Source organism: Vitis riparia, chromosome 18, assembly GCF_004353265.1.
Source record: "Vitis riparia cultivar Riparia Gloire de Montpellier isolate 1030 chromosome 18, EGFV_Vit.rip_1.0, whole genome shotgun sequence".
NCBI classification, from domain to species: Eukaryota; Viridiplantae; Streptophyta; class Magnoliopsida; order Vitales; family Vitaceae; genus Vitis; species Vitis riparia.
In genome coordinates this window covers 23,754,193-23,874,725 of record NC_048448.1, presented here as the reverse complement: position 1 = coordinate 23,874,725, position 120,533 = coordinate 23,754,193, and the positions used below count along the sequence as shown (strand labels likewise).

The window sequence follows — 120,533 nt, the reverse complement described above, 5'->3', positions numbered from 1 at the left end:
TTATTATTATTAAAAAGAAAAATTAAAATTAAGTAAATTTCAATGATTTTCTATTAATTCCATTTATTATTTTAAGGAAATTAAAAATGAAAAATAAATTGTATTTTTCAATGCAAAGACTAATTTCTATTTTTACGAATAATATTTTTCAAAGACCCAATTTGACTTTTCTCAAATTCTATTCACAAAAACAATTTGACCTTATTCAAATTTTTTATTTTTTTATTTTTTATTTTTGAAATAGGTATACCACTATTTCAACAAAAATAGGTATGCACCTATAAGTAATAATGGCTAAGAAAAATAATAGATCATTCAAACTAACTTATTAATAAAAAAAAATATTAGGTCATCCCCAAAAGAAAATGGATTATTAGAAACAATAAGAAAAAAAAAACTAAAAGCAATCTCAAATTCATTTGTTAAGAAAAATGTGATTAATAATGTAATTTATCAAATTTTAAATAAAAGTTAGAAAAAGAAAAAGAAGACACAGAAAATGTGGATCCAAATAAGAAAGGGATGTGTTATTTCTAAACTTTATTTTATGGGAATTTTTTTTTTAATATTTCATTTTATATTGTTTAAGTTGAGCATATTTATCTAACCCAATATGAAGTGACTCCAATGTTTAGAAAGGGTTGAGTAAATATTTTCAATGTACGAGTTGATTTATATTAAATTTTTAAAACTCAAACTCAATTTGGATTAGATTCAAATAATATGAACTTAACATAAACTTTATTACATGTTTTATAATAAGCCTTAATCCACGTGTGGATAAAGATATGACCGGCATTGTTGAAGCAAAATTGGTAACTTGTTGGGTTATGGAGGGCCCACACCCTCCTCCATTGTTGAAAATGATCACCACATGATAAGCCCTTAATGGTGCTTCGTAGTCAAATTAATCATTTGACCACCTTTTTCTAAACCCTTACTCATCATAAAGATCAGGTATGGTTTGTTGCACAAGGCTCACCATGAGAATTTAAGAATCCTTTTTTGGGGTTTAAGGGGCCTAGCTGCTGGAGATATTCTCTTATTTCATTTGTTGTGTGTCGGTTATTATGATATTGTGGATCCCGCATTTCGGCTCATGCGCTTCCACTCGATGACGAGCTCGATTTTTATTTTAAAATGATTTTATTTATTAGAAAATGACTTGGAGTCGTCACTTATTTTTGTTTTAGTTTTAAAGGGTAAACAAAATAAAAAAGAAAACCCTAAGTGTGACTCTTTATTCTGAAAAAGGTGGTATGCGAAAAACCGGATCGGGTTCGGAAGTCAGATTACTTATCGGGAAGGTACGGTAAAGACCGTAGCACCCCTCTAAGTCCCTAAAGTCAGGTCTCTACTAATAAAATGAAACAATCATGGCAATTGATGAGTAAATCAATGAATACCCAGAACGATCATGCATGTATGAGAGTCAAAACATGCACAGAGAATGACCAGGATGTGAGTAGATACATACATGGGCAACGATCCTCAATGCGCTATCAAGAAGTGAGGTTAGTGCACAATTAATAAACATAAAATATAGCACGCATGTGTCACTAAATAGTGTCATAAGTCACCAATGACAAATCTTGCACTTCACTCAGGTTTATTTTTATTCCTCTGATGTGGGGCCCCCACCAAAACCCATTTTATTTTGCATGAATCAATTCCAATAACTCCATCACTTGGAATTACGAAATTGGATTCTTGCTTATTTTAAAACATTTTTTTTAAAAAAAAAACATGGAAGATGTGAAAATGAGGCTTGCCAGGAAGAGAATGGCTGCAAATTTTATTGAAAAATGGATTTTCGAAACCTAAGAAAAATGTTAAAGATGAAAAATGGGAGATTTGAAATTATTTATAAAAAAAAAAAAAAAAAAAAAACTAAAATCTAAAGAATTGTTTGAAAAATGGGATTCGGAAAAAAAAAATATTTTTAAAATCAAAGAGGAAGAAAATGAAGATGACACGTAGCCTAATGAGGCCAATGCAAACCCTACACAAGTGGGTCCCCGGGGGTGCACACGGCATTGTACTGTGAGGTTGATGATGGCAAGTGTTGTTCTCTCTCATAACATATTCACATTGACTTTTTATTAAGACAAACAACCACTAACATTACCAATCCCATTTTACATTGAATTTTTTATTCACATAAATAAGAACTAATATTTCACATACTCATGACCGATTGCATTGATTTCAAAATTCCATATTAACATCAAAAACTACATTCCATTTAACTTCTATGACCGGCCACTTTGAATTTTTAATTCAACAACAAACATGTCACCAGATCAATCCTCCATGGCTGCCACTCGATCTCCAATCTCATTGATTTTATAATTAAATAAACACAACCCATTAACACCATGGATGAACACCAAGAATATAGAAAACAACAAATAAAGAGTAAAGGGTAGGAACAAAATAAAGAACCCGTACAAGCCATGCTTCATATTTGAATCAACAGGCTTAGACGAGAGTGGGTGGTATCAAATGACTATATAAAAAAAAACAGAATAAGGTTACAGATATCTCATGGGGAAAATGAGACAAAGACAAACGGATTTGCAGCAAAAACCATTAAGAGGAGAGATGTGAACATGCTACTCCCAACCAACAAACATCATCCTAGAATCAGCAGAAAAAGGATAAGAAAAACATACCAGTTGAAGTGGATGGGAAATACGCAATAAATGTACCTGAAAAATGCTTCTCCCCAGCAAATTTGTGATGGGTTTCTCACTGTTTTGGCTCCAAAAATTCTCTAGAAAATCCGTGAACTACCCCCACTGATACCTTCTTCTTCCTCCTAGCTCTCTTTTTCCTCAAGCTACCCCCATATTTTTCTGTAAACCCCGTACCTCTCGTTTTCCTTTTCAAACAACAGAAAAAAAAATCCAGAAAATATCTCCTCTCGTTTTCCTTCCTTTCCCTCTGGCTTCCTCCATAAAAAATATCTTCCCCCCAACCGAAACATATCCAAACGCACCTCTTTCTCTAGCTGCCAGAATCCCCCCTCCCCCCTCTGGGGTCCATTGCAACAACCTGCATCTTTTCTTTGGAATCCTCTTGCCACATGTCAACCTTTCATTGCCTCTCAATTCCACTATCTGATTCGTCAACAACCATCCACCCCTCCAAGATTGCTCCACCCGGCAAAAAAAAAAAATGAGCTGCAAAAAAGATGAGCCCCAAATGGGAGTCTACAGATATGTTTTAGCATGATTTTGTTATGGTCTTTGTTTTAGAACTTAAGAGCCTAATTAGGAATTACTTTTAAAATTGTTTTCTATTCTTAAAAAAAAATATTATTTTTTATTTTCTATAACGAAAAATAGGAAAATATGTTTGAGAAAAAAAAACGATTTTCAATTCTTAAAAATGGAAAATATAGTGTTTTCAGATAACATTATTCAAATAAATAACACTTTGTTTAGTAATAATTTTTTGAATTAATTTTCTGTTCTTTATAACAAGAACACATAAAAACACGGTTGACACTAAAAAAAATATAAACAAGTTTATATTCTTAAAAACTAAAAAAAAAAATTGATGATTGTTTTAAAAATAATTATAAAATGAAGAATGATTAAAAATAAAACACTATAGATAAAAATAATTTTTACAACATATTTAAAAAGAATCAAAACATGTTTAAAACGTTTTTATTTATCAAATAGACTCTTATTCTACAAAACATCGTAAAACATTTTTTAAAACTTGTATTTTAGGATTATTTTTTAAAGCACTTCCCACAAAGCCTAAATTATTTTCAAAAACTATTTTTTGAGAATTTTTTTTTTTTAAATATCAACAAACACATCCTAAATTTTCATATTGCATCAAATATAGTTTGTTGGGCTATAATTCTTTAAGAACATCATTTGCTACCTAAGTGAAGCAAATATCCAAAGAAAGTAAATAGTAGTACAAACACATGTTTGTTATTTAATTATGCCTATTTCTAAGGCTCAAAAGTCATCACCCACCTTCATTGGAATTTGATTTACACAAACCTAGGAACACATATTATAATAATATTCCTTAACATGCCCCCCTCAATTTTCCCCCCTAAAAAATCTCATACATATAATTAAGTTTTCAAATGATAAAAAAATAAAATAAAACTCTAAAAAAGATGAATTTAATTTTGAATTTTTAAATTTTAATTTAACTTTTATCATGCATTCAACATCTTATTTATTTTTCATTTTTTTTTATCATATGTAAATTTTAATTTTATTATAACTTTTTTAATAATATTAATTTTTTTAGTTTTATATTTGACATTTTATTAAATAATTTTTTCTCTTTAATTTTTAGTTTTATTTTTTAAAAAATTTTAAGACTTATTTAAATAATTTTTAATTTAGAAATAAATTAAATAATTATCTTAGAGTGTGTACTATTTAAGTATTCATATTATGAGAATTTATATTTAGCTTTCAAATTTTATTGGGAAAGTTAGGCTTTGGGCTACTGATGTGGAAAATATATGGATTTGAAAACCTAAATATACAAAATATGAGATCCACTATCAATAGGTAAAATAATATCCAAAGCGTGCACTATGTCTTGTTTGTTTTTCCTCTTCGCCCCAAAATTTCTCCATGTCATCAGCAAATCCTCCCCATGTCAACAGAACAATTTGAAACTTGAACTAATTCTCAAAACTGAAACACAGAGAAACCCGACCCGAGAACCAAAAGTAGAGAATCTCTCTCACTTCTGATCATTTTGCCTTAACCCCATCTCAAGAAATTCCCAATTTCGAACCTAGTTTTAAAAAACACAACTTTCCTTGATAATAATATCCTCCCTCCTCCATCATCGCCTATCAGTCTCTTTCTCCGCATTTGGTTCACAAGAAAACCCAAGAAAATAAATCCAAATGAGCTCTCATTTCCTCCCCTCCACTTTCCCACGGTTTCTTCCCAACCAAACACACTATTTCTGAGCTTCAACACTTCTTTTTTCTCAATGCTTCAATTGGGTTTCGATATGAGAAGAGCGAAAGTTGGCGCTTATTGTCCTTACCATGCTCCCACATTGGTGGTTCTCGTTGTACTATTAGTGGGTTCGGTGCAGTTCGTACAGTGCCATAACGTGGATGACTACAACGAGTTTGATAATTCCAAGCTTCTTCCATTGTTCACACAACTTGGTTATGGTAAGATTTCCAATATGACTACAATGTTGAGTGTGGAGTTTCAGAAGCGCTTCAATTTCTGCGTTAAGGATCTGTGAGTTCTCTGTTTGGTTTCTGAAAAAGAGAAAAAAATTGTTGATTCTGGGTTTTGAATAATTGAAGAGTGAACTGAGCTGGGGCAATTGGTTTAATTAAACTCATTTTAAGTATTTGATTCTTGTCAAATTTGGTTTGACTTTGAACTTGTATTGCCCATCAGGGACGCTGATTAGAACCAGGCTTTTAATCTTTCATTTAATTTGGACTTCTTGGCTTCTTGCATCCAGAAAACTAAAGGTATGAGTAGTTTTTACAAGTTACATTTGAGCTTGTTTGGATACCTAGAAAATTCGAGTAAAATAGGAAAAAAATGGCTTTCATAGGGAAAAAAAAACATCTGGAATCAATTAATTCTAATTAAACTAGTTGGTTACTTGAGTTGAGTTTCTCATTCTTTTTTAATTCTTTGGAAGTAAGACAATGGAATTTGAAACTCAAATCTTAATGGCTTTTCTTCACCAACTAAAATAGAGGGTCACTAGAAATACCTGTTGTGTTTCTTGGTCAGAAACTTCATATTTGAGTGCACTGTTATAATATTGGGAAGAATTATAGGAGCATTATTAATGTGATTCGGCTATTGAAGCTTCATAGGAAGGTGGTTTGGACCGAGTAGGTGTGTATTCCAGTTTTTTTTCTCACTTGTCCTGGTGAATTCTTAGCAATGAGACTAGGATTTAAGCTCAAAAGGTTATACTTATCCATTGTTTCTAACTCTTTTAACTTGTTATGATTGATGAGGAAGATGATAGTTTCTTTCCGACCCATTATTGGAAAGTTTCTCTTTGAGGCACCATCATGCTCTTTCCTTGGCATATCTTTTTGTAAGGATCTATTTTGGCCCAAAGGGCAGTAAGCAATAAAGAAGGATCTTGTAAAATATCAGATAGAGAAAATCGAGTGCTAGCATTTTCTGTTGCTTTTCTTTCAGTAGTATTTTCTACAACTAGTGGGTCATTTTGAATCATAAGTTGCATTCTCATGTAGTACAATGGTTTGAATTTCCACAACAAGAGATATTACCCAATAATTGTGCATATCTGCAAAAACAAAGTTCTGTTTCAGTAATTTCTTTGTGAAATAAGAGAGAATCAATTATTTGAGACCTAACAAGAATTGTAACTTGACTACATGGGTTTCTGGCTGTGAGCCTAGATGGGCTTGTAGTGTTGGTCAAAATCAGTAGGTTAACCTTAAAAATTCACAAACATTCCTACCAAAACTCATGATTTTCAAGCTTGTTGTGAGGGTTTCTTCTACCTTCGTGGTATATTGTACCAAAAATGATTTAATATAACCATATATAGCCAATTAACAAGAAAAAAAGAAAAAAAAAATATGCACTTAGTCTCTGTCTGCCCGTCTTACCCTATACTACTTCTATTAATGATGGTAATGGAATTAAAATTTCCAAATCTGTTCTTGGGAAAGGTGGTAGTACATTGTTGTTGTAGTAATAAAGTTACCTTGCACCATGTTGAAATTTGTGCAGAAGTCCATGACTAATAGAAAAGAGGCTTATAATACACAAAAAAGTTGTCCGGGTCATGTGGAAGTTCTTCACTTTGTTTGTTTGTCGTTGTATTTTTTTTTTTTTTGCTGCATTCATGCTATTGAGTCAAGCGAATTCACTCTTTTATTTTTCTCCTGTTCTATTTTTTTTTTCTTCTGTTGTTTTACATTCATGCTATTGAGTGGATGAGATTCAGGACAGGTTTTGAGATATTTTGTGAAACGTGTTTCTTTTAATATTTGACTTCTTGATAAAGAAATCTACCTTCTTTACCATTTCTGTATTCTTTACCAGGCCTTAGTCAATAGGATCAAGGGGATACGCAAGGATAAATTGCACCAACTTATACACAACAGTTAAATGTCTCTTAAATGAACTTTTTTCTTTGTTTCTTTAATGACAAATCTTGTTAATTTGGTGAAATTCCTTTTGAAAATTTTGTTGTCTTTTGCGTTTTAAATTGCAGTAATACAAGTTGGAAGTTGACTGTTTGTATGCTCAGTTTAGCATCACAATAAATTTTGTCAAAATAGCCTATAATTTTAGTTTTTTTTTTCCTCTTTCTGGTTGTAATGGTCCCTCCGGGTTTGTATCGTTGCTGCTGAAGCTCTTACAACCCTGGAAATTAGGTCTGATGAGCCTTTTAGGCTACAACTCTTTGAATTCTTACAAGCTTTAGCACAAGGTGGTGTTAAGATTTGAATTGCATTCTTGCTTTCTTAGGGGTTTTCGGTGGTTTGTAACAAATTGGATTCCATCTCACCATTGCCTCACTTTTGTTAGCGATGGGAATTTCTCTCCATAACATTAGACATCACAAATGAGACCATTAATATCTCAAGCCTCTTATACAAAATGGTACTAATTTTTTTCTTCACGACTAACTTGACTTTGTGTCTTTCACATGGTATGACATTAAACAAAAATTGGTTTTTTTCTTTATTTTAGGCGTCCCATTGTTCATTTGCTTGATTGATAGAAAATGGTACTAATAACACCTAGCATATCCATTTTAAAAATGGAAGATAATGATCTTGTATACTAAATGAAGGCTTTGATTAATAAATATTTGAGGGTAACTAAGGCAGAAGTTGTATTTTTATTTATGCATATTTAGGGATTGTTTCAAAAAAAACTGCAAAAACATGGGCATTCAAAATGACTTTATGACAAAATCCCCTTCACCAATTGGAATAATGGAGCGACGTGTCCCAATCGTGGCCTAACTTTGGATGGAAAAGAAGGTTGGAGATGACTACGTCTCATTATTACTCTTCTTCTTTCCATATCCAATACTATATAAATCAAACTAACTTCCCAAGCTCAACAAACCTGCTTATTTTTACAAGAAGTTATCCTCAAATTCCTCTAGTCTTGGTGCCCATTAGGTAGTTGTACCAATAAAGTTTACAAAAGTGAGACAAAGACCAATTCATTCAAAGAAGCTGTTTGGGAATTTCAAAGTGAGCTTGGATATGACATAATCATTGACAGGAATTGTAGGCATATTCTGTGTGTACTCAAAATTGGTGCATTTTGGTAAAGAAAATAGTTAGCCTTTGGAGGGAAGAAAAGGAAAAAAGAAAATTAAAAACATAAGCTGGCCTTGAATTGACACACACTATCCTCGGCCTCTATGAGGCAAGCAGTAAAGGAATATTTGGATCATCATGTATGTCAATAATATATAATAAAAGGCTGAGAATGATATATATATATATATATATACACAGATAAAATCTTTTAGCTGATTTCTTTCTCGATGTCCCTACCATTTCCAGCACGGCTGGTAAGTGCACCATAGAATTTGGTAGGAGAAATTTTTTTGCAGTATGCAGCAAATGTGGACCATCTACCATTATTGTGATGATCCAAATTCTCTACAATGCAAAACACATATGCAAAACACATTTTACAAAGAAGCCAACAAAGAAAGTGATTACATATGGATATGAAATAATTTGGAAGGAATGTTGATCATCAACTGGAAGTTCAAACTTTGGTTTGCCAGTTGTTAAACTTTCATTACTTCTCTTCTATCTTCGTGCATAGAACACCCAAGCTCAGATAGCTTCCTTTGTAGAAGTATATGATTTGTAAACACTCCCCTTATAAATTAGGACGTTCTTTTGACATTCAACCCATGAATCGTACACTCCATGTCTACGATCAACAAACACTACATAGTATGTTTGATTGTTCGTCATTTGATGACATAATTGTTGTTCGTTAATATTTGATAATGAAACAAGGAATTAAGAATGAAAATCATACGTATGTAATTCACATATGTGTACCACATTCGAGGATAATAACAGTCATAATAGAAAACAATTTTTTTTTTTTTAAAAAAAAAAACCAAGTTATGTTTGGGAAGGAAGAATGAAGACTTAGGAGATGTAGAGTTCAAGTTTAGTTAAGGTAGTACCTAGGGTCCCTTAAGGTAGTACCTAAGGGCCATTAAGGTAGTACCTAAGGTACAGTCCTAAAAAACCATTGGTGGACCACTTTAGCACACAAGAGAACCACATAATGGCATGGTCTAAGGGACACAAAGGAAAACCCAAGGCTTGGGAGAGGTATAGTTTAAGTTTAGCTAAGGTAGTACCTAGGGTCCCTTAAGGTAATACTTAAAGGCCAATAAGGTAGTACCTAAGGGATCTTAAGGTAGTACCTAAGGTACAATCCCAAAAAACCATTGGTGGACCACTTTAGCACACAAGAGAACCACATAATGACATGGTCTAAGGGTCACAAAAGAAGACTCGAGGCTTGGGAAAGGTAGAGTTCAAGTTTAGCTAAGGTAGTACCTAGGGTCCCTTAAGGTACTACCTAAAGCCCATTAAGGTAGTACCTAAGGTACAGTCCCAAAAAACCATTGGTGGACCACTTTAGCACACAAGAGAACCACATAATGGCATGGTCTAAGGGTCACAAAGGAAGACCCAAGGCTTGGGAGAGGTAGAGGTCAAGTTTAGCTATGGTAGTACCTAGAGTCCCTTAAGGTAGTACCTAAAGGCCATTAAGGTAGTACCTATGGTACAGTCCCAAAAAACCATTAGTGGACCACTTGAGCACTCAAAAGAACCATATAATGGCATGGTCTAAGGGTCACAAAGGAAGGCCCGAGGCTTGGGAGAGGTAGAGTTCAGGTTTAGCTAAGGTAGTACCTAAGGTCCCTTAAGGTAGTACATAAAGGCCATTAAGGTAGTACCTAAGGGCTCTTAAGATAGTACCTAAGGTACAGTCCCAAAAAACCATTGGTGGACCACTTGAGCACACAAGAGAACCACATAATGACATGGTCTAAGGGTGACAAAGGAAGGCCCGAGGCTTGGGAGAGGTAGAGTTCAAGTTTAGCTTACCAAAACAGTATTACGTGCACAAAAAGAATAATAGTTGTGTCATTAATGGACAAAGCCCATATTCCAGTTTCTTTGTTCCAAAAAAATTGGCATCCTAACATCTATACCAACTTTTCTTCTTTTCTTCCTTTCTTCCTATCTTTTTCAAAGAGATGAAACATCCAAGTACTCAATGAAATTTTCTAAGTAAAATCTATTTGTTTGAGAACTAAAGAGTAAGGCATTCCTTTGCTTATGGAAAGACAATTACACCCTAATTGATCATTTCAGAGAAATGGATAGTATGATAGGCCTAATATAATATTTATACAATAAGATATTATAAACTAGATTCACAAACCTTTTGTTTCACTATAATTATACCAAAAATCTTTCAAACAAAGAAACTAGCACATCTCAACTCATCCACTTTCATTATTTTCTTACATTCAAGTGGCTCCTAATGAAAACGATAATCACAACTTATAATATTTTACTCTACCACTGGTCCATAAATCTATAAACCATTTTTGACAACAATATCTTGGAAGTACCAGCACCGTATATCATTCCAACACTATCAACAGATCCAACACCAATGTTTTAATACTACATTCTACACGTAGGCAAGAAAAATATTTTTTCTCCCAGTGGAAGCAATCTTATTAACATATTTGCTAGCTTCTTGGACCAGTTTCTGTCATGGGAACTGACTTACATCATTGCATATCAATCATCCTTTAAATAAATGAACCCCTAAAATTCAGAAGTTCTCTTTCAAAGAGATGAAACAACTAAGTACCAAAAAACATTTTCTAGATTGAATACACTTTTTAGCAACTAAGGAATAAACAATTCCTTTGTTTATGTAGAAAAATAGTGACTTGTAATCGTGTCAAGTATGGAAAGCAAAATAAGCTTAACATATTATTTTGGTCACTAAGATATTATATACAACATGAAAAACTTCTTGTTTCAACAATATGTGTATGTTTCAAAATTAGCCTGTACCCATATGGGTAGCAAGGGATAAATATTTGTACTTCATCCAATTGCTGACAATTTCACTTTAATTTTACCAAAAATCATTCTTAGAAAAGAACGAACACATATCACCCCATCCACTTCCTTTATTTTTTTTAAAACCTAAAATAACACCAAAATATCAATATGAAAACAAAGAGATTTATGCATATTTTTCACCAATAACATTCATGGGATCATAAGAAAACATCTCAAAGCATTCCACAATTGAATAGAAATGTGGAATACCTTTGACAATTATACCTCAATATGTCCCATATAAAATAACTGGTACCATAGAACTATGACTAGAATTTGAAATGGGTTTCTAGCCCTAGTGCTCATCAGGATTTTCCAAATTAATGAAAGAAGCACAACAACAACAACAACAAGAAAACCATATCCCATCAAATTAAACAAACACAAAAGCAAAACAAAAACACTTCTCTTTAGTATGAAATGGTTGCAGTCCATGGTACCGGAGTCTGGTCAGGAGTGAGGTTGAAAACATAGTAGATGAGTCCAACCCACAACACGAAAAGCAGAGCTGATGTTGTCCAGTCTCCTCAATCCCCACCATCTCCGTTCTCACTCTCCAATTTAGCTCAATTTTCAGCAGCTGGGTTTTCTGGATTCTGAGTGTTGAAGGAGCTCTAACAGATTTGAAGGCCACTCATTTTCTCAAATGTAGAAATTGGGTGTTTGGGTTTACTGAGAATTGGAGGGTTTGGGTTTGGGGTTCTGATAAATGAGATTCTAGAGTTGGGGTTGTGGGTTTTAAGAGAAACGAATGGGAGAGTAGAGAAGTTGCAAGAGATGAGGGTGGTGCTGGCGAACATGCTAGGCCAAAGGTGCGGTGAAATTCACACAATATTGGTAGGGAAAGTTGTTCGAGTCGGGTTTCTTTGTGCTTTGAGAATGAGTTCAAGTTTTAAATTGTTTTGTTGACATGGGAGGATTTGCTGATGGCATGGAGAGATTTAGGGGCAATCTGGGAAGAGGAAAAATAAACAGTAGATAGTGCACCTTTTGGATATTACTTTACATATCAATAGTTGGATCTCATACTTTGTATATTTGGGTTATCAAAATCATATATTTTTCACATCAATAGCCCAAAACCTAACTTTCCCAATTTTATTTTGCTAATAGTGTCATTCTAATGCTATCATATCATAGAAAATTTTAAGGAAAGAATTTCCATTACTTTTAGTTGACTTTATATTTATATTTTGTTTAGTAACAATTTTTAAAAATAGTTTTTTGTTCTTAAAAAAAAAAACAAAAAACAAAAACATATTTCACGACAAGAAAATAGGATGTTTCAAAAAACATCTTTTAGTTGTTTTCACTTGTTTCTTGTGTTTGTAAGTGTTATTTAAAAAAAATAATTATATAAGTATGTAAAATGATTAAAAATAAAACATGGTATATAAAAGTTATTTTTAAAACATATTTAGAAACATAGAAAATAGGTTAAGAATATTTTAAAATGCTAAATAAATTTTTGCTCTACAAAATTTGAGAGAACAATTTTCAAAAACTTCTTTTGAAAACACTTTCTAAATAGAGTATTGTTTATTTGAAAAAAAAATATTAGAAAAATTATTAAATTCCTTGAAAAATTTTAAGTTTATTTGTTATAAGAATTATTAAAATAATTGAAAATTTTATAGTCATAATTCTTACCATTTTCTAGTCTTTTTTAAAAATTCTTTTGAATTAAAATCTAAGTGTTTATATATATTATGATTGTGCATATATAAACCTTGCCCATCCTAACCAAAATCTCGAGTTTCGCCTCGATACATAATATTAGCATTTTACATCTAACAAGTATTAAGATAATGTAAATAAATGAGATAAATTTAAAATAGAACTTATATTTTAATAGTATGACAAGTATGAATACTAATATTAGTATTCAAAGAAAAATCAAAGATACATGACTATAAAATTATTGTAAATACATGACTATACATTTATTACAAATATATGAATATGATATATGAATATGAATTTAATATAAAAATATGTAATATAAATTTATTTATTACGGACTCATCCCATTAGATTATATTATGTTTATTCTTTTATTTAAATGCAATATTTCAAAATAATTTTTTACATGGAAATCCATCTTTTGAAAAAAATGATTTATTTTATAGCCTAGTTGTTTAAAGCTACAATTCTATAGTTCAAAATGGGGTGCTACTATCAAAGTTGATTTGCCAACTCTTTGGATAATTGTCACACCCCAAGAGTCAAGACCGACCATAAGGGTGTGACAATCTTTTCACATCTCAAGATCAAAGACTCAAAGTATGAATTGACCCAAACAATCCTCTTATAATTGAAAATTTATCAATTACCAAATACCAAAAACCAAATTCTTATTCTATATAATAAAACAAAATTCAATAATCCTCGAATCTCAACTTAATACTTATACATTAACCAATAATTCAAACAATTATTAAATTCTAACTTCTAAATAATGTTCAAAAAATAAAGTTAATTTAAACCAAAAGTCCTAATAATGTCAAACTTCTATCCTAATCGCCTCTTCTTGCCCAAACTAAGAGTATCTGAAAAATTGTCAATAAAGAGGAATGAACACAAAGTCATTGAGGAACGTTAATACAGTTTCATGAATCAAACATTTTCAATTATGCTTGCAAATAGGAGATATGATGTATAATCATTTTCATAAAAACTTTTAAATTCAACATGCTAAAGCATCCAAAACTTTTTAACAAAACATATTTATATTTATGTTAAAATACTTTCATATCAAATCCAAATCAAATGCATTCAAAATATTTTTATTCTGGTTATTGAATAACAAATAGTGTCCAGTTATGTGAGATTTTACAAATGAGTGATAAGTCTCAAATTTATTCCTTTTAAGGTAGACAAAACTAGAGGTCAGTAATTAGAACTCATCGACTAGGACCATAAAATCAACTATTACAACCCATTGACTAGGACCGAAAATATCAACAATTATAACCCTTTGACTAGAACTGAAAATGTCGACAATTATAATCTGTTGACTAAAGTAAAAAATAAACTTGAGTCAAACACTTTGTTTCATTAATTCAAACTTACAAAATAAAAATATCATATGTCCACAATTTTCAATTTTTTTTTATAAACAAAGGAAATGCCTCTAATATATCTTTCATGCAAAATATATATTTGATCTATGTATAGAATAAAAATAGAATTTTTCATAATTCAAAATAACATATATATATATATATATATATATATTAATTTTCCTTACCTCAAAAAACATTTAGAATCCTTAAAGAATTTTCCCCAAAGAATCTACCATTCACTTAACATAACATAAGAAAGACAACTATTATTATTAATATTTATCTAAAATTATAAGTTTGAGAATCCTAATAATTTCTTACATTAATTTTATTATAACCTATATTAATTTCAATTTCCTAATCAATAATATTTTAATTAAAGAATTTTCAAATTTTCATCAAACTTATGTCCTTTTCAAAAATCTATTCCCTAAAATCTATTTCTTTTTCCTTATTTATCTAAATTAAATGTATTAAGATTATTTATTTGCATTAAAACTTTTTTTTAATCATTTTAATCATGAATAGTTTGTTGGGATTTTGTTTATCTTGGATCTTCAGTAACAAACTGAAGACGTGATTTAGAATGTAGTCCACATTCATTCCATCAATTTAGGAACGAGGATTAATGTTTGGAACCACGTTCGCATCACTACCCCATGTTCTATGCACGATACATGTGTATCTACTTGCTTTATAACAAGAATGAAGCATCGGGTGCCTTTAAAATTTTTAAGGCTAAAGTAGAGAAACAATGTGGAAAGAAAATAAAGATTGTGAGAATGAATATAGGTGAAGAATATTATGGTAGATATACTAAGGATGGACAAGCACCTAGTCTCTTTGCGAAGTTTCTTCAAGAGCATGGGATAGTTGCTCAAGAACCATTAGTGCGTATTTCATTAGATATGCCGAAAGATATAAAGGTATAGATTCTATTGTCCATCTCACAGCACTAGGGTTGTGGAGTCAAAAAATGCTAAGTTTCTTGAGAATGACTTGATTAGTGGGAGCGATTGATTTCAGGACATTGCTTCTAAAAAAGATAATATTGATGCTCAACCATCCACTTCAAGTGATAGATTGATTGTCATTCACAACGCCCCTCAAGTTCAAACAGGTGATAGACAACCAATCATTGAAGTTCCACAAACTGTTGATGACAATCCAAAAGATCAAGTTGTTCAAGATTCGCTAGAAATTATTGAACAACCAGTTGAGCAACATGATCCTCAGGAAAATGTTGATACAACATTAAGGACATCTACCAAAGCAAGAAAAACAACAATACCTAGTGATTATGTTGTGTATATGCAAGAATCGGACTACAACATTGAAGCCGAAAATGATCTTGAAACGTTTTCACAAGCCATAAGGTGCAAAAAGTCAAATTTATGGTATGATGCTATGAAAGATGAGATGAATTCTATAGCATCTAATGGAGTCTGGAATTTTATTGAATTGCCTAATGGTGCAAAAGCCATTGGATCTAAATAGGTCTTCAAGACAAAGAAGGATTCATTAGGCAACATTGAAATATATAAAGCAAGACTCGTTTGTTAAAAGATTTACTCAAAATGAAGGAATTGACTACAAGAAGACTTTTTCTCCTATATCTAAGAAAGATTCTCTTCATATCATTATGACATTAGTTGCACATTTTGACTTAGAGTTGCAACAAATGGATGTGAAAACGGTCTATCTCAAAATGGAAATCTAAAGGAAGAGGTTTACACGAAACAACTAGAATGATTTTCCTCTAGTAGTAGTGAGCATCTGGTATGCAAACTTAAAAAATCCATATATGGATTGAAACAAGCATCACATCAGTGGTATTTGAAGTTTCATGATGTTATCTCTTCATTTAGTTTCATGGAAAACATTATGGATCAATGTATACATCAAAAAGTCAGTGAGAGTAAGATTTGTTTCCTTGTTCTGTATGTGGATGACATTTTACTTGCAACCAATGATAAGGGTTTGCCACATGAGGTGAAACAATTTCTCTTTGAAAACTTTGACACGAAGGATATGGGTGATGCGACTTATGTCATTGGCATTAAGATACATAGAGACAAATTTCTAGGCCTTTTTGGGTTTGTCTCAAGAGATCTATATAAACAAGGTTTTAGAGAGATTTCAGATGAAGAATTGTTCACCAAGTATAGCTCCTATTGTGAAGAGAAATAGGTTTAATTTGGACTAATGCCCGAAGAATGATCTTAAGAGAGAACAAATGAAGAACATTCCTTATGTTTCTGCTATTGGAAGCTTGATGTATGCTTAGGTCTGCACAAGACCTAACATTGCATTTGTTGTTGGGATGTTAGGAAGATATCAGAGTAATCCAGGTATAGACCATTGGAAAACTGCAAAGAATGTGATGGGGTATCTTCAGGGTGACCAAAGACTACATGTTATGTATAGACATACCGATATTTTGGAAGTGATTAGCTACTCTGATTCGAACTACATTGGTTGCATTGATTTGTGAAAATCAACTTTAGGATGCGCAAAATAGACTTTGATTGCAATTTCCACTATGGAGGCTAAGTTCGTGTCTTGTTTTGAGGCTACCTCGCATGCTGTATAGTTAAAAAGTTTTTTTTTCTGGGCTTAGAGTTGTGGATTCAATTTCTAGGCCATTAAGAATATATTGTGACAATTCAACTGCAGTTTTTATGGCTAAGAACAACAAAAACATTAGTCGAAACAAACACATCAACATCAAGTATTTAGCCATAAGAGAACGTGTTAAAGAGAAAACAATGGTTATTGAACACGTTAGCATTGAATTGATGATTGTTGATCCTTTGACTAAAGACATGTCATCGTTGAAATTTAAGGATCATGTAGATAGATTGAGACTTGGTTCCTTTCTGTGATTTTTGTTGTAAGAACGAATGTTATTTTCAATGAAACTATATTTATGATGTTTTCTCATATTTGATTTTTTTTTTTTTTTTGTACACTTTTATTCATTTATTGAGAAATATCATTAATGTTTGGACTTAAAATAAACATAGGGTTTATTCATTAAGTTATAAGGGCTAGTGTTTAAGAGACATAATGCATTGTGATACATGAAAGATAATACTCCATTTTAGAGGACTTATCGCCATGATTCATGTGTTTTGTTTCTTGCTATGGAGAATGATGAAATATATGGACCAAGTGGGAGAATGTTGGGATTTTGTTTCCCTTGGATCTTCGGTAACAAACCGAAGACGTGATTCGGAATGTGGTCCACATTCATTCCATCAATTTAAGAATTAGGATTAACGTTCGAACCACGTTTGCATCACTACCCCATGTTTTGTGCACGCTCGAAGCAGACTTGATGATGGAGAAAGTCTTTAAAAAAGGGCGTAGAGCACTAATGGTCGGGAAGACGTTATTCGGAATGTGGTCCACATTCATTCCATCAATTTAGGAATGAGGATTAATGTTCAGAACCACGTTTGCATCACTACTACATGTTCTGTGCACACTCGAAGCAGACTCAGTGATGGAGAGTCTTTAAAAAGGGGTAGAGCACTAATGGGTCGGGTCCGCTAAGCCTTCAATCTTTTTCAATCTTAAAAAAACCATCTAAGAAGAGGTTGAGAAAGGTTTAGAAGCACCTGAAACCTAAAAAAATTGAAGACACTGTTTTTAACCTGTAAGAAAGGCAATGGCGGAAGGTACGTTTTCAAACTGTTATCAATTCCGTTTATAATCTAATTGTTATTTAAGGATTGTTACGAGTATGTTTAGATAATTTATGTCTAACATAGTTTTTTTTTTTTTTAGCTCATTCTGTTTCTTCAACATCCTATTGCCTTCCATCTATTATTAGTATTATTATTAATTTTTTCTTTTATTTTATTTCTCTCGTTTTTTTCTTTTTTAACTTCCAAACTCCACACAACACACATCACAACCACTCTTTTAATTTCCCTTCTTCCACCCATAGTCACTCAAAACCATCGCACCCACAACCATGGGATTTTCTATCTTTTTATTTTTTTATTTTTTATTATTATTTTTTTAAAAAAAATTTCCACACCAAAATGTAAGATTTATTTTTTACCTATTTGTTTTTATTTTTATTTTCTGGTTTAGATCTACTAAAAAAAAAATTCAGAATTTCTTACTTTTATAATAAATCTACCCATATTCATAATTTTTTAAATTTTTTGAATTAAAAAAATTAAATAAACAAACTCCAATCTAGATTAAGATCTTTAAAAGTATTTAAAACTATTTAACGAATATAAAATATTAATTAAAGGTTAAAATCTTACTTGAAAACTCATTTTCAAATCCTAAACCCTTAAAACTTCTATCCTGTGTTGCCTTACATTCTCTAATATCACTAATCTCTATGTAAAATGATTTTTTTTTTTTTTTTGTAAATTATACCAAAAACTTTTAAATGAAAAATGACCTTTCTAACATTTTTAAATTTATTTAACTTTTTTTTTTATCTTTAAATTATGATTTTACCCCTAAATTGAGTTTTGGGCCGTTATAATAATCGTTAGAAACATCTTGACAAAAAAAAAAAAAACAATGGTTTATTTTCTCAACTTATAAAAACTAATTAATTTTTATCATCATGTCACTTATGATAACTTTGATTTGAAGATTTATCAAGAATCATGAGTAATAATCTATTGTATCATTCTCTAATACAACTCACAAGGATAAGTGATGGTTAATTTTGGTTTTAATTTATTCAATAAAACCTTATATCTAGCTTTATAGATTTGACCCTTAGATTTGTTAACAATAGGATCAAATTACAATAACTAGTGATCAAGGTTTTCTCATCATTCACTAGTATTTTGATAAGAATCCTTTATAAATATCCAGAGTGATCTTACATAGAGGATTTATTCCTATCAATTAAATCTTGAAAACATAAAGAAGATCATAACTTTATCATGCTCTTGCTAATTTTCTTTGGATTCTTCAACTTCATGTTGGCATCTTCGGATCAATCAAGTTAGCCAAGCATGGTTGAGGATTTCTCCTTACAACCCATGTTTGGTTGCCAAGAAAGAAAATAGAAAGATTGAAAAAGAAAGATAAAAGAAAACAAACAAAAACCTAAAACTTTATTAAAAATTTCAAGAGAAGAGATCGGTTTCCTTCTCTATGTTCTTTTCCAAATCAAGAACTCCCTAGAAAACCTAAAAATTGTGTCTTTTTAGTTTCCACAAAAACCCAACACATGACAGATTCCTATTATAATTGCCTAAAAATGACTAAAAAATAATAAAATAATGGTTTCTAATTGTGTAGGGCCCACTTAAAGCTAATGGAGTGCCCAAGATGGAAGAGGTGAAACATTACTATTGTAATGTGTCTTCGAAATTGAGGTCATTTTGAAATAGATTTCGAAATCATAAGCTAAATTTTGAAACCATTTTGAGATGATCCTTTAGCTTTGCACAATTATCTTCAAATGACCATCACTTCTTTGCTTCGGTTTTGATTTGTACATTGTTTGAAGCGTTGGATTCTTGACTTCTTAAGCTTCAAAACTGTATGTGGCTTGTTCCAAAAATATCATAGAAAGTATTTTAAAAATCATGTCAAATTCATAAGTTGAATTTCAAAATTATTTGGAAATAATCTTTTAGCTTTACACAATTGTCTTCGAATGGTCATAACTTCTTTGCTTCAACTTCGATTTGCACACGATTTAAAGGGTTAGATTATTAACTTCTTTTGTTTCAAAACCATTTATGGCTTACCCCAAAAAAATCATGACAAGTACTTTAAAAAACATGCTAAATTCAGGATATGTGTTACTAAAAAGTTTGAGTTTCGAATTCTATTTTAATCTTGATTGCTTTTGCTTCCAATCTCCTTCGTCATGGTTGCTTGCCATTTATCTCACTCCACAATATTCATTACTAGTATTTCATGCCCATGACTCACTTATTTTAACATTCATTTTTTATTTTATTATTTTAGAAAATTATTTTATTGTTTTACAAAAATTAAAGAACAATTTTCAAAAACTACTCTGAAAAACTATTTTTTAGAATTGTTTTAAAAAACAATTACCAAATAGGCCCTTAGATCTGGTTTCTTTAAATTATTGAACTCAATTTTTTTTAAAAACAAATGTGAAACCATTGTTATTTTGAAAATTTTATTAAGAAAATTGAAATATTTTTTTAAATAATAAAATAAAAAAATTAATAAAATTATATAAAAGTCCCAAACTTAATTAAATGCTTTCAATCAACTCCAAAGCCACTTCCCTAGTACTTGCGAAGCTTATGTGGTTTTATATTCTATTCTACTTTCATTTTCAAAGAAAACATAAATCATATTCAAAAACATGTTTATATGTAATCTTTCCATTTTTATTTTTATAGAAATCAAAAAATGAGAAAAATGAAAACAACAATTTGGACCCTATTTGGTAATTGCTTTAAAAAACAATTCTAAAAAATAGTTTTTGATAACAATTTTTGAAAATTGTTCTCTAATTTTTGTAAAACAAAAATCTATTTGGAAATCTAAAATTTTTTAAACCAATTTTTAATATGTTTTAAAAATAATTTTTATATCTAATGTTTTACTTTTAATTATTATTGATTGAATTCAAAATATGTGCTCTAATGACACATATTCAATATGATTTGTGCACCAAAGAACACTCAAATCACCTAACTTGACATAAATCGATGCTAATGCCCTAGCCATGAGTTTAACTTTTATTTTGGAGATATATTTCAGGCTCAAGGGAAGAAAAGGGCACAAGTTGAAACCATGTTAGAGTTTGGAAGATCAAAAAAAGGTTAAATGAAAAATTAAGCGAGTCAAGACTCATGGAGTTTGAGGAAATGCATGACGAGGATGTCACAAGTTTGGGAGATGAGAATTGATCATTATGAAGTAAGAAAGAAGACACATAAACATGGATAATGAGGCATGAATCAAGATTCATTAAGTTTGCATGGAAATTTGATACTCAAAATCTGGTGGTAACATGTACTTTGATTTTGAGGCAACATTTAGAGTACTTTTCGAAGTCCATTTTAGCAAGCTATATATCGTTTCGAAAATCTAGAAGTCAAGAATCTAATACTTTAAACGGTGTGCAAATCATATCTGAAATAAGGAAGTTATGTACAGTTGAAGCAAACTGGTCAGAGAGGAAAGTTGAGTTCGAAATTGACAACTTAAGTTCAAAATGGTTTTTGGCCATTTAAAACTCAGAGGAATGCAAGGAAACTTTTGGCAAAGGCTAAGTTCGAATCCTATTACTTATCTCAAGCAAGAGGCATGCAATTCAAACCCGAAAACATTGAGTTTTTGGGTGGGTAATGGGTGAGTTCAAAATTGCCTGTGAATTTCGAACTCATTATTCTAATTTTGAACTAAGTTTTTCCTTTCCACTTATGAGTTCGAAATTGATTTGGAACTCACCCAAATTTCCAACTTAGCCATTGGAGATCGAGTTTGAGCTTGAAGACACATCGACACAAGTTCCAAATGCCTCCATCCAATTCAAAACACTTTGCACTCATGTAGAACTCATAATTTTTTAAGCTTTTTAGGTTGTTTATGAATTTTCCTTGTAATAAGTGGCCAATGAGAGTGTGACACATGTTAGGTCATTGATGATACTATATAAACCCTCTTAGTTCTAGGTTTTAGGGATCTAGGATCATCTTTCTAGGAGTTTGACAATTTTGTGCAGAAGAAGACGAGAACTTTGGTTTGTTTTATTTTCTTCTTTATTGAATATATTGTTTTTAGTTTATTTTGATTCAAATTATGGATTTTTACCTTATTATGGATTGTGATTGTGACATCACTCTCATGAGAGGCTAAAAAGCTAACTTAGGGCTTGAAGCATGAAGACCTAAGGGGTTAGGAAACCTATAGGGACAATGGGTAAATCATTATAACAATGAGATTAATTATTGGTTGAATTACAATTTATCAATTTTTTTTATCCTATCCTTATGAGTTGGTTTAGGGAATAATACAGTAGGTTATTACTTGATACTAGTGATTCTTGGTAACTCTTGATCATCAGTTATCCCAGTCTTTCCTATTATTATTTGTCCCAAAACAAAGCTATAAGGAGTATGAAAGGTTAAAAAGTCAAATTTTAAACTAGTAATCAATTTAATTCATTTGATGATTTTAGGAATATGTTTTAAAAAGGAAAAATTAGGTTTCAGATGCAGTTTTGAGTTATAGAATTCAAGTTGATCCTGAATGACCAAGAACCCTAAAACCCTAAGATCACTTTTCTTAAGAAACCTTTGTTCTCTCTATTTCCGTACCTTAAGTTATATTGTGGAGAACCCCAGACTTAAATCAAATTAAAAATCAATATTTATATTATTATTAATTTAGTTTCTTTTACTTAGTTTTACTTCATAAAAATACTTCATACATTTTTTTTCACTTTAGGATTCAAACAAAAGTAATTCATTTATTCTAGTACCGACAATTTCCATAAGCCAGTCTCTGAGGACGATACCTAGAGTACTACACAAGCCTTAATGACTATTTCTCTTATTTTTCTTAATCAGAATTGTTATGTAAAATGCTTAATATTTTGGACAACAGAGAAGATCGGCCAATTATACATGTTTGTATAATTGTTTTTTTAAAACAACCCTCCCAAATACAAGTGAAAACAATAAAAAATAACTAAAAGATGTTTTTTGAAAACACTCTATTTTCTATTATTAAAAATAGAAAACAAAAAAAACAGTTTTTTTTGTTGTCAAATATGTTTTCTGTGTTTTTATTTTGAAAAACAAAAAAACTATTCTAAAAAATAGTTCCAAACAAAGCCCGTCTTCTTGAGTAGTAAATAAGTTATTTAAGAGTAAATTGAAGGTCTTAAACTATGTAAAACTTTTACTCTATTTTGAGATTTTTTTATTCCAATTTATTGTAAGTTTGAATATCATTTAGTGAGCTATGTTAGGAGAGTATTGAACTTTAAGAGTTGAGCACTTTATCTTATTAATAACTATGTCGAAGTTTTGATTTGGAGATTGTTAATAACATGGTTTAGATATTTTGAAATATTTGGGAGATAATAGTTCTAAAAAACAGAGAAAAGGAAAATAAGGGTTAAATTATAATCATCAACTGAACTCACACTTATTTCTTCCTCTCGATGCAAATCTATAATCGAGATTCACCTGACTTAAAAAGAAATTTGTATGTACCAATACTTAACTCTAGTTTATGTGTAAAATGTAAAGTGAATATATTGGTGATGAAAAATAAGCCTTTTGGTTACCTTTTGAAGTGCCCAAGAATCCCAATTGGTTATTTTATTAATTAATTTTTTTTTGTCTCAAGTCATAAATAAAATTATGAATAGGAGAACCATTATTTTATTATAGTACAAGAGCCTTGAGTTTTGTTTTCACAAAGAAAAATAAGCAAAACTTCGAGAAATGATTTTTTTAAAAAAAGAATGTATGTTTCTTTTGTATTCAAGAAGGGAAGAGAAAAAAATGTATATTCTTTATCTCTATTGTTTTTTTTTAAGGGAGAAATAGTTCTCTAAAAGAAAGAAAAAAACTTTTATTTTATTTTATTTAATAGTGGTAGTTTGTGGGTGTTTTAATGGGTAATTTTAAAACACTCAAATTAAAATGAATTAAAAGAGTTCATTTGATAATGATTTTAGAAAGTGTTTTTAATATTTGTAATACTTGTAAATTTTTATCATTCAAGTGTTAAAAATACTATAAATGCTTTATAAAATCACTTCCAAATGCACTCTAAAACACCCACAAACTACATCCCTTATTTATTCCATTTATTAGGTTGGGTTGGGACATGTTAGCCCACTTAGAGAACCAAACCCAACTCCAACTATTGGTAAAGTGATATATGCGTTATAATTATAATTTATTTATTTTTAATTTGATACAAGTTTAATTATATAATTTGTACATTTTAATATAATCCATTTAAATTTACTGAAGAAAAAAATATTTTTTTCACATACTATTGGGGTTCCACTACTCCAATGATGGATCCCATGTTGTCCGTAAAACCACCTCTTTAAAACGACGTCGTTTTGTATTTGCGATTCTGCTCTTCTGTTGCTACCCCAATTTTTCCAACCGTCCGAACTGTAAAAACCATAAGCAGCTCTCTCCCTCGTTTTCTCAAAACCTTACACTGCCAAAACCCTAGAAATTTCCAGAGCTTGATTTGGCCTTCTTGTATATATATCTTCTGTTTATAGGGATTTCAATTTTTTCTCTCCTCGTAATCACTGTAACTCAGCATTCATATTTGGTTCTCTGTGATTCGATGAAAGATGATTCATATTCGTTTTTCTGAATGCTAGGGCATTATTCAACCCGTTTTCAATTCTTCAGAACGCTCCAAAACCACTCAGTAAGCCTAGGACTGCATCTTTAGGGTTTTGGTGTATTATATTCAAATACTCGCATCCCAATCTACCGTATACACACATGTTCGTATGCATGTATGTATGCATAATTTTGCATCCACCCACTCGCGCACAAATATTCACATCCATACATGCCGTTATGTATAGGTTATATATACATATGTGGATATATGAATTTGTGTCTTTATGTTTTTATGTATGTATTATGTTGTCTATATATGTATATATTGTGTACCCATGTATTTATGTGTTTATGCACTTATGTATTTATGTATGTAATGTAATTATGTATATGTAGCAGAAGAAGATGAGACTGGGTTCATTGAAGAACCTGCTGTGATTGACAGTCACATGATTACTTTAGGGATATGGATATGTTGTCTGTATGTTTGGGTTAGTTGGCAAATTTCATTTGGAGCATAATTACATTGCCTATTCTTCAGTAGTTTAAATGGTAACTGTATCTGTTGGTCCCCAATGTGGCAGATTGACGGGAACAGAGGACGATTTGTGAAGGATGTCTTGCATGAAGATATTTAGCAAGATATTTATGATGCCGGGAGCAACTTGTTGTTCTGCATTTTTTATGATCCACCTTACTATGTATTTATCAGGAGAAATTGGTTAGTCTGAATGCTCTGCTTTTTCGCTATACAATGGACTTTTATTCAGTTTGGTAGCTAGTAAGGTCAGGCACACTCTTTGAAACATTTTTAAATAACTGAGGCAGGGAACTATGAAGAGTACGTTTCATTTGTATTTTGGATAAGCATGAATTCAGTAGTCACAAGCCACAATGATAAAGCATACCGATTAGTGCCTTTAAATTTATCTAACCTGTTTTTGAATTGCAAATGTTTAGTTAATAGACACACATTCTTCAATATCAAATTATCAGTATATACTTATCAAAAAAAAAAAAAAAAAATCAAATTGTTAGTAGCTTTTTAGCAAATTCAACTTAATAAATGGACATTTTAATGCATGTCCATTATAAAATCTACAAGATCTCTCTCTCCCTCTCTCTCTCTCAATTTTTATTTTTATTTTATTTTTTTATTTTTATTTTTATAATTTTCAACTATATCTTCAGTTCCAAAGTCTCGTTAGTCATATATTACTTGGGTTGCACCCTTAGTTTCTTGCTAGGTGCCTATTATTGCATTCTGTTTATTTAACTTAACAGTTCCATTAACCATATATACTTGTATTTATTGTTGATATCTATGAGTTTATGTGATACCTTCAAAGTTTTAGGTTCTAAACTCACAATTATTTCCTTTCCTAAAAGATAAAAACGCAAATATATTAATCAAGAGTTCTATTTCATCATCATGTTCAAGTTCAACATCAACCATACAGCTTTCAACTCCTCAATTTTTGTTATAAGAATAAATCTACTTAAAGTTCAATGTTTTCATGTGTCTTTGACTATGAAGCATGTAGCATTTTCATTCTCTAATTCCTAACCTTAAACTACATTTTAAAGAATTAATATGATAATTAATTAAATATGTTCTTTCTCAAATTTGATTTTTGATCGAAACTATTAAAAATAGTTAAAGATACTTGTATTGTTGGATCATTGTACCATGGATGATGTTGTGTAACATGAGATATATTGGAGATAAGACACACATAGTTACCCCTTGAAATAAGGCATGTATTAGTAAAACATGATGTTTTACATAAAAAAATGTTCATGTCATTGTTTTGTTTTGTGCATTTTAAGTTTTTAACAATTATTCCAATTAACATAAATATTACCTTGAAGTTGGGATTATTCAGAAATTTTTTGGGTATTTTTTTACATTTTTTTCTTTTTTCTTGGTGAGGGAAGAGGATAAGGGCTAGTATTGTGGTTGTTAAAAACAATTAGGGGGGTTCATGAAAATCCATATGGTAAGGATGACAATGGAGTCGATGCCCCTTCAGGAGTGGTTTGGGAAAGGCAAAATCTAGGTAAGGGTCGGTTCAAGATTTTTTCCCCTTAAGCTAGAGTTGGTTTCTATCTAATTAAATTTTATAACATCCCATCTCATATATTTATTTACATTTATGCCCTTAAAGAATCCCTTTGTTGCAAAAGAACCGGCTATAAAAGGAAAATGTTTTCCTAATCTCATACTCTCATTTCACAAACACAACCTTCCTCCTTCACGGTCTAGCCCTAACCCTAAGTCACATAGTGCCAATGTCGTCCTCCTCCCAAGCACCAGCTGCTCGGCGCACCCTCAATCGCGGACGTGTTGCCTCATCACTTTGTCACATTGACCCTCAAGGTCAATCTGTAAGTCCTCCCTTCATTGTTTTCCTTTCCCTAGTTTTTTCTTGAGATCCAAATTGTTTATATAGTAGAGAATTGCCTATCACGTTCATCTGTTGATCCTTGCACAATCCCAACTATTTCACTTGTTGAAAACTATGCACAACTTGTCTTAAAAGCTAGCCATTGTTGTAAGATAACAACTAGTTACTTTTGTAGCATGCACCCATATTTACACCATTATTTCAATATGACTGGTATAGATTTTTTCCATCTTTTAAGGGAGATTTGTTTCCATTAAATGGAGTGTATAGTTAGTTTGCAATGTAAGATGATCTTTTATTCATTGGAGTGAGTGAACATTCTGCTAGTTTGATTCCACAGATATAAACTAGCCATTACCATGTCTCACAATTTTTTAGTTAGCCTTTTAAGGACGATCCCCATCACTGGGTGTGGGGTGGGGGGGGAGGGGTTTGATCCTCATTGCAAGTAGCTCAGTTGGCTTCCCTAATGGTCATTCATTTTTCTGCTTATAATAACTTTTTTTTTGGTAGGTTTATATTTTATTCTAATGAGTAGAAACTTGATAATGATTTTTATTCTTAAATGTCCAAGCTTCAATTCATGAAGGATAGCTTTTCACCTACCTAAAAAACTGTTTTATTCACATGGTTATACATTATTTGTGTGAATCAAGTAACAAGGAAATTATTTTGTTTGAAGGATCAACAAATTGAAGTACCAGAGTTCATACATATCAATAGGAATGATTTCTCATATAGAAAGTAAGAGTTCCTTCTCTTTTTCTTGTCTTTATTTGATTTTGTAGATTGGTTGGTTTCTTGCTAAAAGAGGGAGTTGTTTTTTGTGTTCTTTCTTTTTAGTTGCACCATTAGGCGCTCATTGTATACATCCTATGTACTGTGGCACACCATCTTTTTTCTTCTTGATATATTAGAGCTTTTCTTTTCTGAACTTGATATCTTGATAAACCGTATTTACAAAATATCAGTGGATATTTATGGCCATGTTATCCTAAGAGAATGAATGAATCATCCTTTTTCTGTAAGAAATGATTGGTTAATGAAGGAAACATGGTGATGTTCTTATAATAGTTTACTGTTTATTGCTGCAATAGAAGTAAGTATGGCATAGAAAGAGACCAAAACTATGTCTATGCATTCTAAAGTGGTAATAAGGATAAAGAGCAAAATATTGTAATTTAAGGCAGTGTTGCATCATTAAAAACTAGAGATTTGATGAAATCATTAAAATATGATATTTAATGCATTGTGATGTTCAAGGAGGTAAATATGGATATTCATTAATATCATGTATATGTATTGATTGAACACTGTCGTTTATGAAACCAACTGAACATGAATGTATTGTTTCACTATGAGATCTGCAAATAATTAACTTTTAAGCCACAGGTTTAAGTTTCAATTTTTGACGATCCCCTAATAAATATATTATGCCAAAAGTTTTAAGTTCCTACTGGTCATAAACCATTAACTTAAAAGAAACTATGATTATATACAAGTATAACCATATTTGATGTAAGTGTGGTTATGCCTGTTAAAAAAATTGATGCGTGTGTGGTTATCTACTGTGTTTAAAATTCTCACTCAAGATCAAGCATTTAGCTATACTCTGTACAAAGAAAAAAAAAATTTAAAACAAACTACTGTATTAAGTTAAAGCATTGAGATTCTATTCATCATTGTTCACAAGGTCAACATTTGAAGTATTTGAATAGCATATGTTTCCCTAGGATGACAACTTTCTGATGCATCAAATGATAATTCTACTTAAGCTTTGATCTTTAATAAGTGTGTTCCATTACTAGTGCACAATATTTTTACAAAGGGTTATTCTCTCTCTCTCTCTCTCTCTCTCTCTCTCTCTCTGACTATCTTTCTCACCTTTTTTTTTTGTCCATTTTTAACTTTCAAAGTACCTTCAAATTATTCTATAATAATATTTTGAAGAAAAACAATTATATGATTTTCAATTTTTCTTCATATATATCCTTTTGGCACCTTTGTATACTCCGTGTATTGGGGATGCACCCTTCTTTTTTATTGGCACTTGTAGGTATGTTTTCTTTCTTTTGCTATTAAGAGAAAAATATTTTTTATCTTATATGTATCCTAAGATCCCATTTTGCTTGAAAACTTATAGTAAGTCATAAACAACTATTGTCATGAAGTATTGATGTAGCTTGCATATTATGTTTGGATCATGGTGCATAGGTGTCTATGGAAAAGGCTTGTACACATAGGGAGTTTGCAATTATTGTATAAACTTAAAAAATCTTTTGTGATTGTTTGCCTGATGATATCCCAAACTACTGATAGAATATGCATTTATTTTTCAGTCAGTTTTTAAATATTTAGCATGTTCTCTGATAGATTCGTTTAGGTTGTTTGTTGGAGTTTAGTGTCTGATGTTGCTGCTTTCAAGAAACTAGTCTGTTTTGATGGGCTATGAAAATCAGAGTTGAAATTTCTTAGCTTGTTAAGTTACACTGATTGAAGTACCTTCAGTAAGGTTTGGAATGTGCCACATTTTTGGCCTATTTCATTGCACTGCTGAATGACCACCAATGTTTATTATTTAGGCTCTTTGAGCAACTTTGAAGCAAAAGGCTTGAAGGTGAGAATAACATTGCCTTCTTGACGCTTTGCAGTTTTCTTATACTGGGTCAGCTTGGTATGTATATAGTGTCCACAAAAGTTTAAAAATACGAGGGTTTGTTTGATTTGAAGTAGAATTCTGTATTCAACTTATTGGTGACTTCAAAAAAGAATTGGGTTTATTGATTGATCATCTTTTTCTTCACTTCTTGGGGCTATGACATAAGTTATCCGAAAGTACTAGAATTGTTTGGATTCCCATTAAAGTGTGGCAAATAGATTGGTCAAATCTTTTAGGGGTTTTGGGACATTTAAGAGTCAAGGTTCCTTGGCTTGTTACTAGCCTTACTTTGATATGGATTAAGTGGCAAACGAGGAATGCTAGGATTTCCAAGAATGGATGGAGGATAGTGAAGGCTATTTTGGATTCGGTACACTTATTATTCTTCCCTATGGGTTTCTGTCACCAAAGCTTTTAAGGACACATCTTTTAATGTTCTGTTGCTAAATTAGAATCTATAGGTTCTCTGAACTTAAATTTTGATGGATGCTCATTAGGTAATCTTTGATAGCTACGATTTAGAAGAGTGTTTAGAAATCATAATGATGTGGTGTTGAGAACCTTTTCTAAACGCCTTTTAGTATAAAATATTCAGCGGAAAATATGGGGAAGATGAAGGAGGGTGGCATTCCCGCAAAGTGAGAGACAGGTATGGAGTAGGTTTATGGAAATCCATTAGAAAGGATTGAGACATTGTGAATAGCAGAGTTGCTTTTTCAGTGGGTAATGGGAGGAGGGTGAAATTTTGGAAGGACAAGTGGTGCGAAGACGAACCACTAAGCATCTCTTTCCCCCTCTTTATTTGCTTTAGCTAATCCTAAGGAGGCATAGGTGGAGGATGTTTGGAACAACTCAGCTGATGGGGATTGTTGGGCACCTTGTTTCTCTAGGTGGCTTAATGATTGGGAGGTGGAGATTGTGGAGTGCTTCCTCTTGAGGTTACAAGGGTGGAGGGTGTGTAGGGATGAAGAGGATAAGTTGTTGTGGACAGGGCCAAAGAATGAAAATTTTTCTATTGAAACCCTTTACAATGCCTTGGAACCAGGAAACCATGCTGCTTTCCCAACAAAGGTTATTTGGAACTCTTGGGTGTCGCCCAAGATGAGCTTCTTTGCATGGGAGGCTACTTGGAATAAAGTTTTAACTTTAGATCACATTTAGAGGAGAGGGTGGTCCTTGGCAAATAAATGTTTCCTTTGTCGTACAAAGGAGGAATCAGTTGATCACATCCTCATTCACTGTAACAAGGCAAGGCTTGTATGACATCTTTTGTTTTCACCATTTGGTGTGTCATGGATGCTTATCTCATCAGTAAAGGAGATGCTTTTAAGTTGGTATTGGCCTTTTGTGGGTAAAAAAAAGGAAAAAGGTGTAGTGGACTACTCCTTTGTGTCTTTTTTAGACAATTTGGAAGGAGAGGAGCGGTAAGATTTTCAATAATGAAGAACATTCTGTACAAGGGATTAAACTTTATTTTTTTTCTAATCTTTGGTCGTGGTCCAAATTGTTTAGAGCTCTTAGCCCTTTTGCTATTGTAGATTTTGTGGATTGGATGAGATCTTGTAAAGGGGTTCCATTTTTTGTTGTCCCTCTTTGTTTTTTGGTGGCGCTTTTAGATGCCCATTGTATGCTCCTTGTGTACTTTGGGGTGCTTTTTTGGTGCTTCTTTTATGTTAATATATGTTTTTCAAAAAAAAAAAAAAAAAGAAAAAAAAAAGGAACCTTTTCTAAAACTATTAAGCACTAAAATCATTGTTTCTTTGTAATCCTTTTATGTAGGTTAAGAGGTATATAGATGGGAATCCTAAGTCCATGACATATTTTGTAGATTGGTTAGGGACTAGCTAAGGATGTCTTTTGTCTCTCTTTGTTTCTTGTTGCCAATTGTATATGCTTTGTGTACTTTTGTGTGTATTTTTGATAGGTGCTGTCAATAATTTTTTTGCCTATCAAAAGGAGTACTTTCTCTAAATCTACTGAAGAAGCTGTAGCTAGTAAGGCAGAGATACAGCACTTTTGGGGGTCTATTACAAGCCAAGACCTTGAGTCTCTCTAATCCCTAGGTTGAGGATTATTTTGTTATTATGATCTCATGGATAGCTATTAAGGAAAGAGGTCCATGGAAGTACCATTGGTGGCTTCATGAAATTGTTCTCAAGACTGGAGATACTCTTTCTCTTAGGGTCCACACTTTGCCAACCATGATGTGGATCCTTCAGCAAAATTAGGGAGAGAAGTATCTAACTTCCTTTTTGCAAGAGACTTCTACTTTCACGAATCATGTATATTGCTTGTAGGCAATGTCTATTTTCTTTTTGTCTCTTAGCTTTGTAGCTTATCTCGATTATCTTTTGGAGTGTTTTGGTCTTGTTCTTACATTTTTTATCTTTTCTTTTTGTATTTTTTGGAAAGACATCTCATTCGTCCTTCATTCTATTGCTAATTTATTTCAATAAATTTTTTGTTTCTGTCAATTGTTCTTTGCTTGATAAGTACTTTTCTGTAGGTAAAGATTAACAATTTGATGTTAATATTTATTAGGTGTTGAAAATTGAGGAGTTCTTCTTTGGCAGCAACAATGGTTAAGACTGACAACTCTAATTTAAGAACATATGTTTTATGCACAACCAGTATTATAATTGTTTGTCTTATGATTCAGTATGTATGAATATTGATTGGATTTTTTATCAAATAACAATTTAAGAACATACATGTGCTTGATGATTACTTGTAGCCGTTATAGCTGGGGGTTCTTGAAACTAGGCCACTGATCTGGATACCCCTTCTCAATATACATAGTAATCCATCTAATTCAAAGAACATATTGTTTTCTGAGACCAATTTTTTTGGGCTTGGCAGGTGGGAAGGGAACTGTACCGGGCATTTAAATCAGTTTTGATATTTTTTTTATATTAATTACAATATCAATAATGATATTGTGAACTTTTTTTTTTTGGTAAAGTCTTATGCAATGTGGAATGCTTTTGTTGTGTTCTAGACACATAAAGCAGAAGGAAAATGATATTGCCATCTGTGAATGCAAGTACAAAGCCAATGATCCAGATAGTGCATGTGGAGAGAGGTGCTGGAATGTATTAACTAGCATAGAGTGCACACCTCGCTATTGTCCATGCAGCATCCATTGCAAGAATCAGGTAAACATGAGATCATTTAGATATATTCATATATCTTAATGTTACATATATTTTCTACTGAGTTAATGGTGATGTCCTATAAAAGTGCACTGAAGTGTGGAACCTAGTCTCTTTCCCTTACACATGCTGTAGGCTAGTTTATAAAGTGAAAATCAAGGGTTCACATCTTAAAGGACCTATTGGAGATGACCATGAAAATATTTATTTTGGTTATGTAGGGTGGCTGGTAGTTTAGAGAGAGCATGAGAGGGGGCACTGGGTTTGCACAGGTATTAGGGAAGATAAAGGGAGGAAGAAAAATAGTTTAGAATTTTGTCCTTTGGAATTACATTGTGTTTGCCGTTCACAGAGATTTCAGAAGCGTGAATATGCTAAAACGAAGTTGTTCAGGGCTGAAGGCCGTGGGTGGGGTCTTTTGGCTACAGAGAACATTAAGGTAAAAGTTACAAACATACCATGGACCTTTTCAATTACAAAGCAAGCCTTCATGAATTACTTGTTGCTACTCTCTGTACTATTCCAAGACTCACAATGTTAAATTTACGAGGTAGATATGCGATTTACAAGATACCTATACGATTTATGAGTTGATGACTATGCCTTTCATTATTCCTTGTTCAAGGAAAAGAAATGACGGTTCTGCTTATTCTATTACTGCTAATGTTTTATTATGATTGCATTTTGATATATTTTTTTTTGGACCATTTCTATTATTTTTGGGCACCATATTTCTTCTAAGAATTAAAATTATCATTTTTCAGTAGATGGCCACTCCATAATATTCAAACTTATCAAGGGCCTTGAAATTGGATGATACTTTTGGGACTGAATTATAGAATTTTAACCTTAATGGCCCATTTAGTTCATTCTCTAGAATCAAAGGAAAGGGAGTCTTCTCTTTCCTTTATTTACTTGCATTTTTTAGCACTTCGGGAATCAAAATGTAGGAGTGGGCTCCACCAATATTTGAGGCTCCAAATGGAGCAATGGGATTCTTCTCCAAAAGCAAGAAATGGATTCCAAGAGTTGGGTAATCAAATTTTCTCCATCCCAAAATACCTAAATGCCTCGCCCACTTATCCTAAATATTGTAAAATAAAGAGATTTAAATATTATAAAATAAATTTATAAATATTTAAATATTTAAAATAAATATTAAGATCATTAAAATAAATATTTGCCTATTGGAGAATTTTTTTAAAAGGAATTAAAAATGCAAATGTTAGAAAAATAATTTTTATTCATTTTCAATTCCATTTAAATAGGAATTTTTAATTTTTAATTTTATCTCTAATGATATGGTGAAAATAATGTACATAAGGGAAAGGATACATTTCATTCCGTTTCCTTTATAGTTATTAAACACTTCAATGGAATTTCTGATTTTGATTCCCTTTCCTTTCATTCTTTTTCTTTCCCTTATCCGATTCCCTTTCAATAAATACACCATAAGTTTACTTTCCCTAATATCATTCTTTGCCTAACTTTATTGTGATACCAACCTTAACAATGATGATTTGTTGCCTATCAACAAAAAAAATAAAATAAAAACACAGTGTTGATTTGTTAATCCATTCTTATGTGGAAGCATTTTCTTTCATTTTTATACTATACAGGCTGGAGAATTTGTTATGGAGTACTGTGGAGAAGTGATTTCACGGACAGAAGCAAGGGGAAGGTCCCAAGTTTATGTATCACAAGGTAAAATATATAATTATTAGACAAATCATAATATCTAGTTCACTTTCCCTAAAAATGTTGTACTTTCTTGTATGGATTGATGCAGGCCTTAAGGATGTATATATAATTCCTCTGAATGCTAGGGAATGCATTGATGCAACCAAAAAAGGAAACCTGGCTAGGTTTATAAACCACTCATGGTAAGCCACTTAAGATAGAATATGCATTTGATGAAGAATGCGATATTTGGGGATTCTGAATGGCTTTGCTCCTTGTTTAACCTGTCTCCTTAATGGCATTCACTAATTCCTTTTGTTGCAGCCAACCAAATTGTGAGACAATGAAGTGGTCAGTTTTGGGGGAAGATAGAGTTGGCATTTTTGCATTGAGAAATATATCAGTTGGAACGGAACTGACTTACAGTTACAACTTTGAATGGTATAGTGGTGCCAAGGTTCGCTGCCTTTGTGGGGCAACCAGATGCTCAGGTTTTCTTGGGGGGAAGCCTTGTGGATTCCAGGTGATTAGCATATGCCTATCCATTTTGTTCTGCGATACCATCTCTTTTAAAAATGTATCCAATATCCTTAATACTAATAACCAATGTTTTGAAAACTAGACTAGATTGATGGACTGTCAATTGGACATCTTTCCAGTCTGGTTCTCCCTTTTAACTTATTTTCCTATCGAACTAGTTGCAAACCACTTGAACCAGCAATTCAACCATTGGTCGGAATGAACAAGCCCATAATGTGGAAACCGGGCGGCCTAAAGTAACGTCATGTTTGGCAGCCCAAAAGGAGTATGCCAGTCTATGGCCCAAGTATTGGGGTCTTGGTTCATCGGCCCCATATCCTTTCATGGGCTATTAATGCATTCATTACACTTGAGATTTATAAGGACCTTGGTTTTTTCATTAGTAGCCGAAGTGGGATGGGATAGGTTCTAAAGGTTAGAGAAATTACAAAGTTTCTTTGCGACAATGGGATTTGAGCCATGGGTGCCTAGGTTAACAAAGAGGGGTGTGGCCATCGGGCCACTTGTGAGTTGGGTAAATTGTGTTACACATGTTTATATTACACACATTTATATGTGTGGGTGTGTATGCCGTAAGGAAGAACATTTAGATCACAATAGGTGGTCGTGTATGTAATCGGAGGTCCATCTTTTCCCAGCTTGATGTCTTCTTTGTCACATGATCCTTCTTAGGTTTATTTGTGATAGGCCTCTAAGGTTGTGGCAGATCATACATACAGGATAACAGTTCGGGGTCCTTAATAATATACCTACTAATCTTACTTATATAGATCTTAATTGCCCTTTTTGTTGAACCATGATAGTTACCAAAGCACAAGTTTTACCTCTTTCTTGTCCAGGGTTGTACATTAACAAACTCCTCTGCCTTTCTTATATATTGAAGTCCTAAAGTAGTCATTCTTCTAGAGACTTAACCTATTTTGAAAATTAAAATGTCTGTTCAAAGGTTGAACAAGTTGGCTTTCCTATTTAACCCAATTGCACAGACTTAGGCCTTTCTTATGCTCATGTGCGGCACTTAACAACTCAAGACACTTGATGTTGCTAAGTTAGCCATCCTCTCATACTTAGCTAGCTATGCTAAGCAATGTTATGCGACTTGGTAGCTAGGATGCGCAACAAAGGCAACACTTAATAAAGGAAGCTTTGTGTGGCACAAGGAAGCTTTACAATGTTAGGAATCTCTCAACTTGCTTGGTGTTTTGGCCAAATGAGGCCACCTTCTATTTATAGGCAACCGAGGAACTCTCTGGAACCCATAAAGGTTCCTTACATCTTTCTAATTCTCTTGAAAGGCTACATAAAAGCTATGTACAAGGCTATATACAAGAGTTCTTTAAAACTCTCTAAAACAAGCTACACACTTCCCTTGTCTTCTAGCCTTTGTGTAGAGATGTGTTGACGCCTTTAGGCCTCTCTCAAATCTTTCACACTCCTCCACTAGTAGCCAAGTGTAGATTGCTGCAGGAGCTTTTAGAAGCTTCCTACTCTCCCATATAAGCTCAAGGGGAGAGTCATTTGAGCAGGTTGTGACACAATAGTTTAGTACTAAAGTATAAAAAAAATGAAAGAAAAGTAAACGAGTAGGTTAGGTAGGAAAACTTTATTTGTTAAAAAATAATGTAACTTGATAAAAATATTTTGAAGTAGGTCATCTATGTCCAAAATGTAATGTTTTTTATTGTTTAATATGCAATCCAAGTTGATAGGCCGAATCATTAGGTTCATTGTAGGATTAAAAATGCTTGATATAGATAGCATGAATCGGTTATTCTCTTCCCCACTCTTATTCCGAGCCACCAAGAGCTATTTGATATCTAAGCATGTTGAAAGAATTATCTAAAGTATCTTCAATCTTTTTGTCACCAAGGTGGAAAGAAGACTAGGTTATTAAGGGATGAAGAGTAGTCATTGATAAGGGTAAGGCTACTATTCTTGGTCAAATGACTTCAATGACTTTTAAACAATAACATGGAAGATCTCAGTGAGTTCACCCCAAGCAGGTAGCCTATCTCTAAATTAAGGTTATGATTTAGAAGGGGCAGGCAATAAAATGAATGGTGTCTTCCATTATTTATGCTTACTCCTATGATGGATTAATCAAAGAGTTCTTGAAACACATCAAGATACCTTTTATCACCTAAAATTGATGGTTGTGTGCAATGCAAAATACAGTGTCTCATATGCAAACTCAAGATGAGTATTCTTTGATTGCAGTTCTTCATTGCTTGTGGAAAAACACCTTTAAAAATGATCTTGTTTCACCTTTGACTACTTGGAGCGTTACTATCTAGATGGATGGAAAGAGAAAAGAGGGTCATTTTATGTCCACCATAGAACTTTGGAGGCTAATCAAAACTGAGCAAAGAGGAAAAAAATGCACTTTATGTCCATGGATTCCACTTCTATTCAAATCATACTCTATTGATCAAATATGGGAAGTTGATGATCAACAACATAGCATGCCTTTTCCATGTGAAACTTACAAACTGCCCTTGGATTTCCCCTTCTAACATTGAATCAATTAAATTATTAGTTATTAATATTTAGAAACGACTGACTTTTCCTCTGATTTACCAAAATTATACACATTTCTCGATATTAGTTGACTGTTAACGGAAGATGGCTTATTACCCTAATACCCTCACAGTCTCATGCCTCTCTCTCTCTCTCCCCTCCCTCTTCTTACTCATCCTGTTCAGTCTTTTCTTTTTTCCTTCATTTTGTGTCCTTAGATTTTCATAGCTCTCATGGTTGATCCTCTTTGCAAGTTCCTTTGTTCATGTCTGCCAATGTTACTTTCCCCATCCATTGTGTTAGGTTTCTCACCCCTAGCTTTGCTGCAATTGCCAAAATTTCCATCATTCCAACATCACAACGCTTAACACACATCAATTCTTCTCCCACCATCCACTACTATCTTCATGGATATCACTTCCCTAACAGCTGGGCCATGCACCACTACCATAAATCTTTAGGATCAAAGATCATTCAATAATTTTATTAAGGATTAATAGTGAATGGTCTTGTGATGAAGAATATGGGATTTGGACAATGTTAAGCTGATCAAACAAGTGGTAGTGCTCATATATAAAGTTTGTATTGATGGAAACTGGGTGTAGAATGAAGTATTTACAGGGGTGATTAGTGTTTAACATTTCTCAAATGGGGTTTTTTGGTGGCAATTGAAATGTTGATAAAGGACTTGTGTATTTACAAAACGAAGGTCTGGGTAGGGTGATAATGTTTGCAGTAGATTCTGGTGTTGATGGCTATGTGGGTATATAATGAAATGTTGAAGATGATGGAGCAGGTGTCAATGATGGAGTTTATACGAAACTTGAAATTATTATGCATAATTTTATTTTTTTTCTGTTTCCTCCTCTTTTTCCTAATTTCATTTCCTCTTACTTTCAAAGTGGAGGTTTCTGACATTGCTTGTTGCCCCTTTCACTTTCTTCAAAGGACTCTCATCTGCCCTTCTGTCCCACCAGAATTTAGTTCTTGTACAATTTCTAACCCTAATAGCTGTCTTGATAGTGAAATTATTCCATCCTCTTCTGAAGGTTTTCATGAATTTACTCCAAAAGATTCTTTCATCTCGAGGGTGCTCAATGCCCCATCCATTTTCCCATATTTGGCCTGGATGATCTTCCTCCACATATTATCGTGTTCATGGGCAAACCTCCACAACTGTTTGCCTAGCAAGGCCTAGTTTAAAACCTTCAACCTCTTTATTCCTAAACCACCATGCTTCTTATCCTTGCAAATGATCCTCCAACTCATTATATGCACTTTCCTTCCAAGTGGCTACCTCATTGGAAATCTCTTTGAATTTTTCCTCTTTTTCAATCTGATCTTCACTCTCTTGGGAATTGAATTAAGGGATATGTAGTCAATTGGAAGGCTTGATAGGGTACTCTTTAAAAGGGTTAATCTTCCCTCTTTAGACACATATTGTTTCTTCCAAGAGGTCAGTCTTTTTTGGAATAAAAGATTTTCTGTATTGGCATCTTCCATTCTGGAGTTGATATTCACCTTATGGAGGGGAGGTTTGTGAAAGTTAACATGAGTTAAAGGGAGTCACTATTATTTTCCAAACCTCAGATGATGTTTAAGTGCTAGAAATATCAGAAATTTCTAATTTGGCTAGAAATATCAGAAATTTGTTAATTTGGCTTACTCCCTTGCTCTTTGAGATTGACTTTCTTATTTTACAAATTATATAATTTTCTTCAATTAAAGCAGTTCTCATTTTCATTCTTTCCCATGTTGTGCAACTTTTTTGACAGGAGGATTCGTTTGCATGGGAGAAGAACAATGAGAGGTAGTGCTTTATGCATACAACTATGCATTCATATGAAGCTAGAAGTTCTCATATTTCCTAGTCAGTATTCATGTATTGAATTATATTTCAGATGTTGGTGCCTCTTGACTATCTACATTAGTAGCAAGTCCATCTTTATCCGGAGTTTGATTTATGGTTATTGAATCTAGAGTCTAGACGAGCACAATTAGTCTAACGATGGTCCATTCCCTGGCTACAAAGTTCATTTTGGCCTTAAAGTAGATAATTTAGGATTGAAAAAACTGGTAGCACTTTTGGACTGGGAGATTTTGAGGGGGAAACAGTGTGACCATAGTGGGTGGATGAGCAGTGAACCATCTTTATTTTTGTTAGAATGTTTCATGCCCAGGTTTAAAGACATCCTAATGAGATCTCTTATGAGTTTAATGATGAACATAACTGCAGATCTACAAATACTATGTTTTAGCCCATGTCTTGTTGAACTGTTTTTCTTTCATTTACATGCACATACATGCATGATGTATATCATACATCTATAAAATGTTATGCTTGTAATTTGTAGTTGGGATGATTGATTGAGTGGATTCCCAGCATTGGTATAATAACTCTAGTTTTCATATTTGTTTCTTACTCTATATTTCATTACATGCACTTAATTCGTCTGCAACATGAATGGTCCTGATGTTCATCTCCCTCCCTCTTGCTCCCGCATCCACCCATTATGAGAATATGTAGGTTAATTTGATGGGTTGTCAACTTGAACAGACAACACCATTGATTATACAATTGGATTGTGCTTTTGGTTTGACTTTGTTAGCCACAAGTTCTGTCACTAAATTTAATTCCACAAAATTCTGGATTTAGTTATTTGGATTCAAACCTGTCCATGTGGTGCTTGTTTACAGATACTCAGGGGGGGATAAACCTTCTTCTTCGCTGGGGCCAAAAAAAAGATTAAAACATGATCATAATGGAGGGTCAAGACCCCTCCCAGGAAAGCAAGTTGATGCAAAATATGTTGCCCAATTCTTAGCATCAAAGGAAGCTCAAGAGGAGGTCTTAAAAAATGAGGTACAATTTTGTATTTTCCTGTAATATAGTGGTGTATGCAAAATAAGATTGATTTATCTTGGGTATCTGCCACTTGCCAGCATGGTTTTCTTTTGAACTGAGTTATCAGGCAGGCATGGACAGTCTGGGGATTGGGGTGGTTGTGGTGTGGGTTTATTTGTCTCTCTGTGGATTGGCTTGCTAAGAAGATTTACCTGCTTTAACCATGATTAGGAGTGTGCTTGCATTCTTGAGCATGCATGCGTTTTACACAAATTGAGTTCAGAGTATCTTGGTTTGAGTTCAAAGTCGGTGAGGCTTCCAAGTGCCTGATCAGGATTGTTAAAGGTTCAGCTTGAGCCGACTAGTGGTGTTCATACATGTGTTGGGGCATCAATCTGGATAACTCAAATTCTCATGCAGGACATACCCTTCCTAGTAAAAAGCTATCTTCTCCTTTCCACAATGGTTATGCCCTAGGCTAAGGGCATGTTTGGCATTTCAATTTTTTTTGGTGTCTGCATAACCATTTGTTCTCTTGTAAATTTTGTTGTGGAGCGATATTCGTTGGAGTAGCCAAGCTCTAGTGGTTGGGATGCAAAGTTTTGTTGAGCAAATTTCAATCACCATGCAGGAAGAAAGGAAGGAGGCCTTGTCCCATCTGGCCTCTGTGTACAGGGAGATTGAGCCTGCTATAGAAGATCATGATATGTATGGTCCAGCCAATGTGCCAACTGATGTGGCAGAGCAATGGATAGGGGCCAGCTGCCGGAAACTGAAGGCAGAGTTTAACCTTCATTCCTCTATCATCAGAAATCTTATCTGCCCACCACAAAGAGCACCAGAAGATGCAAAGCCCTCAGCAGGAGACCCTGATCATGAAATCAAGTGATTGAAAAGACCAAAATTTTCAATTTTGTTAGCCCTTTAGAAGCTTGGTTGTTTTAATTGAAGATTATTATTTTCTTTAGCTGGTTCCTGCCATTTATTTGTTTTGTTGTGAAACATTTGCTCTGATCAAACTTCAAAGGTCTAATTGATGCTTTAAGTTTTGAATAATTACTTTCTGAATCTAACCTACATTATAGAAAATATATATAAGAATAAATCTTCAATAATTTTAGTTTTTTAATTTTTTCGAAAATAAAAAAGAAAAACATTAATGCTTTAATAGAGAAAAATGGTTTTGAAGGAGTAATTTTACAAAAATATTTGATGAGAAAATGGTTTGCTATTATTATTATTATTATTATTATTATTTATATTACGATTAATTAAATGAAAACAAATTTAAAATTAAATGAAAATGATAAAACTTCTAAAATATCTTATTAATATAGAAATAACGGTGGGTATAAAATTAATTAGGTTTATTACACTTTGCCCCTAACTCGTGTTTTTCACATTGCTCTTTCGAGTTTAAAATTGAGCAATGTATCATTCATATTTTATAATTATATGCCATGTACATTTTTTGAATGATGGTGTTATCTGTATTGGATCGAAGACATATATATTCTCCATGTGACGTGTTTAAGTGAGGGTAAAAGTGTCATTTATTTTAAAATATATAATTTATATCATATTATTTTTTATATAATTTATTTTAATTAAGTTAATCTTAAAAAAAATATCTTTTAATTTTTAACATACCTTTTCTTGGAAGAAGTTCCACCATCAACCTATTCCAATGCTATTTTGTCAGCCCAACAAATTCTACATCAGACGACGTCGTTTTGTCCGAAACACTGTCTTTCAGTTGGTTCCCCCAATTTTTTATCAAACCGCCTCAAGAGTGAAAAACAGTAAGCGTATTTCTCTCATAATTCTTATGCTGCTAAAATCCTGGAAAACTCCTGAATTCTATTTGATCTTCTTATATATACACACACACACACACACACACACATCTAGTGTAGTTGGGGTAAGATTCTCTTTTCAATTAATTTTCTCTTCACACTATCACTGTATCTTTGCGTTTGTTGAATGTATTTCGGTGGAAGATGATTCTTGTTCGTCCTTTTCCGAATGCTAGAGCCTTGTCAAGCTGGCATACAATTCTCCAAAACACCCCAAAATCACTCAGCAACCCTAGGGCTGAATCATTAGGGTTTTGAGGTATGATATTAATTGATAAATGCATTAACACATGCATGTACTGTAGGTATCTATGTATGTATGCCTTCACATAATTGATGGCACTCATACACTATAGCATGTTCATATACATATACATGTATAACATGTCATCATGCATATGTTGTATATGTGTTTATGTTATTTTATGTATTTATATATGCATGTATTTATTTATGTATTATGTATATAAATATCTATTTAATGTACATGTAGCAGAATTTGGGGCATTATAGAATAAGGGGATGGGTTCATTCATGGGTCCGGCTTTGATTAGAAATAAAATGATACTATAGGTATATGGACATGTTGTGTGCATGCTTGGGTTAGTGTGGAATCTGATTTGATGCTTAATTGAACTGCATATTTTTTGTAATTTAAATGGTAACTGTTTGCTGGTTCTGATGTGGCAGATTGACTGGAATAGGAAACAACTTGCAATTGTTTTCTGCAAGAACATTTTAATAAGATATTTATGATGGTGGGATCGACTTCCTGTTCTGCATTTTTCTTGATCAGCCTTACAATGCAATTAGCAGGAGAACTTGGTTAGAATCTCAAACTGTATGCTCTTCCTTTTAACTTTAATGAGCATGTTTGATGGCATGAATTTAGTTGTCACAGACTGCAACACTGAAGCATAAAAATTTGCTCCTTTAAATTATCTAGTTGTTCTCTTGAATAGTACAAATATTTAATGAACATATCTGTATGTATATTTGGTATAAAAAAATCTGCACGTTACTAGCTAACCGTATGGGTTTATGTGGTTTAATATGTCTATTAATGCATGTTGAAATGTTGTCATTTAGATTTGCCTCAAGGGGCTTAGTAATTTTATCTTGTATCGTCTTTCTATTTGCTATGTTGTGTATCTTATCAAATCTTATTATGTATCCTAATTTTTTTACACGATCAATAAAAAAAAAAAAAGATATGCATGCTATAACAATTTTTTTGCAAGATAGTAAAATGAGAAGATATAAAACACAAGCATTCATCAATATCAAATTATTAATGCATATGAAATTGATTTTCAGATTTTGCTAAATTCAACATAACAAAAAGGGACATTTTTAATGCGTAGATTTATTATAAAATCATCTGGATAGGTGGGTTGAGGAGAGTTCCTTGAAAGATTCATTCCTTTCTCTCTATAGTTGTGGTACTACCAAATTTGTAAGAGTGGTGGATCTTTGCGTGATTGAGAGAGGTCAAGGTCATTAGAGCCACTATTTTAGAAGGCCTTGTCAGGATAGGGAGCTAGAGGCTGTGGATAGGTTTATGGAGAGTATTCATATATGAAATTGATAGGGGAAAGAGAGGATTACCTCTTATGGAGTGGAGGGAAGAAGAGGAGATTCCTAGTGAGGTTTTTTAACAATTTGATATGCTTAGGGAAGCTTACACTTTTCCTTGCAAAAGAGGTATGTTTTCTTGTTCTCCTTTTGAGGATTTTTTTTTTTCAAAACAATTTGATATGCTTAGGGAAGCTTACTCTTTTCCTTGAAAAAGAGGTATGTTTTCTTGTGCACCTTTGAGGGCTTCTTTTTTTTTTTTTAAAAAAAAAAAAAAATCTTTATTTTTATTTTTATATTTTCCTTCTTAAGAAGCAACTTGTGAGAAGATTTTCTAGTCCAAATAATGAGGTTAGGATGGTCTTTGGTAAATTGGTGTAGTCTTTGAAAAACTAATTTAGAATCAACAAACCATATTTTAGTTCACTATGATAAAGTCTGGTTGCTATGTTATATTTTTTTTGCTATTTTTGCGATTCAAATGTAGTTTTTTTATTAGGTTAGAAGGCTTGGGATGTGAATAAATGGTTGAGGAAAGTGTTGTGTATGACTCCTCCTTTCTTTTTTTGATGCTTGTGGAAAGAGCATAACAATTGGTCTTTCAATGAGGTGGAGGTTTTTGAACAAGGATTGAATGAGACTTTGATCAAATTTCTTGGGAATGGTTTATTGCTCTTTGTTAGATTTCGTTGATGGCTTAAGTAAATGATATTAGGTTTTTGTATGGCTGTTTATTTTCATCCTTACATATCTAATCTCTTTTTGTCTATCAAAGCATCATGATAATAATAATTATTATAATAATAATAACAATGGTAATAATTATAATTATAATAATTATAATTATAATAATTATAAGAATAATAATAATAATTTTAAGTCTGAGTGTCTAATTAGTCATGTATATGTGTATGTATGGTTGATATGTATGAGTTTATGTGCCACCTTCAAAGTTTTGGCTTTCTAAATTCATTATTATTTCCTTTCTCAAAGAGAAGAAAAAATGAAAAAAAGAAAAAAAAAAGGAGTTTGATTTCAACATCATATTCAAGTTCAACATTTAATCACTCAAATATCTACTCCTTAGTATTTGCTACAAGAATAAATATTCTTAAAATTCAATCTTTTCACTTATGATTCCAATGATGTTGTGTTTGAGACTAGAAAAGTTCCAGGGGGATTTACTTTGAGGGGGTGTTTACTTGAGGCAAGTTGCAACTGGTGAAGTGATTGACGATTTACAAGGAAAAAGAGTAAAGGGGCTTGGAATTAAAGCCTTATCTTCTCTTTATATTGTATTGCTTGGCAAGGTGGTGTTTGAAATTTTCACGAGAAAGAATGTTGCCTCTAAGACTAGAAAAGCTCCAAAGGGATTTCCTCTGATGGTGTTCACTTGATAGAAAATTGCATTTGGTGAAGTGATCGATGATCTACAGGGAAAATGACAAAAGGGGCTTGGAATTAAAGCCTGATCTTCTCTTTATAAAGCATTGCTTGGCAAGGTGGTGGTTAAAATTTTCACGAGAAAGGGGGCTAAAGAGTTAAATTTTGGAAGAATGATTTGTGTGATGAATCACCCTTTTGTGTATTTTTTTCTTGATAGGTACACATTTCTGTGTATCTCTCTCCCTTGTGTATTCTGTAGTTATGTTAAAAAATGCCTGGGTTGTAGATGTTTGAGATGTTGTGGATGAGAGGGGTTATTAGAACCCTTGATTCCAAAGACAATTCCTTGATTTGGAATAGAGAGCATAGGGTCTGTCTTTTCAAGGCTTTCTAGAGGGAGGGATGCTAAGGAATCGTAGGGATATTTTAGTTTGTAGGGGCTCCAAAGATGGTAAATTCTCAATTAAATCTTTCCTTTTCAGAGTTGGATGATGGTGTTGCGTTTCTTAAGAAAGAGGTTTAGGATTTGTTGGTGCTCATAAAAAGTTAGTTTTTCGGTTGGGATGCAGTTTGGACTAAGATTCTCACTTTAGATTAGTTTAAAAGGAGGGGTTGTTGTTTTGGAAATTGATGCATTCTTTGCAAAAGTTGAAGAAGAATCAACTTCTCATGTTCTCTTACATTTTAAAAGCAACAAGGACCCTATGAGATTTTTTTTTTCCCTCTATTTTTGGTATTATCGGGGTGGTTCCTTCTTCAGTTTGAGAGGCCTGATTGGGTTAGAATGAGAATTTTGTGGGCAAAAAGCAGGGGAAGATACAGAGATCTATGCTATTGTGTTTATTTTGGATTAATTGGCAGGAGTGCTTTGAAGACGTGGAGTAAATAGTTCAAGCACTGAAAAAACTTATTCAAATGTCCCCTTCCTTCTGGTCAAGAAAGTCTCTTCATGCAAGATCTGTCTATGCTATGTTTCATTAATTGAAATAAGCTCTTATTGATAAGAGGATGCTGGTTTTCCTTTTCTTTTTCCTCTATGTGCTCTTTGTACACTTCCCAGACACTTGGGTTGCACCCACCTTGTTAATAGATTTATCTTTGCCTATTAAAAAAAATCTATTTCTGAGCACAACTATGTAGTGTTTCCATGTAGAATTGTTGTACCTCTCTTTTTCCCTTTTATCAGTAATTTGTAATCCTAAAGTGCATTTAAAGAAATATAATAATTTCATTAATGATTTTTTGTTTTGAAATTTAATTTTTCTCAAAAAGTATTAAACATAGTGTGGAGTGTACTTTGGAGCGTGTCTTGTATGTTATGATAAACTTAAGATATGGTACATATCAGGATGTGTAATATTTTACATAAAACAAATATCATGTCTTACATTGTAGTATGCATTTTAAGTTTTTAATAACTATGCTAGCAAAAATGATTAATACTTTAATGTTAGTACTATCATTCAGCATCAATTTTTTCCCCTCTGTTGGGGCTTGGTGAAAGGAGGAAAAAAGGTGGAGGGTGGTGGTTTTGGGAGGGTAGGGGAGCTATTGTACCATCTTCATTTGAAAATTGTAAATACTAAAATTAATAAGGGGGATTCATGAAAATTCATTTGGTCCTCTCAATGCTAATTAAGGATGATAATGAGGTGGGCTTTTTTAGGTGACCTGGCTTTCCCCTTTAGGATTGACTTGGGGAAAGTGCAGTCTAAATAGGGGAGGGTTCAAGAATTTTATTTCTTAAGCACGAGTTGGGTTGGAGTTATGTAGGGTTTTATACTAGTGCACCCTGATTATGTATTAAAGTTACATTTACACCCCCAAAGAATCACTTAGTTGCCCAGAACCCACCTATAAAAGCAAAATGTTTTCCATATCTCATACTCACTTGTTACAAACACAACCTTCTTCCTTGACGGTGTAGCCCTAACCCTAAGTCATCAAGTCCCAATGTCCCAGTCCCAAGCACCAGCAGTCCGGCGCACCCACAGTCGCCAACATGTTGCCTCATCAGCTTGTCGCATTGATCCTCATGGTCGATTTGTAGGTTCTCTCTTCATTATTTTCCTTTTCATCGCTTTTCTTGAGATCCAATTGTTTATATGATGGGAAATTTCCTGTCAGTTTTGTCCATTGGTATTTGAACAATCCCAACTATTTTACTTTTTGAAAATCATACACAACTTGGCTTCAAACTAGCCATTTTTATAGTATAATGACTTATTTCTTCTGTAGAGAGTACTTACTACTCATATCTGCACCATTATTTTATTTTATTTTTGATAAAGAAGAGAATGTATTAAAAAAGCAACTAGTGCATGAGAGTACATAGGATGTAAATAATGGTGCACCATTATTTCAATACGACAAATCTAGATTTTATATATCTTTATAGGAGATCTATTTCCCTCATATGGAGTGTGTAGTTAGCTGGCAATGTAGGGCAACATTTTGTTCACTGGAGTAAGTAATCAAAATGGCAGCTGATCAATTCCATCAATTTAATTCTAGCAATTACTCTCTCTCTCTCTCTCCACCTCTCTCTTTTTCGTTAGCCTTTTAAAGATGGAGACAAGAGAGGGATGGTCCATCCCCAATTTTCTCCATTGCCATCCCTTACAATTTTTCATTTTTTTCTCTATATTTTATTTCAATGAGTAGATACTCCATAATGATTTTGTTATTTCACCTATAAGCTCCATTTCGTGGAGGAAAGCTTTTTATATACCTATACGCCCCTTCTATTTATATTGCAAAACATTATTTGTGTAAATTAAGTGACAAGGAAATTCTGTTTGAAGGATCAACAAATTGAAGGTGTACGAGTCTACATACACATCAATAAAAATGATTTCTCATATCGAGAGTAAGATCTCTTCTCTTCTTAATATGTTTGACTTTTTCTTTTTTTGAACTTGATATTTTGACAAATGATATCTACAAAATATTATTGGATCTTTATGTTCATGCATCTGTTGCATGATTGAGCACTAGAGCTTTGATGAAATTATTAAAATATGGCATTTTAGTGAATTGTTTCATCATTTTAATGCATTGTAAAGTTATAAGGGTAAATATAGACAATCATCAATATCATGTGCAGGAAATGATATGATGTTTCAATGCATTATTTCATCATAAGATCCTCAAATAATCAAAATTTTAATTACAAGTTTAAGTTCTAAGTTTCAGCCAGCCCCATAACAAATATATTATGCCAAAAGTTCAAAGTTCCTACCAGTCATTAACCATATACCTAAAAGAAACTATGTTCACGTACAAGTATAACTATATTTGATGTGTCATAATAATGCTTATTAAAAAAATTTGATGTTTATGTGATTATTTGCCATTTTTAAAACTCTCACTCAAGTTCAACTACCCCAAAAAGGAAAAAAAAAAAAAAAACTAGCTGTTGTATTAAGTCTAAGCTTTCATCCTTTACTCATCATCATTCACAAGGTCAACTCTATAAAAGCTTTTGAATAGCATATGTAGTTTGCTCAAATGGCCATAGCTAATGCATGGAATAATAATTTTGCTTAGACAACACCATCTTTTTTTCAAGAGCTTCTCTGGAAGATTTGGAAACTCTTAAGATAATTTGGGTAGTGTTTGGGCATATTTCTAGACTTAAAGTCAATCTAGAGAAGAGTACCCTCTTTGACATCAACGTTGATCTAGATCAACTAGATAGGTTAGTAGTGGCCCTTGATTGCGGGGTGTCGGATTGGCCTATTCCATATTTTGGGCTTCCATTCGAGTGGAACCCAAAGGCAGGTGCATTCCCAGATTTGGTGATTGAGAGAGTTTTGCGAAGGTTGGATGGGTGGAAAAAAACCTATTTGTCTTTAGGTGGGAGGATTACTCTTCTCCATTTGTGCTTATCTCATATTCCCAATTACTTTCTTCCCTTGTTCAAAATTATTTCTTTAGTGGTGCTAAAAATTGAGAAATTACAAAAGGGCTTTTCTATGGCCAGGATTTGAGGAGCATAAGAGAGACCATATTGTTAGTTGGGACTTAGTGTGTAAAGCTAAAGGGGAAGGGGGATTAGGGTTTGGGAAGACTTTAGTAAGGAATCACGCTTTATTAGGAAAATGGCTATGGAGGTTTCCTGAGGAAAGGTACACTCTTTGGCATCAGGTTACCCTAACCATTTATCGAACACGTACTAATGAGTGGGATGCCAACATGATAGTTAGGTGATTACATCGTTGTCCTGAAAAGGCCATTGCATAGGTCTTCCCAGATTTTTCCAAATGCACTCAACTGGTGGTGGGAGATGGGTCAAAAATTTAATTATGGGAAGACTTGTGATGGGCGGATCAACCTTTGTGCTCTCAATTCCCAGTTTATTCAGAATTGTCACAGTTAAAAACCTCACTATGTCATCAATTCTTGGGTTCACTAATTCTTTCTTTCTCTTGAAATCTAAACTTCCATCGCAATCTTTTGGATCTTGAGATAGAAGTTCTTGAAAGGCTCATGTCCTCTCTTTCACACTTGCACTTATCTCCATTGGGTCATGACTCGAGAGCTTGGTCCCCGTCTTCTCCAAGTTTATTCACAATAAATTTGTTCTTTTCGGTCCTATCCAATCTTATTGATCCAACTCCATCATTTCCTATTAATTTTGTTTGGAAATCACTAGCCCTATTTAAGATCAAATCCTTTGCTTGGTTAGTGACACTCAAGAAGGTAAACACCAACGACATGCTACAACTGAGAATATTCTTCAAAGCCATTAGTCCTTATGTTTGTTTGTTGTGTGTGCAGAGTGGTGAAATGGTAGATCATATCTTCTTACATTGCCCATTGAGTTTGGGGCTTTGGCACATACCATTTAGCTTGGTTCATATGGATTGGGTTTCTCCTAGGAGTATATGTGACATGATGCTTATTTCATATAAAAGATTGGGAAATTCCAGTGGAGACAAGGTGCTGTGGTAGTTTGCTTGTCTTGCTTTAATGTGGGTTGTGTGGCGGGAGAGAAATGCTAGGATTTTGTAAGATAAGGTGAGAACTTCAGAAGGCCTCTAGGACACAATTCATTTCTTAGCCTCCTTTTGGGCTTCATGCACCACAATGTTTAAGAGTGTTCCCCTTAATTTGATCCAACTTGATTAGTTGTTGGTGTCTAGTTCCAAGGGTGTGGGCTAGCAAGGATAGATTACTCTTGTATATTCCCACTTGGGACATAGTTTGCGGAATCTCATGGTTGTATACATTCTTGAACTTGATGTTTTTGCTTTCTTTTGTGTACTTTTTGGAGGATTTCTCATCCTTCTTTGTACTTAATTTTTATTTACTTCAATATACTATACTGTTGTTTCTTAAAAAATGCATGGAATAATAATTATACTTAAGCTTCGATCTTCAATAAGTGTCTCCAAATACTAGTGTCCAATGTTTTCATGTACAGATTATTCTCTCTCTCTCTCTCTCTTGATATTTTAACCTTTGAAATACTTTTTAAACATTACCATAATGGCAATTGCTGCCAAGGCTAGTGTTTGACTGCTTTAGTAGTATTCTCTTGGTTTGTAGGGGAAAGAGGAAAGGCAAGGCTCCTTTTGGATGAAAAAAATGTGGTTAACATTGGATGGTTTAGGGGAGTTGATCAAAGAGTTGTAGTAAAAGCATGAGTTCAAGGGCTATTTTGAGCACTAATGGGACACTAACATTTTGGTTAGATGGTCACATGGATGTTCTTGGAAGGCCATTGCATCAACATTCCTGGACTTTTCTTCACACACTCGCTTTGTGGTGGTGATGGGGCAAAAATTTGTTTCTGGGAAGATTTGTGGCGGGGAAATCAACTATGTGTTTACACTTTTAAGGTTTTATAGAGTTATCATAATGAAAAATCTCACCATATCAACTATCCTTGGTAACCCTTTTTCACTTTCTTGGAACCTTAACTTCTATCACAATCTCATTGATCTAGAAATTGAGAACCTTAAAAGACTCATGTCCTCACTCACTCTCATGCACTTGTCTCCATCTGTCACAGTTACAAGAGCATGATCTTTATCCTCTTTAGGTTTATTCTTAGTAAAATCATTTTTCTTGGCCTTGTCCAATTTATCAAATCCAATCCCATTCTTTCCAACCAATTTTTTTATGGAAATCAATGGCCCTATCAAAGTTCAAGGTCTTTACTTGATTAGTGGTACACAAGAAGGTAAACACCAATAATATGCTATAGTTGAGAAGATCTTATAAACACAAGAAGCACTTTATATAGCACGCCTATCTATTTCATGTCACTTTTTTGCTTGCCAAGAAAAGTGAGGTTGAGATTGGAGAAGATTCAAAGGGATTTTCTATAGGGTGGTGGAGCTCTTGTGCAGAAAATGCATCTTGTTAGGTGGAACATGGTTTGCTTGGAAAAGAGGAAAGGTGGTTTGGGTGTGAGAAATCTAGCTTTGATGATATAGCTCTCTTAAGTAAGTGGAATTGGCGCTTTGCCAATGAAAGAGAGGCTTTTTGGAAGCAAGTCATCAGTCACAAGTAGGGTGAAGAGGAGGGGGGATGGTGCTCCCGTGCAGTAAGTGAGAGAGGTATGGTGTGGGGTTGTGGAAAACAATTAGGAAGGAGTGGATATATTTGAGTGGTAGGTTGGCCTACCAAGTGGGTAATGAGCAGAGAGTGAGATTCTGGATGGACAAGTGGTGTGGAGATGAGCCACTATGTGAGTCATTCGCTTCATTATTTTCCATTTCTTTGTCTAAGGAAGCTTGGGTGTCAGATGTTTGGAACCTTGATGGTGATGGGGGTGGTTGGATCCCTCTTTTCTCAAGGGCGTTTAATGATTGGGAGATTGAGTTGGTGGAGCATTTTTTGCAAAAGATCCAAGCCTTTAGGGTGCAAAGGGAGGAGGAAGATAAGAGTGATTTGGGCAGCTTTGAAGTGTGGCACCTTTACAGTCAAGTCTCTTTATTCTATTTTGGAGCCCGCAGATTCTCCTTTGTTCCCTTGTGGTAGTATTTGGAGGGCGAGTGTGCCTCCTAAGGTGGCTTTCTTTGCTTGGGCGACTTCTAGGGGTAAGGTCTTAACTTTGGATCAATTTCAAAGGAGGGGGCACTCTTTGGAAAATAGGTGTTTTCTATGCCTCTCTGAAGTAGAGACGGTGGATTACCTTTTACTTCATTGTGTAAAGACTCGGGTTCTGTGGAATCTTCTTTTCTCCCTCTTTGGTGTGGCCTGGATTCTCTCTTATTCAGTGAAGGAAACTCTTATTGGGTGGCATGGGGCGTTTCTGGGGAAAGCTCGTAAAAAGGCTTGGCAAATGGTCCCCTTATGTATATTTTGGTTAGTCTGGAAGGAAAGGAATTTGTTAGCATTTGGTAATGATGAACTTTCACTCCAAAGATTGAAAAATTCTTTTGTATGTAATCTTTGGTCTTGGGTTAGGGTGTCTATAGTTTTGAGCCCTTCTTCTCTTGTAAGTTTCTTTGATTGGTTAGGCTCTAAGTAAGGGCAGGTGATGTTTTTTGTTTCTATCCCTTCCCCTTCGATTTGAGCCTTTGGGCTTCTTTTGTATACTCCCTGTATACTCTGAGGGCACTGCTTTTGGTGCTTCCTCTTATCATTATATATACATCTTTTTATCTATCAAAAAAAAAAAAATTCCTTAGTTCTCATTGACGTATCTTGTGCATGGGAAGTGGAGAATTGATCGACCATCTCTTTCTATATTGTCGTTAACATTGGGGCTTTGGCACAAGCTATTCAGCCTAGCCAAGATGGATTGGGTTTTGCCAACATGATGACCATCTCATTTACGGGTTTGGGGAGTTTCATCAAAAGAAAGACCCTTTGGAAAATTGCTTAACTCACTCTTTTTAGATTGTGTGGCAAGAGTGAAATGATAGGATCTTTGAGGAAAAGTGGAGAATGGAAGAGATGTTGTGGGATTTACTTTACTTTCATTCCTCCTTGTAGGTCTCTTGGACTGTTGCCTTTAAAGGCATTTGACTTAATGTTATTCAACTTGGTTGGCTTTCAATTTGTAAATCAAATGGGGTGGATAGCAATGAGAGGAGTTGAGTCCAATTTTGAGGAGATTTTACCTTTGTTTATCCTTAGGTGGCCTTTAACAATGGTGGAGATGTTTAGTTTTATTTTGATCAATATTCTAAAGAAATTATAATCATTATTAATAAAAAAATCTAAAGTATATAGATTGACAATCTGAACTCTAGTAGTGTTTATAATAAAAAAAATCTAAAGTATATACCCTAACTCTAATAGGAAAATAATTTTAATAATCCGAACTACAATAAAACTTTATCACTATAAAATAATAACCCTAAAATAAATAATGAATAATAAAATCTATCAGTTGCTATATTTAAGCCTAACATAATTACATAATTTAGCATCTTTATCTCCATCAATGGTTTTGGATAGCGTTTGACTTCTGCCTTTAGCAATAGAAGGAGAGGAAATTGAAGTAGTTACTATTGGTTCCTGATTGAATTTTATGTTCAATAACTGTGTATTAAAGATAAGGATAATTTTGACATTTTTAAAAATTTTAGTTGGATAAAAATATATTCTTACATAGTGTTTGAGAAAAAGCGTGAATTTTCTTGCTTCTGCAAAACATGGAATCGTAGATCAGTCATGTTGGGAAGTGTGAGGTCATGGGTGATAGTTTTATAGAAACACTCTCAAAATGTTACACTTAACCTTCAAATGTTGCTTTGTTTAAAAAGCTCTTTCAAATAAGGCGTTGTCATGTATGCTTTTTGAGCAACCCCCAAGCAGAAGACTGGAGAGGTGAGAATAATATTCCCTTGTTGATGCTTGACAGTTTTTTTTTTGCTGGATTGGCTTGGATGGAATATATTGTCCATAACAGTTACAAAATTTGAGCGTTTCTGTGATTTGAAGCAGAATTCATATTTAATTATCCACTACTTCAAAAGCAATGTACTTGTTGATTGATAACCATTTTAGACTGCTCGGTATTGTATTGGAGCTATGACATAAATTATCCAGAAATGCTGGAGTTGCTTGGGATCATCTGAAAGGTGGGGTTCTTTGACATGGAGCTAACCACACTTTGACATGAATTAACCAATGACAGAGGACTGTTGGGATTTTTGAGTGCAGATGGAGGATATTGGAGGATTTTTCTTATCCAGTATGCTTTCCTTGCTTGCCTATGAGTTTCTCTCACCAAAGCTTTTAAGGGCACACCTTGAGTTCTTTGTTCCTAACTTGGTGCATAGCTTGCAATTCCAAGAAGATTGTTGGGGAGATACATCCTCTCTGAAGACTGCCTCCTATGGGTTCTTTTAAGTTAAAACTTTTGTGCTCGTTGAGTAATCTAAGACAGCTAGGGCTAGGAGGAGTGCTTAGAGATCATAAGGATATGGTGTCGAGAGCTTTTTCTAGATCTCTACTGAAGAAGGGATAGGGATGCTAGTGTTTTTGGAGGATTTGTTGCAAGCCAAGACATTGAGTATCTGATCATTGGCTTGAGGGTAATTCTGTTGTTGTAATCTTGTAGGTAGCTAATAAGGAAAGAGGTCCATGGAAGTATGATTGGTGGCTTTGCGAAATTGTTGATAAAGCTCAAAACTCGATATGCTCTTTTTTTTTGGGTCCACACTTAGTCAAATATGATGTTGATGTTTTAGAAAATAAATGATGGAAACTTCCTTTTGCAGGGGACTTTTAACCCACCCAACTCATGTAGATTTCATTTGTAGGCATTTTCCTCTTCTCTCTCGGCTCTGGAACTTATCTAAAATTATCTTTAGGAGGGTTTCAGACTTGTTCTTATATTTTTTATCAGTTTTTCCTTTTTTCTTTTTTTCTTTTTCTTTTTTGTATTTTTTGGATGGACTGTCTTGTCCTTCTTGTATTTAGAGATAAATTTGAATGAAATTCTGTTAACATGTACAAAAAAATAGTAGTGAGCTTATCTAGGTAACTAATAAGATTTTGTTCCCAGGGGGTTTACTGTGTTGTTTGCTTGTTAAGGACTTTGCTGTTTTATAACAGTTCGGTGTCAAACTTCAGGGGTGTTTCTTGGCCAGCAACTATAGTTTCACATGAAGACTGAAAATATTAATTTGGGAACATTTATTTGTACATAAATGGTATTATAATTTTTCATCTTCTGGTTTAGTGCATATGAACTTTGACTGGTTTTTCAATTGATGTTTGATGATTATTTATATGTACCCCCATAACTGTAGGTTTCTTATGCTTGGCCACTGATTTTTTGCCCCTTTTTCATCAGAAGTGGCAGTCCATTTATTTCAAAGTCCGTATTGTATTTTTCTGAATCCAATTTTTTGGGAGTTGGGAGGCTGGGTAGGGGCATGGCGGCATCCATATCAGTGCTGATAATTTTTATATTAATTGCCATATTAACAATAATGGCTTATGAACTTTTTTGTAAGTAAAAAATCTTATGCAATGTGGAATTCTTTTGTTGTGTTCCTAGACACATAAAGCAGGAGGAGGATGATATCACTATTTGTGAATGCAAGTACAACACCAATGATCCAGATAGTGCATGTGGAGAGAGGTGCTTGAATGTATTAACTAGCATAGAGTGCACGCCTCACTATTGTCCTTGCAGTGTGCATTGCAAAAATCAGGTAAACATGAGATCACAAACACATGTTTATGTTACACAAATTTTCTATTGAAATTTAATGGTGATGTACAACAGGAGTGCATTATAATGTCATAATGTGAAATGCAGTCATTATCTCTTACAGAAGGTGGGGCCAAGTAGTGAAAAGTCATAGGTGCTGCAGCTTATAGGCGTACCTTGGGCACATTAGGGAAGCTGGTAGTTTAGTGGGGTCAATGAGCAGGCAAAGGTATTAGGAAAGAGAAAAGGGAGGAAGAAAAAATAGTTCTAGAATTAGAATTCTATTCTTTTGAATCATATTGGAATTGCACTATAAGGCAGACAAGAGAGTGAAAGGCAGGACCTAGTTCTTTGACTATGCCTCTCTTTGTGTGTGGGGGAGGGGGAGAGGGAGCGGTGGCCAAGGGGTAGAGGAGATAAAGTTTACAAATCTAACCTAAAAACAAGAAGAAAAACTCCAAAAAGAGAGCAATACAAGTTGCATGCTGAGGAAGAAACAAAAAAAATCCAAGGACAAACCAGAAACACCGAAGGTTTTGCTCCTTGATTGGCCAAGTGAGGTGCCCAACAAAAAGAACACTCCAGCTTTACAACGACATAAAAAACTTGTTGAAGCCATCCATCAAATGGAGTGTTTAGGTCAACTAAAAAGAGGAAAGCCCACCAACAATAAATGGTTTGGATGTTGGCATTTTTTTTGTTGATAGGCAATAAAAGATGTATAGATATGGAAAAAGAAAAGAGTACACCAGAGTACACTAGTTTGGATGTTGGCATAACCACATGCAGAGACAACACATGTATTCTGGACTTTACTCTCATATACTAGCATGTTAATCCTGTCTTGTATGGCATAATAGTAACTTAAGTCCTTATGTCTCTTCCGTCTTTCCTTATGTACATACCACCATATACTTTTCAATTTTCATGCTATTCATGTTTTCGTAGAATAGAATTGACAAATAGTTAGATGGATATTCTTCTGACCTCCTTGTCTCTGGACTCTCTCCTTATATTAGACAAATACCCTCCCCGTCTTCCCCCTCCTCCCTTAACTGGAAAAAAAGGCTGTCAATTAGATACGAGTTTCAGTCTTGTTGAACTGCTCTTTTTTCACTTTCCAAACTCATTAACCAGGGAGTTGATGAGAGCAGACTGCAGATAGTCTCAGCCAATTAGCACATAATGTTGTGTTCAAAAATTGGATTTTCTGACATAAATTTCAGTCATTTCAGTTTTGAGTTTCAATCTCTCACTCATGCAATAGTGCTTGCTAAATATAAATGGACTCTGTTTTTCTCATCTCCTCTGTGTTGTACATTTCTTTAACAATAGTTTATGATTTTTTCCTTATTTTTCTAGAACAATTATATGTTTAGAGTAACTATTAATAATATTAATAGAATCTTTGAATTCCTTGTATCAATATTATGAAAATATTTTTACTGTGGTGTTTCCGTGTTTGCTATTTACAGAGATTTCAGAAGCATGAATATGCTAAGACAAAGTTGTTCAGGACTGAAGGCCGAGGGTGGGGTCTTCTTGCCAATGAGGACATTAAGGTAATTCTTAAAAATATGCCATGAACCTTTTTATAAATCAAGCCTTCTTGAGTTAGTTGGAACTTGGATCCTATTTAGGTACAAATGCGAAAATAGTTCTCAAAAACAGTTTTTGAAAATAATTCTTAAAAATTGTTTCAATTATTTTTAGGAACAAAATTCTCTTTGAGAAATTACAAACGAAAAATAATTTTATTGGCTTGTGCTTCATAAAGGTACCACACTCTTATATACAATGTCAAAATTTCCAAAGGATTCTCCATATTTTCAATTGTTGCTCAGAATATTATACAAAAAACAACTAAAAACACTTAAAATTTGTTCTAAAAAATAACCCGTTTTCAGAAAATAATCCGTTTTCAGAAAATAATCTTCAAAGAATTGTTTTCAAGAACCATTTCCAAATAGGGCCTTGGTCTATACTTTCAATGCCATTCCCACACTCTTATGATTAGATTTATGAGACAATGACACAATTAACGAGTTGATCGTTATGGCTCTGACTATTCCTTGTTCAAGGACAAGAGATGACATTTCTCCCTGCTTATTTTATTCCCGCTAATAGTATAGTGTGAAATGCATTTTTTTATTTATTGTTTTTTTATGCACCATAGTTATTTTTAAGAACAAAAACATTATCAGTTTGTAGTATATATTATATAACTATTCCATATTATTTGAATCCATCAAGTCTTGAAGTTTGATGATACTTTTGTCACTAGATTATGAATCTCAAACCTTAAGATCATCCTTCACCTAATTTAATTTGTCACCACAGCATCAACAGTGATGAGATGTCAATCCTTGCTTATCTGAAAGCATTTTCGTTCATTTTTACCTGATATAGGCAGGAAGATTTATTATTGAGTACTGTGGGGAGGTAATTTCATGGAATGAAGCAAGGGAAAGGTCCCTAGCTTATGCATCTCAAGGTAAAATCTGTACTTATTAGACAAATGACAACTATCTAATTCACTTTCCCTGAAATGCTGTATCTTCTTATGGATTGATGCAGGCATCAACGATGCGTATATAATTTCTCTGAATGCCAGGGAATGCATTGATGCCACCAAAAGTGGAAGCCAGGCTAGATTTATAAACCATTCATGGTAAGCCACTTCAGATGAAATATGCGGTTGATGAAAAATTAGATATTTGGAAATTCTGAATGGCTTTGCTTCTTGTCTAATTCTGTGTATCCTTAATGGCATTCACTAATTTCTTTTGTTGCAGTGAACCAAATTGTGAGACAAGGAAGTGGTCAGTTTTGGGGGAAGTTAGAATTGGCATATTTGCAATGAGAGATATATCCATTGGAACGGAACTGACTTATGATTATAACTTTCAATGGTATGGTGGTGCCAAGGTTCATTGTCTCTGTGGTGCCACCAGCTGCTGTGGTTTTCTTGGGGCGAAGTCTCGTGGATTCCAGGTGACTAGCATATTGTTATGCCATTTTCATTAAGCCATATGATGTATATTATTGTTGCATTAGTGATACAATCATCTTCAATTAAGGCTGTTCTTATTTTTCTTTCTTTCCCATGTTGTGCAATTTTTTTGACAGGATACCGATGTATGGGAGGACATTGATGAAAGGTAATGGTTTATGCATACAACTATGCATTCATATTTAGCTTGTAGTTTTCAATCTTCCCTAATCAGTATTGGTGTATTGAATTACATTTCATATGTTGGTGCTACTTAAATCTCTACATTAGTAGTTAGTCCATCTGTCTTTGGAGTTCAGGTTATAGTTATTGAATTGCAGTATAGATGAGCATAGTTAGTCAGACGATGATCCATAACCTGGCTGCAAAGTTGAGTTTGGCCTTAAAGTGGATGTTCTGAGGTTAAAACCTAGGTATAACTCATCTGAACTGGGAGATTTGAGTGGGACCCAGTGTGACCCTGGTGGGTGAATGAGTGGTAAGCCATCTTTGTTTTTGTTGAAATGTTGTAAGCCAAGGCTTCAAGAGATTCTAATAGGATCTTGTGTGAGTTTGACGGTGAACCTAACCACAGATATACTAACACTATGCTTTAACCTTGCATCGTCTAATTTCTTAACTGCTTTTTTCTTTCATTTATGTGCACACGTGCCTGCAATGTTTGTTATACATCAATGATATGCTTGTACACTGGGGATGATTGAGTGGATTCCCAGTGTGGGTATGAGGACTAGTTTTCATCTTTGTTTCTTTCTGTATGTTTCAACAGGTACATTAATTAGCCTGCAACATGAACACTTCTGACTTTCCTCCCCATCCCTCTCCCTCCTCTGTTCCCCCCATTATGGGGCTTTATTAAATATGTAGGCTAATTTGATGGGTGCCCAACTTGGGCAGATGACACCCTGAATTCTATGCTTTCAGTGAATTGTGACTTTAGCTAGCCAAGTGATGACCTTTGTTACTAAAAATGTTACATATAATAATGTATTTAGTGATTTGGACTCAGACCTATTTGTGTCGTGTTTGTTTACAGATGCTCACTGGAAGATAAACCTTCCTTATCCATGCGACCAGAGTCCATGCCAAAGAAAAGGTCAAAAAATAATCATAATGGACGATCAAGACCTCTCAACAGAGAGCAAGTTGATGCTAAATTTGTTGCCCAATTCTTAGCATCAAAGGAAGCTCAAGAGGAGATCCTAAAATATGAGGTATAATTTGGATTTTTCTGTAATTATAGTAGTGTATACAAACTTAAATTGAATCATCTTGGATGTCTATGGTTTTCGTTCAGAGTGGGCTGGTGTTGGTTGAGGTTGTTGGGGGGGGGGGTGGGGTGGGTGGGGCAGCTGTCTTCTCTGTGGATAGGCTTGGTAAGATTAACCCAAGTTAACTATGATTAGGAGTGCACTTGCATATATGTGCATGAATGCATGTTGCACAAGTTGAGTTGAGAGCATCTTGGTTTAGGTTTATCACGGTTTGAGTTCAAACTCAATTAGGCTCTCAAGTGTCTGATTAAAGCATTAGTCTGAGCCTACCATGGGTGTTGGGTACAGGTGTTGAGGCACCAATTTAGATTGCTGGGGATATCCCCTCCATAGTAAAAGAGTAATCTTCTTGTTTCTATATTTGTTACGTCCTATATTAAGGGCCTTCTGACTTTTCAACTTTTTTGGTGTTGTTATAACCTTCTAATCTATTATGATTTTTGTTCTAGAAAGATATTCATTCTAATAGACGATCCCCGGTGGTTGGGCATCGAAGCTTTGTTGAATCAAGTTGAATGATCTTTCTTTTTCTCATTATGAAAAATGCCTTTAATGAAAGCTTATACAAAGCAGGTGTCCTTATATGGACAAGAATAACTAGGAACATTCTGTATGCTATGTTTAGTGTCATCTGACTGGGAATATGATTTGTCTATGTAAGTGGAATCAATGAGTCCTAAAAATTTGGCTTCCATCATTTCCAATCAAAGTTTTCCAAGTAGCATGTAATGCTTAAGGCTATGAAACAATATTGTTTGTTCACCACTTATAATTGTGCAATTATACTACTAATAATTAAAACATTTGTGAAAAACCTGCTAAATAATATATCATCTGGCTGAGATTTCAAGTTTGCATCATATATCAAGGCTGTGATTACCCAATTATAGCATGGAGAACTGCTGTTTTATTTCAGTCAATTCCTTTTTTTCTGCTTCCGAGTATATTTTCCACGTTTGAAGTTCTTTGTTATAAATATATTCTGCCTCATTTTCCATTTGGCGCTTTCTACATTATTAGGTGTTTCTGCCATGGAAAGGAAATCTGGGAACTGGTTTTTCCCTGCTTGTTATGCTTTTAAGCATAAGGATGATACATTGTTAGAATGAAAATTGCCATCATCTTTGTGGAATTTCATTTCCTTGTATCATTTCGTGCAGTACGTAAATGCTGGTTGCATACCATAATTTTGATCAGAGTGATATTGCACCTCATCCCCAGCTTTTGGAAAACTCCATTTCCCGGCATTGTTTTTAGCAGACTTTTAGTCCATCACCCATTTTGACATTTTTTTTTTTCAATTCACCATGCAGGAACAAAGGGAGGAGGCCTCATCCCATCTCCACTTGTTATACAAGGATGAAGTTGAACCTTCCATAAAAGAAAATGAAATATATGGTATAGATGGTGTGCCAGCCAGTGTGGCTGAGAAATGGATAAGGGCTAGCTGCATGAAACTCAAGGCAGAGTTTAATCTTCATTCCTCCATTATCAGAAATATTGCCTGCACACCTCAAAGAGCACCGGATGAAGCACAACCTTCTGAAGGAGAACCCAAGCCTTGAAGGAAGAGACATTGAGAAAGAGATGAAGTGTTTGATTCTTTCTCAACCATGCACCACATCTCTTTGTAATGGCTTTTTTCACAAGTTTGTGAACTTTGATGATAGATCCAAACGCTGTGATGCGCAGAGCTGGTATTCAAGGGTCTTTTATAATTCAAATTTCTTTGTTGAAGTTGTTTCTCTCTCTGAATTTACATTTTGGAAGCGGGGATGTTTAGAAAATGATCCTTGCTTTCCTGGAAAATGACCCTTTTCACCTGAAAAGCTTTCTTGAAAAAAATAAGGTTTGTTTGGATTATGTACTTTTCTGAGTCTATCTAATGTTTGGTTTGATTGTTGGTTCACTTTTTGTAATCTCCTGTTTGTTAAGTTATAGACATCTATGTATGAATATTTAATTTATTGGTTTGATCTAAATTTGTACATTGTGGAAGGATGTCTTATCCTTCTTAATCCTTCAAGGCTACGTTTGATTGACGGGATATCATATCCTATTAGATAGACGAATATCATGTCCTATTAGATGGATTATCTATATCTTAGAATATTATATGGATAGGAATTAAATATCTTAAGGTATAATTTCTAATAGGATACAATATCATTGAATATGCATATCGATATTTTAAGGTACTATATCATTTCAGTTATCTTATATTTAATAATATTCATGATTAAAATATTTAAATTTTATAAATAATTTTTTTTATATTATATTAAATAATTTATATATCATACATTAATATTATTTTATAAATATTTTTTTAGTTTTTTCTTTTTAATCATAACTATAACTTATAATAAAAAAATTTATTTTGTAAAATGAGTTTTAAAAAAAATGATAAAAAATTAAATTTATGATACTTTTATCCCATTACTATAGAATATAATTTCTAAATATGATATTTTCGAACTATTTTAAAATTTATGGTATTTTTTGAGGTATTAATAGAAAATTATCTTTTAAATGAACAATTTTAATCTAAATTAAGATTATTATTTTAAAAGACAAATTTAATTTGATTTTTTTTAATTATGATAGATTTTGAAAATATTTTTGAAATTACTATTTTTTACAAAAATATTTTTCAAGATTACTATTTTTTTTTATCCACAATTAAGATTTATTTGATTAAAAAGGACATTAAAAATCTAATTTTTGAAATTTAACCCCTTATTATTTTTTTCCTCATTTCCGTAAAAATACCTTTTAATCTTGTTGTCTCTGAAACTACGGTTCCGATTAGACCGACTGGAACCCCATCGTGGGCAGATCAGACGACGTCGTTTCGTTTGGAGTTATTCTCCCATGTCGTCGAGGTCCCCGGCATTCCCAAGCCCCACTTTTCCAATCAACCGCAACAGTGTACCGAAGAACAGTATGCTCTCCATTCTCTCTCCCCCGATTATAAATCTTTACCTGCTAAAACCCTAGACAATCTCAGGTTTTAATTGGGTTCTCTCTCATACACATATATATCTTGTGTACTTGGGAATTATAAGATTTTCTCTTGAATTCATTTCATTTCATCTGCACGTAATCACTGTAACTTTGCCTTCATTACGTGTTTTGATTCATTGTGTTTCGTTGTAAGATTATTCTTACTCGTTTTCATCAGTGCTTGGGCCTTATCTAATGCCCATATAATTATCCATTATTACTCTAGAATTGTTCGGCATCCCTAGGGCTGCATCATTAGGGTTTATGATGTAGTATATTCAATAGACACATTTATACAGACCCACATGTTCATAGGTATATACTGAATGTTAATTGATTGCATTCATCCAGTGCTGGACATACATTCCTCAACACATACCTATAATATGCTGTTGTGCATGTATAATGTATGTGTTTTTTTTGTTTATGAATTTATGCATGTTATGTATCTGCATGTATGTAATGTATGCATTTATGTATATGCAGAAGAATTGAGGGTTATATGAGATGGGGAATTGGGATGGGTTTATCCAAGACTGCATCTTTGATTAACAATAACATGATTATTATAGGTATATGGACATGTTACGGACATGCTTGGGTTAGTGCCTGAATTTCATTTGAAGGGTAATCAACCTGCTGGTTTTCAGTAATTGTAGATGGTAACTCTGTTTGTTGGTTCCATATTCCAATGTGGCAGATTGATTGGAGTAGAAAACTTGTAAGGGCTTTCCTGCTTCGCGGACATTTAGCAGCACAATCACGATACTGAGAACAACTATTTGTTCTGCATTTTTTTGACCAGTCTTGCAGTTCATTTATCTGGAGAAAATAATTATAATCTCAAATGGTAAGCTCTGGGTTTTCACTGTAAGTGTTGGTATATAGTGTAAGGTTGTTGTGCTTTTTAGACATGCTTCCAATGAATGATGGAAGGGAAATATGAAGAGTTTGTTTCATTTGCATTTCATATAACTCTAATGACACCATGTTTGACAGCATGAACTCAGTAGTCACTAACTGTAACAATGAAGCATAAGGATTCAGGCCTTTAAATTTATCTAGCTGTTCTTGAACATCACAAATGTATAGAACATGTTCAAATGTACACCTGTATAAAAGACATGTACACATTATTGGATAACTGAATGGATATATATGTGGTTCAATACATCTTAAGTGCATCTGGAATCATTCACTGAAATTTCCTCAAGGAGCCCAGTCCACATACTAAATTATCCTTTGGGCTATAATTCAATCTATATAGTCTTATGGGGTGTGGGATGGGGGTGGAGTGGTTGGTTTGCTGTCATGCTTTTTTCATTTGGACTTCTCATAAATACAAAAATAATAAAGGAGATTCATGTGAACTTTTGTGGCCCACTCCACCTCCCTCACTTATACTAATGTTCCTTAGGAATGACAAAGGGGCAGGTGATTTCAGGGAAGGCATGAGCATGGTAGGGGCGGGCTCAGGGAATTATTTTAACACCTGAGTTGGGTTTGAACTAGGCATGGTTTATACTTCCCTGCTCTAGATACATATTATACACCAATAAAAGGAAAACTTTTTCAAATGTCATATGTCCATTTCATAAGCTCAGCCGTTGTCCTTCACAATCTAGCCCTAACTCTAAGTCAGAGGGCACCAATGTCCCTCTCCCAAGCACTGGCTGTTTGATGCATGCTGCGTACCACCAGTCATCTGTCACCAATGTCCCTCCAAGCGCCATAAATATGACAAACCACCAATTGTTGGCATATCACCAATCACCAGCGTGTTACCTCATGTCATCATGTTGTCCCTCATGGCCCAACTGTCAGTTCTCTCTTCATTATTTTCATTTCGCTTGTTTTCCCTGGAGATATAAGAAACATTTGTTCATTGGAGCAAGTGAACAAAATGGCAGCTGATCAAATTCCATGAATTTAAACTAGCCGTTACTATGTCTCATTTTCCCTTGGTTAGTCTTCTAAGGGTGGAGACAGGAGAGGGGCGACCTGTTTCAAAACTGCCACATTGCCATTCCTAATGGTGTTTCATGATTTGCTTATGATCATATGTTCGCTATACATGTATATTTTGTTTCAAGTATTTTTATAATATAGGTTTTTTTTTTTTTTTCTTTTTTGGGGCTTTTCAGATGCCTGTTTTTTGGTGGGGGGTAGGCAGGCGGTGTGGCTTGGTGTTGTGTTTGTGTGAGGATTGGAAGCATATTTTCTTTATGTTCTTCCACATAGTTCCTTTAAGTGATAGTCTATAAATCCTTTAAGTGATAATGTATAAATATTTTTTTGCTTCGGTGAGTGGAAACTCCATAATGATTTTGATCTTTGATTTTCATGCTCCATTTCATGGAGGATAGGTATAAAGACCCATGTGGTTATTTTATTCATATAGTGATACATTATTTGTGCAAATCAAGTAACAAGGAAAAATATTCTGTTTGAAGGATCAACAAATTGAAGGATTACCGGAGTACATACATATTAATCGAAATGATTTCTCTTATAGAAAGTAAGAGGTTCTTCCCTTCTTATATCAGAGTTTGTCTTTGCTGAAATAACATCTTGATCAGTGACATTTACAAAATAATATTGGATCTTTATGTCCATGCTATCTTCAACAAATTGAATGAAGCAGTCTTTTTTCTCAAAGTGGTGATTGTTTTTTGAGGATACATTGTATTTTCTTGTAATAGTTTACTGTTATCACTCCAATAGAATTAATAAGGTATAGAAAGAGAATAAAATTATCTCTCTGCATCCCAAAGTGGTAATTTAAGCATAAAAAATAAAATATGATATTTTGATGCTCATCATTGAACACTAGAGCTTTAGTGAAATCATTAAATATGATGTTTTAAGACCTTGTTTCATCATTTTAATTCAATGCAAGGTTCAAAGAAGCAGCTATAGGCATTCATCTAGCCACATGTATGAGATCATTGAGCAGTGGAGTGCTAATAAAATCTGATATGTAATCTGATGTTTTCAATATATTTGTTCATCATAAGATTGCTTTTCAATCAAACTTTTAACTACAAACTTAAGTGCCAGGCTCTGATCATCCCCCTAATAAATATGTTATGCCAAAAGTTTTAAGTCTCTACTAGTCATTAACCATAGGTTTAAAAGAAACTATGACGATATTATAAGTCCTTAGTAAATATGATCATGAGCTGCAAGTCTTGGCTGCATATACTTCAAAATGTGCCTTCAGGTTGTTTTCATGCACTTCAGTGCCCTTGCTGCTTTTAATCTGGTCTGTGTTATGGATTATCTATCAAAGGTAGAGATTGAAATTTCCTAGATTTTTCAGTTATGCTGTTGAAGTACTTTTAGATTTGGAATGGTCAATATTCTTTTGCCTAGTTCATTCCACTAAAGGAGCTCCAACTTTTATTATCTAGGCTCCTTGCTCAACTCCCAAGCAGAAGGCTTGGAGTCAGTGTGATTAACGGCTTGACTGCCCTTGGTCAGTCTGAGCTGTAGAGGATCATTCTCAGCGAGCTAGCTTGACTGAGATGGTTGCACGGTTGTATGATAGACTCAAGCCAATCTTTGCCCTTGAGATTTGGCTCAAGTGGTAAAGGGATGGGGAGGGTTTGTGGGAGGTTCCAGGTTCAAGTCCCAATGGGGACAGAAATTTACCTATCAAAAAATAAATAGATGAATAAATAAAAATTTGCCTTCTTGATAGTTGACAGGTTTTTATGCTGGATCAGCTTGGTGTATGAAGAGCATCCATAGAATTTAAAATTTTGAGGATTTCTTCAATTTGAAACAGAACTCCATTTTAAAGTTTTTAGTTGTTTAAAAATAGTGATGGTTATCCTGGTAAATTCAAGGTTCCATTCCAAGTGATTCAGTTGTTGTTTGCTTCTTCATTAAGAATGTGTACTGTTTGGATAACAATCAGGTTTTAGTAAAATTGATGTTAGAAATTTAGACGTTAAGTTCTGCAGTTCTTCGGAAACAACCATAGTTACATGCTAAAACTGAAGGAAATTAGTTTGTGAATATAATTTATTGCACTGCCAGTATTGTGATTTTTCTTGACGTGTGTATAGAATTTCACTGGACTTTCAACTAATGCTATATGTGTTTGATAATTATTAGTTGCTACTCATAACTGGAGGTTTCTTATAATTGGCATGTTGGAAGGGTGGGAAGGGAACCATAGTGGGCAGCTAAATCAGTGCCAATATTTCTTATATTAATTACTTTATTAACAACGATAGCTTATGGACTTATCTTTTTGCAAATTTTATGCATGTTGGAATCCTTCGATTGTGTTTTTAGACATATAAAGCAGCAGGAGGAGGATATTGCAATATGTGAATGCAAGTATGATGCTAATGATCCTGATAGTGCATGTGGAGAAGCATGCTTGAACGTACTAACCAGCACAGAGTGCACACCTGGTTATTGCCGTTGCGGTTTATTTTGCAAAAATCAGGTAAAGCTAAGATCATTTGCATATATTCATATATGTTTATGTTACACTTACATTTTCTACTGAAATTTAATGTTGGTGCATAGTAGAAGTGCATTGTAGAGAAGCACCTAGTTTTTTCCTCCTATTCAGGGTGGAGCCTAGCTTATATAGAGTATAAAATTAAAGGTTTTTCATTTGCGGACAAAGGAGATATTTATTTTGGGCATGTCAGAGGAGCTGGTTATTTACAGAGAGAGATTGACAGACAGGAGATGTTGGGGTTGAAAAAGGTAGTAATGAAGGGAAGAGGGAGAAAGAAACATAATTTGTGATTTACAAGCTTACCCTTTTGAATTTTATTAGAAGTGGATCTTAAGGCAGAACCTAGTTATATGATTAAAATACCTGAGAGAGAGAGTGAGAGAGAGTTTCTGGAATAAAGAGGGTTGTTTTAAAATTAAAAGTTTATTATTCCTTTCATTGTAAAAGAGCTTAAGAAACACAGTATTTCTGCAATTAAAAGAGAGGGATTGCCAACCTCAATGAAGCACTAGGAAGTTGCCACAACCTGCATTGTGCCCACATATACTCTTCAGGCTATTAATATCTTGTAGTTACTATGGAAATAGAAAAGATGGTCTCCTCTACTCCTTGTGTCTGTCAAGTCATATCTATACATATACGGTGTGATACCGCTATACAATTGTCATGCGATTCAGGTTTTTATGGCATAATTGTAACTATACAAATAGAAAAGATCAATGTCCTTAAATCTGTATTGGCCTCTCAACGTCAACTTTCCCCTTATCTTAAGGCGGATCTCTCTCTCTCTCAACCCCCCTCCCTCTCTCACTCTCTTCCTCTGTCTTGCATTCTCTCCTTATCTTTCCTTCCTTCTCTCCCTCTCTCACTTTCTCCCCTAGTTGTCAGTGGGATATAAGTTCCAGTTCCTTATCACTTTCTAACACATGGTACAGGAAATTGATGTCAGTAGAATATAGTCCCACCAATTAGAGCATAATATTGCCCTTTCTCTTTTTCTCTCTCTTAGGGCTTGTTTAATTGCTGTTTTTGAAAACCATTTTCTATTCTTGAGAACAAAAAACACTCAAAAACATGTTTGGAAATTGTTCCATTTGTTTTCAAATTTGTTCTCCATGTTCTCAATTTGATGTTTTTTGGAGAACAATATAAAGTTGTTTCCCTGTTTTCTACATTGTGAACTAAAAAAAACAAACATGTAGAACACAGAAAAACACATGCAGAGAACAAATCACAAACTGTCAAACCCTCAAGAAATGCATCATACAAAAAAATTGAACCAAATCTCAAATTCAAACACAAAGAACAAACTCACAAACCCTCAAATTTTTAATTTTTTTTCAATTTCCTTTTCTAAATGAGAACATTGATTGGCGACAGTGTTGGTTGTGGAGGATGGTGGGGGTGGCAACACTGCAATCCGAACTTCACATGGGGCAATGAAGGTGCGTAAATTTGTGTGTGTGTGTGTGAGAGAGAGAGAAGAGACAAAGTGGGAAAATGGAGGTGATGAGAGGAGAGTGGGAGAGAGGAGTGTGGAAGCAGCAATAGCCATGAGAAGAGAGAGGGAGAGATCGTGAGAGAGATCTCAGAGGAAGAAGAAGAAGGTCAAGATGAAAAAATAATTTTGGGGTGAGGGGTGGGTATGCAAAAGGTTTAAAAAAAATAGAAAAGAAAAAAGTTATTTTAAAGAAAACAATTTTTATATTAAAAAATGGATATTTTTTTTAAAATTTTAAAATTATGAAAATTAATTGAAAAATGGATATAAATTATTTATCTAAAATTATTTATATTTAAAATATTAAGTTGATAGAAAAATATATTTAAAAAAAATTATTTTATAAAAAAATAAACATGTTGAAAAGGCTTTACACTTTGAGATTAATATAATTGTTAAATTATTTTTATGTTTAAAACATGTTTATTATTTTTATTTTAAAAATTAGAATAATTAGAAAGGATGTTGGAGGATAAGGTTTGGTAAAAAATAGGAGAAAAAGAGGAGAAATAGTTAAGAAAATTTCAAATAAATATATCCTTATAAATCATAAATCCTTAAATAAATAATATTTCTCACCAGTTTTTAAAATAATAAAATATGCCTGATTTTACATAATTGTCAATATTTTCTTTAAATATTTTCATGCAATGTTTTTACAATCAATTTAGAGTGTTAACAAAAGTTTTAAATTTGAATTATAACCTTTTATTTGTTTTTTTATTAAAAAATCTAACCATTTATTAAAAAGGATTATCTTATTGTTAATCCCCATTTAGTATGATGTTTAACTATTTATTATTAAAATATTCCATCTTCTTATCTATTATAATTAAAATAAAATAAAAACCAAAATCAAATTTTAAAATAAAATAAAAAATAAAAAATAAAATATGTAATTTGATTTCCCATTCAAATCCATCACCCTCTTATTATTATCTTTTGTTGAAGTTCTTTTCTTTATTTATATCTTTTTCCACAAATTGGGAGGAGTTATGGAGAAAACACTAAATTAAAAAAAAAAGTCCACACATGTTTTTTTGTTTTACTTGTTCTAAAAAACCTTTTTTATTAGCTTAACTAAACATATATATATCTATATATATATATATAGAGAGAGAGAGAGAGAGAAAAAGAGAGAGAGAGAGATTTTTTTTTTGAGAACAAAAAATGTTTTTTAGAATTTAGTTCCCAAACACAATTTTGTTTCTAAAAGCATTAGAAACTGTTTTCAAAAATTGCAACCGAACAGGCCCTTATGTTTCCTTCACTTGCTCCCTTTCTCTCCTATGGTTGTGAGTTGGATATGATTTCCAGTTCCTCGTCACTTTCTAATCCATTGATTAGGAAGTTGATGGTTGTAGAACATAATATTGTGTTGAGCAGTTGGATTCTCTTGACCTTGACTCTGTGTGTGTGTCTTGCTTGGCAACCCATTGATCAAGAAGTCGATAGCTGTGTATGGCTCAATCAATTACAACATAATTTTGTGTTAAGAAGTTGGACTCTCTACCTTGACTCTCTTGTTAAATTTAAGGGACTCTCTCTCCTCCTTTGTGTTTTGATGTTTTATTTTTTTTAAAAATAGTTATACTATTTTTTTCCTTGTCATTGAGATAATTAAATGCCTACATTGACTCTTAATGATGTTAATTGAACCTTTAACCTTTAAATTCCTTGTATTAATATTAATATTTTGATTTTGGTTTTTCATGTTTTTTCTATTTAAAGAGATTTCAGAAATGTGAATATGCTAAAACAAAGTTGTTCAGAACGGAAGGTCGTGGATGGGGTCTTCTAGCTGATGAAAACATTAAGGTAATGGTTATGAAACTTTTCAATTGTAAAACCAGCTTTCATGAGTTACTTCTTTCCTACTTTCTGCACTATCCTAATATTCATTGTGCTTTACTCCTACAAAAATTGACTGTGGTGTGCATTTTGATGTTTAGTTTTTTTTTTTTCTTTTTTGCACTTCATATTTATTTATAGGAGAAAAATATCAGTATCATGACCAGATCTTTAAATGGGGAGCAGCCCCTTTTATGTTTGAGAACATGTGGTTACTCCACCCAAATCTGAAGGAAAGATTTAGCTTTTGGTAGGGAGAGTTTCGGATTGAAGGGTGGGAAGGTCATAAATTTATGAAGAAGTTACAATTTGTTAAACAAAAAATGAAAGAGTTAAACAAGGGTGTCTTTTGAAGATTTAAAACTGAAGAATAAACACATTCTTACAGATATTGCTGGCATTGATGCAAGTGAGAAAAAAGGGAATTGTCTTTTGAGCTTTCAATGTTGAAGGCCTTTAGGAAAGGGGAGCTGGTGCATTTATTATTAAGGGAAGAGGTGCATTGGAGGCAAAAAAAACAAGGGTGAAAAGGGCAATTGAAGGGGATTACAGTAAGTTTTTCCATAGGGTGCTAATGGTAGGGGAAATAAGAAGCCCATCAAATCTTTGGTGAATGAAGAAGGGACCATTTTGGGCAATTCTTAAAGCATTTTAGGGGAGATTATGCACTTTTTGAAAAGTTGTGCTCCCCCGCCCTGGAGATTCTTGGAGGTTAGAAGGATTGGATTTGTCTGCTATCTTGACATAGAGTGCTACACGGTTGGACCACCCCCTTTTTTGAATAGGAGATTCACAAAGTTGTCTTTTAGTTAGATAAGGAAAGACTCTTAAACCTAATGGATTCATCACCATAGCAATATTTCAGGAGTATTGGGATGTGATTGGGGAGGATCTACTAAGGGTCTTCTTAGAGTTTCACAATCATGGAGTAATAAATCAAAGTACAAATCCGACCTTCATTGCTCTTGTGTTGAAAAAGAGTCAGACCAATAAGATCTCAGATTTCAGACCTATAATTCTGATTGCTAGCCTATATAAGATCATTGCTAAAGTTTTATCAAGGTGTATAAGAGGAGTTCTTCCTGAAATCATTCATACTTTCGAAGGAGCTTTTGTTGAGGGAAGACAAATTTTAGATGCAGTTCTTTTTTTTTTTTTTTTGATTGGAAACGACGCAAAGATATATTGATAGCAAAAAGAAGTACAATAAGAAGGATGAGAAATCCTCCCACCAAAGGCAACTAAATTACAGGAAAATACACATAAACAAACGAACTCCCACTAAGGACCAATCCTTAAGGAGAACACGCCGCTATCCAATCTAGTTGAATCACATTAAGGGGAGTCCCCTTAAATGCCTTGGAACAGAAAGCCCAAAGGGAAGCAAGGAAAACAATAGTGTCCCAAAGGAACTCTGAATTCCTAACTTTATCCTCGAAAATCCTTGCGTTTCTTTCCCACCACACAACCCGCATTAGAGCGATGCTCGCAGCTTGCCACAAAACAATCCCTCTCTTAGAATTACCGAAGCCTTTAAATTTGATGAACATCATGTCATATATACTCCTTGGAGGAACCCAATCCATCTTAGCTAGCTGAAATAACCTGTGCCACAACCCAATCGTCAAGGGACAATGAAGAAAGAGATGATCTGCTGATTCCCCATGCTTCATGCACAGAATGCAAATATCAGGACTAAGGGCTTTGTAGGGTCTTCTCACTTGTAACATGTCATTAGTATTCACCTTCTTGTGTGCCACTAACCAAACAAAGCACTTCACTTTGAAAGGAACTTGAGAATTCCAAACGAACTTTGAAGGAAAGACCTGAGGAGATCCAGAAGATTGAGATAATGCTAGAAAAAAGGATTTGACTGAAAAAATCCCTGAAGAGGATAATGACCATAATCTGGCATCTGGGACCGAAGGAGAAAAATACAAATCATCAATGGACTGCATGAGGCCTCCTAAGTCCTCAATCTCTGAATCTGACAAGTTACGGCGGAAATTCAAATTCCAAGAGAAGGGACGAGATGGACCGAGAACTGAAGAAATAGAAACGTTTTTATCCACAACTACTCTAAATAGTCTTGGATATTGGATTCCCAAAGGTTGGTCCCCCCACCACAAATCTTCCCAGAACCGAATTCTTTCCCCGTTTCCTACCCCATACCGAGTAAACAAGGAAAACCCCTGAAAGACTTGTGCTATAGCCTTCCATGGACAGCGATGCGACCATCTGACTAAAGTGTTAGCATCCCAACCATTAGAGTGAGAACCATAAATGCTTAAAATGACCTGATGCCAAAGAGCTGAACCCTCTCTAGGATACCTCCATAACCATTTCCCTAGAAGAGCTAAATTCCTCCAAGAAATATTCCCAAAACCCAAACCCCCTATTGTCTTTGGTTTGCACACAACTTCCCACCTCACTAAGTGATCCCTTTTGCCTTCCCCAACCCCTGACCATAAAAATCCCTTTGCAACCTCTCAATTTTTGCAGCCATTGAAGCAGGAATCTTAAATAAGGAGAGGAAGTAACATGGCAAGTGGGTAAGGCAAGATTGGATAAGAGTTATCCTCCCCCCGAAGGATAAGTAGGCCTTTTGCCACCCATCTAACCTTCTTGAGATTCTCTCAATCACTGGATCCCAAAAGCTACACGCCTTAGGGTTCCCGCCTAAAGGGAGACCCAGATAGAGAATAGGCCATCCAGACGCCTTACAATCAAGCATCACAGCCAATCTTGAAAGATGAGCCTGATCAAGATTGACCTTGAGCCCAGAAATGTGCCCAAACACTAACAAAAGACTCTTCAGAGTCTGCAGCTCTTCCTCCCTTGAGTTAGAAAAGAATATGGTATTATCAGCAAATTGCAAATGGGACACCCTAGTTCTATTTCTACCCACCCTGAAACCCTCCATCATATTTCTTTCCTCTGCTCTCTTAAGCATCCTACTCAGTACATCTGCGACTAAAGTAAACAGAAAGGGGGATAAAGGGTCGCCTTGTCTTAATCCTCTTGATGCCTTAACCCACCCTTTAGTGCTACCATTCACCAAGATTGCATAAGATACCGAAGATAAACATCCACTCATCCATTTCCTCCATCTAGGACTGAACCCCTTCTTTTCCAATACATGATCCAAAAAATCCCATTTCACGTGATCATAGGCCTTTTCAAAGTCAATTTTAAATACGATGCCTTCCTCCCCTGACCGTCTTCTCTCATCCACTATCTCATTCGCTATAAGAACCGCGTCCAATATTTGTCTCCCTTGAACAAAAGCGCCTTGAGTATAGTGGATGGTCTCCTGTAGAACCCCTCTTAGGCGCCCTGAGAGCACTTTGGCTATTATCTTGTAGAGACTAGTGATCAAACTAATGGGTCTAAAGTCTGATATTCTCTTTGACAAACTCTTTTTGGGTAATAGAACAATGAAAGAGGCATTAGTGCTTTGATTGATAATGCCGCTCCTATGAAATTCCGCAAACACTCTCACCAACTCCTCCTTCATCACATCCCAACATTCTTGGAATACGGCGATAGTAAAGCCATCAGGCCCCGCAACCTTGTCCCTATCCAACTGAAAAATGGCCTTATAAATCTCTTCTTCGGTGAAAGGGGAGTCTAATCTTAACGCACTCTCTTCCGAAATAGGGGACCAATCTAATCCTTCGACGCCCCAAGACTCTCCTGTAGGACTTGTGTAAAGCTTTTCAAAGTAATGTAAGATCTCCTCTGTGATACTCTCGGCATTCGTCAGCACTAAACCCCTCTCATTCTCCAACTCCTTGATATATTTCCTATTTCGTCTGCCATTAGCCACTTTATGATAAAACTTAGAGTTGCAATCCCCTTCCTTGACCCATTTCACCTTAGCTTTTTGTCTCCAATGAATTTCCTCCCTCAATATTAATTCCTCTAGTTCCCCTTTTCTTGAGGCTCTTTGGTTTAACAAATCAGAATTGAGACCCCCTTCCTGCTCAATGATGTCAAAGTTAGCTAAATCATTAAGAATACTTTTTTTCTTTTCTTTAAGCTCTCCAAAAGAAAACTTATTCCACTCCTTCAATTTGGCTTTAACATATTGAAGTCTTCTCATGAATTTATGACCTTCCCATCCGTTTTCTTGAAACCCACTCCACCAATCTCTAAAGATCTCCTTGAAATTAGGGTGTTTTAGCCACATATTCTCAAACCTAAAAGGTGTTGGCCCCCACATAAACGGGTTGGTATCCATAACAATTGGCCAGTGATCCGAGGTCCTTCTGATTAAGGCTTCTTGAAGGCCTTGGGGAAAGAGCAACCCCCACTCATTTGAGTAGAGAAAACGGTCCAGTCTCTTACACACGGGATATTCTTGCATGTTTGACCAAGTGAATGAAGCATTCCGAAGAGGTGGGTCAAGCAATTCACATTCTCTAATAAAACTATCAAAGTCCCTCATGCTTGGTGTTAGACTAGAACCCCCCATTTTTTCCGATCTTCTCCTTATGACATTAAAATCGCCGCCCACACACCATAGCGGATAAGTTAATCCATATATGTCAAAAAGTTCCACCCAAAAATCCTTCCTAAGTGTGGGACTGTTTGGACCATAAACAGCGGAAATCCAAAGAGGACCACATCCGTCCAAAGAGAACTTGACTGAAACCGAGAAAGATCCTATTACCACCTCCTCTCTACGCAGATTTTTTGAATCCCAGATGATTAAAATCCCACCTGATGCCCCAGATGCCGGAAGAACAACCCAGTCTTTATTTTTGACTGTCCAGACACTACCCACAAACCTTCTATCACAATTCTCCTTTTTTGTTTCCTGAATCATCACAACATCCGGATTCTCTGACCTAAGAAAATCTTTAACCATCCTACGCTTATTCCTTGAACCCAAACCCTTAACATTCCAGCTTATAATTTTCATGGGAAAACACAAAGACCCTAACCTTTCGATCCAAAACCAACAAGTCTCAATAACCTGTAGGGCCTCTGTTCTTCCTCCTGGAATACACCTTAATGTCGAGAGAGCTTAAAACCTCTCGCACTTTGGCCATTTTCCCGGGGGACAGACCATCAATAAGGAAATCACCTGAATCCTCCTCATGCGACCTGCCAATAGGTTCCTTAGGGGTACAACTCTCGGTCAACTGGTTATATGAAGCACCCCGATTCTCCTCCTCAACTCGGTCAGGGATGTCACCATATTTTAAGTAGTCGACACCACCTTTTTCATAAAAAATTTTTGAAAAAACTTGATTTTCCGTAGGAGACTGAGGAAGAGGGCCTGAATTGGGGAGAAGTGGACCAGAGGGACTCATCAAAGGAGAATCCAGACTATAGGAAGGAAAAGAAGGAGACTTTGGTGGCTGAGAAGAAGAGGGCTGACATACCTCCAAGTTTTTGTCTCCCGGAATTTCGCAAATCCCCTCAAAGATGAGTCCTTTACCTCTGATTATTGAATTAGAAAGTGAATCCATGTCTAACGAGCTACGCGGATCACACCCCACTCGTCCCGTTAGCCCTCCTTTGCCTTCATCGCGGCTCGCCAAGGTGTTCTCCTTCGAAAGATTACCAGACAGAGGACATCTGGAGAAGGGATTCCCTCTGGTTCCTCGCTCCATCAGAAATCCTTTCCCGAACTCCTCTTTCGTATTGCGGTCTTCACTTGACGACGACGAACCCCGTGTGAAAATAGGTTCACTGCTACACCGATGACCCTGTCGTCGACCGGCGCTTGGAGGGAAGAGGGTAGACCACGTCTTCCTTGAAATTGCCGTCTCTTCCTCATGCGTAGCATCTCTCGCGTGAACCGCTGGGGCTTTCCCTTTCCTCGCTTCGATTTCTTCCTTTCGCGACCAGACATCCATACCAGAGGGCTTCAATCCTCCTAAGATTTGGCCCAACCCCGACGGGCCTTTAATCTTGCAGCCCACGGTGTTGTCTAACGATGGACTATTGGAACGGGACTGGGCCTTTAACTCAACGGCCCGACCTTCTTCTCCAAAGAAAGCCGCGGCGCCGGCCCTTGCACCTTCTGGACATAGCATCGTGGTCGCCTTTGCAGAGGAAACATCTCGCTGGAGAGTAGGGGATGAAGCCGATGCAGACTGGTGGGCTTGAGGAGCTTCTGGGCCATCTTGAAGCCCGCGATGCCTCATCCCACTATGGGCCCTTGCCGAGTGGGCTTTAGAAGAGGTCTCAATCTCGGGCCCAATAAACTTTTCTTCAGCTAGGCCCAAGTTGCTCCTTCCCCCTCCTTTCTCCCCTTTGTCCGCCAAACTCGTCCTCGACTGCCAATGACGTGCCCGGGGAAGACTCCTCTTTCTGTAGCACTTAATGTCCCTATTACTACCTCGTAGCCCTTCTGCAGCTTTTGACGACTACGAGACGCAACCTCCAGCTTTCACCCACTCGTTCCTGCTACGGGTTATCTCGGACGTGACATCGTCGGCTTCGTCATCTTCTCCGGTGACTGAAACTGCTACTGTATAGGACCAGTCCCCATCTTCCACCTCAAGCAACGCTGGTAACACGACATTTGGAAGCATCTCCACCCACAGCTTCGCCCTCGTCAAGTCCACCAGCTTTAAAGTTTCCTTTGCCACCTTCGTTACCCTCCCCCACTTCTTCAAAATGAAATTCAACTGAACTTCATCCCACAAGTGGAACGGGAGACCTTTCAATACTAGCCATCCCCTCCTGAACTTTCCTTGAACCACCATATTTTCCTTAGGCGACCATTTCCTTAACAGAATCGTCCTTCCTTTCACTGAAAGTCTTCCCTGATCATGAACCCTATCCGCTCTCCTTGTTGAACTCACAAAGAAGCATCCTTTGAAAGCAGAAATGGGATTTATGGACACCATTCCTTTCATCCCCATCATCCTCGCAATGGCTCGTCCTTCGTGAGTCTAGTCTTGAACTTTTTCTTGGCTTTCACATATTACAGCTCTGGCCCATTTTCCAGCTGACAGCGTACCTCCAGACCTCAACCCAGCCTCTGCCACCACTTCTGCATATGTCCGTCCTCCTCTGAAAGTGTCCCCATACATCCTGATATCACCATTCTTCTCCTTCGAAGCTCCTCCGTCTCGTTCAGAATACTCTTGCACTGATAGGATCGCCTTCCTAAGATCTTCCCACCCTCTCCTTTTGACGCCCTCGGGGACGACAAGAAATAAAGGTTTCCTTTTTGTAACAAATTCTGTAATTTTCATGAACCGCCCTCTGTTATTGAAGCATATCTCCATCAAGAGAGTCTTAGTCTTGCCCCTGATCTTTCGCACAAAACCTCTGGAAGCCTCTATCTCCACAGCTTTCTTCAAATGCTCCACCAACCAATCCAGCTCCTCCATGTCAAATCCTATTGAAGCTACGAAACCTCGGCTCCTCTCTGTTACTGATACCCAAGTTCCACCATTCAATCCTTCAAACTCTACTTGAAAAGACTTTTTCTCCACAATAAACCTATCAACTTTGCACTTCATCTTTATCTTTCTTCAGAGAACCTTACTCCTCAAACTCAAATGAGGTGTTACTTCTCAGCCACTTTAATTCCAGTATCCCAACCTCTCTCTGGTTGTGAAGTTCAAAGATTCTCCACCTCTTTCATTCTATGGCTTGAAATAGACATGATACATAATTAAGACGATCTACACAATTTTGGTTTCTTTCAACATGATATGCTGTTAATATCTTTTAGATGCAGTTCTGATAGCCAATGAAGTGGTAGATGAGAAAAGACGTTCAAAAGAGGAAAGGTTTTCTTCAAAATTGATTTTGAAAAGGCCAATGCTCATATGGATCGGGATTTTTTGGACCATGCACTCGGAATGAAGGGGTTTAGTGGAAGATGGAGGTCTTGGATGAGGGGTTGCTTGTCCTCAATATGTTTTGCGGTATTAGTGAATGGAATCCTGAAAGAATGGATTAAAGCAACTAGAGGTTATAGACAAGGAGATCCTCTCTCTTCGTTTCTTTTCATCATTGCAGTTGATGTCTTAGGTATCAACATGAGTTAGAGTTAGTTCACTAGGTTGGTCGTTTAACCTGCCGGGGTCTTTCTTTGGGGGAGAACCCAAAGGCAAATGTGTTTTAGGACCCAATGATTGACAAAAGCTCACGAATATTGGATAGATGGAAAAAGCATTTTGTCATTAGGGGTTAGAAGAATAATTATAATTCATTCATGTTTGTCTCACATTCTTAGCTATTTCCTCTCTCTTTTCAAGATTCCTAGTGTGATGGTGTCTAAGATTAAGACATTGCCAAGGGGTTCTTTGGTCAAGGGTTAGTGAGGGTAAGAGAGATCACCTCATTAGTTGGGACCTAGTTTGCAAGCTTAAGGAGGTTGGGAGATTGTGGTTTGGGAAGATTTCTCTGATGAATCGAGCCCTCTTAGGGAAGTGACTTTGGAGGTATCCTAGGAAAGTTTCGGCTCTTTGGCATTAGGTCATTTTGAGTATTTATGAGACACATTCTAATGGTTGGGATGCAAACATTACAATTAGATGGTCATATCTGAGTGTCTGGAAATCCATTGCACAGGTTTTTTAAGATTTTTCTAGGCACACCCACTTTGTGATGGGTGATAAGGTAAGAATTCATTTTTGAGAATATTTGTGGTTGGGGGGCTAACCTTTGTGTTCACAATATCCCATTTTTTTTTAGAGTTGTCACAACTAAAAATCTCCCTATTCATTTAGCCTTGGCACCTCTCTTTCTTTTTTTCTTTTTTCTTTTTTCCTTGAAGCCTTAATTTCCATCATAATGTCATTTATTTGGAGATTGATGACCTTAAAAGACTCATGTCCTCTTTCTTTCATGCATACTTTCTAACCTAGATACAAGAGTTTGGTCATTATTCTCGTCATGCTTATTTACTTTAAAATTTTTCCTTTGAGCCTTGTCTGATCTACTAAATCTAGTATATTTCTTTCCTGCTAAATTTCTTTGGAAATCTAAAGCTTCATTTAAGGTGAAGGCCTTTGCTTAGCTAGTAGCACATGAGAAGGCAAACACCAATGCATGCTACAGTTAAGAAGACCTTACAAATCCTTAGTTCTAATTGTTGCATTTTATTAATAGAGAATGTAGAGACGATTGATCTATATTGTTTGTTGACTTTGGGGATATGGCACAGATTATTCAATCTTGCTAGTTTGGATTGGGACTTAAAAGGGTAATATGCAACATATTAACCATCTCTTATAGGGGTTAGGGAGTACCAAGAGAGGCAAAGTCCTTTGGCAAATAGCTTGCCGCATCTTGATTTCGATTGTATGGTGCAAAAGAAATAGTAGCATTTTTGAGGACAAGTGGAGGACTTTAGAAACTCTCTGAAACCTAATTAATTTCTATTCCTCTTTTTGGGCATCCTATACCACTGCTTTTAAAGGCATTCCTCTAAAATTTGTTTAGCTTGATTGGAACTTGGTGCAGAACAAAATTGTATGGATAGCAAGGAGAGGAGCATTGATTATGTCTCTATTGGAAAGAGATGCAATGAAGCTTATGGAGTGATGAGATTCTTTATTTGTATATTCCTATGTGATAGGATTCCAATATAGAGGTCTACTTAGTATAGTGGAGTTCAATCATATGCTTTTTGATTAGTTTTTGTATTTTTGGGGAGGATCCTTCATCCTTCTAATTTACCTTTTGTTACTTTTAATACATATTTTATGTTCAAAAAAAAAAAAAAAAAATTAGTTTCATAACATAACCACTCTGTTAGACTAATTGATTTTCCTAAAATCTTAAATTTGTATGATTTGGACTATATCATACACTCTAACACCCTCACGTGTAGCTTCCTTTGGGATTTACACAATGGACCTAATAAATTAGGGAAATAAACATGTAGTGAGATTACACATGATCTCCTGCTAAACGAAGCTCTGATACCATGTTGGACAACCAATTTTCTTAAAAGCTTAATCTTGTAGGATTTGGGCCCATATTGGGCTAAACTCTACTATATCTTTAGGATGAAACTCCTCTGCTTCTCCATTGTTCTATCATGATTCACATCTCAAATGTATCAAACTCATCTCTGAGTGTGGGCAGAGAAAATGAGGCAATTGCCACATTGAAAGTCTGAGAACCCGCTTTGCCAATTGTTTCATTTCAAAGTCAGCCTCCACTCTTCCATTTGGAGTGCTTAATGGGCATGCAGATGAGTATTCAAAACCAGTTCTAGGAAGTATAACTGGCTCTTCACCTATGATTCCAACCTTCTAGACATTCTTGATTCTTCCTGTTGAGAGAGAGAGAAAGAAGAAAGACCTTGATTCTCATTAATGTAATGATCTACTTACAATTGAGAAATATATATATATATATACAAGGCTAAGAGTCCTACAAGGCTAAGAGTCCTAACTACCATACATGTGTCCTACCATATATGTGTCCTATATTAACAAGGAAAGGTTATACACTATAAATACATTATATTCAACACTCCCCCTCAAGCTGGAGCATATACGTCATATGCACCAAGCTTGTTACAAATATATTTAATCCTAGGACCTCTGAGAGATTTAGTGAAGATGTCAGCTAGTTGATCATTTGAATTAACAAAACTTGTAGCAACACATCCTGATGCGATCTTCTCTCTAATGAAATGACAGTCAACTTCAATATGTTTGGTCATTTCATGAAAGACTGGATTGGATGCAATATGTAATGCGGCCTGGTTATCACATATGAGTTTCATCTGTTCATCCTTTCCAAATCTCAACTCTCGAAGAAGATGTCTCAACCATATGAGTTCACATGTTGCCAAAGCCATAGCTCGATACTCGGCTTCAGCGCTAGATCTGGCCACTACATCTTGTTTCTTACTCTTCCAAGATATTAGATTACCTCCAATAAAAACACAGTACCCTGAAGTGGAACGTCTATCTGTGGGTGAGCCAGCCCAATCTGCATCTGTGTAACCAACAACCTGAGTATGACCTCTGTTCTCATACAACACACCTTGGCCTGGTGTACTTTTGATATATCGAAGAATGCGGATTACAGCATCCCAATGGCTATCACATGGTGACTGTAGGAATTGACTAACAACACTCACAGGAAAAGAAATGTCTGGACGAGTAATGGTGAGATAGTTCAATTTACCTACAAGCCGTCGATATCTCCCGGGGTCTCCTAAAGGCTCCCCCTGTCCTGGTACAAGTTTGACATTCGGATCCATAGGTGTGTCTACCGGTTTACAGTCTAACATACCGGTTTCTTCCAGGATGTCTAAAGCATACTTCCTTTGGGAAAGGACCACAGCAGAACTAGATTGAGCTATCTCAATTCCCAAGAAATACTTGAGTTTCCCCAAGTCTTTGGTCTGAAAGTGGGTAAAAAGGTGTTGCTTTAGTTTCTGAATACCATCCTGATCACTGCCTGTAATGACGATGTCGTCCACATAAACAACCAGATAAATACACTGCCCCAAAGAGTTATGATGATAGAAAACTGAAAGGTCTGCTGTACTGCGAAGCATGCCAAACTCTTGAACAACAGAACTAAAACGGCCAAACCATGCTCGAGGAGATTGTTTCAAGCCATATAGAGAACGGTGTAACCTGCATACTAAACCAGACTCCCCCTGAGCAACAAAACCAGGAGGTTGCTCCATATAAACCTCCTCGGCAAGATCACCATGAAGGAAGACATTTTTAATATCCAATTGATAAAGAGGCCAAGAACACATGGCAGCCATGGAGAGAAGCAGACGGACAGAAGCAATCTTGGCAACAGGAGAGAATGTGTCACCATAATCAGAACCATAAACCTGAGTATAGCCTTTAGCAACTAAGCGGGCCTTAAGGCATCAACCTGACCATCAGGACCAACCTTAACTGCGTAGACCCAATGACAACCAACGGTAGATTTACCCGAGGGTAAAACAACAAGATCCCAAGTGCCATTAGAGTGCAGAGCAGTCATTTCATCCACCATTGCCTGTCGCCAGCCTGGATGGGAAAGAGCTTCATGGGTGCTCTTTGGAAGAGAAACAGAGGATATAGCAGAAACAAAAGCAGAATAGGGTGAAGATAATCGATGATAACTCAAAAAATTGTAAATAGGATGAGGATTACGAGTAGAGCGAGTACCTTTCCGAACAGCAATGGGTAAGTCATTAGGAGAAGGCAGAGCCGAGGTAGGTGAAGCCGAAGGGATAGGAAGTGAGTCAGCAGGTGCCTCAGCAAAAGAGAGAGGAGCAACGACACGAGGGCGACGATGATAAACCTGAAGTGGTCGAGGAGGCATAGCATCAGGTGGGGAGACAATGGGAATAGGCAAGACTTCAGAAACAGGAAGAGACTCAGAAGTGGTGGAAAAGAATGGTGAGTCCTCAAAGAAGGTGACATCAGCGGAGATAAAGTATCGATGAGTCTCAAGGGAATAACAACGATAACCCTTCTGAAGTCTGGAGTATCCCAAGAAGAGACACTTCATGGCTTTGGCGGAAAGCTTGTCCTGTCCAGGAGTGAGAATATGAACAAAGCAAGTACAACCAAAGACACGAGGAGGAAGGAAATAAAGTGGTTGGTCAGGGAAGAGAAGGGAGTGAGGAATCTGATCATGTAAGACAGAGGAGGGCATACGATTAATCAAATAACAAGCGGTAAGAACAGCGTCCCCCCAAAAACGAAAAGGAACATTACTGTGGAGGAGGAGAGTACGAGCTGTCTCAACAAGATGTCGATTCTTGCGTTTAGCTACCTCATTTTGTTGAGGAGTATGAGCACAAGAAGACTGATGAAGAATCCCATGATGGGACATAAACGAAGTAAATGGTGCTGAAAAATATTCCCTGGCATTGTCACTGCGTAACACACGAATAGAAATATTGAACTGGGTTTGGATTTCAGCATAAAATTTCTGGAAAATAGAGAATAACTCAGCTCGATTTTTCATTAAAAATAATCAAGTACATCGAGAATAGTCATCAATGAAAGTGACAAAATACTGAAATCCTAAAGTAGACGCAATCCGACAAGGACCCCAAACATCAGTGTGGACAAGCTCAAAAGGAGACTTTGCCCGATTATTCAAACGCTTTGGGAACGAGACACGAGTATGTTTCCCAAGCTGACATGACTCACACGGAAGTGACGATAAAGTGGAAAAACGAGGGACCATCTTCTGGAACTTGGAGAGACTAGGGTGACCCAGACGATTGTGAATGAGGAGAGGAGCATCAGTGGAAATGCAAACTGCAGGAGATGAATCCGAGGTGAGGTGATAGAGGCCTTGAGACTCACGTCCTATGCCAATCGTCTTCCCCGTACTCCGGTCCTACAAGGTCACAAATTTATCAGAAAAGGTAATAGAGCAATTAAGAGTACGGGTGATTTTGCTGATGGAAATAAGATTAAAAGGACATTCAGGAGTATAAAGGACAGAAGTGAGAGGTAGAGAAGGTAGAGGAAGGGCCAAACCAATACCTTTAGCCACAGTTTGAGAACCATTAGCTAAGGTAACATAGGTAAAGCAGAGGTAGTAGTAATAGAGGAGAAAAGATCCTTATTACCAGATAAGTGATCAGAAGCTCCAGAATCTAGAATCCAGGGTCCAAGAGAAGATGTGTGGGTAAGGCAGGCAGAGGCATTACCAGGCTGGGCAACAGAGGCAACAGAAGCCTGAGATGCGGAAGAGCTCGGAGGCTGAGGCAGCGGAGAATCAGAGGACTGGGCCACATGGGCAGTGCGAGGAGGTCGTCCATGTAACTGATAGCAACGATCGCGAGTGTGGCCAAGTTTATTGCAATAGGTGCAATGAGGATGTTGACCTCTACCTCGGGTACCACTGCGGCCTCCTCGAGAGCTAGTTTGAGAAACTAACACAGAAGAATCTGAAGTACTATCAGATGGCAAAGTCTGAGTGGAGGAGATACGGAGGAGGCGAGCAAACACATCATCCAAGGACGGAACTGATGAACTACCAAGAATCTGATCCGGACAGGCTCAAGATCCGGACGGAGGCCAATAAGAGTAAGAACCATGAAGAACTGGTCAAGCTGTGTTTGTTGAGCCCCAACATCAGGAGTAAGAGGCATCACAGTCAAGAACAACTCCTTAAGAGAGGCAATCTGGCCAATATAAGTAGATAGATCCAAGTCCTGTTGGCTGAGATGGACAATAGCAGAAGCCACCTTATACAGACGCTGGATATCATTCGTATATAATCCTTTGACCTGAGTCCAAAATTTAAAACAAGTTTTGTAGGCCCGAAGATGAAGAAGAATCTTGGGATCAACCAATTGCCATAATACACTACATAACTGTGCATCTATCTTCCTCCACTGTACGCGGTCAACCTTAGGGATATCTGCCTCCTGTGTAATCAAGTGATCCTCATATCCTTGACCCATAAACCAAAGTTCAACAGAGGCAGACCAGGAAAGATAATTGTCACTGCCAACCAATTTCTCCGAAGTAATCATAGGAGAGCCAGATATAACAGCGGAAAAAATGTAATTTTTAGTAGTCATATCTACTTATCTGGAGAATGAAGTATGTTTGGATCGAAGAGAGCCCTAATACGGCTTCAGATTGCGGCGTGGCACCACCGAAAAAGGGAGACGGCCTCAGATCGCGGCGTGGTACCACCAGAAAGGTAGAAGAACACTTCCCAAGGCACGTGCAGGGATTGGAGTGGAGAAAAAGTAGTCGGAGCTTCGCCGGAAAGACTATTTGGAGGGCCGACGGAGACAAAAATCCCCAAAAGAGGTATGTGCAGGGCTCGGATGGGAGAACCAGGGAAGTAGGGAGGCTGGTCGGCGTCAGGCGAAGCTGGAGGAGGAGGCGCGTCGCCGGAAAAGGCCTCACGCGCCGGCGCCTGAGATGCAGCCGCCGGCCGGAAAATTGCGCGTGGGCGGCGCGTGGAGGCTCTTTTGGTGCTGGTGCCTTCACAAAAGTTGGAGATCTCCTCCAGGCGCTCCTTCTGGTATGGTCGGTGTCGGAAAAATACGTCGCCGGAAAAGTTCACCGGAAAAGTTCGCCGGCGGTGAGTGGTTTCTGTCGACGATCCGAATGTTCGGAAAGTATTGGGAGATGGGGAAGGTGACCGGAATGAAACACGGTCACCGGAAGGTTTCCCGGAGTTGATGACACGGGAAACAGGAAAGAATTAGGTTTTCTTCCTTGGCTCTGATACCATGTTGAGAGAGAGAGAAAGAAGAAAGACCTTGATTCTCATTAATGTAATGATCTACTTACAATTGAGAAATATATATATATATATACAAGGCTAAGAGTCCTACAAGGCTAAGAGTCCTAACTACCATACATGTGTCCTACCATATATGTGTCCTATATTAACAAGGAAAGGTTATACACTATAAATACATTATATTCAACAATTTGCATCAGTTATAATCCAATGCCTTCTGAGAAAGAGAAAAAAATAAATAAAAATCCAATGCCTTCTGAGAAGTTGAATGGGATGGACTGAGTTGTTGGTAATTCTTATTCTATATGCAAAAATGAACTACCATTTTGAAGGCTGACTTTGACCTTCAAGGCACACTTCTAACTTGACCCCTGATCCCCATGGTTGAGTTACTTGAACATTTTAAGAGAGAATGTGGTGCAAGTTCCTCTAGCTCATCATGGTATCTAGCTGCATCCTCAAACCTCTGATCACTGAAGGCTCTTTAATCAATCCATGAAGATGCAAAACTGTCTCCTCTTCCTCAAAGAATTTCAATGAATCGTGTATTCTAGCAGCTTCTTTGTAATCCTCAGATTTTGCAGTAACCTCCAGTTTTTCCTTCAAAAAAGTGGAAGTTTGGCTGTGAGAAAGAAACGAACTCAGGCTCTAATTCTTGCCATTTCTCCTCGAAGCACAAGCAACAATTCTACAGTTTCTCCTAAAATCCCTACAATTCTAACAATCCTTTCTTGTCCCTATACACTAGTGTTAAGAGTACACATGAGGGAGGGTGTTAGAGGGCATGATATATACCTTGTGGTTCCAAATCCTACAAGCTTAAGCTTTTAAGAAAATTGTTTGTCCAATGTAGTATTGGAGCTTCATTTAGCAGGAGGTCATGTATTTAAATCTCACCACATGGTTATTTCTCCAATTTATTAAGTCCACATGTAAGCTCAAAGTAAACTACATGTGAGGGAAGATGTTAGAATTCATGATATACATTTTGGGCCTAAATCCTACAAGCTTAAGATTTTAGAAAAATTGATTGTCTCACACGGTATTAGAGTCTTGTTTGGCAGGAGGTCATGTGTTTGGACCTCACTATATGTTTATTTCCCCAATTTATTAAGCCCACATGTAAGCCCGAAGACAACAGCTACATGTGTGGGAGGGTGTTAGAGTGTATGATATGTATTATGGGTCCAATTTATTAAGCCCATCTATAAGCCCAATTTATTAGCCACTTTATTAAGAGTCTTGAATGTTGATGAATTTGTGAATGAAGTATAAAACTTAGACCTTAAGGTCATTCTTTACCTAATTTTATGTATCACAGCATCAGAGGTAGTGATTTGTTGGTCCTCACTTATCTGGAAGCACTTTCTTTCATTTATATCTGATACAGGCTGGACGATTTGTTATTGAATACTGTGGAGAAGTAATATCATGGAAAGAAGCAAGGGGAAGGTCCCAAGTTTATGCATCTCTAGGTAAAGTATATGCTTATTAGATAAATCATAAATCTCTAGTCCACTTTCCTGAAATCATACTATCTTCTTGTTTGGCTTGATGCAGGTCTCAAGGATGCATTTATAATTTCTCTTAATGGTAGTGAATGTATTGATGCCACTAAAAAGGGTAGCCTTGGCAGATTTATAAATCATTCATGGTAGGCCACTTCAGATGGCAAATGCAATTGATGTAAAATGAGATATTTAGGAATTCTAATACCGTTGCTCATTATGCAATTTTAATTGCTCTTAATTGGCATCCACTAAGTTCCTTGTGTTTAACTTTTCAGCCAACCTAATTGTGAAACAAGGAAGTGGACAGTTTTGGGGGAAGTTAGAGTTGGCATATTTGCAAAGCAAGACATATCTATTGGAACAGAACTTGCATATGATTATAATTTTGAATGGTATGGTGGGGCTAAGGTTCGCTGCCTTTGTGGGGCAATCAGCTGCTCTGGTTTTCTTGGGGCAAAGTCTCGTGGATTCCAGGTGATTAGCATATGCTTACACCATTTTCAATCAAACATATCATATATATTCATGCTTAAGGATGTATTGAATATCCTCAATACTGCTAAGAGTTTGTGCTTTTTAGATCTTTCGGCACGGTTTTTATTGTTTTTGACATGCAGCATAGCTCTTGGTAGTTTGATTTTTTCCCCCCACCTTTTAACCTTTTTGTTGAACCAACTCCTCTCCTCTCTCTCATGATTCTCACTCTCCTTGCTGTTTAAAGAATCTTCCTTTGGTACTTCACATAAAAAAAAAAAAAGAAAAAAGAAAAAAAAAAAAGAATCTTCCTTTGGATGTTGGAACTGTCTTTGTATGGCAATAGATGGCATATTGGTTTATCCAGAGGTCGGCCTTTTGCTTGCTGTATCTTATATTTTTCCCATGATGGGATCATGAGCACATTTGTGATAGGTCTCTTAAGTTTGTGGCAGATCATGCACTGAGAGAGATAAAAACCTGTCATATCCAGAATACTTGATAATATTGCTGGAACCTCTTAAGTTATAGTTTCCAACTGGCCTTTTTACTTAGCCATGAGACTTACTAAATGACAAGTTTTGCTCCCTGCTTGTCCAGGGGCCTTCATGCATAAACAAGCTCCCCTGCCTTGCCTAATATAAGTCCTCACCAAATGTTTATTCCTTATATGAAAACTTTGTCTCAATTTGAACGTTAAGTTTGTCCCATCACAGGCTGAACAGGCTGTCTGTGACTGTCTTATATGACCCAATGATTTAGGACTAGAAAGTATATAAAGAATGAAGAAATAATAAAGGTCAAAAAGTTAGGTAGGATTTAGTATGCTATCCAATTAAGTTGATACCAACCAGGGGTCTCTTAATCTGAATCAACAGTGCCTATGTAGGATTAAAAAGTGCTGCTATGGAGATAGCCTTAACAACTTACTTTAACCAATTGTTTTCTTAGACTTCCTGGTTCTGAGTTACTAAGAGCTATTTGATATCTAACGTGCACTTAAGGAATTCCCTAAAGTTTCTCCAATCTTGTGGTTAATAAGGTGGAATAAAACACTAACTATAATGGTGTCTTTGCTAATGAAGTTGGATACTGTCTTCCAATTTTTGATTTCTGTGTTGTTGACAGATTTCTTTTTTCAACTTTAATCTGATCAAATGCAGTTTTCTTGTCTAACCATAATTGATGTTCCAGGAATTTCCTGTTTCTCTATTACTTCTGCAATTTCAACTTTAGTTGACTTCCTTGTTTGTTGAGATTGTGTTTCTTGTTTTATTTGTGATGTAATTCTCGTCTATTATATAGTTCTTATATTCCTTCTTGCTTATATTGTGCAACTTTGTTTTGGCAGGAGGATACTTATCTTTGGGAGGATGGCGATGACAGGTAATGTTATGCATACATTATTCTCATATGCAGCTTGAAGTTTTGCCTTTTCCTAATTAGTATTGGTTTATTGGAGGACGTTTCAGATGTTGGTGGCAATTGAAATACACATTAGGGGCAACTCCATCTTTATCTGGGGTTCATTTTATAGATATCAAATCTAGTCCAGCATAGTTAGTTATACGATGATCCATTACCTGGCTGCATAGTGATGTGTAACCTAAGCCTTCAAGAGACTAATGAAATTTCCTGTGATTTCGATTGCGAACTTAATCACAAATCTACAAACACTATCATTCAACCCTTCATCTAATTCTTTATTGGACATATACACTCTATGAGTGTGTTTGGTTCACCAATATTTAAACTTCGAAATGGAAATTATTGATCTATTTGGAAACTGTTCTTGAAAATGATTTTCTGTTCATTAGAACAAAAAACAGTTTTGTAACTTATAAAACACATTTGATAAATTTTTGTTGAAAGAGGTTGTTATGTGAAACAACGTAGATGTATATTCTAGTATTTTGGTAGAGTATTATAGAAACAATTAAAAATATGGAGAATGCTTTGAGAACTTTTGCAGTGTACGTGAGTGCACAGTATCTTCACAAAGAATAAGCCAGAAAATTGTTTTTTATATTTGAGTTCCTAAACAGAATTTATTTATTTATTTATTTTTTGAAAACAATTGAGAACTGTGTTCAAAAATCATTTTTTGATTGAGAACTGTCCACTTTTCCTTTATTTTCATTTCTACGAATTAGAAGAATTAATATAGTCCTACTTTGGTAAGAGAACTTTTCAATTTTGAGGAGATATTATCTATATCAACAGTCCTAAGGCATGTTGACACCAAACATAGTAATCTTATATTGGGAAATAGGGTACTCATTTTCAAATTAAGACACCCATGAAACAAATGCATCTTATAGTTTTAACACCTCAAATGATTTTTAATTACTTTTTTCTTAAATGTTCATTGGAATATACATGGTGTAAATTAATATGCTTAGTATTTGTGGCTGTGATGATTGAATGGATTCCCATTGTGGCTATCATAACTATAGTTCTATCTTTGTTTCTTACTATGCTTATTTCTGAATTATTTTTTGAGGAACTTTATTTCTCTAGATACACTTGATCTACTCCACAACATGGACGCTCCTTGCATTCCCCATGCCCCATCTCCAACCCTTCTCTCCCACCCTCCCCATCCCTCACTCTCCTCTATTATGGCACTTCATCATTTGTGTAGGTCAATTTGATGTGTGGTCAACTTGGGTAGACTACACCCTCGAGTCTACTATCCAGGTTATGCTTTTGTTGCATTGCGACTTTTTGTTAGCCATGTGATGATTCTTGTTACTACATATATTTCGTACAATTTTGTATTTATTTTTTGGATTCAAACCTGTCTGTATGCTGTTTTTTTTTTTACAGATACTCAGTTGAGAAAATCCCACTCTATGATTCTGCAGAGGATGAGCCTTCCTCCAAGCTCCCCAGAGTCATGGATTACTCTAAACCTGAATTTATTTCTCATGGGAAAGTTGAATACACCACAGCAGTGGATGCTAGTGTGGAATATGATACAAGCGTGCGATACGAGCATCAATTGGAATCCACTGAACTTGTTGTTGAGGCAGTTGATTCAGTTCCAGTAGACTTGGTCATAAATGAGATAAAAACTGAAGTAAGTGAAGAGACAAAATTGTTTACCGATGGTACTCAACAGGCCTTTCCTCAAAAGAATGCAATGATACCTCACATCCAAAGTAATAGTGCAAGCCAGAACAATCACATTGGGCCAGGGCATGTGGCAAAAAAGAGATCGAAACATTTTCCTAATGGAAGGTCAAAACCTGTGGCCCAAAAGCAAGTTGATGCAAAATTTGTTGCCCAATTCTTAGGATCAGAGGAGGCTCGTGAGGAGGTCTTCAAATATGAGGTATGATCTGCATTTTTCTGTAATTTCAGTGGTGCATGAAAACTAAGATAAGATCATTTTGGGTGTCTATCAGCATGATTTTCTTGAAGGCTCCTTCTGAGGCTTTCACTTTTTGTTTTTTCCTCTTTCCCTCTTTATATTTCTTTTCTGTGTTAAGCTTGGATGGGATGGGTTTGGTTCGGTTGGCTTGTGGCATGGGTGTTTGTTTGTTTGTCTTGACGTGGATAGGCTTGTTAAGGTTCATGTGAGTTAACTATGACAAGGAGTGCCCTTGGGTTCACGAATTGAGTCATGTTCTGGGGCTTAATTTGGATACACCCAATTTTTCATACTGGAGACATCCCTCCTAGTGAAAGGGCAATCTTATCTTGTATTATTCTCCAAGTGCTTGTTTGGCCTTTCAATTTTCTTTTATACTATGTTTGTTTCTCAAAAAGTACCAAGGGAAGAAAAAAAATGTTAAGAAAAATTATTTTCTCATTTTTGGTTCACTATGGAAAATACAAAAGAAAGTCAAATATAATTAAATGAGTTTAAAATTTATGCATTTTAAAACTATTTAATCCTTACATAGAAGAAGAAAAATAAGTGAAATGAGATTAAAGTAACATATAAAAATAATTTATTGACTTGAAATATATTTTTTATTTTCCTTCATTTTTTTCTTTCTTCTTTTCTTCTCTCTTTTCTTTCTTCTTTTCCTCTCTATTTTCTTTCCATCACATATTCTCTCAAATTTTCTGGAACCAAACATAACTTAGTGTTTGCTTAATCATTTTCTTCTCTTGCAATTTTTGTTCTGGACCATATTTTTTGAAACAGCTGATCCCAAGTAGTTGTAATGTTAGATACAAGGCTTTGTTGGATTGAGTTGAATAAAAAATTATCAACTAGGAAAGCTGTGTTTGTTATGGTGTACTATAGCCTGCCTTGGTATAATTTGGCTATGCAAATTGAAAGAATGCTTCCTAAAATTTTGGACCTTAATTTCTCATTATAGTTCCCAATTTTTGTAACCTGCACGTAATGCATAAAATGCTACAAAATTATACTATTTTGTCGCTGTTAGTAATTACCCAATTATCTATTGTTGAAATATTTTTGAACGTCTTGGTAAATATACCATCTGGTTGAACTTTACAGTTATCTGTGTCAATGCTCAGTTGTCTGAACTAACAATTGAAGAAACAAATTCAAAGTAAAAACTGAACGCGGCATTAAACAAACAACTGTTTTGTTTCAATCTTTTTTTCTTTTCTGCTTCCATGTATATTTTTTCTTGTTAAAAGTTTTTATCCATAAGAAATATGCCTCCATCCATTTCTAATCTGTTAGATCAGTTACCTGTCCTGTATAATTTTCCATTTGACTCTTTCTATGGTATTAGGTGTTTAGTGCTATGGAAAAGGAAATGTGGGAACTGTTTTTCCAGGACTGCTGCATGTCATGTTTGAAGCACAAGAGGGAGAATACATGGTTGAAAAGCAAATTCCATGGTTGTGCAAAATGAAAAAAATAGTTTATTGTGAGATGTCATTTCCAGAAAATAATCTTGCTATGCAAGCTTTATCTCTTTTGATGTATTACTTCCTGGAAAAATGCCCCTTTCTTGTCTTTGTTTTCTGCATAACTTTAGTCTTCAAAACTTGTCAGGTTTCTTTGTGTCAGTTTCTTGAGAATCGTCTAATTTAATTTTTGCAACCCATTACCCAAGTTGAAAATTTTTGTTCATCATGCAGGAAGAAAAGAATCAGGCCTCTTCACGTCTTGACTCCATATATGATGAAATTCGACCTGCAATTGAAGAATATGAGAGAGATAGTCAAGATAGTGTCCCAACTGAGGTAGCTAGGAAGTGGATAGGGGCCAACTGCAGTAAAATGAAGGCAGACTTTAATCTTTACTCCTCTATCATCAGAAACATTGTCTGTAATCCCCGAAAACCACAAGGTGAAGCAAAAGCTTCTGAAGGAGGAGACAATGAGAATGAAACAAAGGATTTGATAACCTAACATGCCTGTATGGGCTGTATAGGTGATTTGAATTTTTCATAGCTTGAAGGGATCCCAAAGTAAGTTATCCAAACAAGTGAACTGATCATTGATCCAAAATTCCATTTTTCTTAGCTATCTAACTTTTGTAGGTTAGGTTATTTGCCCAACTCTCATGTATAACCATTGATACTTGGGGTTTTCATAATTCAAATGTCTTGGTCTGAAATTGTTTACCTTTTTCTACTATTTGTGGAACATTTTGCTTATACAGATACATGTAAGCAGGAAATGGTTTTACAATTATTATAATATAAAGAAGGAAAGTCAGCATGATTCCAGCTTGGTGGAAAGTGTATTATGTGGTATTGAAGTGACTTCATGATCTGTGGATTGAGGTCAAATGAGTTCTTATCTCAGGTTTTGGGGATGTCAAAGCTAGTGGATGAACTGCAAAATGGGTTTGTGTGAGACTACGTGCCGGCTCTTCCCATGAAAATGTGAGGTAAGTGGGGTTCAATTTTGTTGAATTTGTGGCAAAATCTGACTCGGATGTTTTTTTCTTTTTAATTTCAAAATCAAACCCCACTAGTGCGCTTTTAACAAAATGGAGGCAGTTCTCAATCTGGGTGACCATTTGAACTGAAGTTTTTTGTTTTGTTGGTTTGTTGGGACATCCTTTGGAATTTGATGGTATACTCTGCCGAAGCAATAGACAACATGGTCCCCAGCAGCCGAAAAATTCGTTCAATTTCAATAATGCAAATCATATCGTCTCCATCACCTTGTCTCTGCCCCTACCATTTTCCTTCCTTCCCAATATTTTCCGGCACCAAAGTAATTCAAAGAAGTCTGACATGATATTTTTATGTTTGTTTAAATCTTCTTCTTGATAATATGGATGCATGGGGTTGACTTTTTAATTGATTAAAATCCTTTTTAATTGAGAAAACCGAAATTTAGGGTGCCATTTGTTTTGAAAATAGGTTGATTCTTCTAGAATAGATATAAAGTGTTTTATTTAGTTTTTGTAAAATATTCTAAACAATAATTAAAAAATGGAAAATATTTTGATTACTTTTATATTGTAATTAACATGTAAAATTTTATTTGTATAAAGTATTGAGAAATTGTTTTTTAAATATTTTTTTTTGAAAACATTGGGAAACATGCCTTTGTAAGATTCAGATTGAGAACTATTTTTAAGAATTATTTTTGAAAATTGTTTTTAATTTTTTTTCCAAAACATTACGAAACATGTCTTTGTAAAATTCAATAAACATGGGAAATGATGCTTCTTTCAAAAATTTGATCTTATTCCGTAGAAATATTAATTTATTTATTTTTTATGGTTATGTTTGGTTCTTGGAAAATATTAAGGAAAAAACAAAAACAAAAAAAAATGATTTTTTTTCTTTTATGTTTGATTGTCTTATGAAAAATATAAAAGAAAATCAAATATAATTAAAATTAGTTAAAATTTTATATATTTTTAAATTATTTAATTTTTATATTGATGAGTTAAAATAAGTAAAATAGATTTGAAGTAGCAAATAAAAATAATTTATGAATTTTTAATCTATTTTTTATTTTTTCCTTCATTCTACTTTTCCTTTATATTTTTTTTCCCTTACATTTTCCTTCAAATTTTTCGGAACTAAGCTTAGCCTAAGGTTATGTTTGGTTCTCGAAAAATACTAGGAAAAAAATGTTAAAGAAAATGGTTTTCTAATGTTGGTTTTAGTATAAAAAATATAAAAAAAAAAATTAAATATTATTAAAACTAATTTGCAATTTATATATTTTAAACTTATTTAATCTTATTATAATATAAAAAAATAAGTACCATGTAAAAATAATTTATTAAATTTAAATCTATTTTTTATTTTTCTTTATTATTTTTTTCTTCTACCATTTTATTTTCTATTTTCCTTTTTTCACATTTTTCCTTAAAATTTTCAAGAACCCAACATAGCATAAATGAACCTTTAAATATTGAAAACGATCTTCTCAGTTGATTTTTAAAATGAAAGTTAAAATCTCTTATCTTTTAAAGTGTATTTAATTATTATTATTATTTGGGTGGTTCTCCCTCTCATTGTAGAGGTGTGATTGATAATCCATCTTTGAGGGAGATCTGTAAAACTAAGATTCTTTTGATAATCATTAAAAGTTCCATTACAGTATCTACAAAATTTTTCTTCTTCAATGTTAGTTACCACTAAAAGTATACCTCCCCATCCTATTTGGTTAGCATCGGTTTGAACTATTCTGTATTCACTTTTTAAGGGTAAATACAAAGTTAAGAGATCTTTTACAAATTCTTTTATTTTTTGTACAAATTTAATATACTCTTGATTAAAATATTTCTGTTTAGTGTTTTTTGTTTTACTACAAATGGAGCAAATTTTGAGATGACTGGGAAAGCAATGAAATCCTCCAAACTATAAATGCATGGATGATGAACAACAGGCTCACCATCTCAGACTCATCCATCCAATCATCCTTTTATTGGAATTCAATCACCATGACTGGTTAGGTGGCAAGCATGGTGAGAAACATCCATCCAACGCTTCCTATATTCATGTTAAGAATTCTTCTAATCTTTAGATAGCTTGATTTTGAAGATCACTGTATCTTCGGGGAAGAGGATTAATTAACTCTATGCAAAAGATGACGTATTTTCTTTTAAGAGAGTACGTCCACATGCCTCGAGATTATCTTGGTTGTGGGAATTGAAGTCATATTGAATTACTTTTCTATTAATTAATATTATTTTTAATCGTCTAAGAGAAAATATAAGTTTTTTTTTTTTTTCTATTAACCTAAATTTCCTTAGAAAATATGAGTTCCATAGAAGCCGGATCTTGTAGACTAAAGAAGTTCTTTGATCAAATTTTCACGTGTTAGCATGACATATGAGATTTTGGCTAGTAACTTTAGGTCTCTATTCAATTTTTCACAACTCTACTTATATGAGAAATGCCTTAAATTAGGAGCATCTTCTTCTATTGGAGTTGTAACCACCCTTTTTTGAAGGTTGTTTTTATTTTTTATTTTATTGTTTTATGTCATGGTAGAATTTTAAATACTTTATTTGATAACATTTACTATATTTTTTGTAATACAAGAAAGGATGTAAGACTTAGAAGGTATCATGTTGAGAAATGTCTGAATTTTAAAATGGTAGATGGAAAATCAATAATGGAATAAGCTAATCTAGCTTATGATCTTATGATGACGGTGTTTAACATAGATGATACACTTATAGGTTGCCTCTATGATTAAAAATTTACTGTCTTGATTTGATTTAGGAGAATGTTAAAACAAAAACTAGAAGATTTTTCTTTCGATGAATTTTTCATTACTTTGGATTGAGTAAGAAAATCAAGAAAACGTGAATTCTATATTTCATACAAAACTCAAATTATTGACAATAAGTATAAACATAAACGTAAAAATTTAAGAAAAATAAATTTTAATAAATCAAATAAAAATAAATCAAAGGCAAAGATGTCAATTGGAAGAAATCTTGATTAACTCTATGTTAAGTTTATGGAAAGACAAATCACAAGGCAAATAATTGCTTTCATAGGAAAGGTCAAGTGTAAGTTCTTGACTTTTTAGTGACTCTTAACCTACAAACTAATATGGGGTCAAGCCTTTAAAGTTCTTGACTCTTAAGTAACTCCAAGACCGAAAACTAAAACTAATGTAATAATTATGGGGGCGAACTCTTCTATCTATGCATCACATGAATAACCTTAAGTTAAACAATATTTATGGTAAAAAAAAAAAAATGGTGAATTGATTTTGATGCTCATATTCATGTGTGTGCTGATAAAAGTTTATTTTCTAATTATGAGAAATTGCATACAAGTAATATGAGTGTTGGAAATGATCTATGGCTAAGGTACTAGGAGAATGACAAATTAACTCGAAACTTAAGACTTGGAGAACACTCATTTTAAAAGGAGTCCAACATGTTCCAAACATTAGAAAGAATTTCATCATCACATCTTTATTAGTTTAATATGGTTTTAGAATAGTATTTGAGTCCAATAAAGTTGTAATTACCAATATTGAAGAATTTGAATGTCTAATGGAGATAGGATTAACCTTTTTAGGAATTAGTTAGGAGTTTATTAAAGCCTTTGGATAGGATTTGTTAGGTAGTTTCTTATTTATTTTTTACTTTCCTCATTTTTGTAGTTTCCCTAGAGTTATAAATATAGATGACTTTTTCTCTTATTTTCTGTATGAATAAATATACAGCTAGGTAAAATTAACCGATTAGTCTCTTTATGTTATTAGAGCCTATTTCTAATCATTAGGGATAATGGTCAAAACAACCATGATAAGTGCTTCCAATGGAGACAACAACTTGAAGGATGTAGAAGGAAAACCTATCTCTCATCAAAATTTCGTGATCGATGGTCATGATCACTCTTCTCATTCAATTGCCTCTCAAGAATTCAACGGAAAAAAAAAAAAAAAAAAAAAAAAACATCTTCAATAGTCTCAATTTGTCAAACTGCTTATTTATGGGCATGGGAAAATTGGGTACTTAACTAGAGCAACGTCGAAACCATAAGAAGAAGCATTTCTCATCCAAACATGAGAAGTAGAGAATGCCATGATTATGTCACAGATGATCAACTCTATGGAACTCAAGATTAGTAAGACATATATGTTCATGCCCACTACTAGAGAGACTTGAGAGGCTGCTAAGGAGACCTATTATGGCCTTGGAAACTCTACTTAGGTCTACGAGATAGCTACATAGATAAAAAGTACTAAGCAAGGTAATATGAGTGTAATTCAATGCTACAATACACTCAAAAACTCTTTGGCAAGAACCTAATTTCTTCTATGACTACGAATGGCATTGTGCACAAAATAATGTAATGTTAAAAATATGATTAAGAAAAATCGAGTCTTTGCATTCCTACTGGGGTTGAATAATGAATTAGATGAGATTTGGGATAGAATTCTTGGTAATGAAATCTCACCATCAACCTTTAAAGTCTTCTCAAAAGTTCAAAGAAAAGAAATGTGAAACCAAGGTTTGGTTAATCTCGATTTTGATGGTAACAAAATAAGGTTTAGAACTAATTATTATATTTCAAGTGTGATTAGGCAAGACGATTTCTAAAGTGGCAATCACAAAGACAAATCAAGCCAAGGAGAAATCATGAAGAAGAAGACCACCTCAAAGAGAAGTGTTTTTCAAAACCCAAACTTCATAAAATCTCTTTGTAAGGTTGTTGGTGCACTAGGATTTTCATGCATTAAATTCTTTACTTATACACCAAAATCATTCAAGAGTTATTTTGTTTTAAATACTTTTAAAATTGGATGATTTCATCTTTTCAACTAAAACCTTGTGTCAAATGTTTTTCAAACTTGTTTAAAAGGTTTTAAGTTGAAAAAGTTGGTTGTTGAGCCAAAAACGGCTCAATCGGTTGAACCGGATGAGGAATCGGTCGACCCCCAACTCAACCAGTCAAGGTTCGGTCAAGGTCTGGTCGAGATCCGATCAAAGTCCAATGGTCACCTGCCAAGTATTAAATGCTAACGGCTAGTCAACCGGTCGACCCCTAGCTCAACCGGTCGAACCCCCAACGACTAGTTTGACTTTTTTTCTTCTATAAAAAGGCTCAAAATCTTCATTCGTTTAAGAGCTCAACCTTCCCAAACCTTTCTTGAATATATTTGAGCCTTGAAAGAGTATTTTGAGTGCATCATTGTTCTAAAACTTGCATATCATTAGTGCACATTTTAATCTTAGTTTTCTTGTATCATTTGAGCTTAAAGTTTTTGTACTAGGATTTTGTGAGATCATTTATTTATAAATCTTTGAGAGAAAGTTTCTCAAGTGTGGGGTATCACTTGAGAGGTTGTTCAAGAGTGGGGTATCTTTTGAGAAGTGCAAAGGGTGCTTGGAGCCAAAAGTCCGAAAGGGTGAATTGGAACCATAATCCAATTGTATTGTTTGAAGGCTTGGTTTGGAAACCTTGAATTAGTGGAGCCTCAAGCTTGGGATTGAAGCTAGAGGAGAGTGGATTTAAGCCAAGTTGCGCCAAACCACTATAAAATCTTGTGTTTGCATTCTCTCTTCCCTATTCTTTTACTTTATATGCAATTGTCTTTATATTGTTTTATTATATAGTTGCATATATTTGTCTCTTATATTCACATAGTTTAAATTTACAAAAAAAAGACCATCACCCTATTCACCCTCCCTCTAAGGTGATTACCATAGGTTGGATTAGCCTAATTTTTCTAACAACAAAGTTGTAGAAATGTGATGATAGGTAAGGGGCCTTAGTAGAATCCAAGACCTCTGCATTTAACATTGCTTTAGCTACAAAAAGCAATAAGCCTTCCACTTCTGCTAATGATCCAAAATTTAAAAGGATTGATGGAAGGCCTTAGTGTGACCATTGCAACCGAGCAAGTTATATTTGTGAGACCTGTTATAAGTTATATCGAAGACCACGACACAGTGATAAAAGGTTAACATCGGGTTATTGTACATTTGTGTGAGCAACCTAGTAACTTGGAGTAAGAAGTGATTTGTTGTTGTAAGAAGCATTGTCGAGGCAGGCATAGTTTAGATCTTTAGCACAAGGGATATGTGAGCTCATGTGGTTTCAGAAGTTGATGAACAAATTGAAACTATGAAGTGAGAATCCCATGTTGTTATTTTGTGATAAAAAATCAATAATTAACATTACCCATAATCCAAATCATCATGATAAAACAAAACACATTGGAGTTGATTGACATTTTATCAAAGAGAAGGTGGAATAAGGATAAATTTGTATGCCATACATAGCATCCAATGAACAACTAGCAGATTTTCTCATAAAGGGACTTCTTTGAGTGAACTTTGAAGGCTTGATCATCAAGTTGGACATGATTGACATATATGCATCGACTTAAGGGGAAGTATTGAAGGATCTGAATCACTAATGGAGATAGGATCAACATTTTTAGGAATTGATTATAAGTTTGTCAAAACCACAATCATTATTTAAATAGGATTTGTTAGGTAGTTTCCTATTTCTTTCTACTTTATTTATTTCTATAGGGTTCCTAAAGTTATATATATATAAATAACTTTTTATCTTCTTTTCCCTATGAATGAATATACGACTAGGTAAAATTAACCCAATGATTTCTTCAACCAAGAATGAAAATTTTATTAGTAAATGTTATTTATGTGATGAGTTGTTTAATTTGAATGTAATGAATGCATTTTTAGTTAAAGATGAATTTTTTTCCTTTTCAATTACAAATATTGAACTTTCTAATGTTTGGCATGGTATATTAGGACATGCCAATATAAAAACGATTGAATGGGATCTTATTTTAAAGTTTGAAATTAATGTCATGGCAAAATGTAAAGTACTTGTACATATTAAATAACCTAAAACAATGTTTTCAAAATCAAATCGGTCATTGAATCGGAAAAGCTACCAATTCACGATTCATTGATCGGTAGTTGAACTCCAGTCGAACTGGTGATGCCATAAATATATTATTAAAATTTAAAATAATTATAAAAAATTTAAAATAATTACAAATAAATTAAAAATCAATATTATTTCATTTTTATCTTATGCATAACTATAAATGTATTAATATTTTAATTGTATAATATTTAAATGTGAATATATTGAAAATGAAAGAAAATTTAATTATTTAATTTTAACTAATTTTATAATTTTTTAGCAAAGAATATATTTTTTGTTTGCTATATAAAACAAGAAGTTGTAAGTCGAGTGGTGTCTCAACTCATTTAATGAGTTTGAGGTCCAAAGTTCAAATCTTTTAGGTGGAATTTTGAGGTAAAAACATTAAACGTTTAAATCAAATGGAAATTGTTTAATTGAGGGATGACATGGCCAATTTAATGATAAAAAGGAAGGAAGGAAGGAAGGGAGGTAGGGGGGTGGCATTAAACAATTAGACCATGATTGAACCGAGCTGGAGTTAATTCATAGTAACATATGTGATTTGAATAATATTATTACTTGTAATGGTAAAAGATATTTTATATTATTTATTCAAGATTACTCCAAATATTGTCATATTTCTTTGATTAACTCTAAAAATGAATAATTCAAAATATATAAACTTTAGTAGAAAGTTATTTAGAAAACAAAACTAAAATTTTAAGGTTAAATAAAGGGGCTGAATACATATTGAGGAAAATAATTGAATTTTGTAAACAACATGGAATTGTTGAAAAATAAAAATAAAAATAAAACCTTATTAAATATGATAAATGTTATATTGATTGGTTTTGGTTTACTAAATAATTTACGGGGTAAATGTTGGGATATAACCCTTAAAAACGAGACATGATGTAACAAAGTTAGATATGAACTTCCATTTTTCTATCTATTGTATGCATTGATACTGATTTGAGCATTCAGACTTATATCACTTGCATTATACATGACTTGGATGCATTAATTAGGAGTTGTACAAAAGATACTAGTCTAAATTGTTTATAGTTGATATATGGATTTAGGAAATCCAATAGAGACTGTAGTGCATTACCTCATAATTAGAAGGATAACTTGTCTTAACCAATGGGATGAGGTTCCCATGAGGAGTGCATTGATATGTATGGTTACACATTGGATTGAACCTATGGTAAATCATGACGTAAGGCTATTGAGTTGTCATAATTCACCAAACTACTATATATATTGTATGGATTCTCAACCTTGAGAGAATATTGAACTTATGCTAAAATCAACAAGATACTTTAACCTATGAGTGAGAACCTAAAGTGGTTATATTATATTCTCTACGAATTGAGACACTATTGATGGAGATTGATGGTAACAAGTATTCTTAGTAGGGATACCATGATATCTCACGGGATTGAGACAACATGTCCCCATGGGTGATCCAAATGACACGTGATCATGAAATCTGTGGTCATAATAATTCCTTAAATGAAATTTGACGTGTTTTTTTATGAGTTAAAGTATGTCAATTGATCATATAATATAAGGATTTGTAAGTTGAAGATTGGAAAGATAATCTTGATGAGTTGATTGCACTACTCTAATAGATTATAAATACCAATTCATGAGAAGTTTGCATGCAATGAATAGTAAGTCATGGACCCAAGCTTCATCTCGTTGTAATTTCAAAGGATATTGAAGTGTAGTTGACTCTCCTTAGTAGAGTGTTAAGTCAACTTTATAATTAGATTTTGAGAAAGGTAGTATATTCTTATAGGTCCCAGTGGTCCCCGCTTAAGCTCTTAGTTTATGAAGACACATTTTATTTGAGAGTTTAGGTTGGAAGTTCATAAGTGTGCATAAAGTCTTTTTGGTAAAACATGCAAAGTCGCATTGGATTTTATGAATTATCTTTCTGGATTAATGTTTTAGACTAATGAATTAATTGAAATCCATTAGGGTTATTAATTAATTAGGACCCAAGTGGGCTAAATTAGGTGATTTAGGCCCAATTTGGACCTAAGTCACTTAAGCCCACAAGGAACACTATATAAACCCCCTTAAGGCTTTAGGGTTTAGGTTTTTCCTATTTGGTCCATTCTCTTCCAAAGAAAAAAAGAGAGTAAACCCTAGCCATCCTTAAGAGAAGGAAAAAAACTCACATTTCTCTTATGTCAAGGTTTGTAAAGGGAGAGATTAGGTGAAAAACCTTGGGATAAATGAGTTCTACAACACCTACATCATCTTCTTCGGATTAGATTTGATCTAGGAACATCCAGATCACATATATGTAACTATATATTTAGATCTAGGTTTTATTATGATTTTTATTGTTAGGATAAAGCCCTTAAAAGCATAACATGATGTAACAATCTTGAAATTCATTTTTTATTTAATGATATTTTAGTTTTACTTTTATATATTCTTATTTCATGCATTATACTTTATGAGCATTGTAACCTAGTATCTCTTGCATTATACATGACTAGGGTGCATTAGGAGTTACACAAAAGATTTAAGTCATGGGTTCCTTGGAAGTTGATAATTTGTTCATAACTGGTTCTTAGACTTAGACAATTCACTTGAGGTTGTAGTACACCAAGTCCTAATTGGAGGGATAACTAATTTTGGCTATCAAGATGAGGTTCCCATGGTAAATTAACTAGTGTGTATGGTTATACATTGGGCATGACCTACGATGAGTCATGACATAAGGTTATCGGTTAATCATGGCTTCACTAAGCAATTATGTAGTATTATCTTTCAACCTTGAGAGAATATTAAGTTTGTGCTAAAGTTAGTAGTGATTTTGACCTACGAGTAAAATCCTAAAGTAATCATAAATTCCTTATGGATTGAGTCACCATTGATGGAAGTCAATAGCAACAAGTATTCTTAATAAAAGCACCATGATGTCTCATGGACTTTGAGACAATATGTCCTCTTGGGTGATTCTAAGGACTTGTAATTGTGGCACCACAACAATTCCCTTATGGAATTTGAGCTAAAGTATGCCATTTTATCATATAACAAGATGATCTATAACTCAAGGATGGTATAAATAATCTTGAAAGGTTGATAAGTTTCACTTTATTAGATCACAAACATTAGTTCATAGGGAAACTATATATAGTGGATAACAGGTCACAAACCCGAGTACTTAATGTTTTGTTGTAATATATATAGGGTATTGGAGTGGTACAATTAACTTTCTATAGTGATATATTGAGTTAACTTTAGAATTAGATTCTAAGGAAGCTAGTATTGTCTTATGGGTTCTAGTGGTCCCTCTTCAAGCTCATAAACCTTGATGGCATGATTTATAAGTGATAAATTGGTTCTTGGTTCACTTATGTGCATAAAGGCATTTACCAGTTGCATAGGATTTAGTGAATTGTATCTTTAGATTGAACTAATTGATTAATTGGAGTCTTTTTAGGGTAATTAACCAATTAATACCTTTTTTTTTTGCTAGATTAAGTGACCTAAGGCCAAAGTGGACTTAAGTCACTTAAGCCCAATAGAAAGCCTATAAATACCCCTCTTAGAGCTTAAGGATTTACTCTTGCTTCCTATCCACTTAAAATAAGGGAACGTTAACCTCCATCTTTTGTGAGATCTCCACCATTTTAGTGCTTAAACTTAAGGAGGAGTCTTTGGGTGGAATATTGCTATGTTTATGAGACATTCTTTAGATTTGGAGTTTTTTCCACCAACAAGAATCAATCTGGGAACATCAAGATCTCAAGTATGGTACTTTCTCTAGATCTAGCGTTTTATTATTGGTTTTTGAATACCATGTTTTTGTTGTGCTTAGATCTAATGAGCTTAGGATAGGATTTCATGCACCTTAGTGATCTAAGGCTTGGAAATGGAGTAATTCAAAGTTCCTAACATTTATAGCCATTGTTTTCCATGATGTTAGATCTAGAGAGCCTAAGGATAGATAACATGCACCCTACGACATCCAAGGCCAAGAAACAAAGTAATCTCAATGGTAAAACATTATATTTTGCTTATCATGTTCTTAACAGAGTTCATTTTAAAACAAAACAAAACAAAACAAAACCACACACACTATGAAATTTGAAAAAATTGAACCCTTACTTTAGAATATTTAAAGTTGCAAGAGTGTCTATTTGAAATAAATGTTACAATAAATAAGACGAGAAAATTAGGTCTTAAAATTGTAAATTTCATATTTATGGGATAATTTTTAAATTGTGTATTTTATAGATTTCTTGCGATAAATTCTAAAATTCCTAAAATATCTAATAACACCATTATAGAGTTATGTGATATTATATTTTTTGAACATATCTTCCCTATAAAAAAATAAATTGTCCAAACTTGTAGTAGACTCCAATTCTAACACTGTGGCAGAAATTACTTCAATTTAAACTTACAAATCAAGATCATTTTGAACTAAGAAGAAGTAAAAAAGAAAGAATAAAAAAAAAATAGGTGCTTACTTTTTTACATGCTTAGTTGAAGATAATCTTAAGACATGATGAAACAACGAATTTCTTAGATGTTTTTTTAGAATAATGTAGTTGATAGTTAAACTTATTTAACTACTAACAACTGGACTTGATTTTATAAAACAATTGGATGCACATGGATTTTTAGAAACAAAATTAATAATAAATGAACTTACAAAAATAAAATAAAAATTAAAGCTAGAATTATTACTAAAGGCTTTAACAAAAAATGATTAAATTTATTTGATACTTATCCCTCTATAATGAGGATTACAACTATGAGAATGTTAATTAGAATAACTTTGATTTTTAAATTAGGAGTACATCATATGGATGTAAAAACTATTGGGATAACCTCTGGATCATATGTGTAAGCAAGATTTGCCTTAAAGATCTTTAGATTTAAGCAATGAAAGCAAAAACATATTAAAAACTTTAGGTATGAAGTTTAGATGCTATACTTGCGATCTAGATGTTCCCGAATTGATTTTAATAAATGAAAAGGTGTCACAAATCTCGAAAACCAATAAATCTTCTACCTAATAACTCTCTTTCCTAGATCTTGGCACAAAAGGAAGTGGAATCCTCTGTGGAGGGGGTGGAGGCTAAGGTTTTTCTTTGGAAGATTGAATCTTAAGACTTATAAAAGTTTGAAGCCTTAAGCCTTTAAGGGGGTTTATACAAGTTTTCTCTTAGGCTTAGTGACTTAAACTCATCTTGGGCTTAGATCACATAATCCAATTCATTAGATTCTAAATTAATTAATTAGCCTTATTAGTTTTTCAGCTAATTAATTAACTCAATCTAAAAAGACCATTCATAAACTTTTGTGCAATCTTATGTTTATCATAATGCCCTTATGCCGACATATGAATAAGTAATCCAAATACTCCTCAATAAATGTGTTATCAAGAAATATGAGTTTGAGCGGGGACCATTGGGAACCATAAGAAAATATGAGTTTCTTTAAAATCTAATTCTAAAGTTGACTCAACATCTTACTATAAAAAGTCAACTATACTAAGATTCATATTAAAAAGAGATATAAAATTATGTGACTTACTAACCACTACATGCAAACTCTTCATGAATTGGTTTTTGTAATCTAATGAAATAGATGCTATTAACCTCTTAAGATCTTATTATGTGACCAACTAACATATTCTAACTCTATAAGAATATGTGTTAAATTCAAATTAAAGAATTACTATGACTAGATTTCTTAGTCATATGCCCTTAGGATCGTCCATGAGGATACACTTTTTCAAACCCATGAGATATGATGTTTATCTTGAGAATACTTGTTATCATCAATAGTGACCCAATTTATAAGAAATTTATGACCACCTTAGGGTCTCACTCATAAATTAAAGTCACTAATGACCTCAACATTAGCTTAATATTCTCTCAAAGTTAAGAGTATATGCAACATTAACTATCAAGCAATCATGATTTACTGTAGGTTCTGTTCAACACGTAACTTTACATACTAGTACACTTACCATAGGAAAACCATCTTGATGACTTAGATAAGTCACCCTTCCAATTATGAGGTAGTACACTACAATCTTTAATGTATTGTCTAAATCTATGAACCAATTATGAATTACTTATCATATTGTAAAAACTCATGACTTGGATATTCTGTACAACTTTTAATATATTTAACCTATGTATAATACAAGTGATACAAACATGAATGTTTGGATAACAATTAACATAAACAATGATATAATTGGGAACTATAAATCATAATAAATAAATTTATTAATGAAAACTTTTCTTTTATATTAAGTTATGCTTTTAAAGGCCTTATTCTAACAAAAAAATGACATTTTTAATGGTAAATTAAATAAAAAAAATTATATGGACTAGTCCAAAGGATTTATTGTTTCTAAGCAAGAGAAGAAAGTGTGTAAATTATTTAAATCACTTTATTACAAGAACGAGTTAGCTTGATCAATGCTTGAACAATTTAGGGTTGAGTTTAAATTGAAAATATATTAACACAAAAATATTAGAGTTCGAGTAGGTTGAAAGTCCAAGCAACCTATGGAGACCCCAACTTGCACATTATCATGTATTTGTAATTATATTACATATTTTAATTTATCTTAAAAGTAACAACTAATAATTTAGTGTATTTTTAGATACCTTTTATTTATTTTTAAAATAAAAAAAACCTTTAAATAAAAGAATATCTTCTTATACTTTAGGCTCATTATTTGGGATATATTATTTATTTATGGATTAGGATGAAATGATCAACATGCTATCAACCCATCATTTGGGATGAAACCCAAAAGTGAAGCAAAGAAGATGATGAATAGTGCTAATTCCAAATTAGGAAAAAAAAAAAAAAAAAAAAAGAAAGAAAATGTTTTGTGTTTGGCACATACTCCACGTCAAGCATGAATTTTGAGGAGAAAATGAGGAGTTCATGTTGCGCACGAACTTTAAGGCTATATGAAAGGTCGTATATGCGCGTTGAGAATCAGGGAAATGCCGTGTGGGTCCTACCTTTTGATATTTTTTTTCGCCTTTTTCGGCGCCATGGGGCCCACTTTGGGTGAAAAAAACCTTGATTTCCACCGTCTGATGTCAGACGTTACGTGGTTAGCAATTTAGGAGACCCAACTCCTGTCTACCCAACCCAGGTCAGGTAAAAGTTGACTGCCTCCGCACCAAGTTTTGACTGTCTGGCTGTTACTTCCTTCGCCCATACTTCAATCCATTGACTGTCTGGAGTCATTTTAAAAATTATTTTTAATATTTAAATAATAAAAAATTTTAAGCATTAAAAAATACCATTAATAGTAATTTTAAAAAATATTTTATCTTTTTTAATACTTTAATTTCAAGTATTAAAAATATTAAAAATATTTTTTAAAATCACTATAAAAAATAATATTAAAGTTTATTAAATAGTGATTTAAAAAGTGTTTTTAGTATATTTAATACTTGAAAAATAAATTTTTTTAAATATTAAAAAAATTATAAATAATTCCTAAAATCATTGTGAAACACACTTAAGAATATATTTAAAAGTGATTCTAAAAAACTTTTCTTAATTCTTAAATGATAAAATTTTAAAATATTAAAAATATTAAAAGTATAGTAATTTTAAAATTTTTTACATTTAAATTTTATTATCTTTTAAGCATTAGATGGAATTAAAACGGTCCCTAAAATTATTTTCAAACGTCTCCACGGGCTCTAAAAACGTTTTCTTCTCGAAAATGCTTTTAATGTTTATAAGACTTTGAAATTTTTTATTATTCCCACACTCTGAATCACTTTCCAAGAATACGGAGGTATGGTATAAGGAGAGGGAAGTTGATTTTCTTAGCGACTTAAAAAGTAGACAAAGCTTTCCACCTCCCATGCCAGACGCCACATGTAATTGAATAATACAGCGTTGACTCCTTCGACTTCAAACAACTTTTCTTCCTTCCACCTCCTTTCATGGCGGTTCCCACTTCCTCCTTCTTCCTGCTCCTCCTCCCCACTCTTCACAATTCCTAACTTTCCTTCTCTTCTGATTTTCTATCATGCCTCCTGCATTTGAGGCTATTCTAGCTGCCACTGCCAGCTTTTTCTTCATTACTCTCTTCCTTGCGGTTTTTTTAATCGTTTGCCGAGGACTCAAACAGCGCCGGAGCTCTGAACCCCGGACCCGTCCCATTCAGAGTTCCAGCCTCACCTCTATCTCGGTTGGCGAGAGCGCCACGTTTGACCCCTCGCTGAAACGGATCTCCATGGGGGAGCTCCTCGCTGCCACCAGGAACTTTGCCTCCGACGGCATCATCGGGGACGGCAGCTTCGGCATGGTTTACAAGGCCTGCCTCTCCAACGGCGTCACCGTCGCCGTCAAGAAGCTCAGCCCCGACGCCTTCCAGGGATTCCGGGAGTTCCGGGCCGAGACCGAAACCCTAGCCAAGCTCCAGCACCGGAATATCGTGCAAATCCTCGGGTACTGCGTTTCGGGCTCCGATAGGGTCCTCATCTACGAGTTCATCGAGAAAGGGAGCCTCGATCAATGGCTTCACGACACCTCGTCCGAGGACCAGCAACTTTCCACCCCGCGTTTGCCGTTATCTTGGGAAACGAGACTAAAGATTATCAGAGGAGTTGCAGACGGTTTATCATATCTCCACAATCTGGACACCCCAATCATTCATAGAGATATCAAGGCCAGCAATGTGCTATTAGACTCGGAATTCGAACCACACATTGCTGATTTTGGCTTAGCTAGGAGAATTGAGTGGTCGCATTCCCATGTCTCCACCCAGGTCGCCGGCACCATGGGCTACATGCCCCCGGAGTACCGAGAAGGCGTGACCGTGGCAACGGTGAAGGCGGATGTGTACAGTTTTGGGATACTGATGATTGAGATCGCGACTGGGAGGCGCCCCAATTTGCCCACCCGCCTGGATGGTATAGACGTGGGGATAGTGCAATGGGCGCGGAAAATGGTGGCCCAGGAAAGGCATATGGAGATGGTTGATTCCAATGTTTCCAGGGAAGGGTTGAGAGAAAACGAGGTCAGGGAATTGTTCAGAATTGCCCATTTGTGTACCAGTGAGATATCCAGAGACCGCCCACCTATCAGTTTGGTGGTTGATTTGTTGTACCAGCTTTTCTCATGAAATTTGTGCTCGGAAGGAGCTGTAGCCTGTCAAGGTAACTTGAATATATATGCATATGAGTTGTAATTTAGTTATAGTCAATTCATTTTCAGATTTTTGAAGTGAATGGAATGTAAATTAGCTAAATTCTGGCCTTAATCATTGATCATTTCAGGAAGAGATTTCTTCAGGAAAAATCAGCAGCTCTATTGGGTGTTCTCTAAACAAGCTTGTTCACCTCTGTCTCTTCCCTGCTGTGATTATGCTAATGACTTGACTTTGTGTTTGATTGCCTCTAGTTCATGTAGTGAAAGAAACTGAAAATAATCAGCTAAGGCCATAGAAACAACAGCATGAAGCTAACCTACCCTGTTTTAGTTGATATACATTGCAAGCTAGTTAGGGAGCTCTGATCTGCACTTCAATTTTGGATTGAAAATGAACATATATGTATTAGGGCTTTTAGTCCCTTTAGCAGGATCATGTTTCTCCCCTTCTTGACAGTGTTTTCCTATTGTTTCTCAAATTGGGGCTACATGGTTTTGTTGCAATCTTTACAAAATTTGAGGATTTGAGGATGGCTGTTGGCATTGCAGTCAATCCCAATATGATGGGCCACATCCTAAGTAGCACCCCCCTTTTTTTAATGGTCTTCAAATGATGAGAGACAAATGGATCAACCACTTCTTGAGAGTTGTTATATCATGAAGTTTCCTCTTCATCATTGGGTGTAAAATAATTGAAGTAATTTGTGAAGTAAGACTACACAATAATTAGCCCTTTTCATATTTAATTATCATTTTGGGACCTTGAGGTTAAGCCCAATGATTTCATTAGTGCAGCACCATGAGAAAAAAAATGCATTTCTCCAGTATTCATGTAGTTAAGGATCGAGATTAACTGGTCCACTCTCTAGGGATGCTCAAGTCGACTATTCTGTCTAGAGTTCCATATTGCTGCATAGTTTCTCTTGATATCAATTCCCTTTCTTGAGACTAAGATTGAAGGAAATGCACAATGATGAAGTGTGGTCCTAGGTGCTCAGCTTGCAAATGGCTAAAACCATGTGAATATGCCCTTTGTGTTATTGGCCTTGGACCATACATCTAGGGTGGTCTCCCACTTCTGGAATAAGGGTCCTTGATTGATTATGTTGCTCTCTCAAAATCATCAGTTGGTTCTCTAAATCGGTCTAGTGTATCCACTGTACTCATGCTAGTTTTCACCTAATGTTTCTGCCTTCTCTTCAGTAATAGTGCGCTAAGTGCTCTGTTTTTCTAGTTGGAGATCAACTAGAACTAAGCTTTCCTGGCATGGTTGGATGAAGGTAACATATGGAAGTATTGATCCTCATCCAAGAAATAAAAACTTTCTCTAATCCAGTGTGTTCCAGTGTTCATTGTTGTTGTATGGTGTTCCACAAATTGTGAGTATAAGTTGGGTGAACGAGAAGAAAAGAAACAGATGTAGAATTCCATTTCTGGCTGTTATGAGCTTTAAGAACTCATTCTGAGGGGTTAGAGGGCGAGTTGTTGTATTTGCCCATGTTCTGAACTCACCATACTCTTCTGCCTTGGTGATTTTTTGCCTTTTGTGATTCTCACAAATCTTTCAACTAAGCTTGAAATATGGGGTTTGGCTGCTCTTAAACCTAGCACAAAATAAGCCTACAAAAATCCATGTTTCTCTGCAATGTTCTTTAATTTACTCTCATGGGAGGAACAAAAACAGGTCAATAATGCAATGATACAACATCATTGGTGTATAGCCATATTTCTTTAATAAATCGCTTGGGTAATATAGAATTTATTTCAATATAATAGGTATGAAATAAAATAAGTTGCTGAATGATTTAATACTTTCTATGGCATATTATAATAATATACTTTTTGTGTTACATGATAGTAGTTGGTCCACTGAAAGAACTATGATATGATCTATTATGTTTATGATTAATATGATGTCTAACTAATTTTTGTTGTAGTTCTATTATTGTAAAGTGTGGTGTTAGACATTGTGATGACATGAAAATAATTTTTATGAGTTAAATTTTATATTGTAGCAACAAATCTTGCTACTATTATAGGCTATTTGTTTGGTATTGAATCGTTAAGTTGGACAAACTTTAAAAAGTGGAAGGAACAAGTTGAAATTGTTTTTGGCTGTATGGATTTAGACTATGCCTTAAGAGAGCCTACACCCATAAAACATACTTTTGAAAATACTAATGAATAAAAGGCTTTATCTAAAAAGTGAGAGCGCTCTAATTACACGAGTCTAATGATTATGAAAGATTCAATCACTCCTACAATTCGTGGAGCAATCCTGCATTTAGATAATGCAATGAGCTATATTAAATCAATTGAAGAACAATTCTTAGAAACTTTTAAGTCCTTGGCAAACACTCTTTTGATCAAAATGATAATAACGAAAAATGATGGTCATAGTGGTGTAAGTGAGCATATTATGAAGATAAGTGATACAACTTCTCAATTAAAGGAAATGAACATGACAAATTTTTAAGGTTGTCTTGTTCACTTCATAATAACTTCCTTTCTTTCACAATTTGGTCCTTTCAAAATTAATTATAATATTAATAAAGATAAGTGGAAAGTGAGTAAATTAATTGTCATATGTGTTCAAGAAGAAGAGAGACTTAAAGTAGAAAAGTTTGATATGATTAATCTAACTATCGCAAATCCAAGTGAAATAACCTTTAAGAAAATGATGGGTAAGAAAATGAAGCAAGGTAATGATACATCGTTTAATGGGCAAAAGGACGAAAATAAATGTCATTTGTGCCACAAGAAAGATCATATCAGAAGAGACTGTTATGGTTTTAAGGCTTGATTGGAAAAAAAAAATGCAAAACATAATGCTTAATGTCTTATGAATTCTATTTAGTAATATTTTTAGAATCGAACCGGTGATTGAATCGAAAAAGTTACTAATTCACATTTCACTGGTTGGACCACAGTCGAATCGGTGACGTCATAAATAATAATTTATATATTACATAAAATTTTAAATAATTATAAGAAATTAAAATTATATATAATTAAAAAAATTAATAATATTTCATTTTTATATTTGACATATCAAATTAAATGATGAAGAGATATATAAATATATATTAATATTTTAAATTTTATTAAATAGAACATAATAATATTTAAAAATAAAGATATATTTAAAATGAAAAAGATTATAATATTTAATTTTATTTGCATGTCTTTTGTATTTTATTATTTTGAAATTATTATATTAATTAATTTATATTATTTTTATATATTGTAAAAATAAATGTGAAAGGGTTTTATACGATAAAAATTTGAAAAAAAAAAAAAATTTTGTCATATATTTTGATTTGCAAATATAATGTAATGAAAAAACTTCATAACTTAATTTATAGGCTTCAATTTTTACACCTAAAGGTCCTAGGCTCAAGCTCTCTAGCTTGCAAAAATTTTCTTTCTTCTCACTAACTAATCCCTCATTGAAAATAGATAAAAAATATGTAGGGATTGTGGGGTATAAAAGACATGTAAGAATCATTAACTTAAAAGACTAAAAGCTTATTGGGCTTGATGAGAAATGGGTTGGATGGACTTTTCATGGAATGATCTTGTTCTCTTAGGGCATCAAACTTTTTTTTTGGCTTAAAAAGAAAAAAGAAAAAAAAAAAAAGAACTATTCAGTTCGCTAAGAACTGCCCGGTTCAAGCTATTCACCTGTTCAACTGCCGGTTCGTTCGATTTGAATCCCAAATGGTTTTTTGGGTGGACCAGATAGGTTTGGTCACTGGTTGATGGTATCGTACGATTTTTAAATCATTGTTATTTAGTTGATATACCATCAAACTATTGATGGATTGATACTAGTGCAGGCATTCGTATAACAAATTCATTATAGGGATGCCTTGCAAGCAAGAGACTAAGTACAAGAGAGCAAACCATCACTTTGGGAAATGGAATAAAAATGGAAATTAAGGTTATTGGGGATAAGAACTCCAAATTACTTCACTTATAGGCCCTAAATCTCGTAGGTGCATGAAACCCTACGACTACTAGATCTTATGCACAGTGGAAACATAACATATAAAAAAAGTTATTGTAAGATCTAGATTACATGTTTAGAATGTTTACCTCAAATCTGGATGTTTTTATATCATATATTTGCAATGAAGATTGTGGTTTGATGTTGCAGTAGTCAAAGGTGATCTTGCAAACCCTTAATTTTCTGCCTGATGACTCTTTAAAGCTAGACACACAAATAGTAGAAGTCAAAAGGGTAGAGGTTAATGTTCTTTCTCTTAAATGTAGGGAGAATAGTGGAAAAAGACTGAAACCCTGACCTTATAGAAGGTATTTATAAGGTTCTTACTAGCCTTAAGTGACTTGAGTTCATCTTAGATTTGAGTCACTTAATCTATCCAAAAAATGGTCTTAATTGATTAAATTAATCCAACAACGCTCCAATTAATCAATTAGCCTATTCCAAAGAGATATCATCTGTGAATTCTTGTATAACCTTGTAGAATCACCAAAACACCTTTATGTATATAAGTGAACCAAGAGCCAATCGTATCCTCATAAACCGTGTCATCAAGGTATATAAGCTTAAATGAGGACCATTGGGACCCATAGGGTAATATTGGTTATCTCAAAATCCAATTCTAAAGTTGACTCAACATCCTACTACAATGAGTCAATTGTACTCCAATATCCTCTGTATATAATAACAAGACATAAGGTACTCGAGTTCATAACTTACTGTGGACCCTCACCCGATCCACCGATCGGCACGACTCGCTATTTTTTTTAAAAAAGTAAAAGGGAAAGCTAAATTTCGAGTTTTGAAAAATTCGTCCCAGTGAGGAATGGTCTTGTTTGGAGTCGCCACTTACTTTTTATTTTTATTTTTTAATGGGGAAAACTTAAGTAAGAACAAAAACCCCAGCATGACTCTAGTCAAGAAAAAGCGGTATGCGAAAACTAGATTCTGGGTCCCGAGATCAGGTTACCTATCGGGAAGGTACCTCATGCGAGGTAGCACCCCTCTAGGCCCAAAACTCGGTCTCTACTAATGAACTAGGTCTATAGGAGCATATGAGTCAAAGATCAGACAAACCTTGGGCTAAACAAATGACATGAATCACATAGTCAAAATCAGAGTGCATACCTGAGGTCCCCAGCCAAGCGCTGCATAAGAGGTCAGTCAATGAGCTCAAATGCATAACAAATATACATAGCAATCATGCACTAAGCATTCATGTGAATTTCATTATCCAAAATCGAAGTGCATACCTGTTGTCCCCAGTCATGCACTACAGATAAAGTGAATCAACAAATGCAAGCATGTATTAGGTATTCACGATCAAGCATCAAAGTTCACATTTAAAGAGGAAGTGAATGGAAATGACGGCAACCAATCATTTTATTTCTTACACATTCCCTCAAACAACAATTCACCAATCTCCAACATCAAATCAAACCAAACTTACCTGACCCCTAATTCCTTTAGCTCTGAAGTGGGTCAATTCTAATTCAGTTCAGATCCCATTTAAAACTCTAAAGGAGGCCCACAAGTGCCTCAGAGCCTAAGGGCTCAAGCCATAACAAAAATAGGGGTCAAAACATGCTAAAACAGGGCTGGTCATGCAAAGGCTGTTGAACTAGTTGAGAAAAATTCTGAAATTTTAAGAGCAGATTTCTCAAAGAATAAGGAACCCAACAAAAGAAACGACACTCAATTCCGAGCCCGGATGAGGGAGAATCGGTCAAAACAAGGCAACGCGTTTATAAAACAAGGTTGGACATATAGGACCTATTGAATCGGTTCCCAACTAGTTCAACCGATTGAGAAAAATTTTTAAATTTTAATAGTAGATTCCCCAAAGAATAAAGAATCCAAAAAAAGTAACGGCACTCAATTCTGAGCCCGGATGAGGGAGAATAGGTCAAAACAAGGCAACGCATTTATAAAATAGGGCTGGACATGCAGGACCTGTTGAATCGGTTCCCAACCAGTTCAACCGGTTGAGAAAAAATTTGAAATTTTAACAGTAAATTCCCCAAAGAATAAAGAACCCAATAAAAGCAACGACGCTCAATTTCGAGCCCGGATGAAGGAGAACCAGCCAAAACAAGGCAATACGTTTATAAAACAGAACTAGACATGTAAGACCTGTTGAACCGGTTCCCAACCAGTTCAATTGGTTGAGAAAAATTATGAAATTTTAACAGTAGATTCTCCAAAGAATAAAGAATCCAAAAAAAGCACCGACGCTTAATTCTGAGCCTAGATGAGGGAGAACTGGCCAAAACAAGGCAATGCGTTTATAAAATAGAGCTAGACATGTAGGACCTGTTGAACCAGTTCCCAACCAGTTCAACCGGTTGGGAAAAATTATGAAATTTTAACAGTAGATTCCCCAAAGAATAAAGAATCTAACAAAAGAACCGACGCTCAATTCTGAGCCCGTATGAGGGAGAACCGGTCAAAACAAGGCAATGCGTTTATAGAACAGGATTGGACATGCAGGACCTGTTGAACCGGTTCCCAACCAATTCAACCGGTTGAGAAAAATTATGAAATTTTAACAATAGATTCCCCAAAGAATAAAGAATCCAAAAAAATCAATTGCACTAAATTCTAAGCTCGGATGAGGGAGAACCGATCAACAAGGCAACGCGTTTGTAAAACAGGGCTGGACATGTAGGACCTGTTGAACCGGTTCCCAACCAATTCAATCGGTTGAGAAAAATTTTGAAATTTTAATAGTAGATTCCCCAAAGAATAAAGAATCCAAAAAAAGTAATGACACTCAATTCCAAGCCCGGTTAAGGGAGAACCGGTCAAAACAAGGCAACGCGTTTATAAAATAGGGTTGGACATGCAAGACCTGTTGAACCGGTTGAGAAAAATTCTAAAAATTTTAACAGTAGATTTCCCAAAGAATAAAAAATCCAACAAAAGCAACGACGCTCAATTCTGAGCTCGGATGAAGGAGAACTGGTCAAAACAAGACAATGCGTTTATAGAACATGGTTGGACATGTAGGACCTGTTCAACCGGTTGAGAAAAAAATCTGAAATTTTAATAGTAGATTCCCTAAAGAATAAAGAATCCAACAAAAGCAACGACGCTCAATTCCGAGACTAGATAAGGGAGAACCGGCCAAAACAAGGCAATGTGTTTATAAAACAGGGCTAGACATGTAGGACCTGTTGAACCAGTTCCCAACCAGTTCAATCGGTTGAGAAAAATTATGAAATTTTAATAGTATATTTCCCAAAGAATAAAGAATCCAACAAAAGCAATGAAGCTCAATTCCGAGCCCGGATGAGGAAGAACCAATCAAAACAAGGCAATGTGTTTATAGAACAGGGCTGGACATGCAGGACCTATTGAACCGGTTCCCAACAAGTTCAACCGGTTGAGAAAAATTCTGAAATTTTAATAGTAGATTCCCCAAAGAATAAAGAATCCAAAAAAAAGCAACTGCGCTAAATTCTAATCCCGGATGAGGGAGAACTGGTCAAAACAAGGCAATGCGTTTATAAAACATGGCTGGATATGTAGGACCTATTGAACCAGTTCCCAACTAGTTCAACCGATTGAGAAAAATTATGAAATTTTAATCGTAAATTCCCCAAAGAATAAAGAATCCAACAAAAGCAACGACGCTCAATTCTGAACTCAGATGAGGGAGAACTGGTCAAAACAAAGTAATGCATTTATAAAACAGGTCTAGATGATTCAAAATAGATTTTTAACATGAACAAAATCAAACGGGATCAATGACATCAACTGAATGAAGATCATGACAAACACACAAAGAACCAATTTCAACATAATAATTTGTGGCCCTTTTCGTCCACACCAATCAATAAAGCATTAAACATTCTGGAACGATTAGAAAGAGGAACCAAATGCAAGAAAAAGTTTTGTGAGGGACCAGAAACGTACCTGAAGAACCGGCCTTTGAGATATGCTCCTTTAACTTGCAAAGCCTCTCCAAACGTATCCGAGACCCCCAAAAGTCTAAGGACCTCTTCACTCCACTCCCTCAGACCACTCACGAAAAGAAACCCTCCAAAACCTCTTATAAAATTCCTCTCCCACGATTCCACAAAGTCCCCCATCTCAGAAAAAAGAAGAAGCAGTCCCTTAAAATATGATTTTTTTTCCTCTTTTATAGTCTTAGACCTCCAGCCATCAAAGCCTCTTCGTTTTTCTCTCTTTCAAGCTCTAGAAAGAGCTCCAATCAGTCTCGGAATCAGCTTCCCTATTAATTCCCCTCCTCATTTTCCATGCAAGCTGACTATCTTAAGCTTTCAACTTGCTTCTCCACCAAGGATCCATATGGAATCATGGTGGGCTGCAAGGAATCCGAAATAAGGCCCAAAATGGATCCAAAATATAGCCCAAAATTGATCTGGAACCCATGGGCCCAAGCCATGTAGGAATTGGGCTCTAAAATCACCAAAATCAGTGTTCCATACAAGCTGACTCGATGAAACGGTTGAACTGGATGCCAACCAGTCGAGCCGGTTGAGAAAAGTTTTGAAATATTGACAGAATGTTCCTTGAAGAATAAGGAGTTCATAAAAAAAAAAAAAAAAAAAACGGTGTGCAATTCCGAGGTCGGATGAGGGAGATATGATCAAAACAAGCCCAAGTGCTCCGAATTCGGACATGCTTCAATGAATTATGCCTAAACTGAAACTTTGGGAACCGCTTGAGCCGGTTGAGAAAAAAAAATTGAAATTTTGACAAAATGTTCCTTGAAGAATAAGGAGTCCATAAAAAAAAAAAAAAAAAAAAAAAAAAAAAAAAAAAAAAAAAACGGTGCACGATTCCGAGTTCGGATGAGGGAGATATGATCAAAACAAGCCCAAATGCTCCAAATTCGGACATGCTTCAATGAATTCTGCCTAAACTGAAACTTTGGGAACCGGTTGAGAAAAAATTTGAAATTTTGACAGAATGTTCCTTGAAGAATAAGGAGTCCATAAAAAAACGGTGCGCGATTCCGAGTTCTGATGAGGGAGATATGATCAAAACAAGCTCAAGTGCTCCGAATTCGAACTTGCTCCTATGAATTCCAACTGAATTGAAATTTATGGGGGGCCTCACTTCCTTCCATATAGCATGATGTGAACAACTAGGGAAATTGACCATGACGGAACTCCAAAATGAACTACACACCCGCACTACATTGGACCACAAATGAACCTACACAAGGCTCAGAAACCGATCAAGGCCATGAGGGGGTCATATGAAAACATGGGTGCATGTGACACCCATAGGATAAAATGCAAGTGTCAAAGGACAAAATTGAGGGTCTACACTTACTATCTCCAATATATAGTCTCCCCATGAACTAGTGTTTGTAATCTAATAAAGTGAAAACTATCGGTCTCTCAAGATTACCTATACCATCCTTAAGTTATAGATCTTTTTGTGTGATCAGTTGACATATCTTAACTCATAAAGAAATTATGTCAAATTTCACTTAAGGAGTTATTGTGGCATCACAAATTTCATGATCATACATCCTTAGGATCATTCAAAAGGACACATTTTTTCAAAGTCCATGAGATGTCATATTGTCTTTATTGAGAATACTTGTTGTTATTAGCTTCCTTTAATAGTGAATCAATCAATAGGGAATATATGATCACTTTAGGATCTCACCCGCAAGTCAAAGCCACTACGAACTTTGGTGTAATATCAATATTTTCTCAAGGTTGAGAGATAATACAACATAACAACTTGATGAAGTCATGACAACCCAATAGCCTTATGTCATGATTTATTATAGGTCCTGTCTATTGTGTAAAGGTACACATTAGTGCACTCACCATGGGAACCCTATTCTGATGGCTAAGTGTGGACCCCGCATTTCGGCTCATGCGTTTCCTACTCGATGGTGAACTCGATTTTTATTTAAAAAATTGATTTTATGGATTAAGACAAATGACTTGGAGTCGCCACTTATTTTTGTTTTATTTTTAAAAGGGTAAAAAAAAAATAAGAAAGAAAAACTCTAAGTGTGACTTCTTATTTTGGAAAAGACGGCCTGCGAAAAATCGGATCGGGTTCGGGGGTCAGGTTACTTATCGGGAAGGTACGGTACAGACCGTAGCACCCCTTTAAGACCCCAAAGTCGGGTCTCTACTAATAAAATGAAGCAATCATGGCAATTGATGAGGAAATCAATGAATACTCAGAGTGATCATGCACATGTGAGAATCTAAACATGCATACCGAAAATGACCAGAGTGGGGAGGGATGCGTACCTGGGCCACGATCCGCCATGCGCTATCAATAGAGAGGTTAGTGTACAATTTAGGGATAATTTCTAGCATGCATGTCAGAGAGCAGGATAAATCAATCATGTATCATAATCAAATCGATCTATTAGTCAATCAATCGATCGGTCACATATGTGGGGACCTCATCAAAACTCGTTTATTTTACATGAATTAATCCCATAA

At 34.7% G+C, this 120,533-nt stretch overlaps 4 protein-coding genes across 13 annotated transcripts; all 4 read left to right on the top strand.

Annotated features, from left to right (window-relative positions):
* The first annotated feature begins 24,370 nt into the window (after positions 1-24,370).
* Positions 24,371-41,417, top strand: LOC117906809 (histone-lysine N-methyltransferase ASHH1-like). Of its 6 annotated transcripts, XM_034820020.1 has the most exons (13): positions 24,371-24,510; positions 24,593-24,642; positions 24,957-25,051; positions 25,145-25,281; positions 27,651-27,712; positions 32,487-32,782; positions 33,132-33,218; positions 34,399-34,483; positions 34,569-34,662; positions 34,784-34,982; positions 39,292-39,326; positions 40,214-40,379; positions 40,993-41,417. In XM_034820020.1, the coding sequence occupies exons 6-13, from the start codon at positions 32,594-32,596 to the stop codon at positions 41,248-41,250; spliced, it is 1,113 nt and encodes a 370-aa protein (XP_034675911.1). In that variant the 5' UTR covers positions 24,371-24,510; positions 24,593-24,642; positions 24,957-25,051; positions 25,145-25,281; positions 27,651-27,712; positions 32,487-32,593; the 3' UTR covers positions 41,251-41,417. The 6 variants fall into 6 exon arrangements, with proteins under 6 accessions (XP_034675911.1, XP_034675913.1, XP_034675910.1 ...); XM_034820022.1 differs by lacking the exon at positions 24,957-25,051; XM_034820019.1 differs by having other exon boundaries at positions 24,371-24,642; positions 24,960-25,051.
* A 533-nt stretch (positions 41,418-41,950) lies between these two features.
* Positions 41,951-62,004, top strand: LOC117906807 (histone-lysine N-methyltransferase ASHH1-like). Its single transcript, XM_034820015.1, has 13 exons — positions 41,951-42,163; positions 42,362-42,476; positions 42,908-43,042; positions 47,106-47,224; positions 47,983-48,047; positions 55,653-55,809; positions 57,284-57,370; positions 58,218-58,302; positions 58,386-58,479; positions 58,604-58,802; positions 58,938-58,969; positions 59,858-60,035; positions 61,409-62,004. Exons 3-13 carry the CDS (start codon positions 42,970-42,972, stop codon positions 61,658-61,660), a joined length of 1,341 nt encoding a protein of 446 aa, XP_034675906.1. The 5' UTR covers positions 41,951-42,163; positions 42,362-42,476; positions 42,908-42,969; the 3' UTR covers positions 61,661-62,004.
* Positions 62,005-62,893: 889 nt separating this feature from the next.
* On the top strand, positions 62,894-93,782 carry LOC117907144 (histone-lysine N-methyltransferase ASHH1-like). Of its 5 annotated transcripts, none has more exons than XM_034820559.1 (12): positions 62,894-63,039; positions 63,674-63,702; positions 63,802-63,951; positions 65,555-65,619; positions 67,407-67,563; positions 70,817-70,903; positions 87,507-87,591; positions 87,677-87,770; positions 87,903-88,101; positions 89,453-89,487; positions 90,931-91,438; positions 93,178-93,782. In XM_034820559.1, exons 3-12 carry the CDS (start codon positions 63,949-63,951, stop codon positions 93,448-93,450), a joined length of 1,506 nt encoding a protein of 501 aa, XP_034676450.1. In that variant the 5' UTR covers positions 62,894-63,039; positions 63,674-63,702; positions 63,802-63,948; the 3' UTR covers positions 93,451-93,782. The 5 variants fall into 5 exon arrangements, with proteins under 5 accessions (XP_034676450.1, XP_034676447.1, XP_034676446.1 ...); XM_034820556.1 differs by lacking the exon at positions 63,674-63,702 and adding an exon at positions 63,588-63,673; XM_034820557.1 differs by lacking the exons at positions 62,894-63,039; positions 63,674-63,702 and adding exons at positions 63,088-63,105; positions 63,588-63,673.
* A 14,962-nt stretch (positions 93,783-108,744) lies between these two features.
* LOC117905891 (leucine-rich repeat receptor protein kinase EMS1) lies at positions 108,745-110,814 on the top strand. The gene is made up of 2 exons (XM_034818758.1): positions 108,745-110,083; positions 110,204-110,814. Exon 1 carries the CDS (start codon positions 108,952-108,954, stop codon positions 110,047-110,049), a length of 1,098 nt encoding a protein of 365 aa, XP_034674649.1. The 5' UTR covers positions 108,745-108,951; the 3' UTR covers positions 110,050-110,083; positions 110,204-110,814.
* Positions 110,815-120,533: the final 9,719 nt, after the last annotated feature.

What these genes read in the sequence shown, in the direction of transcription:
- LOC117906809 (XM_034820016.1), top strand. Translation starts at nt 26,853, where the DNA reads ATGTCGTCCTCCTCCCAAGCACCAGCTGCTCGGCGCACCCTCAATCGC. An exon ending in GCATCCATTGCAAGAATCAG is followed by an intron (nt 32,783 to 33,131) that starts GTAAACATGAGA and finishes TGCCGTTCACAG; the next exon opens with AGATTTCAGAAGCGTGAATA. An exon ending in AGGTTTATAAACCACTCATG is followed by an intron (nt 34,663 to 34,783) that starts GTAAGCCACTTA and finishes CTTTTGTTGCAG; the next exon opens with CCAACCAAATTGTGAGACAA.
- LOC117907144 (XM_034820555.1), top strand. An exon ending in TAGCTGATGAAAACATTAAG is followed by an intron (nt 70,904 to 87,506) that starts GTAATGGTTATG and finishes TATCTGATACAG; the next exon opens with GCTGGACGATTTGTTATTGA. An exon ending in CAAAGTCTCGTGGATTCCAG is followed by an intron (nt 88,102 to 89,452) that starts GTGATTAGCATA and finishes TTGTTTTGGCAG; the next exon opens with GAGGATACTTATCTTTGGGA.
- LOC117905891 (XM_034818758.1), top strand. Translation starts at nt 108,952, where the DNA reads ATGCCTCCTGCATTTGAGGCTATTCTAGCTGCCACTGCCAGCTTTTTC.
- LOC117906807 (XM_034820015.1), top strand. Translation starts at nt 42,970, where the DNA reads ATGATGGTGGGATCGACTTCCTGTTCTGCATTTTTCTTGATCAGCCTT. An exon ending in TTGCCAATGAGGACATTAAG is followed by an intron (nt 57,371 to 58,217) that starts GTAATTCTTAAA and finishes TACCTGATATAG; the next exon opens with GCAGGAAGATTTATTATTGA. An exon ending in CCTAGCTTATGCATCTCAAG is followed by an intron (nt 58,303 to 58,385) that starts GTAAAATCTGTA and finishes GGATTGATGCAG; the next exon opens with GCATCAACGATGCGTATATA.